The 137147-nt window shown below is 40.5% G+C and overlaps 23 protein-coding genes and 4 pseudogenes across 23 annotated transcripts in view; 5 read left to right on the plus strand and 22 right to left on the minus strand.

Moving 5' to 3' along the window:
- Positions 1-204, minus strand: part of t2r19 (bitter taste receptor 19) — an 885-nt gene extending 681 nt beyond the window's left edge. The window contains 1 exon segment of the mRNA NM_001172007.1: positions 1-204. This exon segment is cut by the window's left edge and continues 681 nt beyond it. Within this exon segment, the coding sequence (NP_001165478.1) occupies positions 1-204 (204 nt within the window).
- A 6634-nt stretch (positions 205-6838) lies between these two features.
- On the minus strand, positions 6839-7728 carry LOC116407508 (annotated as a pseudogene).
- A 2545-nt stretch (positions 7729-10273) lies between these two features.
- t2r35 (bitter taste receptor 35) lies at positions 10274-11188 on the plus strand. The gene has a single exon (NM_001172021.1). It carries the CDS (start codon positions 10274-10276, stop codon positions 11186-11188), a length of 915 nt encoding a protein of 304 aa, NP_001165492.1.
- A 2632-nt stretch (positions 11189-13820) lies between these two features.
- tas2r8 (taste 2 receptor member 8) lies at positions 13821-14741 on the plus strand. Its single transcript, NM_001172019.1, is given in 1 exon segment — positions 13821-14741. A coding segment is annotated over 1 exon segment (921 nt).
- Positions 14742-21885: 7144 nt separating this feature from the next.
- On the minus strand, positions 21886-22758 carry LOC101731190 (taste receptor type 2 member 40). The gene has a single exon (XM_004918142.2). It carries the CDS (start codon positions 22756-22758, stop codon positions 21886-21888), a length of 873 nt encoding a protein of 290 aa, XP_004918199.2.
- A 782-nt stretch (positions 22759-23540) lies between these two features.
- LOC116407540 (taste receptor type 2 member 41-like) lies at positions 23541-24413 on the minus strand. Its single transcript, XM_031892957.1, has one exon. It carries the CDS (start codon positions 24411-24413, stop codon positions 23541-23543), a length of 873 nt encoding a protein of 290 aa, XP_031748817.1.
- Positions 24414-27414: 3001 nt separating this feature from the next.
- On the minus strand, positions 27415-28287 carry t2r50 (bitter taste receptor 50). The gene is given in 1 exon segment (NM_001172033.1): positions 27415-28287. A coding segment is annotated over 1 exon segment (873 nt).
- Positions 28288-29374: 1087 nt separating this feature from the next.
- Positions 29375-31085, plus strand: LOC116407802 (annotated as a pseudogene).
- Positions 31086-31507: 422 nt separating this feature from the next.
- On the minus strand, positions 31508-32398 carry LOC100494566 (taste receptor type 2 member 40-like). The gene has a single exon (XM_031892969.1). The coding sequence runs from the start codon at positions 32396-32398 to the stop codon at positions 31508-31510; it is 891 nt and encodes a 296-aa protein (XP_031748829.1).
- Positions 32399-35091: 2693 nt separating this feature from the next.
- On the minus strand, positions 35092-35982 carry t2r43 (bitter taste receptor 43). Its single transcript, NM_001172027.1, has one exon. The coding sequence runs from the start codon at positions 35980-35982 to the stop codon at positions 35092-35094; it is 891 nt and encodes a 296-aa protein (NP_001165498.1).
- A 4315-nt stretch (positions 35983-40297) lies between these two features.
- Positions 40298-45482, plus strand: t2r34 (bitter taste receptor 34; the record flags this gene model as incomplete). The annotated part of the gene is given in 2 exon segments (NM_001172020.1): positions 40298-40876; positions 45155-45482. Coding segments are annotated over 2 exon segments (907 nt in total), but the record flags the coding sequence as incomplete, so codon positions are not given.
- Positions 45483-47940: 2458 nt separating this feature from the next.
- On the plus strand, positions 47941-48858 carry t2r37 (bitter taste receptor 37). The gene has a single exon (NM_001172023.1). It carries the CDS (start codon positions 47941-47943, stop codon positions 48856-48858), a length of 918 nt encoding a protein of 305 aa, NP_001165494.1.
- Positions 48859-55129: 6271 nt separating this feature from the next.
- On the minus strand, positions 55130-56001 carry LOC100494878 (annotated as a pseudogene).
- Positions 56002-58666: 2665 nt separating this feature from the next.
- Positions 58667-59548, minus strand: t2r24 (bitter taste receptor 24). The gene is given in 1 exon segment (NM_001172012.1): positions 58667-59548. A coding segment is annotated over 1 exon segment (882 nt).
- A 2837-nt stretch (positions 59549-62385) lies between these two features.
- Positions 62386-63286, minus strand: t2r47 (bitter taste receptor 47). The gene is given in 2 exon segments (NM_001172030.1): positions 62386-62422; positions 62424-63286. Coding segments are annotated over 2 exon segments (900 nt in total).
- A 1962-nt stretch (positions 63287-65248) lies between these two features.
- On the minus strand, positions 65249-66136 carry t2r23 (bitter taste receptor 23). Its single transcript, NM_001172011.1, is given in 1 exon segment — positions 65249-66136. A coding segment is annotated over 1 exon segment (888 nt).
- Positions 66137-68272: 2136 nt separating this feature from the next.
- Positions 68273-69160, minus strand: LOC100492564 (taste receptor type 2 member 43). Its single transcript, XM_002940758.2, has one exon. The coding sequence runs from the start codon at positions 69158-69160 to the stop codon at positions 68273-68275; it is 888 nt and encodes a 295-aa protein (XP_002940804.2).
- A 7444-nt stretch (positions 69161-76604) lies between these two features.
- Positions 76605-77495, minus strand: t2r26 (bitter taste receptor 26). The gene is given in 1 exon segment (NM_001172014.1): positions 76605-77495. A coding segment is annotated over 1 exon segment (891 nt).
- Positions 77496-79294: 1799 nt separating this feature from the next.
- On the minus strand, positions 79295-80179 carry t2r49 (bitter taste receptor 49). Its single transcript, NM_001172032.1, is given in 1 exon segment — positions 79295-80179. A coding segment is annotated over 1 exon segment (885 nt).
- A 1759-nt stretch (positions 80180-81938) lies between these two features.
- Positions 81939-82823, minus strand: t2r48 (bitter taste receptor 48). Its single transcript, NM_001172031.1, has one exon. It carries the CDS (start codon positions 82821-82823, stop codon positions 81939-81941), a length of 885 nt encoding a protein of 294 aa, NP_001165502.1.
- A 2643-nt stretch (positions 82824-85466) lies between these two features.
- Positions 85467-86351, minus strand: t2r21 (bitter taste receptor 21). Its single transcript, NM_001172009.1, is given in 1 exon segment — positions 85467-86351. A coding segment is annotated over 1 exon segment (885 nt).
- A 3007-nt stretch (positions 86352-89358) lies between these two features.
- On the minus strand, positions 89359-90243 carry LOC108648843 (taste receptor type 2 member 40). Its single transcript, XM_018097351.2, has one exon. It carries the CDS (start codon positions 90241-90243, stop codon positions 89359-89361), a length of 885 nt encoding a protein of 294 aa, XP_017952840.2.
- A 4209-nt stretch (positions 90244-94452) lies between these two features.
- Positions 94453-95319, minus strand: t2r20 (bitter taste receptor 20). The gene has a single exon (XM_031892842.1). The coding sequence runs from the start codon at positions 95317-95319 to the stop codon at positions 94453-94455; it is 867 nt and encodes a 288-aa protein (XP_031748702.1).
- A 2327-nt stretch (positions 95320-97646) lies between these two features.
- LOC101731479 (taste receptor type 2 member 40) lies at positions 97647-98531 on the minus strand. Its single transcript, XM_004918147.2, is given in 1 exon segment — positions 97647-98531. A coding segment is annotated over 1 exon segment (885 nt).
- Positions 98532-100400: 1869 nt separating this feature from the next.
- t2r25 (bitter taste receptor 25) lies at positions 100401-101276 on the minus strand. The gene is given in 1 exon segment (NM_001172013.1): positions 100401-101276. A coding segment is annotated over 1 exon segment (876 nt).
- A 3352-nt stretch (positions 101277-104628) lies between these two features.
- On the minus strand, positions 104629-105502 carry LOC101734915 (annotated as a pseudogene).
- A 3245-nt stretch (positions 105503-108747) lies between these two features.
- Positions 108748-109635, minus strand: LOC100495033 (taste receptor type 2 member 40). Its single transcript, XM_004918149.1, has one exon. It carries the CDS (start codon positions 109633-109635, stop codon positions 108748-108750), a length of 888 nt encoding a protein of 295 aa, XP_004918206.1.
- Positions 109636-137147: the final 27512 nt, after the last annotated feature.

Below are 137147 nucleotides of genomic sequence, written 5' to 3' on the forward strand. Positions count from 1 at the left end.
AATGAATTCACTGACGGACAGACAGCCCTGCAGGAGTAGGTTGTTGCACCCCATGCTCAGAATGGTCCGATCACACTCCCCAAGGCTCATTCCATTCTTCCAGTCTCTGAGATACACAGCTACAATAGATGAGTTTAGGATGGACCCACATAGCCAAGTCACTATAATAATTGTTATCTTTATCACTTCCATAGTGAGTGACATCTTCAGGACGTTAAATGTTTTACTTCTTTGCTTTTCAGATGTCCATCAAAGTAGGGTGAGTGCTTTAAAGCAGACTGTAGAACAACGACTAACTCTAATCAGAATACAGCGTATCATGGAAACATGGAGTGATGGATGAAAGATGCAAATGATATCGGTATCTGGTTCCCATTGTCGCGTTGTGTCTCATTTCCCGTACAGACTCTTGTTCTACATTGTTAACTCTCAAAGGAGAAGACATTGGACAAGCAGAGCTACTGTTGGGCAGAGTCAAAGCTGCTCATTCAGATCATTTTTTTCTAAAGTTTGAGGAATCATATGTGGTGAGTTTAACTGAAACCACATTGAAATCATATTCGATTTGCCCCTATACTCGAGTGGAGTTAAACTAATAAGACTTTCGGTTCTAAAGGGAATGAATTTAAAGATCTGGGCAGTAGTATTGACTAGTTTTGAGAGAATGTTTTCACCAGGCATGGATTCGCAGCGAATTTCTGCATTTCGCCATTGGCGAATTGTTTTGTGAAACTTCAGTAGAAAAACGGCGAGAAAAAATTTCTCGCACGGAATTTTTTTAGTTGTGCGTCAAATTGGCCGTGGTCACGTCAAAAAAAGGGTGTGGTTGCGTAAAAAAAAGGCAGTGGCTGTGTCAAATTGGGCGCGGTTGCGACGAAAAAAGCATTGTCACCTCAAAAAAGTGCAGGAGACAAAAAATAGACGCAGGCGACAAAAAACACGCGGGCAAATAAAAAATTGTGTGACAAATGCGTTTCGCAAATTTTTCGCCATTTCGCAAATTTTATGGGGAAGGGAAACGGACAGATTCGCTTACCACTCGTTTTCGCCAGACATGGATTTGTAGTGAATTTCTGCATTCAGTTTTGCGAAACTTCTGTGAAAATTCACGTGAAAAAATGTGTCAAATTGGGCACGGGTGTGTCAAAAAAAGGCGTGGTCGACTCGAAAAAGCGTAGGAGACAAAAAAAATAGCAGCGGGCGTCAAAAAAAATAGACGCAGGTGACAAAAAAGATGCGGGCGACAAAAAAAATCACGCGGCAAATGCGTTTCGCAAATTTTTCTCCGTTTTGCGAATTTTATGGCGAAGCGAAATGGGACAGATTTGCTTATCACTAGTGAATTTTTTAGTCAGACATGTATTCGTAGTGAATTTCCACCTTTCCCCATTGGCAAATTGTTTTGCGAAACTTCAGCGGAAAAAATTGTTGAGCGTCAAAAAAAAGTTGTGGTCGTGTCAAAATGGGTGTGATCATGTCAAAATGGGTGTGATCATGTCAAAATGGGTGTGATCATGTCAAAATGGGTGCGGTCACGGCAAAAAATGACATGGGCGACAAAAAAATAGACGCGCCGACCAAAAAGTTGCACGGCAAATGCGTTTTGCTGATTTTCTGAGGTGCAGAGCACAGCGTTGTAGGGCACGGGCCAACCTTGTACTTACCCCATGCCATAGGGCAGGCAGTAATGTGTGTATAAAAAAAGTCACCTATTGGCTTTAATGCATTTTGCAAATTTTTGCCATTTCGCAAATTTTTTAGCATTTTCACGAATTCAGTTCAGCGAAGCAAATTGGGACGGATTCACTCATCACTACTTATGTGCCCATTGCTTTTTATGGATTTTGGCCGGTTTGAAAACCTTAATGTATAAAAAAAAATGCTGCCAAGACAACCTAAGAATGTATTATGTATCAATATTTGTAAAAATGTATTCAGAAAAGTCTAAATATTTTTTTCAAAGCTTTTTCCACCCCAACTTTGATAAATCAGTTTCTGTACTATATAAATATGTCTTTAATTAGCGTTAACCTTTTGGTTTTCTAAACTATGATCTGTAGAGCTTGTTTATGGTTTTAGTGTTGCGTATGAATTTGATTGATATTATTTGCGTACGGTGTTGCCTTTCGGCTACGTGACACATTGTGGGAATGGAAAGGGTACCTTTGCCAAATAAATATAGGAATATTTGATTATTATTTGATTATTTGCTGCTAAATGTAAGTTATGAGTGATGATGCAAATGGCAGAAAGATGATATATTTGCATTCGTATTATTACTGTAATCAAAGAAGGAAACACTATAAAAACCCGCAAACCCAGAACTTGGCTCAACACCTCGGCTCTTTGTGAAAATCAATAACTTGAAACCTGGTTTTCTTGCAAAACTCAATGGAACACAATTATCAAAATCCCATAACCCACTAACCCATTGCAACTGCAGGTAGAACAATTAATTCAACAATTTGATTGGTTGCCATAGGTTACTGCCCATGGGCAAATTTGCCCAGTGTTGATTAATGACCCCCATTTTAATATGAGGTTTGGCACCCTGGTGCCATGGATACTATTAATAATTCAGATATTCTCTATTTTCAGAAAGGTCTCTATTTTATTATCTAGTATAAATAAATCTAAAGCAACTGGACTTGTTAAGTAATTATTGAAGACGTTTCACTACTCATCCGAGGAGCTTCTTCAGTTCAACTGACTGGTATGGGAAGCCCTCAGCATATGTACTCTTCCACTAATCCAATCACAATGGCACTTCTATGAAGAGTTACAAAGTGCCATTGTGATTGGATTAGTAGAAGAGTATATATGCTGAGGACTTCCCATACCAGTCAGTTGAACTGAAGAAGCTCCTCGGATGAGTAGTGAAACGTCTTCAATGATTACATAACAAGTCCAGTTGCTTTAGATTTATTTATACTAGATATACCATGACCTGGATGAATGAAAATCTTCATAGTCATATCGTCTCTATTTTATTGATTCGGTATACAAAAAAAACCACAGAATATTCATCTCTCAGGCAACAACACTTTATATGTTTCATACTTGATGGTAGTGGTTCTAAATAGGCATAATGCACTCAGCAAGCACATTCCTCATAGCTGAATATTGTTTTGTTTGGTGACCTCAGCCTGAGTTCACTAGAACAGGGATCTCCAACTTTTTATATCCAAGACCAACGTTCAAATGGAAAACGTTTTGGAGAGCAACACAAGCATGAAAAAAGTTCCAGGAGGTGCCAATGAGAGCTATAATTGGCTATTTGATAGCCCCTATGTTGAGTGGAAGCCTACAGAAGGCTCTGTTTGGCACTTACACTGGGTTTAATGCAATCAAAACTTGTCTCCAAACCAGAAATTCAAAAATAAACACCTGCTTTGAGGCCACTGAGAGCAACATCCAAAGGGTTGGTGAGCAACATGCTGCCCCCGAGCCAATGGTTGGGGATCACTGCACTAGAGAGTGGCTTGTCCAATAACACCCATTCACTTTTTTTTATCTTATATTCTACTCTCCTCCTTTATTTATAGTGGATGCAGTTCTAGGTACAAAATACATGTTTGACCATGTAATAATGCTATACAGTATATAAAGAACCTGTGTGTTGTTTCTTTGGCTTCTAATATCAATATTCTATTGTAACTTAAGGTGACCATACATGGGACGATTCTAGCAATTGTCAGATTCGGCAGCTTATTGGCCCATGTATGGGCACTAACGATGGGCCTGCCCAACCGACATCTGGCCTGAAATCGGGCAGGTTTAAAAATTTAGTCGGACCGCATTGGCTCATTTATGTGGCTCCCCGAACCGACGGACACCTATACCCATAGTTCTAATTTGATTGTTTCACCCCAGGGCCAAACAACTGAATTAGCCCAATATCACACACCCATAGATATCGGGAAGATCGAGAAGATATCCCCGATATGCTGCTACTTTGGGAAAGTAGCAGCTACTTTTTCACAGCTACTAAACACCAGAAAATACCCTGCCACGGACAGAATTGCCTCTGCTGAAACACATGTAGATACAGTTATCAGTAAATGATCAGCATTATCTGTTTTTGTAGCCTTGATAAGTTCACTAGTGATGAGCGAATCTGTTCCGTTTCGCTTCGCCGAAAAATTTGCGAATCTTTCAAAAGATCCGCGAAACGGCAAAAATGTCGTGCAACAAAAAAAAATTGTCGCCCACGGCTATTATTTTGTCGCGCGGCTATTCTTTTGTCACCCTCAGCTATTATTTTGTCGCACGGCTATTGTTTCGTCGCCCGCGGCTATTGTTTTGTCGCGCGGCTATTGTTTCGTCACCCGCGGCTATTGTTTTGTCGCGTGGCTATTGTTTCGTCGCCCGCGGCTATTGTTTTGTCGCGCGGCTATTGTTTCGTCGCCCGCAGCTATTGTTTTGTCACGCGGCTATTGTTTAGTCGCCCACGGCTATTGTTTTGTCGCCCGCGGCTATTGTTTCGGCGCGCGGCTATTATTTTGTCTCGTGGCTATTGTGTCGTCGCCTGCGGTTATTATTTTGACGCCCGCGACTATTCTTTTTTGACGCCCGGCGAATTTTTCCGCCGCAAATTTTTTCATCCGTGAAACAATCCGCCAATGGCGAAATGTGGAAATTCGCTGCAAATCCATTCCTGGCGAAATATTTTGCCCATCACTAAAGTTCACGCTAAAAGTCAGGCATGTGCCAATTCCAGGTACACGAACTACATGTAGATGCTCCTTCAGACCAGTACTTGGACACATTAAACTGCACATCTACAGGGGCCATTTACTAACTGTCTTTTTTCTTCCAATTCTGATTTTTATTAGCGCTTTTTTGAGATTTGCTATGTGTCAAAAGGGATAAAAATCTGAATCCGACAATTCGCCAGCTAAAACTTGCCAAGTTCATGTAGAAGTCAATGGCAGAGGTCCCTTCACTTTCCTGGAAGATCTGTCTTTTGTCTCGAAACTTTAGAGTTTTCAGATTTTTTACGCTGGTTTTTGTGCACCCTATCGGATTTTTTTAGTAAATGTTAGACGTTCGGGGTAATGAGTTTAGTCAATTTTGAAAATTAGAAATAATAGAGTTTTAGTAAAGGTACCCCTAAGTAAAAAACAAAACCAGCTGTTAAGAAAATTGTTATCTGATATTAGGGAATTTACCAAGGACAAAAGGCATAGCATCATATTTAAGCACCTTAATCTCTTCATGAATTGATTCCACCCATGAGAAACAATGGGGCTTCCACTCATTGAAGACAAACAATGCTTCTTTCTTTATCTGGATACTGATATTTACTTTTGTGAAAGTCTCCAGTACTTGCTCCGATGAGGAAATGCACTCGAATGATGAAAAGCATATTCAAATATATGTAACTATAGTATAACTCAAGTAAAGGTCCCCATACACGGGACAATTCTAGCTGCCGATATTGGTCCCTTAGACAGATTCGGCAGCTAATTGGCCCATGTATGGGCACTACCGACGGGCCTGCCCGACCGATATCTGGCCTGAAATCGGGCAGATCTCGATCGGACAGGTTAGAAAATCTAGTCGGACCAACTTTTCCTATTCCCGTTGTTATAATTCGATCATTATGCCCCAGGGCCAAACGATCGAATTATCCTGGATTCTCCCAATATCGCCCACGGTAGGTGGGGGATATTGGGAGAAGATCCGATCGCTCGCCAAGCGAGCGGATCGGCCCGTGTATGGGGACCTTAACACTACTTTATCTCCTCATTAAAACATCAGTGTAGGATGTTGATCCCTCAACAGGATTGATCAAGTATGCAAGGCAAAGTAAACAACTCCATGGCAAATATATAATTTAATGGATATATAAGGTGAAAAATAATCAACCAAATGAGACAGAATAACAATTTGCTCCACTCCCTATAGTTCATATCCCACATGTGCCTGTTACAACAGGAAAAATTGATGTAATTATTAGAATGACCAATGATTCATGATTCATACTCCAGTTCCTAGGTTATTAGTCAATTGCCAATTGTATTTACAAGTGTGTTCCTAGAGTTTGTCCACAATGATTAAATGGCATCGGAATATCGAGAGAATATCAAGGAGTAAGTATGCCAAAGAAATTGAAAAGTGTGTTCCGGTGTATGAAAGTTTGACTGTCAATCTGGGAGAAGGTCTACAGCACAACCTATGGCAATGCTTGACAGACTGCGGGTTTCCATGTATTTGGGGTACCTTATGACTATTGTTGGACAGAGGACTTCACAAACTAAATATAAGGTTACTCTAAAAGGGTCAATTTCTCTTTGGAACACAAAACACATACAAAGAAAGTAGAGCAAGTGGAAGAACACGTTAAAAGGGCTATTGGGGGTGGACTGGGAAAAGATATCTGGGTAGTGCTTCATGAGTATCAATGTGCAAAAACCCCAAAAGTTACACTGCTGTTAACTATTATATAAACCTTTGTAATCAGTCAACCAATTCTAATTATTATCTCTGTATTAATCCCTTCTATCATCAAACACATACATTATATACAAGGAGAATGCTCAGCGGGGGGGGTACTTATCAGGCTAGAGAAGTCAGATTGGAAAGCATAGATCTTCTACTGCCAAAAGTCCCCTCTTCTTCCTAGCTGGTACCAAATATACATCTTTTTAAACTTTCAATACATGAGTGCAGGATTCTACTAAGTGTTTTGTAAGTTTCTGTACAAACGTAACCTACATCAACTACAACAACTCTTCTATTTATCTAGAGATATCAACCATATAAATTAAAATGAAAGGTAATTCTGTCACACCCTATATTTCTAATACAAATATGCCCCCCATAACCTAATCCCTCAGAAACAAGTCTTTAACCAACCGGGCCGTAACTTTGAATTCCCAAAGAACAGAATGATGGCTTGGCCTGAGGGACTTGCCATGATTGCTGACCAGAAGAGAGTATTCCAAATAGTTCCGGAACTGAATTGTGATATAACCAAAATAATAACCGTTGAAAATAAAAACAAGTTCAGAGCCATAAGGAGGAATATTGTCATGCAGGCTCTTGCATGGGTCTTCATTTTCCCGCTCCAGGACTGAGAGTGATTCTGCTTCATCCTATGGACATGTCTCAAAAAAAAAAGCGACATTAGGCTGAGTCCAATACACAGAGAATTTATAAGAGTTGGCAGGCAGCAACCGAATGCAACATTGAAAGACAGGTATTTAACATCCGGTTCTAAGATAAAATAATTCATCAATATGGCGATAGATGTGTTTTGCTGAGCTTTTATGTTAAATGTCCAAAAATCTGGAATATTAATTATGCTTAAGATCACCACTGTTCCTAAAAGGAGTTGGGTAATCCCGGAAGAGATTCTCTTTTTTAAGCCGATAAGGAACCAATGTGAAATGTTGCCGAGTCTCAAGCAGTAGCAGATAGAGAGCCAGGCAGTGAGCCAAAACCAGAGGGAAGCCAGAAGGAAGAAGAACACGTAGGCCACTAAGTTATTTTAACATACTCATATAGTTGAAAAGCACTGACTGTCCCGGTGAACGTTAATGAGCACTGGAGGAGAACGTTGGTGACCCCTTTGATGAGAATGATTTGATCACAGTCCCCAAGGCTCACTCCCTTCTTCCAATGGCTGAGATGCACAGCTACAATCCATGAGTTTAGGATGAATCCACATGGTCCGGTTATAACCAGAATAATTGTTTTTATTATCTGAATGGCAGACAGCATACTCGGTGACTGTAGCATTTCTCCTGGTTTCTGGTTCCAAGGTGTTTGTGGAAGAGCAAGAGTATCTATAAGAGCGTTACAAGACTTTGGTTCCGAGGTGTTTGTGGAAGAGCAAGAGTATCTATAAGAGCGTTACAAGACTTTGGTTCCGAGGTGTTTGTTGAAGAGCAAGAGTATCTATAAGAGCATTACAAGACTTTGGTTCCAAGGTGTTTGTCGAAGAGCAAGAGTATCTATAAGAGCGTTACAAGACTTTGGTTCCAAGGTGTTTGTCGAAGAGCAAGAGTATCTATAAGAGCATTACAAGACTTTGGTTCCAAGGTGTTTGTCGAAGAGCAAGAGTATCTATAAGAGCATTACAAGACTTTGGTTCCAAGGTGTTTGTCGAAGAGCAAGAGTATCTATAAGAGCATTACAAGACTTTGGTTCCAAGGTGTTTGTCGAAGAGCAAGAGTATCTATAAGAGCATTACAAGACTTTGGTTCCAAGGTGTTTGTCGAAGAGCAAGAGTATCTATAAGAGCGTTACAAGACTTTGGTTCCGAGGTGTTTGTTGAAGAGCAAGAGTATCTATAAGAGCGTTACAAGACTTTGGTTCTAAGGTGTTTGTCGAAGAGCAAGAGTATCTATAAGAGCGTTACAAGACTTTGGTTCCGAGGTGTTTGTTGAAGAGCAAGAGTATCTATAAGAGCGTTACAAGACTTTGGTTCCGAGGTGTTTGTTGAAGAGCAAGAGTATCTATAAGAGCGTTACAAGACTTTGGTTCCAAGGTGTTTGTCGAAGAGCAAGAGTATCTATAAGAGCGTTACAAGACTTTGCAGCACAATGATTTATTGTAATCAGAATATCAGGGGAAATATCAAGTTATAGATGGAACATGCAAATCATTGGGGCTTCTTGTTTCCTTTGCCACCTGCTCTCCAACTCAGTATAATACCTGTATGACTTCACCACACCATTTTTTTCCAGTAAATATTATAAAGAGTGGTGGCGAAAATTCCAACACTTCCAGTTCCACATACAGGATGCTTGGTAAAAATCTACCGAACTTATTTCCATGAAGCAGAGGGTTTTTTTTTAAGCATTAAAAAATCAACAACCAAATGGCAAGTCTCCATAAAATGTTGCCCCAACTGCAAGTTTAGTATAGGAAAACTTTTGTGGCCATTTGTAATTCTTGTACAAGTTGAGTTTTTAGTAATATGGAACAGTAATATAATTATTTATTGATTCAAATATTAATAAAGGCATATTTTTACGTGCCCTTTATATGGGCACAAGGAACACTTGTTGAAAGTCTAAGATCATTTGGCAATGATCCTACTGCAGATAACGGTACCACAGACACATGGAAAGCACTTTGGACAAAAGCCGCTTGGTGCAATAATATGGAAAATCCTAGAATTTCATATCTGTGTGTTTCAATCTAGGTGAACTCTATGAAAGTTTTGTTCTTTATAGGTATTGTTTTTTTCATCTTCTGAAACATCTACATCAGTGATCCCCAACCAGTGGTGGGGATGCTTATTTTTGAATTTCTGGTTTGGAGGCAAGTTTTGATTGCAAAAAAAACCCAGTGTAAGTGCCAAACAGAGCCTTCTGTAGGCTTCCAGTCAACGTAGGGGCTATCAAATAGCCAATTATAGCTCTCATTGGCACCTCCAGGAACTTATTTCATGCTTGCCAAAACTTTTTTCCTTTTGAATGTGGCTCATGAGTATAAAAGGTTGGGGATCCCATGTACATATTATATCAGAATGTCAGCTGTATGGACCTAAATATATCACTTGATATATCTTAGTCTGTACTCCAGGAAACCTCGTAGGATTCTAACCAGAGGAACTTTGTGCATGGAAAATAGGCTCAGCTGTTACCATGTGACCTTTGCAGTTTAGCAGTGGGTTCCAGTTCTCTATCTGTGCCCACTGGGGTAGATTTCAGCTGTAAAGAAGTAGAGGACTGTTGCATTTGAAAAGAATATTTATTCACCCCCCACATTTAAAAAGCTGAGGCATGGGAGGTAGGTTACTCAGTAATACCTGAAGCTGTGTTTGTTGCCTCTGTCCTAAAGTCTTACCCCTTTTAATATATAGCCACAACTAAGAATGGTGCTTTTTGACTTTCATGTACTGTTTCAGAGCTGGGCATGTTCTGGTACGAATACCTACAGAATGCCAGACGCGTGCACATAAATATATCATTAAATATATCAATAGTTTATATTCCAGAAGAAAACCTCCAGGATTCTGTGGGCAAAACATTTACATAAATGCTTTGCCTATGACTGTAACTCAACCTATAGCCATTAGTGGATTTTGCATTTATGCAATTGTACAATAATGATCTGTATTCTAAGCACCTGTACATTTAAGGTGTGTTTGTCTGAAACAGCCCATACCTGCCAGTAACTAGGATGAAGGAACATCACTGCTGAAGGGCTACGCTCTAGATCTCAAGGAAGACACTTTATACATAGAGGATACCAAACGGCACAAGACCAAACCAAACTTGGACTTGAGAACCTGTTGAGAATTAAATCAAACCTCATGGATTTATCTAGGATACTAAAAATTGTGTTTCAGCTTCCACAAAACCTGGCTGACATGACAGGAGCCTTCACTAATGCCTATATCTCTTTTGTGATTTTGCTTGACTATTTTAAAACACAAACGATGAGCACCAGCAATAAGATATTACTTGCCCTGAGCTTATCCAATGTTTTTCTTTCTCTTATTTTATTCGTTTCCGCGGTGAGTGTTTTCTGGCCGGAGATATATGCAGATTATTATGTCAAGGCCTATATTTTTGCACTGCTCCTGTTTGGCATTTGTTCCTCCGTCTGGAATACCACCTGTCTCTGTGTCTTCTACTTTTTGAAAATAATCAACTTCGGCTCTGGCATTCTTGCTTTCTTCAAGATAAAGATCAACGTCATGGTTCCATGGTTCATATTCTTTTCAGAAGCATTGTCTTTAGGCTGCAGTTTCATTACATTATTGCCTTCTGTCAATAGCCCAGGATCTTCATCAAACACCTCATTGGTCTACTCACTCAACTCCACATCAGTAGATATTGCCAGCATCCCTGGATTCATGAAGGTTACCTTCATTGTTGCTTTTGTCCCTTTGCTGATTATGCTTGTCACTACCTTCTCTACAATGGGGTCACTTTATTTGCACAGTCGGAGAATGGAGAACACAGGGACATCTAGCAGTGTGGCCCCTCATCGAAGTGCTGTGTTTATGATGGCATGGCTCCTTCTTTTATATGCTGTTGTTTTTGTTGCATTGTTTACGTATTTCTTCAAGCTCTTTGATTCAAAAAGCTTTGGATATTGGATAACTTATATGCTGTTATATTCATTCACTTTAGTACAATCCATCGTTCTAATTCTGGGTAACCCTAAACTAAAAGAAGCAATAACTATATGTTGCTGTTTATTTGCCACAAAAGTAAACTAGAATGATATAGTCATGAAGACCAATTATTTTGGTCTAAGAAATGTCTCCTGATTCCTCAATAATCTACATCAAACATCAGACATCCTGAACTATTTTGATAATCAGTACAATGGGCAGTGAATATTTCAATAGGAATATAAGGTATATCTGGAATAGGGAGGATACTTATACCGAGCTCCCCATGCTTTGGGGCTTATTTTTACTAACATAGGTGCATCAGTCGGCTATGAGATAGGAACAGGAAACAATGATTTAATTGGTTTCTATAGGTAAGTGCAAGTGCATGTCTTGAAAAGTCTTTCTTGTTTCTGACATATTAGCTTGCTCTGAACATCTAATGCCAATTTCAGAGGAACTATTGCCAATATAACCAGGATCATTTATAACTGGAAAACATTGCATTTATGTCCCCTAAGCCTTCTGGCTCCTGTGGAATAGTACAGTTGAAGTTGCCCCAAGAAGCCATTAAAAACAGTTTTTCTGCTTTATTGCTACTTATGGATTGCAAAATGCAATGTGGCTTGGATATTTGCTGCTAACCAAGTGGAGCCACCTACTGCTAGAAAAGGGATTTACTTATTCACTGCCTTGTGCAATTTTTACACACCGGTTGCAGCTAATACTTGTAATTCAGCTCTTACTGCAAACGACATGTCCATGGAACTCTGTGGTAGACAAATGCAAACTCAGTTGTTGTAGACATAAAACTTCTTCAAAACTCATGGTATTTTCCTAAACCTTCTACTGCGAGGTCCATGGAACTGTGTGGTAGACAAATGCAAACTCAGTTGTTGTAAACATAAAACTTCTTCAGAACTTATGGCCTTTTTCTAAACCTTCTACTGCTGAGGTCCAAGGAACTATGTGGTAGACAAATGCAAACTCAGCTGTTGTAAACATAAAACTTCTTCAAAACTCATGGCCTTTTTCTAAACCTTCTACTGCTGAGTTCCATGGAACTATGTGGCAGACAAATGCAAACTCAGTTGTTGTAGACATAAAACTTCTTCAAAACTCATGGCCTTTTTCTAAACCTTCTACTGCTCAGGTCCATGGAACTATGTGGTAGACAAATGCAAACTCAGTTGTTGTAGACATAAAACTTCTTCAAAACTCGTGGCCTTTTTCTAAACCTTCTACTGTTGAGGTCCATGGAGCTATGTGGCAGATAAATGCAAACTAAGTTGTTGTAGACATACAACTTCTACAAAACTCATGACCTTTTCTAAACCTTCTACTGCTGAGATTGGTTACAGACAACAAACCATAAAAAAACCATAGCCTTCCTTGTGGAATTTAGCACTTAATTGTAGTGATGGCCAAACCTGCCCCATTTCAAAGATTGCAGCACTAACAAGACACTAAAAAGCCCAGGACTCTTCCCTCAATGGTGCTCTACTACTATACTCAGAGAGTTTTACATTTTGAAGATGGAATTATAAATGTGGGGTTCCTGATATCGCAGTAAGGAAGCCATCTTGAAAAACAACGTCACCTCCAAACATGTCATGTGATGCTTTCCTATTAAAGAGAATTGCAGTTTAATAGCATCACTGGATTCTATTCTTTTGTCTTTATTTTGATTTTGGAATCTGAGCCCAGGGATGTCCACATCTTGCAGGAACTAAAAAAACCATAGCACTGCATGGTACTGTGTTAGAGATGGGCATGTTTGGTAGAATTACCCACATATTGTAACTAGTGATGGGCGAAATGTTTCGACAGGCATGGATTCGCGGCGAATTTCCACATTTCGCCATTGGTGGATTGTTTTGCGAAACGGATGAAAAAATTTGCTGCGGAAAAATTCGCCACACGTCAAAAAATTGTCGCCGGCGTCAAAAAAGAATAGTCGCAGGCATCAAAAGAATAGCCGCGAGCGACGAAATAATAGCTGCGGGCAACAAAATAATAGCCGTGGGCGACGAAATAATAGCCGTGGGTGACAAAATAATAGCCGCGGTCGACAAAATAATAGCCGCGGGTGACAAAATAATAGCCGCGGGTGACAAAATAATAGCCGCGGTTGACAAAATAATAGCCATGTGACAAAATAATAGCCTCGGGCAACAATTTTTTTTGGCGCATGACATTTTCGCTGTTTCGCAGATCTTTTGAAAGATTCGCAAATTTTTCACCAAAGCGATACGGAACAGATTTGCTCATCACTAATTGTATCTAAATGCCAGCTGCGAGCACATAAATATCACTAAGCATATCATTAGTCTATATTCCAGGATTTTTTTGGAGGATCTGTAGGCAACATATTTCCATAAATGCTTTGACTTTGACAGTAACTCAACCAATACCCATTTGTGGATTTAGTATGTATGCAAACTATTGACTGTCCAATACAATGAGCTGAAATCCAAGAAGCTGTAAATAGAAGGCGTGTTTGTCTGAAACAGCCCATACCTGCCGGAGGCTAGGATGAAGAAACATCACTGCTGAAGGGCTACGCTCTGGATCTCAGTGAGGATATTACATACATTGAGAGGAAGGACATTGCTGAAGCAACATAGATACATTGTCTGAGCTTCTGAGGTACCTTATAGGGGCCTGCTGAATACTCCAGTAACATCTTTTGGAAACTCGGACTTGAGAAACTGTGAAGCATAAATCCAACCATCTCATGGATCTGTCCAGTAAAGTAACACTTGTGTATTCTTTCTTTGCACCAATTCTGGCAGTCACTGCAGGAGCCTTCACTAATGCCTATATTTCTTCAGTGATTTTGCTGGATTATTTTAAGACCAAAATGATGAGCTCAAGCAATAAAATATTACTTGCCCTGAGCTTGTCCAATGTTTATTTTTCTTTTATTTAATTTTTTTGCTCAATTATTAGTTTTGTGTGGCCCCACATTGCCACAAACAATTACATCAAGGGCTGTATCCTGGCTCTGCTCATATTTGGCATTTCTTCCACTGCCTGGATAACAACCTGTCTCTGTGTCTTCTACTTTGTGAAGATAATCAACTTCAGCTCTGGGCTTTTCGCTTGGTTTAAGTTGAAGATCGACATCATTGTTCCGTGGCTCATACTGGTTTCAGAAGTGGTGTCCTTGGGCTGTAGTTTCCTTACTTTACTGCCCTCTGTTAATATCCAAGAACCTTCATCAAACTCCTCAATGTTTTACTCACTCAACTCAACATCAGGAGCAACTGGCATCAGCGCTGACTTCATTAAGGTTACGTTCATTACTGTTTGTGTTCCTTTGCTGATTATGATTGTTACTACGTTCCCTACTATTAGGACACTTTATTTGCACAGTAGGAGAATGAAGAACACAGGGACATCTAGCAGTCTTGCTCCTCATCAAAGTGCAGTGTTTATGATGGCATGGCTCCTATTTTTATATACCGTCTTTTTTGTGGTATTGTTTACAGGTTTTATTCAAAGTTTTACTCCACCAAGCTTTGCATATTGGATGACTTATAACCTGATATATGTAGCAACATTAGTACAATCCGTTGTTCTAATTCTAGGTAACCCTAAACTAAAAGAAGCAATTACAATATGTTGTTGTTTTGTTTGCCACAAAAGCTGGTAACCAGAATATTTTACAGGTATGGGACCCATTATCCAGAATGCTCGGGACCTGGGGTTTTCCGCAATTCGGATCCCCTACCTTAAGTCTGCTAATAAAATTATTTAAACAGTAATTAAACCCAATAGGACTGTTCTGCCCCCAGTAAGGGGTAATTATATCTTAGTTGGGATCAAGTACAGGTACTGTTTTATTATTACAGAGAAAAGGGAATCATTTAACCATGAAATAAACCCAATAGGACTGTTCTGCCCCAATAAGGGGTAATTATATCTTAGTTGGGATCAAGTACAGGTACTGTTTTATTATTACAGAGAAAAGGGAATCATTTAACCATGAAATAAACCCAATAGGGCTGTTCTGCCCCCAATAAGGGGTAATTATATCTTAGTTGGGATCAAGTACAGGTACTGTTTTATTATTACAGAGAAAAGGGAATCATTTAACCATTAAATAACCCAATAGGGCTGTTCTGCCCCCAATAAGGGGTAATTATATCTTAGTTGGGATCAAGTACAGGTACTGTTTTATTATTACAGTGAAAAGGGAATCATTTAACCATGAAATAAACCCAATAGGGCTGTTCTGCCCCCAATAAGGGGTAATTATATCTTAGTTGGGATCAAGTACAGGTACTGTTTTATTATTACAGAGAAAAGGGAATCATTTAACCATTAAATAAACCCAATAGGGCTGTTCTGCCCCAATAAGGGGTAATTATATCTTAGTTGGGATCAAGTACAGGTACTGTTTTATTATTACAGAGAAAAGGGAATCATTTAACCATGAAATAAACCCAATAGGGCTGTTCTGCCCCCAATAAGGGGTAATTATATCTTAGTTGGGATCAAGTACAGGTACTGTTTTATTATTACAGAGAAAAGGGAATCATTTAACCATGAAATAAACCCAATAGGATTGTTCTGCCCCCAATAAGGGGTAATTATATCTTAGTTGGGATCAAGTACAGGTACTGTTTTATTATTACAGAGAAAAGGGAATCATTTAACCATTAAATAAACCCAATAGGGCTGTTCTGCCCCCAATAAGGGGTAATTATATCTTAGTTGGGATCAAGTACAGGTACTGTTTTATTATTACAGAGAAAAAGCAAACCATTTTGAAAAATGTGAATTACTTGATTGAAATGGAGTCTATCTATGGGAGATGACCTTTCTGTAATTTAGAACTTTCTGGATAATGGGTTTCCGGGTAAGGGGTCTGATACCTGTACCACAAAGTAGAATAATTCTATTCCAACATATACATTTCTCCTGGTTCCTTTCAATAAGGATTTCCATGATGATACAAAGGTACAGCCGTTCCAGATCTTTTGAAAACATTATGAAACTGGGAGGATGCCTCTTATAATATGAATTGCTGCAGAGGGATGTAGATGACTTACTGCAAACTTGAACGTCTAACTGGTCTACAGATGAGCTATGGCGATAAATAGAATTTAGGCAGAGGAGAACCTTCTCAATTGATGTACCACCATAACATTTATCAAGAAAGAGGATTAATAGTTGTAAAACTTTAATTCAGAGTTAAAATGAAAATTTTCCCTGTCTATCCACTTCCTTGGAGAAGCAAGAACTTCTAACTGACCTTGCCTGACTGATGATTAAGAGATGCTCAGTGCCTCATATGTCCATGAAACTACATGATAATTAAATGCAGACTAAGGGCAAAGACATTAGCTGCCTAGTTATTATACAAGTTGCCATGACCAATCGGGCGCCGTCTGAAGCAACTAATCACCCCATATGTCTTCGCCCTAATAGTTCTTGCCTACAAAACCACAAGACTTCTCCTGCTATACACACTTTTGTTGAAGGTTGTTTTTCATTTGGATTTGCAATACTTAGCTGAAAAGATGGCAAATTGGACATTCCTGTATATATATATATATAGTACTAGATTCATAATGGTAGTTGCACAGGAAACTCAAGGTCTTAGGGAATCATCTAGGTTCTTGCCTGCTAAAAACATGCTAAGTAGACAATGATTAGGCATTGCTCTACAATGACTTTACTCAATTTCTAAATTAATAAAGTTTCTTAAAACAGACTCTGTAATTTTCCTGTTACATAGTTAAGTTGGTTTAAAAAAAAGACCAAAGTCCATCAAGTTCTACCCCTCCAAACCAATCCCAATGCACATCTATTGACACTCGTGTACCAAGCTATCTATACACTCACATACATAAACTATATATACAAACACTAATACTAACTGTAGATATTAGTATCACAATAGCCTTGGATACTCTGCTTGTTCAAGAACTCATCCAGGCCCCTCTTATAGGCATTAACAGAATCTGCCATTACCCCATCTCTAGGAAGGGCATTCCATAACCTCACTGCCCTCACCGTGAGGAACCCCCTACCCAACATCCCCCGGCAGGGCATTCCCCAACCCCCTCACTGCCCTCACCGTGAGGAACCCCCTACCCAACATCCCCCAGAAGGGCATTCCCCAACCCCTTCACTGCCCTCACTGTGAGGAACCCCCTACCCAACATCTACCGGCAGGGCATTCCCCAACCCCCTCACTGCCCTCACCATGAGGAACCCCCTACCCAACATCCCCCGGCAGGGCATTCCCCAACCCCCTCACTGCCCTCACCGTGAGGAACCCCCTACCCAACATCCCCCGGCAGGGCATTCCCCAACCTCACTGCCCTCACCGTGAGGAACCCCCTACCCAACATCCCCCGGCAGGGCATTCCCCAACCCCCTCACTGCCCTCACCGTGAGGAACCCCCTACCCAACATCCCCCGGCAGGGCATTCCCCAACCCCCTCACTGCCCTCACCGTGAGGAACCCCCTACCCAACATCCCCCGGCAGGGCATTCCCCAACCCCCTCACTGCCCTCACCGTGAGGAACCCCCTACCCAACATCCCCCGGCAGGGCATTCCCCAACCCCCTCACTGCCCTCACCGTGAGGAACCCCCTACCCAACATCCCCCGACAGGGCATTCCTCAACCCCCTCACTGCCCTCACCGTGAGGAACCCCCTACCCAACATCCCCCGGCAGGGCATTCCCCAACCCCCTCACTGCCCTCACCGTGAGGAACCCCCTACCCAACATCCCCCGGCAGGGCATTCCCCAACCTCACTGCCCTCACCGTGAGGAACCCCTACCCAACATCCCCCGGCAGGGCATTCCCCAACCTCACTGCCCTCACCGTGAGGAACCCCCTACCCAACATCCCTCGGCAGGGCATTCCCCAACCTCACTGCCCTCACCGTGAGGAACCCCCTACCCTACATCCCTCGGCAGGGCATTCCCCAACCTCACTGCCCTCACCGTGAGGAACCCCCTACCCAACATCCCCCGGCAGGGCATTCCCCAACCTCACTGCCCTCACCGTGAAATATCCCCTACGCTAATTCAACTGAAAGTCCCATTCCTCTAATGTAAAGTGGGAGCCTTTGGTGTGTTAATCTTTTCTATGGAAAAAAGATCCTCCTCCATCTGTCTATAATGCCCCCCAATGTACTTATAAAAGGGAAATTGGCAAAGCCTTTCTACCTGGTATTGACTGTCTCTGCCAATAGTTTTACAGCTCCAGCAGGAACCACTCTTGTAGCCAGACAGCCTTCCTATTGGGTAAGGTAAAATGTTTTCAGGCTGAAAAAAAGCTCTGGTTAAAAGAAACATCCCAAAAAATAATGGTGGCAATAGAGTTATCACAAAGGTAAACAAGAACAAAAGCACTAGACCTAGGATAGCCATAGCTATATCAGTATAGGGAAACCCTATTAAAACATTTATATTTCTTAGGCAGCATTTAAAAAATGTTTCATTAATGTAACTTATTAAAATATTAAAGTTTTCAATTGCTCTTGCGTGAATCATTGATAGAACAAGAACATACAGTAGATCAGTGGTTCTCAACCTGTGGGTCGGGAACCCTTTGGGGGTTGAACGACCCTTTCAGAGGGGTCGCCTAAGACCAGGGATCCCCGAACCTTTTATACCCGTGAGCCATATTCAAATGGAAAAAGTGTTGGGGAGCAACACAAGCATGAAAAAAGTTCCTGGAGGTGCCGATAAGAATTATTATTGGCTATTTGGTAGCCCCTATGTTGACCGGAAGCCTACAGAAAGCTCTGTTTGGCAATTACATTACGCTTACGTTACGCTTCCCTGAAAAATTTGTGAATCTTTCAAAAGATTGTCGCCCGCGACTATTCTTTTGACGTGCAACTATTTATTTTGACACCACGACTATTCTTTTGATGCCCGCAACTATTTTTTAGATGCCCGACTATTTATTTTGATGCCGCGACTATTCTTTTGTTGCCCACGACTATTTATTTTGATGCCGTGACTATTCTTTTGTTGCCCGCGACTATTTATTTTGATGCCCGACTATTCTTTTGATGCCCGCGACTATTTATTTTGATGCCCGACTATTCTTTTGATGCGCAACTATTTATTCTGACGCCCGCGACTATTTATTTTGATGCCCGCGACTATTTATTTTGACACCACAACTATTCTTTTGATGCCCGCAACTATTTTTTTAGATGCCGGACTATTTATTTTGATGCCCGCAACTATTTATTTTGATGCCGCGACTATTCTTTTGATGCGCAACTATTTATTCTGACGCCCGCGACTATTTATTTTGATGCCCGACTATTCTTTTGATGCGCAACTATTTATTCTGATGCCCGCGACTATTTATTTTGATGCCCGCAAATATTTTTTAGATGCCCAACTATTTATTTTGACGCCCACGACTATTTATTTTGATGCCGCGACTATTCTTTTGATGCACAACTATTTATTCTGACGCCCGCGACTATTTATTTTGATGCCCGACTATTCTTTTGATGCCACGACTATTCTTTTGATGCAAACTATTTATTGTGACGCCCGCGACTATTTATTTTGACACCACGACTATTCTTTTGATGCCCGCAACTATTTTTTAGATGCCCGACTATTTATTTTGATGCCGCGACTATTCTTTTGTTGCCCACGACTATTTATTTTGATGCCGTGACTATTCTTTTGTTGCCCGCGACTATTTATTTTGATGCCCGACTATTCTTTTGATGCCCGCGACTATTTATTTTGATGCCCGACTATTCTTTTGATGCGCAACTATTTATTCTGACGCCCGCGACTATTTATTTTGATGCCCGCGACTATTTATTTTGACACCACAACTATTCTTTTGATGCCCGCAACTATTTTTTTAGATGCCGGACTATTTATTTTGATGCCCGCAACTATTTATTTTGATGCCGCGACTATTCTTTTGATGCGCAACTATTTATTCTGACGCCCGCGACTATTTATTTTGATGCCCGACTATTCTTTTGATGCGCAACTATTTATTCTGATGCCCGCGACTATTTATTTTGACACCACGACTATTCTTTTGATGCCCGCAAATATTTTTTAGATGCCCAACTATTTATTTTGACGCCCACGACTATTTATTTTGATGCCGCGACTATTCTTTTGATGCACAACTATTTATTCTGACGCCCGCGACTATTTATTTTGATGCCCGACTATTCTTTTGATGCCACGACTATTCTTTTGATGCAAACTATTTATTGTGACGCCCGCGACTATTTATTTTGACACCACGACTATTCTTTTGATGCCCGCAACTATTTTTTAGATGCCCGACTATTTATTTTGACGCCCGCGAAACTATTTATTTTGACGCTCTGCGAATCCATGCCTGCCAAAACTTTTCACCCATCACTAATCCCTTTGTATATTTCATATAAACATGTTGTAGAGATCTTCCAATTGAAGGAACCCGTTTCTGGGAGATGCATCATTCGAAGTTCAAACGCCAATGTCTTATCTGGAGCACAAAGTAAACTTAGTTCTGATTCAATGAAAAGATTCATTTTTTTTGCCCCACAGACACTTTTATTTCAATACCCAATTTTAACAAATCAAGTCAAATACAATGCAAAATTCCTTATTTAATGCAAGAGATTGGGAATGATCCATTATTAACAATAGCAAACTTTATATAGATACTTTTGGGGGGATTTTGATTTGATTTTAATTTTTTTCTATATTTTTTTTTTTTAAAGAATTTCTAAACTCATTTTCACGAATGTCAGTAATTTATCAAAAGATCTGAATTGAAAAAGCAAGAAACTGGTCAAAACCCCCCAAAAACCTCTAAAACCACAAAGCAAACAAAAATCTTCCAGGGACATCTGCCAGAGATGGTGTATTTTTTACTTTCTGTTAAAAAAAAATTTCTGTGAAAAAAATTACGTTTTTCGTGTAGGTTTTTTTCACTGTCAAACGTCTTCTCTGCCCCTCATCTCGAATCTAAGATATGTCTATTCTATCTAAGTAAAAAACTGATTATATTTGCACCATCCTCAGATACATAAAGATCTATTTAAACTAAGAATTAAACTTAGCACGAATGAAATAAAAAGTTGTGGAAAAAGCATGAAAAGCGCAACTTTTTCTATTTTGTCGCACAAAAACCAAAATTTGGTAACAACTAGTCAAGAAACCCCCAAAAACCTCTAAAACCACAAAACAAACAAAAATCTTCCAGGGACATCTGCCATAGATGGTGTATTTTTTGCTTTCAGATTTGTCATGGTTTTGTCACATAAAAAATCATGAAAATATGATTTTTTTTTCTACTACAAAGTTAGGATTTGGTGTAAAAAACCCAAATTGACAAAATCCAGCATTAGTAAATGCCCCCCCATAATTCAGATAACTCACCATGTCCCACCAAGGATCAATATCTGACCTTTTTTTCACTGTCAAACGTCCTCTCTGCCCCTCATCTCGATTCTAAGATATGTCTATTCTATCTAAATAAAATAATGATTATATTTGCACCATCCTCAGACACAGAAACATTTATTTCAACCTGATTTAAAACTAAGAATTAAAAAAACAAATCAAACACAATTTCAAATTCAATTGGAATCTATCATTAGATATAATAATAGCAGACTTGATTTTTGATATCTCACCATGTCCTCTCTACCTCTCATCTGAAACCAAAGACATGTCTATTCTATCTAAATCATTTTATAGCTGTTCACATGGTTTTCTAGCTATTTATATTGGATAGTAATTCTGACACACCCTATATTTCATTACAAACAACTTTATCCCTCAGAAACAAGTCTTTAACAAATCAGACCGTAACTTTGAATTTCCAAACAACAGAATGAGAGCTTGGCCTGAGGGACTTGCCATGATTATAGACCAAAAAATAATTTCCCAAAGAATTGTAATATTTGTTTCTATAATACCAATAAAAATCATCAAGAAGAAAAACAAGTTGAGAGCCAAAAGGAAGAATATTGTCATGCAGGCTCTTGCATGGGTCTTCATTTTCCCGCTCCAGGACTGAGAGTGATTCTGCTTCATCCTATGGACATGTTTCAAAAGGGACTTTAAGCTGAGTCCCATACAGAGAGAAGTTATAAGAGTTGGCAGGCAGACACAAAATGCAATCATAAAGTAATGGTATTTAATATCTTGTTCAAAGACCAAGGTGGAAGTTGTATTTTGTTTAACTTTTATGTGCGGTGTCCAAAAAAATGGAATACTAATCATGCCTAAAACGACCACTGTTCCCAACAGGAGTTGAGTAATTCCAGAGGAGATTCTCTTTTTTAAGCCAATAAAGAAGCGATGTGCAATGTTGCCGAGTCTTAAGCAGTAGCAGATAGCGAGCCAGGCAGTGAGCCAGTTCCAGAGGGAAACCAGGAAGAAAAAAACAATGTAAGTCACATAAATGAATTCCTTGTCAAAATAGTCATTCAGCTGAAAATTATATTTTATCCCATTGAAAGTTAATAAGCACTGGAGGAGAACGTTGGTGACCCCTTTGATGAGAATGATTTGATCACAGTCCCCAAGGCTCACTCCCTTCTTCCAATGGCTGAGATGCACAGCTACAATCCATGAGTTTAGGAGGAGCCCACATGATCCGGTTATGATCAGAATAATTGTTTTTATTATCTGAATGGCAGACAGCATACTCGGTGACTGCGGCGTTATTCCTGTTTTCTGGTTCCGAGGTGTTTGTCGAAGAGCAAGAGTATCTATAAGAGTGTTATAAGACTTTGCAGCACAATGAATAATTGTAATCAGAATATCAGGGGAAATATCAAGTTATAGATGGAACATGCAAATCATTGGGGTGTCTTGTTTCCTTAGCCACCTGTTCCTGCTCTCCAGCTGGATATAATACCTGTATGATTTTTCCATTTGTGTTTTTCAGTAAGCGTTATTGGTAAGGAAGGTATTCAGTGAGAAATCTTGGGTAACATTTCTTAAAGGTGGTTGGTTGTATTGCATTGTGTTTCATATAAACACGTAAAATGCCCCCCATAATTCAGATAACTCGCCATGTCCCACCAAGGATCAATATCTGAACTTTTTTAATGTCAAACGTCCTCTCTGCCCCTCATCTCAAATCCAAGATATGTCTATTCTATCCAAGTCAAAAACTGATTATATTTGCACCATCTTCAGATACAGAAACATTTATTTCAACCTGATTTAAAACTAAGAATTAAAAAACCAAATCAAATACAATTTCAAATTGAATCGGAATCTAACATTAGATATAATAATAGGAGACTTGATTTATGATAACTCACCATGTCCTCTCTACCTCTCATCTGAACCTAAGACATGTCTATTCTATCTAAATCATTTTATAGCTGTTCACATGTTTATCTAGCTATTTATAATGGATAGTAATTCTGAAACACCCTATATTTCTATTACAAACATGCCCCACATAACTTTATCCCTCAGAAACAAGTCTTTAACAAATCAGACCATAACTTTGAATTTCCAAACAACAGAATGAGAGCTTGGCCTGAGGGACTTACAATTTTTATAGACCAGAAAAAAATATCCCAAAGATTTTGAATACTGGTTACTATAGTACCAATAAAAATTGTCAAGAAGAAAGACAAGTTGAGAGCCATAAGGAGGAATATTGTCGTGCAGGCTCTTGCATGGGTCTTCATTTTACTGCTCCAGGACTGAGAGTGATTCTGCTTCATCCTATGGACATGTTTCAATAGCGACTTTAAGCTGAGTCCCATACAGAGAGAAGTTATAAGAGTTGGCAGGCAGCAACCAAATCCAGAAATAAAGTACAGGTATTTCATGTCTTGTTTAAAGACGAAGGTGGAAGTTGTATTTTGCTTAGCTTTTATGTGCGTTGTCCAAAACAATGGAATACTAATCATGCCTAAAATGATCACTGTTCCCAACAGGAGTTGAGTAATTCCAGAGGAGATTCTCTTTTTTAATCTCATGAAGATCCGATGTGAAATGTTGCCGAGTCTTAAGCAGTAGCAGATAGCGAGCCAGGCAGTGAGCCAGTTCCAGAGGGAAACCAGAAAGAACAAGACAATGTAAGTCACATACATGAATTCCTTGTTAAGATAGTAATTAAGCTGAAAATTATAATTTATCCCACTGAAAGTTAATAAGCACTGTAGGAGAACGTTGGTGACCCCCATGATGAGAATGATTTGATCACAGTCCCCAAGGCTCACTCCCTTCTTCCAATGGCTGAGATGCACAGCTACAATCCATGAGTTTAGGATGAGCCCACATGATCCGGTTATGATCAGAATAATTGTTTTTATTATCTGAATGGCAGACAGCATACTCGGTGACTGCGGCGTTATTCCTGATTTCTGGTTCCAAGGTGTTTGTCGAAGAGCAAGAGTATCTATAAGAGCGTTACAAGACTTTGGTTCCAAGGTGTTTGTCGAAGAGCAAGAGGATCTATAAGAGCGTTACAAGACTTTGGTTCCAAGGTGTTTGTGGAAGAGCAAGAGTATCTATAAGAGCATTACAAGACTTTGGTTCCAAGGTGTTTGTGGAAGAGCAAGAGTATCTATAAGAGCGTTACAAGACTTTGCAGCACAATGAATAATTGTAATCAGAATATCAGGGGAAATATCAAGTTATAGAAGGGAACATGCAAATCATTGGGGCGTCTTGTTTCCTTAGCCACCTGTTCCTGCTCTCCAGCTGGATATAATACCTGTATGATTTCTCCATTGGTTTTTTTCATTAAGCGTTATTGGTAAGGAAGGTATTCAGTGAGAAATATTGTCATTTTTTTAGCTCTTACACAAATTGTAAAAGAAAGATCAAAAGATCATCAATGCTGGCTGTGGGAGGGGAGCAGGGAGCAAACATTTTATTGAGTATGTTTATAAATGTGAAGTGACAATGAACAACTGTGTAACCCCCAGTGAGTGTAGGTATGTAAGTTATTGTAGAGATGGATCAGTTTGTTGACATTGTGGAAATTCCAACAGTACCACAAAAGCCACTTTTCATGTCCCAATACAATGTTCTTCTATCATTTAAATAGGGATGCACCAAATCCACTATTTTTGGGTCTGGGCGAACCTCGACTCTACGTATTCTTTTATAATGTCAGTTTGTTGACATTGTAGAAATTCCAACAGTACCACAAAAGCCACTTTTCATGTCCCAATACACTGTTTTTCTAATGACTCAGAAGCAACTTGCAAAAAGTATCACGGCTAAAAATCCGAATTCGACAATTTGCCAGGTTAAACTTTGCTGAGTTCATGTAGAAGCAAAGGTCCCTTCCCTTTCCTTGAAGTCTTTTCTTTTGTCTCAAAACTTTCAAAATTTCACTATGTTATGTTAGAAAATCACAACTGCTTTGGACATTTTCCCAGGGGCAATTTAAAAACGTTGAGTATTTTTAGGTCTTTTCTCAGAGCGACATTTGGGAAATCGAATTCAGACAAATCTGAAAACTAAAAAAATGAGAAATTATGGAATTTTAGTAAATCTGCCCCTTAAGGTGGCCATAAATGCTAAGATCCGTTAGCTTGGCGAGGTCGGCAAGTGAGCGGATCTTCTCCCGATATCCCCTCCTACGGGTGGATGGTATCGGGCTAAATCGAATTAGAACAATGGGTATAGGCGTCCGTCGATTCAGGGACCACATCAACGAGCTGATGCAGTCCCTGATTCGACTAAAAAGCAAACCTGCCCGATCGAGATCTGGGCGATTTCAGGCCAGATGTTGGTCAGGGAGGCCTGTAGTTAGTGCCCATACATGGGCCAATAAGCTGCCGAATCGATGTAAGGGGCCGATTTTGGCAGCTAGAATCGGCCCGTGTATGGCCACCTTTAGTCTTTAGAAAGGGTTTCTTGTAAAGGCAAATTCTTTAAACTGGGCTTATCGTATCCCATTCTGCTCTCTCTCTCCCCTGTTGAGGTCGTCATTCTAATCACTAATCATGTTAGATTCAAGAAAACCTGTGTGCGTGCAAAAATAGAAAATGTGGGACAGGGAAGGGTTACATTCGATGGGCAGTTGTCTTTTTTTAGTCCAAATTAACTCTGTATCTATGTTTTTGATCGATGGGCCCCAATTTTTTTATAAACTAAGATGTCAACTAAAGTTTTTTTTTAATATACACTGAATATACTCTGATCTTTACATTTTTTATGGTCCTTCTCTGTTTGTTAATTAAAGTGAAACAAGTACAATCTTGGGTAACATTTCTTAAAAGTGGCTGTATCCCTTTGTATAATTCATATAAACACGTTGTAGAGATCTTCCAATTGATTTTGAAGGACCCGTTTCTGGGAGATGCATCATTCCAAGTTCAAACGCCAATGTCTTATCTGGAGCAGAAAGTAGACTTAGTTCTGATTCAATGAAAAGATTCATTTTTTTGCCCCACAGACACTTTTATTTCAATTCCCAATTTTAACAAATGAAATCAAATACAAAGGAAAATTCATTATTTAATGTTAGAGAATGAGAATGATCCATTAATAACAATAGTAAACTTTATATAGATACTTTTGAAAACCATGACTAAACTCATTTTCACGAATGTCAGTCATTGATCAAAAGATCCGAATTGAAAAAGCATGAATGAAAAAAAAAGTTGTGGAAAAAGCATGAAAAGCGCAACTTTTTCATTTTGTCGCACAAAAACTAAAATTTTATGATAACTGGTCAAAAAACCCCAAAAACCTCTAACACCACAAAGCAAACAAAATTCTTCCAGGGACATCGGTCATAGATGGTGTATTTTTTACTTTCAGATTTGTTGTAGTTTTGTCACATATTAAATCAAGAATACATGAATTTTTTTTTAGACAAAATTAGGTTTTTGGTGTGAAAAACCCAAACTGACAAAATCCAGCATTAGTAAATGCCCCCGATAATTCAGATAACTCACCATGTCCCACCAAGGATCAATATCTGAACTTTTTCTAATGTCAAACGTCCTCTCTGCCCCTCATCTCGAATCTAAGATATGTCTAGTCTATCTAAATCAAAAACTGATTATATTTGCACCATCCTCAGATACAGAAACATTTATTTCAAAATTTATTTCAACCTGATTTAATTTTTAAACTTAAAAAAACAAATCAAATACAAATTCAAATTCAATCAGAATCTAACATTTGATATAATAATAGCAGACTTCATAACTCACCATGTCCTCTCTACCTCTCATCTGAAACCTAAGACATGTCTATTCTATCTAAATCATTTTATAGCTGTTCACATGTTTATCTAGCTATTTATATTGGATAGTAATTCTGACACACCCTATATTTCTATTACAAACATGCCCCACATAACTCTATCCCTCAGAAACAAGTCTTTAGCAAATCAGACCGTAACTTTGAATTTCCAAACAACAGAATGAGAGCTTGGCCTGAGGGACTTGCCATGATTATAGACCAGAAAAAAATATCCCAAAGACTTAGAATATTGGTTGATATAACACTAATAAAAATCATCAAGAAGAAAAACAAGTTCAGAGCCATAAGGAGGAATATTGTCATGCAGGCTCTTGCATGGGTCTTCATTTTCCCGCTCCAGGACTGAGAGTGATTCTGCTTCATCCTATGGACATGTTTCAAAAGGGACTTTAAGCTGAGTCCCATACAGAGAGAAGTTATAAGAGTTGGCAGGCAGCAACAAAATGCAGTCATAAAGTACAGGTATTTAATGTCTTGTTCAAAGACCGAGGTGGAAGTTGTGTTTTGCTTAGCTTTTATGTGCGTTGTCCAAAAATATGGAATACTAATCATGCCTAAAACGACCACTGTTCCCAACAGGAGTTGAGTAATTCCAGAGGAGATTCTCTTTTTTAAGCCAATAAAGACCCGATGTGAAATGTTGCCGAGTCTGAAGCAGTAGCAGATAGCGAGCCAGGCAGTGAGCCAGTTCCAGAGGGAAGTCAGGAAGAAGAAGACAATGTTAGTCACATAAAGGAATTCCTTGTCAAAATAGTCATTCAGCTGAAAGTTTATAAGTATCCCATTGAAAGTTACTAAGCACTGGAGGAGAACGTTGGTGACCCCTTTGATGAGAATGATTTGATCACAGTCCCCAAGGCTCACTCCCTTCTTCCAATGGCTGAGATGCACAGCTACAATCCATGAGTTTAGGATTAGCCCACATGATCCGGTTATGATCAGAATAAGTGTTTTTATTATCTGAATGGCAGACAGCATACTCGGTGACTGCGGCGTTTCTCCTGATTTCTGGTTCCGAGGTGTTTGTCAAAGAGCAAGAGTATCTATAAGAGCGTTACTAGACTTTGGTTCCAAGGTGTTTGTGGAAGAGCAAGAGTATCTATAAGAGCGTTACAAGACTTTGGTTCCAAGGTGTTTGTCGAAGAGCAAGAGTATCTATAAGAGCGTTACAAGACTTTGGTTCCAAGGTGTTTGTCGAAGAGCAAGAGTATCTATAAGAGCGTTACAAGACTTTGGTTCCAAGGTGTTTGTGGAAGAGCAAGAGTATCTATAAGAGCGTTACAAGACTTTGCAGCACAATGAATAATTGTAATCAGAATATCAGGGGAAATATCAAGTTATAGAAGGGAACATGCAAATCATTGGGGTGTCTTGTTTCCTTAGCCACCTGTTCCTGCTCTCCAGCTGGATATAATACCTGTATGATTTCTCCAGGTGAACATTTGTGTATTTCAGTAAGCGTTATTGGTTCTCAGTGCAGTCGGAGCCCTGTATTTAACATACATTTATCTTTTGCGATGAATGACTATTGTTTTTTCATGCTAAACTGCAGGCATTTTCTGGAAGTCTCCATAAAATAGTGATATTATTGAAAAAATGATTAAAGTAGGGAGTACTTAAAGTTCCTTCAAGAGTATAGATATCAATCTTATGGTTCAGCTGCTACTGTTGGAACCAGAGGCTACAAAAGCATCCGTGTGTGAGTGCAACATGCCTATCAACCATAAGTACATGTATGCAAACTCTGACAGTTCAGATATTGCACCGCAATACAAGCAAATGAAGGCAGGTTTGTCTAAAACAGTCCATAGCTGCCAGAAGATAGAATGAAAGAACATTACTAGGTCTGCTCTCAAAATCTAAGTATGGATACTTCCTGCATAAAGGTGGAAGGACTTTTCTGAAGCAACAAGAGGCATTGTCTGTGCTACTGAGATACCATAAAGGCACCAGCTGAATACTCCAATAACATTTGCTGTGAATTTTCTCCAATACAGATGACCAAGATGAACCTGGAGCTGAGATGTTGTTGAAAGCTAAATCAAAACAACTCTCAAACTAAACAATGTATATGCAGGTATGGGATCCCTTATCCGGAAACCCGTTAAACAGAAAGCTCCTAATCACGAAAAGCCTGTCTCCCATAGACTCCATTTTAATCAAATAATTCAGAATTTTAAAACTGATTCCCTTTTCTCTGTAATAATAAAACAGTACCTGTACTTGATTCCAACTAAGATATAATTACCCCTTATTGGGGGCAGAACAGCCCTATTGGGTTTATTTAATGGTTAAATGATTCCCTTTTCTCTGTAATAATAAAACAGTACCTGTACTTGATCCCAACTAAGATATAATTACCCCTTATTGGGGGCAGAACAGCCCTATTGGGTTTATTTAATGGTTAAATGATTCCCTTTTCTCTGTAATAATAAAACAGTACCTGTACTTGATCCCAACTAAGATATAATTACCCCTTATTGGGGGCAGAACAGCCCTATTGGGTTTATTTAATGGTTAAATGATTCCCTTTTCTCTGTAATAATAAAACAGTACCTGTACTTGATCCCAACTAAGATATAATTACCCCTTATTGGGGGCAGAACAGCCCTATTGGGTTTATTTCATGGTTAAATGATTCCCTTTTCTCTGTAATAATAAAACAGTACCTGTACTTGATCCCAACTAAGATATAATTACCCCTTATTGGGGGCAGAACAGCCCTATTGGGTTTATTTCATGGTTAAATGATTCCCTTTTCTCTGTAATAATAAAACAGTACCTGTACTTGATCCCAACTAAGATATAATTACCCCTTATTGGGGGCAGAACAGCCCTTTTGGGTTTATTTAATGGTTAAATGATTCCCTTTTCTCTGTAATAATAAAACAGTCCCTGTACTTGATCCCAACTAAGATATAATTACCACTTATTGGGGGCAGAACAGCCCTATTGGGTTTATTTAATGGTTAAATGATTCCCTTTTCTCTGTAATAATAAAACAGTACCTGTACTTGATCCCAACTGAGATAATAGTTGCCCCGGGCTTATCACGTGCTTATGTTTCTCTGATCTGTTACTTAATTATTAGTTTTGTTTGGTCCCAACTTTACGCAGACCCATATGTCAAAGTTTGTATCATTACTCTGCTCATGTATGGGGTTTCTTCCTGTGCCTAGAATATGACCTGTCTATGTGTCTTCTACTTTGTGAAGATAACCAACCTCTGGGATTTTTACTTGCTTCAAGATAAAGATCAACATCATTTCTCCATGGTTCCTACTGGTTCCAGAAGTAGTGTCTTTGGGCTGAAGTTTCCTTACCTTATTGCCTTCTGTTAATAGCCAAGAATCATCAAACACCACATTGTTGTACTCAGTCAACTCAACATCAGGAGCAAGTGCCACCATCACTGGATTTATGAAGGTTACCCGTGTTTGCTGTTTTTGTTCCTTTGCTAATTATATTTGTTACTACTATCCTACTTTTGGATCACTTTATATGCACAGTAGGAGAATGGAGAAGACAGGAAGATCTAGACATTTGACTCCTCTTCGAAGGAGAAGCTCATTACTCCACCAAGCTTTGGATATTGGATAAGTCTTAACCTGATATCTGTAGTTCTAATTTTAGATAACCATAAACTGATGGAAGCATTTGCACAATATTTCACTGTTTTATTTGCCACAAAAGCAACAAACTACAATTACATTAACATGAAGATGAACAAGTCTATTCAAACCAAAAAGAGTCTCCAATTCCCCTCATTAATATAGATCAAAGATATTCATCCGCCACCCTGTAATATTTGCTGAACTATTAGATATGTAATACAACGAGAAGTGAATATTTCAATAAACAAAAGGTCCTCTCTACGTCTCATCTTCAACCTAAGATATGTCTGTCCTATCTAAATCATTTTATAGCCATTGGTCATGTTTTAATTAATCATGTTTTCAACTTTCAATGTACAACAGGCAATGAAGGATTCTGGAAAGTATTTTGGACGTCTGTATGTAAGCAAGATGTATTCTCAATGCAATCAACCAATAATTTGGTATTGTATTATCTTCTCTTAGAGCACATTTATCTATCATATCATATCTATCATCTATCGTTTATTTATCTTTCATAATATACATTTAATTGAATGGTGATTCGGCCACACCCTATATTTCTATTACAAGTACGCCCCACATCAGAAACAAGTCTTTAACAAATCAGACCGTAACTTTGAGTTTCCAAACAACAGAATGAGAACTTGGCCCACGGGACTTGCCATGATTATACAGAAGATGAGAGTATTCCCATTACTGTCAATCTTGAATTTTGATAGAATAATATGAAAAATTGTCAAGAAAAAAAACAAGTTCAGAGCCATAAGGAGGAATATTGTCATGCAGGCTCTTGCAAGGGTCTTCATTTTGCCGCTCCAGGACTGAGAGTGATTCTGCTTCATCCTCTGGACATGTTTCAAAAGGGACATTAAGCTGAGTCCCATACAGAGAGAAGTTATAAGAGTTGGCAGGCAGCAACCAAACGCAGCAGTGAAGGACATGTATTTAATGTCTGAGTCAGAGATAATGAAATTAACTGGTAAGGTGGAAGTTGTATTTTGCTTTGCTTTGATGTTCAGTGTCCAAAAAATTGGAATATTGATAATGCCTAAAATCACCGCTGTTCCCAACAGGAGTTGAGTAATTCCAGAAGAGATTCTCTTTTTTAAGCCAATAAAGAACCGATGTGAAATGTTGACGAGTCTCAAGCAGTAGCAGATAGCGAGCCAGGCAGTGAGCCAAATCCAGAGAAACGTTAGAAATAAGAAGAACATGTCAATCACAAAAATGAATTCCTTGGTAAAATGCTCATATAGCTCAAAATTTTCAATTATCCCACTGAAAGTTAATAAGCCCTGGAGAAGAACGTTGGTGACCCCCATGATTAGAACAATTTGATCACAGTCCCCAAGGCTCACTCCCTTCTTCCTATGGCTGAGATGCACAGCTACAATCCATGAGTTTAGGATGATTCCACATGATCCGGTTGTGATCAGAATAATTGTTTTTATTATCTGAATGGCCGACAGCATACTCGGTGACTGTAGCATTTCTCCTGGTTCCAAGGTGTTTGTGGAAGAGCAAGAGTATCTATAAGAGCGTTACAAGACTTTGGTTCCAAGTTGTTTGTCGAAGAGCAAGAGTATCTATAAGAGCGTTACAAGACTTTGGTTCCAAGGTGTTTGTCGAAGAGCAAGAGTATCTATAAGAGCGTTACAAGACTTTGGTTCCAAGGTGTTTGTGGAAGAGCAAGAGTATCTATAAGAGCGTTACAAGACTTTGGTTCCGAGGTGTTTGTCGAAGAGCAAGAGTATCTATAAGAGCACGTTACAAGACTTTGGTTCCGAGGTGTTTGTCGAAGAGCAAGAGTATCTATAAGAGCGTTACAAGACTTTGCAGCACATTGAATAATTGTAATCAGAATATCAGGGGAAATATCAAGTTATAGAAGGGAACATGCAAATCATTGGGGTGTCTTGTTTCCTTAGCCACCTGTCCCTGCTCTCCAGCTGGATATAATACCTGTATGATTTCTCAAATAAATATTATTGCCAATTATTATGTTATTATGTATGTTTATAGTGTTATTTTCACATTATCTGAAGATCATTACTCCACCAAGCTTTGGAAGTCATAACCTGATATAAACACCAGATTAACTATGTGTTTTTGTATTTGAACAGTTAAATAAATGTGCCCTTTTACAACTATATTTTCACTTTGTTTTAGTACACAAAAACATTTTCTGATCATTTTTAAAGAAAATACTAGCATTCCATATGTGTAAGTGAGCTTAACAACCAGCTGGCAGAGGGAAAATATTAATAATGAAACTTAAATCTAGCTAGAGGTTCAATAAGGACCCATGTGAATGCGCTAGGACAGCTCTTCTTATAGGTCATAATAATAAACTAAGATGTCAACATCTGTTGTTGTAAAATACAACAAATACAATTTTTTATATGTACATATGTGTTTCTTATGTCATTATTAGCATCAAGTTGAGGCTCCTTTTTATTATGAACTACAAGATGATGAAGAAGAATATTATGATTTCTACATTTCCAGAGGTCCTTCTCTTCTTTTGGGATTTTAAAAAGGAAAAAAAGAGACATCTTGGGTAACATTTCTTTTCAAAAGAAAAAAGTTGTATTCTGTTTTCTTATTTATCTTTAGAATAAACATATCGAGGAGCTTATCCAACTTTTTATTATAAACTACAAGATGAAAAAGAAGAACAGTATTATGATTTCTACATCTCCAGAGGTCCTTCTCTTCTTTTGGGATTTTCAAAATGAAAAAAAGACATCTTGGGTAACATTTCTTTTTTTAAAAAGTTGCATCCTGTTTTCTTATTTATCTTTAGAATAAACATATCGAGGAGCTTATCCAACTTTTTATTATAAACTACAAGATGAAGAAGAAGAAGAAAAATATTATGATTTCTACATTTCCAGTGGTCCTTCTCTTCTTTTGGGATTTTCAAAATGAAAAAAAAAAGTAATCTTGGGTAACATTTCTTTTTTTAAAAAAAAAAGTTGTATTCTGTTTTCTTATGTATCTTTAGAATAAACATATCGAGGAGCTTATCCAACTTTTTATTATAAACTACAAGATGAAGAAGAAGAAGAAAAATATTATGATTTCTACATTTCCAGTGGTCCTTCTCTTCTTTTGTGATTTTCAAAATGAAAAAAATACATCTTGGGTAACATTTCTTTTTTTAAAAATTGTATTCTGTTTTCTTGTTTATCTTTAGAATAAACATATCGAGGAGCTTATCCAACTTTTTATTATAAACTACAAGATGAAGAAGAAGAAGAAAAATATTATGATTTCTACATTTCCAGTGGTCCTTCTCTTCTTTTGTGATTTTCAAAATGAAAAAAAGACATCTTGGGTAACATTTCTTTTTTAAAAAGTGTATTCTGTTTTCTTGTTTATCTTTAGAATAAACATATCGAGGAGCTTGTCCAACTTTTTATTATAAACTACAAGATGAAGAAGAAGAAGAATATTATGGTTTCTACATTTCCAGAGGTCCTTCTCTTCTTTTGGGATTTTCAAAATGAAAAAAAGACATCTTGGGTAACATTTCTTTTTTAAAAAGTAGTACAGGTATCGGACCCCTTATCCGGAAACCCGTTATCCAGAAAGCTCCGAATTACGGAATGCCCGTCTCCCATAGACTCCATTTTAATCAAATAATTCAGAATTTTAAAACTGATTTCCTTTTTCTATGTAGGAATAAAACAGAACCTTGTAATTGATCCCAACTAAGATATAATTAATCCTTAGTGGATGCAAAACAATACTATTGGGTTTAATTAATGTTTTATTGATTTTTTAGACTTAAGGTGTTGAGATCCAAATTATGGAAAGACCCCTTATCCAGAATACCCTTGGTCCTGAGCATTCTGGATAATGGGTCCTATACCTGTACTCTGTTTTCTTATTTATCTTTAGAATAAACATATCGAGGAGCTTATCCAACTTTTTATTATAAACTTCAAGGTGAAAAAGAAGAAGAAGAACTGTATGCAAGCAAGATGTATCCTCAATGCCATAAACAAATAATTCAATTAAAAAATGGATTTAGTTAACTGTATTTTCTTATCGTAGAGCTTGTTTAACTGTTTTTAGTAAATATTAGCTTTCATAATATACATTTAAATGAATGGTGATTCGGCCACACCCTATATTTCTTTTACATGTATGCCACACATCAGAAACAAGTCTTTAACAAATCAGACCGTAACTTTGAGTTTCCAAACAACAGAATGAGAGCTTGACCGGAGGGACTTGCCATGATTATACAGAAGATGAGAGTATTCCAATTATTTTCAATCTCGAATTTTGATAGAATAATACTAAAAATTGTCAAGAAAAAAAACAAGTTGAGAGCCATAAGGAGGAATATTGTCATGCAGGCTCTTGCATGGGTCTTCATTTTCCCGCTCCAGGACTGAGAGTGATTCTGCTTCATCTTCTGGACATGTTTCAAAAGGGACATTAAGCTGAGTCCCATACAGAGAGAAGTTATAAGAGTTGGCAGGCAGCAACCAAATGCAGCAGTGAAGGACAGGTATTTAATGTCTGAGTCAGAGATAAGGAAGTCAACTGGTAAGGTGGAGGTTATGTTTTGCTTTGCTTTGATGTTCAGTGTCCAAAAAATTGGAATATTAATCACGCCTAAAATCACCGCTGTTCCCAACAGGAGCAGGGAAACCCCAGAAGAGATTCTCTTTTTTAAGCCAATAAAGAACCGATGTGAAATGTTGACGAGTCTCAAGCAGTAGCAGATAGCGAGCCAGGCAGTGAGCCAAATCCAGAAAAAGTTTAGAAATAAGAAGAACATGTCATTCACAAAAACGATTTCCTTGTCAAAATGCCCATATAGTTCAAAATTGTCAGCTATCCCATTGAAAGTTAATGAGCACTGGAGGAGAACGCTGGTGACCCCCATGATGAGAATGATTTGATCACAGTCCCCAAGGCTCACTCCCTTCTTCCAATGGCTGAGATGCACAGCTACAATACATGAGTTTAGGACGATCCCACATGGTCCGGTTATGATCAGAATAATTGTTCTTATTATCTGAATGGCAGACAGCATACTCGGTGACTGCGGCGTTATTCCTAATTTCTGGTTTCAAGGTGTTTGTCGAAGAGCAAGAGTATCTATAGTAGCGTTACAAGACTTTGGTTCCAAGGTGTTTGTCGAAGAGCAAGAGTATCTATAAGAGCGTTACAAGACTTTGGTTCCAAGGTGTTTGTCGAAGAGCAAGAGTATCTATAAGAGCGTTACAAGACTTTGGTTCCAAGGTGTTTGTCGAAGAGCAAGAGTATCTATAGTAGCGTTACAAGACTTTGGTTCCAAGGTGTTTGTCGAAGAGCAAGAGTATCTATAAGAGCGTTACAAGACTTTGGTTCCAAGGTGTTTGTCGAAGAGCAAGAGTATCTATAAGAGCGTTACAAGACTTTGCAGCACAATGAATAATTGTAATCAGAATATCAGGGGAAATATCAAGTTATAGAAGGGAACATGCAAATCCTTGGGGTGTCTTGTTTCCTTAGCCACCTGTTCCTGCTCTCCAGCTGGATATAATACCTGTATGATTTGTTTTTCAATAAATATTATTGGCAATTAAGATATTCAGTGAAAAATATCAACAAATGCTACTTATAAAGGGATAGTTCACCTTTTAGTTAACTTTTAGAATATTTTAGAATGTCCCATTCCAATCAGCTTTCCCTTTGATCTTGGAGTTTTCTCTGTAATAGTTTTTGAATTACTTGCCTTTCTCTTCTTTCTTTTTCTAGCTTTCAGAAGGGGGCCACAGACCCCCTGTGAGGCTACAATTGTATTTTTATCAGTTTGATGAAGTTGTGGAAATTCCAAGTACAAAGTGCACACAGTTGGGAAATTCCATAAAGTATCTTGGTTTCTGAGATATAAAGAATCACTGAGCAAATTGCAATGTCTCCATATCATTTTGTACTTAATGCTAGATTTAAGAAATATGCCAATTCAGTAAAGGTACAATATGTAACTCTTTTGTGGGGGTATTAAGCCTGCATAATGGCATGTGTGAGACACTGGGCTACTCCAAGCCCATAACACTGTAGAACTGGACCAGGCGCTATAGGGACAAGCTACTATATGGCATTTTTTATGGACTGCTAAAGACTCAAAAGCAGGGGGTCCCCAACCTTTCTTATTTGTGAGTCCACAGTCAAATGTAAAAAGACTTGGGGAGCAACACAAGCACCATAAAAGTTAATGGAGGTGCCAAATAAGGGCTGTGATTGGCTATTAGGCAGCCTCTATGCACACTATCAGCTTACAGGGGCTTTATTTAGTAAGAAATCTTGTTTTTATTCAACCAAAACTTGCCCCCAAGTCAGGAATTCAAAAATAACTCCCTGGTTTGGGGGCACTGAGAGCAACATCCAAGGGGTTGGGGAGCAACATGTTGCTCCTGAACCACTGGTTGGCGATCTCTGCTCAAAAGCATTGGGTGTGTCCGTCCTTAGGTGGAACATGTCAAAGGGCACTTTCTTCTTCAACATTTAATGCCAAAATACTGTAGGACCACAGCATGCTCAGATTACCTGGCAGTGATCCTCCTGCAGATAAAAAGTCTATGGGCATTTGGAGTAATTTGGGTGCCGCCAGTTGGGTAAGTGGAGAGGAAAAGACCTAGCATAGCCATAGCTGTGAACTCTATGGAAGATTTTTTTTTTCTTTTTACATCCAGGTAGCATTTTTAGAAAATAGGTTTCATTTATGTAAGCACTCCTTGTTAAGAATACAGCATATGTAACAGAGACAGTAAACTCCAACACTCAGTAATAGAAATAGAGATGGTGCATGATATTCATAGCTGAGTATCTTCTGGGAGATCTGTAGCAATAAGTCAAGTCAACTGGAATTGGTCTTCCAACTGTCTTTTTCAGTCCATTCTGAACTGAAAAAATCCAATCAGAAGACTTGTGTCTTCAAGAAAAACTAAGAAAAGTCCATTGATTTGACTAGTTAATTTGACTTATTACTACAGATATACCATGACCTGGATGAATGAGAATCTTCACAAACATATCTTCTTGAAAGAATATTTATTGCTGTAGGTATTTTCTAGACTGCTTTAGAAAATACAGATGGAGCTACTGTATATACTCGAGTATAAGCCTAGTTTTTCAGCACCCAAAATGTGCTGAAAAAGTCACCCTCAGCTTATACTCAAGTCGGGTGCCATGGGTCCCTCCAGACTACCACCCTCTGTCCTTTGTGTACAAATTAGGCCACCCACAATCAGACCCTCCAGTGCCATGGCCCACTCTTAAGGTATCATTGTTGATATTATATTGTTTTCGTTGACCCTCTCCTCCACTTACAGAGCTAATTTGCTGTTTTTCTTCTAAATAAATATTTGAAAACATATACCCCACTGATGCCTTAATTAATGTAATTTTATTGGTATTTATTTTGATTATTGAAACTTAGCAGTAGCGGCTGCATTTCCCACCCTAGGCTTATACCCGAGTCAATACGTTTTCCAGTTTTCTTAGGTAAAATTAGGTACCTCGGCTTATATTCGGATCGGCTTATACTCGAGTATATACCGTATTTTGAATATTATTCAAGTTAAGGGTAGGGCTATCAATCTTATTGTTTTGCTGCAGCTATTGGAAGCAGAATCTACAACATCTTTGACAATCTGATGAATTATGGGTAGGCTATACTGTAATTAACACCTGGAGGGCTGTATTTGCCCTGCCCCTATATGTCTACAGTTTAGGTTAAAGGTATTGTTATTGGTAAAGTAATGGGAATGGTGATATAATTAGTGAATTCCCAGTGCAAAATATATACATAAAGGCTTATGACTGCAACACATCGATTAGATAAATGGGTTTTGCATGTAGGCAAATTCAGCTCAGCACAATGAACTGTAATCCAAGCAGCTGTACATTTAAGGCGTGTTTGTCTGAAACAGCCCATACCTGCCAGAAGCTAGGATAAAGGAACATCACTGCTGAAGGGCTACGCTCTAGATCTCAGTAAGTATACTTTATACATTAAGTAGGAAGGACTTGAAGCTTCAAGAGACATTGTGCTACCTAAAGGACTCTACTGAATACTCCAATAATATTTTTTTTAACAGAAATTCTTTTTATTGATTTTATGTATAAGTAGGGATAGGGGGGAGGGGTTACAGCCATTGATGAGTTTTACTAGTTATTTCATGATAACATACAAATACATTCTTTCTGTCTAACATGTTCACTCATGGTGGGTTTCCAGCCAGCCTCCCCGAACTCTGTCAAACTTATTCGGTTGGCCTCTGGATTAATAGAAGCATTTTATTAACTAGTTCTATCCACCCAGCTTTTTGAGGAGGGAAGGGAGCCATCCAATGCATGATAAGCACTTTTTTTGCATAATTCAATAGTGATCTTACCAAAATTCTTGCATAGTTAGTAGGAACAAGATCATCCACAAGACCTAATAGACATATTTCTGGTTGAAACAATGGTGGAAGGGCTAGGGTTCTACTTATGTACCTGGTAATCTTTACCCAATATCTACTGATGGTGGGACAATCCCAGATCATGTGCCAGTAGGACCCATCTACTTCTCCACACCTTTCTGGTTGAAACAATGGTGGAAGGACTAGGGTTCTAATTATGTACCTGGTAACCTGATAATTACCCAATATCTACTGATGATGGGACAATCCCAGATCATGTGCCAATAGGACCCATCTACTTCTCCACACCTTTCTGGTTGAAACAATGGTGGAAGGGCTAGGGTTCTACTTTTGTACCTGGTAAACTTTACCCAATATCTACTGATGGTGGGACAATCCCAGATCATGTGCCAGTAGGACCCATCTACTTCTCCACACCTTTCTGGTTGAAACAATGGTGGAAGGACTAGGGTTCTAATTATGTACCTGGTAACCTGATAATTACCCAATATCTACTGATGATGGGACAATCCCAGATCAAGTGCCAATAGGACCCATCTACTTCTCCACACCTTTCTGGTTGAAACAATGGTGGAAGGGCTAGGGTTCTAATTATGTACCTGGTAAACTTTACCCAATATCTACTGATGATGGGACAATCCCAGATCATGTGCCAGTAGGACCCATCTACTTCTCCACACCTTTCTGGTTGAAACAATGGTGGAAGGGCTAGGGTTCTAATCATGTACCTGGTAAACTTTACCCAATATCTACTGATGGTGGGACAATCGCAGATCATGTGCCAGTAGGACCCATCTACTTCTCCACACCTTTTGCAGATGGGGGCTGGGATTTGGCCCATTGGAATAGTCTACTCCAATAATATTTACTGTGAATTCTCTCCAACACAGAGGACCTGGACTTGAGAAGCTGTTACAAATGCAATCAAACCTCCTCATGGATCCCTCCAGCAAACTCAACATTGTGTATTCTCTTTTTACACCAAATGTGGCCACCATCGCGGGAGCCTTCACTAATGCCTATATTACTTTGGTGATTTTGTTCGATTATTTTCAAACAAAAATAATGAGCGCCAGCAATAAGGTATTAGTTGCCCTGAGCTTATCCAATGTTTACGTTTCTCTTATATTATCCGTTAACTCAATTATCAGTTTTTTTTGGCCCCAAATGTACGCAGAACCATACGTCAAGGGCTACATCCTTGCTCTGCTCATATTTGGAATTGCTTCATGTGCCTGGACTACTACCTGCCTCTGTGTCTTCTACTTTGTGAAGATAATCAACTTCAGCTCCAGGCTTCTTACTAGCTTCAAGATGAGGATCAACATCCTTGTTCCGTGGCTCATACTGTTTTCAGAAGTGGTGTCCTTGGGCTGCAGTTTCCTTACTTTACTGCCTTATGCTAATAGCCTAGAACCTTCATCAAACACCACATTGTTCTACTCAGTCAACTCAACATCAGGAGTAAGTGGCATCTACACTGGATTTATGAAGGTTACCTTTGTTGCTGTTTGTTACATAGTTACATAGTTACATAGGGTTGAAAAAAGACCTGTGTCCATCAAGTTCAACCCATCCAAGTAAATCCAGCACATCTAACCCACACCTACCAATCTATACACTCACATACATAAACTATAAATACAACCACTAGTACTAACTGTAGATATTAGTATCACAATAGCCTTGGATATTCTGATTGATCAAGAACTCATCCAGGCCCCTCTTAAAGGCATTAACAGAATCTGCCATTACCACATCACTAGGAAGGGCATTCCATAACCTCACTGCCCTCACCGTGAAAAACCACCTACGCTGCTTCAAATGGAAACTCCTTTCCTCTAATCTAAAGGGGTGACCTCTGGTGCGTTGATTGTTTTTATGGGAAAAAAGAACATCCCCCAACTGCCTATAATCCCCTCTAATGTACTTGTACAGAGTAATCATGTCCCCTCGCAAGCGCCTCTTTTCCAGAGAAAACAACCCCAACCTCGACAGTCTAACCTCATAGTTTAAATCTTCCATCCCCTTAACCAGTTTAGTTGCACGTCTCTGCACTCTCTCCAGCTCATTAATATCCTTCTTAAGGACTGGAGCCCAAAACTGCACTGCATACTCAAGGTGAGGCCTTACCAGGGACCTATAAAGGGGCAAAATTATGTTCTCATCCCTTGAGTCAATGCCCTTTTTTATACAAGACAGCACTTTATTTGCTTTAGTAGCCACAGAATGACACTGCCTGGAATTAGACAACTTGTTATCAACAAAAACCCCTAGATCCTTCTCCATTAAGGATACCCCCAACACACTACCATTCAGTAGATAGTTTGCGTTTATATTATTTCTACCAAAGGGCATAACTTTGCACTTATCAACATTGAACCTCATTTTCCAGTTTGCTGCCCAGTTATCTAATTTTGTCAAATCGCTCTGCAAAGCGGCAGCATCCTGCATGGAACTTATAGTTTTGCACAATTTAGTGTCATCAGCAAAAATAGAAACAATACTGTCTATGCCCACCTCCAGGTCATTAATAAACAAGTTAAACAGCAAAGGCCCAAGGACTGACCCCTGCGGTACTCCACTAACCACACTGGCCCAATTAGAAAATGTTCCATTTACAACCACTCTTTGTACTCTATCCTTCAGCCAGTTCTCTATCCAATTACAAATATTATGTTCTAGGCCAATATTCCTTAATTTGATCATTAACCTTCTGTGAGGTACTGTATCAAACGCTTTAGCAAAGTCCAAGTAGATGACATCAACTGCCATTCCAGCATCAAGGTTCCTACTCACCTCCTCATAAAAGGCAACTAAATTAGTCTGGCAAGATCTGTTACGCATAAAACCATGCTGGCACAAACTAATAGTATTGTGAACTGCAATGTATTCAAGTACCCTATCCCTTATTACCCCTTCCAAAAGTTTTCCTACTACTGATGTCAGACTAACAGGCCTATAGTTTTCAGGCTGAGAACGGGATCCCTTTTTAAATAACGGCACCACATTAGCAATCCGCCAGTCTCTTGGCACCATGCCAGACCTCAATGAATCCTGAAAAATTAAGTGAAGAGGTTTGGCAATCACAGCGCTCAGCTCATTTAATACCCTGGGATGAATCCCATCCGGTCCTGGACCTTTGTTTACCTTTACATGTTCAAGTCTCTTTTGAATTTCCTCCCGAGTGACCCACGCGTCAGTAGCTAAATTACTAGAACTGGGCATATTACAAGGGAAGCCTTCATTATCTGGCTCCTCAGATGTATAGACAGATGAAAAATAAGAGTTCAAAATTTCAGCTTTTTCCCCGTTTTCATCAACCAACGTACCCCCCCGTGATAATAAAGTTCCCACCCCTTCTTGCTTCATTTTTTTACTATTCACATAATTAAAAAATAATTTTGGATTCTTTTTACTCCTAGCTGCAATATCCCTTTCCATCTCTATTTTAGCTTGCCTGATAGCTTTTTTGCTGCTTTATTTGCTTCCTTGTACCTGATGAAAGTTTCCGCTGTCCCAGCTAACTTGAATGCCCTAAAAGCACGTTTTTTCTTACCAACCTCGACAATAACACTTTTATTCAGCCATAAAGGTTTTGCTTTGCGATGCCTCTCCTTGCTTACAAGGGGAATATACTGTTGTGTATACCTACAAAGCAATGTTTTAAAGATGTTCCATTTTCCTTCTGTGTCTAACCCCATGAAAAGCCTTTCCCAGTTGACACATTGCAGAGATGCCCTTATACTGGCAAAGTCTGCACGTCTAAAATTGAGTGTTTTAGTTACTCCCTTATAGCGCTGTCTCTGTAGCATTATCTCAAAGGAGACCATGTTGTGATCACTGTTCCCCAAATGCTCACCCACACAAATGTTAGAGATAAGTTCATTATTATTAGAAATCACCAGGTCCAAAATAGCGTCATTCCTAGTGGGTTCTTGAACTGCCTGAAATAAAAAGTTGTCATTTAGCATATTTACAAACCTACTAGCTTTTTCTGACTTAGCCACCCCATTACTCCAGTCAATGTCCGGATAATTAAAGTCCCCCATAACAACAACTTGACCCAGTTTTGAAGCCTCCTCCATTTGCAACAATAGCTGGGCCTCATCCCCCTCATCTATACGGGGTGGTTTATAACATACACCAATGATCATTTTCTTTGTGACCTTCAGCCCTACTGAAATTTCTACCCAAAGAGATTCGACGTTTTCATTGGTAATGTCTTTATTACATGGCTTTAAGTCTGACTTTACGTAAAGACAAACCCCTCCACCCTTTTTAATCTCTCTGTCCCTCCTAAAAAGTGTATACCCATTTAAATTCACAGCCCAGTCGCATTTATCATCCCACCAGGTCTCAGTGATACCTATTAAATCATAATTTTCAATACATGCAATAGCTTGCAGCTCCCCTAATTTACCCGACAAGCTACGCGCATTAGCCAGCATGCAGCGGAGATTATTACTTCTCCCTCTGATGTTTACATTAGCTAAGGGAGAATTAGAGCTAAGGCAATTATGAGACTGCTTTCCTTGTAACGGAAGCTCCTTATCTGATAAACTATATGCCCCCCTCACTCCTCCCCCACAACCCTTTGCTAGTCCCCCTACCCCGTCTACACTAATTTTCCCATGGAATTCTAGCTCACCCACCCCCCCCTTGTCTAGTTTAAACACTCCTCCAACCTCTTAACCATTCTCTCCCCTAGCACAGCAGACCCCCTTCCATTGAGGTGCAATCCGTCAGGGCTGTATAGATTGTACCCCAAGGAAAAGTCAGCCCAGTGCTCTAGGAACCCAAACCCTTCCTTCCTACACCAAGACTTTAGCCACGCATTTAGCTCCCTAAGCTCCCGCTGTCTCCCTAAACTTGCACGTGGCACCGGCAGAATTTCCGAAAAAATGACATTGGAGGACCTTTGCCTAATCTTAGAGCCTAGATCCCTGAACTCACTCTTTAAAGTCCCCCACCTACCGTTCATTTTGTCGTTAGTACCGATATGTACCAAGACAGCCGGGTCATGCCCAGCCCCTCCCAATAATGTGTCAACCCGATCAACCACATGCCGAACCCTGGCACCAGGAAGACAGCAAACTGTCCGGTTGAAGCGATCCGCTCGACAGATTACCCTGTCCACTTTCCTAATGATCGAATCCCCTATAACCACCATCTGTTTAGGCCTAGCTCTGCTCTCCTCCCCATCACTACTAGTGAAACTGGTCTCCCGGCTGTTAGAGAGATCAGCCTCACCTAGAACCGCCAGTCCAGAGTTCACACTCCCATCTTCTTCACACAATCTGGCAAATCTGTTGGGATGCGCAAACCCTGGAGCAGCCTCCCTTTTCCTTTTCCCCACACTAGATTTTCTAACTGTCACCCAGCTTACTGCCCTATCATCCTTTTGCTGCTCCCCTCCCCCCCTACTATCTGACCCCACTAGTTCTTGTTCAGTTAACAAGAGACCCCTCTCAAGATTGTTGATTGAACGCAGTGTTGCGACGTGTTCCTCTAGGACTCTAACGCGAGCCTCTAAAGTGGCAATTCGCTCACATCCACAACAGAGGTATGCACTTTGGAACTGTTGTTCCACAACTGCATACATGTGGCAGGCTGTGCACTGTGTCAGACCTTCAATGTTGCTACCACTCATTCTCCCAGTTACAAGAACAGTTAAACAAAAATAGGTGTAAGGACTTGTAGTAAATACCTTGTTTTACCTTATTTTTAACTCCCTTAGTGTTTAACTCCCTGAGTTTATAACTCCACTTACAGAGTCCCACTTAAAGAGCACTTCCTTTGTTGATTATATTTGTTACTACCTTCTCTACCATTGGCTCGCTATATTTGCACAGTAGGAGAATGGAGAGTACAGGGACAACTAACAGTGTGACTCCTCATCGAAGTGCTGTGTGTATGATGGCATGGCTCCTTCTTCTATATACTGTTATTTTTGTGGTGCTGTTTTCATATTTTCTTCATCCTATCAGTCCACCAAGCTTTGGCTATTGGATGAGTTATAACCTGATATATGTATTTACTTTGGTGCAATCTGTCGTTCTAATTCAAGGTAACCCTAAACTGAAGGAAGCATTTGCAAGATATTTCAATGGTTTTTGTTAGAACGATATTATCTTGAAGGAGAACATCTATTAAATATTTCAATAGAAATATGAAATATGGTAACAATGTATATAATAATGCTCTGCCCAAAGTCAGGGTTCTATCGGTCACTTTATCCAAAGGTTCCTCCTTTTCAATGGTCTTGTAGGTCTAGTGTTGATACCTCAAGGGGAATAAACATGATATGTACAATCTATTTAGGGTTGAAGGTTAAACATACGAACAATTGTAAGAAAAAGATATAAAGGAATCATTGTAAACAAGGTTTATTAAACATTCACTACACTGTACATTCTATTTTTTGTAATAGCCAGCCCCCCATAGAATCCTATTTGTTGTTGTGTAACTGGCTGCCCATTACTATGTGATGTGTTACATTAAAACTACACTACTACAATTGCTATAAAAATATGAATTTGTTCAGTTCCTTCCCATATCTGTACTAGACTTTCTTTCTCCTGAACATGACTTTGCTTATAACTGTAGTCTCCATATTATGACAGTGTCCATATAAGAATTTGGTCAAGTGTCAGGGTCAAAAATAGACACACTGAAAACTGTCACCTTATCCCTATACCTTATTCTGATACTGATCCTGATCAAAGATCTTGATATCTCATTCTGGTACCTAATATGGATACCCCATCTTGAGGACTTATTTGGAACAATTAAAAACAAAAAGTTCAGCTGACCAATGCCTGTGACTGAGATTCCCAACACCATCAAGTTCCAGCTAACTATAACAAGTTCCACCTACCTATAACAAGTTCCAGCTACCTATAACAAGTTCCAGCTACCTATAACAAGTTCCGCCTACCTATAACAAGTTCCAGCTACCTATAACAAGTTCCAGCTACCTATAACAAGTTCCAGCTACCTATAACAAGTTCCAGCAACTTATAACAAGTTCCACCTACCTTTAACAAGTTCCACCTACCTATAACAAGTTCCACCTACCTATATCAAGTTCCAGCTACCTACAACAAGTTCCAGCTACCTATAACAAGTTCCAGCTACCTATAACAAGTTCCACCTACCTATAACAAGTTCCAGCTACCTATAACAAGTTCCACCTACCTATAACAAGTTCCGCCTACCTATAACAAGTTCCAGCTACCTATAACAAGTTCCAGCTACCTATAACAAGCTCCAGCTACCTATAACAAGTTCCACCTACCTATAACAAGTTCCACCTACTTATAACAAGTTCCAGCTACCTATAACAAGTTCCAGCTACCTATAACAAGTTCCAGCAACTTATAACAAGTTCCAGCTACCTATAACAAGTTCCACCTACCTATAACAAGTTCCACCTACCTATAACAAGTTCCAGCTACCTATAACAAGTTCCAGCTACCTATAACAAGTTCCAGCTACCTATAACAAGTTCCTGCAACTTATAACAAGTTCCAGCTACCTATAACAAGTTCCACCTACCTATAACAAGTTCCACCTACCTATATCAAGTTCCAGCTACCTACAACAAGTTCCAGCTACCTATAACAAGTTCCAGCTACCTATAACAAGATCCAGCTACCTATAACAAGTTCCACCTACCTATAACAAGTTCCACCTACCTATAACAAGTTCCGCCTACCTATAACAAGTTCCAGCTACCTATAACAAGTTCCAGCTACCTATAACAAGTTCCAGCTACCTAAAATCATGTATGTTTAAATAATGAAAACTAGAAATTTCCAGTTATGGCAACACCCCCTCCTCAAATAAAAAAAAAAAAAAAGTCTAGGAAGATGCCCAGTTATATCTTAGAATTATATATCTTAGAAAAGCAATAACCAGAATCCAAATTTGGTTTTCAAGATATTAGCAGTTTTAAAACTAATATAGTGAATTTGAAACAACAGATGGTCTTTTCTAGCTTCTGACAAACAGTGCCACCTGCTGGTCATTTCTACCTACTGACAAACAGTGCCACCTACTGGTCATTTCTTCCTACTGACACTAGTCGGCTAATAATCTGCAGCCGGTTGACCTTAATAACAAGCAAGTGCTACTGTTGTTTGCAATTTTTACTATTGTCCCATAAAAAACTGATAATATACTGAAAAATAAATGATAAAAAACAAAATGATGTAAATTTCACAAATGTCTACAAGAGCCCTTTGAGCAATTTTGCATTCATCTGTTTTGAGAGTTTAGATTTTCTTTAACCCTTCGATTGCTGCACAGTAATGAAAGTGCTGCATTGTTATATAGGCTTTTGAGTTCTACAATACAAAATATTTCCATACTTTTCTACGTTTGTTTAGCTTTTTGCATGTATACAAATGATGGGATTAGGTATGGATACATAATGTGGGAAGGGCATTTGTGATTGAACAAGGGAAACCCTCTATATAACTGGGATGTATAAGAAGAGCCGGTAGAATTCTATCGCAGGGGATCCACAACGACTTGCCTCGAGACTCTGGGATACAACTGGTTAAATATAGCCCATGGATCTCCACAACTTTGGCTTAGTGTTCTGGTTTTTTTTACTGATCCTGGAGGTTATTATTGGAACACTCACAAATGCCTTCATCGTAGTGGTGCTTCTGCTCGGATACTTCAAAAAACAGACTATGAACGAAAGTGATAAAATATTAATAGCTCTGAGCATCACCAATATTTGTTCTTCTCTTGTCAGTTCTGCTGCAATTATGATATTGTTTATGTGGCCTTGGATTTACAGCCATAGTAATGCTACTTTCTGTATCTTCAGCCTGACCATTTTTGGCACAATTTCAATGGTTTGGCTCACAGCCTGCCTTTGTGTCTTCTACTTCGTAAAAATACTCAATTTCAGCTCCGGGATCCTCCTTTGGGCTAAGATGAAGATCAGCAACTTCGTTCCATGGTTGATATTCTTCTCAGAATTGGTCTCCTTGTGCTGGACTTTCTTTACCATGTTGCCCTTAGTCACCAAGGAACAATCTTCAGGAAACATCTCATCTCTCCATTCAGTCAACGCAACGTCGGACACAAATACCATCATCTTTGAACTGATATGCACTGCTGTTTCTTTGCCTCTGATGATCATTATAATCACTACTTTCTCTACTACTGGGTCACTTTATTTGCACAGGCGAAGAATGGAGAAGAACTTGGGTGCTTCAAGCAGTCTGAAAGCTCATCAAAGTGTTGTCTGGATGATGATACGCCTCCTGCTTTTATACACACTTGTATTTGTGGTACAAATTCTTCATTTTAGTGGTACCGTTGCCCCATTAAGCTTTGAATATTGTCTCAATTACTTTATCTTATTTTCCATCCCAGTAGCACAATCCGTCCTTCTCATTCAAGGTAACCCTAAACTGAAGGACAAGCTGAAGCAAATAAGCCTTGTTTGCACCACAGCTGATGGGACAAAGTAAAAAAAGATTCAAACAACCAAAGAAAAGTTCCAGATCAACAAAATTCTAAAAAGGAAATCGTGAAATTGCCTTGATGATATTGCCCAGAGGTGTGGACCACATAACATAATAGTTAGCAGGTCAACATTTTTGGATATATTCTGCAAAGAAATGTGTGAAATTCAGTATAACTGTTTAGAAAGTTTGTTTGATTTTAGATCAAAACAACCTAGATGTTTTGATTTTAGGAATAAAGAAGAGTGGGGGTGGGTGGTGGGATGTCAAGGAATACACTGTTGCACAACAGCGTGAAATACATTGGAAACAAAAGAGAAGGACTCTTCTATAAACCAAACATTTGGCCATACAAGGTTGGAGATGGACAGTGGCTTATCTAGGAGATATGGGGGCTAATCTCCTAAATAGGAGATACTCTGATAAGCATCTGTCCATCTTCAACCTTTACAAACTGTATGGCCAAACGTTTGGTTTATAGAAGTCTTTCTCTTTTCCTATCTAGATGAATTAGATAGTCCATCTCCAACCTTTTCAAATTGTATGGCCAAAACGTTTGGTTTATAGTAGAGTCCTTCTCTTTTCCTATCTAGATGGATTAGATAGTCCATCTCCAACCTTTTCAAATTGTATGGCTAAATGTTTGGTTTATAGAAGAGTCCTTTTCTTTTCCTATCTAGATGGATTAGATAGTCCATCTCCAACCTTTTCAAATTGTATGGCTAAATGTTTGGTTTATAGAAGAGTCCTTCTCTTTTCCTATCTAGATGGATTAGATAGTCCATCTCCAACCTTTTCAAATTGTATGGCTAAATGTTTGGTTTATAGAAGAGTCCTTCTCTTTTCCTATCTAGATGGATCAGATAGTCCATCTCCAACCTTTTCAAATTGTATGGCTAAATGTTTGGTTTATAGAAGAGTCCTTCTCTTTTCCTATCTAGATGGATTAGATAGTCCATCTCCAACCTTTTCAAATTGTATGGCTAAATGTTTGGTTTATAGAAGAGTCCTTCTCTTTTCCTATCTAGATGGATTAGATAGTCCATCTCCAACCTTTTTAAATTGTATGGCTAAATGTTTGGTTTATAGAAGAGTCCTTCTTTTTTCCTATCTAGATGGATTAGATAGTCCATCTCCAACCTTTTCAAATTGTATGGCCAAAACATTTGGTTTATAGAAGAGTCCTTCTTTTTTCCTATCTAGATGGATTAGATAGTCCATCTCCAACCTTTTCAAATCTTATGGCTAAACGTTTGGTCAACTTTTTTTTGTTAATGGAAAGAGGTTGGGTCTAGATTGCATGTAGATGGAGTAGTTTAGTGAAATCTTCATTGAATTGTACAGAAGTTGGTGGAAGGAACCATAAACCAAAAGTAAAGAATTCAAAATAAATTGACCAACTGTACAGGCTACAACATAAAGAAACATGAACACACCAGTTCAGCTTACCTAGATGGTTCCCTAATTATTCACAGAAGGCACCTATCCAAAAACCTTTTTTCCTATCCAAAAACCTGTTATCCAGAAGGCTCCAGAACTGTTGATGCTGTTTCTTACAGTTGAGTTTATTTTTACTGGTTTGCTATTCCTTATACAAAACAATACCATTTAACTGATGTTAACTCTTAGTAAAAACCTATTCAGTACTTTACTTCTCTTAATGATTAAATGGCATGTTCTCCTTTACATTCAGCTTGTCATTATCATTTATTTTGAATGTTTTTTTGTGTTATTTTTGTATTATTCTTGCCTATCTGTTTGTCATTTGCCCTGGCAGCCAAGAATCTAATCAACCATGGTTTTCTAGTTAGTGTTGTATTTAGTTAATAAACATTGACTTTTTGACTTTCTCCTATTCATCTTCCATTTTGATGTCCAAACTGCTAGCTGGTTGTTGGAGTAGTTTAATTCTGACAACCAGGCAGCAAGATGTTAATCCCATTGATCCCACTGGTACCTAATATATAGGGGCAGAGACAGGGGAAAGTGTTGGAAGGGTTACTGCCTGCCCTGCTCCCATTTCCCTACAGAAATAGGGGTTGGTTGCACTAGGTAGGTACCTAATATATAGGGGCAGAGACAGGGGAAAGTGTTGGAAGGGTTACTGCCTGCCCTGCTCTCATTTCCCTACAGAAATAGGGGTTGGTAGCACTAGGTAGGTACCTAATATATAGGGGCAGAGACAGGGGAAAGTGTTGGAAGGGTTACTGCCTGCCCTGCTCTCATTTCCCTACAGAAATAGGGGTTGGTAGCACTAGGTAGGTACCTAATATATAGGGGCAGAGACAGGGGAAAGTGTTGGAAGGGTTACTCCCTGCCCTGCTCTCATTTCCCTACAGAAATAGGGGTTGGTAGCACTAGGTAGGTACCTAATATATAGGGGCAGAGACAGGGGAAAGTGTTGGAAGGGTTACTGCCTGCCCTGCTCTCATTTCCCTACAGAAATAGGGCTTGGTAGCACTAGGTAGGTACCTAATATATAGGGGCAGAGACAGGGAAAAGTGTTGGAAGGGTTACTGCCTGCCCTGCTCTCATTTCCCTACAGAAATAGGGCTTGGTAGCACTAGGTAGGTACCTAATATATAGGGGCAGAGACAGGGGAAAGTGTTGGAAGGGTTACTGCCTGCCCTGCTCTCATTTCCCTACAGAAATAGGGGTTGGTAGCACTAGGTAGGTACCTAATATATAGGGGCAGAGACAGGGGAAAGTGTTGGAAGGGTTACTGCCTGCCCTGCTCTCATTTCCCTACAGAAATAGGGGTTGGTAGCACTAGGTAGGTACCTAATATATAGGGGCAGAGACAGGGGAAAGTGTTGGAAGGGTTACTGCCTGCCCTGCTCTCATTTCCCTACAGAAATATGGGTTGGTAGCAGTAGGTAGGTACCTAATATATAGGGGCAGAGACAGGGGAAAGTGTTGGAAGGGTTACTGCCTGCCCTGCTCTCATTTCCCTACAGAAATAGGGGTTGGTAGCACTAGGTAGGTACCTAATATATAGGGGCAGAGACAGGGAAAAGTGTTGGAAGGGTTACTGCCTGCTCTGCTCTCATTTCCCTACAGAAATAGGGGTTGGTAGCACTAGGTAGGTACCTAATATATAGGGGCAGAGACAGGGAAAAGTGTTGGAAGGGTTACTGCCTGCTCTGCTCTCATTTCCCTACAGAAATAGGGGTTGGTAGCACTAGGTAGGTACCTAATATATAGGGGCAGAGACAGGGGAAAGTGTTGGAAGGGTTACTGCCTGCCCTGCTCTCATTTCCCTACAGAAATAGGGGTTGGTAGCACTAGGTAGGTACCTAATATAATGGGGCAGAGACAGGGGAAAGTGTTGGAAGGGTTACTGCCTGCTCTGCTCTCAGGAATTTGACATGGTTGGCCAGCTTGAATATGTTGCAAACAAGCCCTGTTTTGTTTAAAAAGGAGGGCATATACAGCCATAAGCACTCACAGAAATGCTGAACTGAGTCCTCTATCAAAAGAAACAGGATTGTTGTCTCTTTGTTTTCTTGTGCCAGAGACACTCAGCTCTCTCCTCTCTCCCCTCTCCTGCTCCCCCCTCCCTCAAGAATGCTAAGAACTCCCTCCCCCCCTCAGGAATGTGTGATCTGAGCCAATCAGCAGGAAGCTGACTCATAGGGTCACATTTACTAATCCACGAATCCGGATCACGAATGGGAAAAAAATCGTATTGGAAACGAAAATTTCGGAAGATCGCAAATATCACGAAAATGCTTACGAAAAAATCGTATTAGTCCCGATAAATTTTCGTACCGAACAATTGTAAACAGCGGTAAAACCTTTCCGATTTTTTCGTGCAAACGTCCGAAAAAGTCACGCGGTGTACGAAAAAGTCGTGCGCTGTACAAAAAAGTCGTGCGGACGCCCGAAAAAAACGGCGAAAATACACTCGGAGCATTCGCATGAACGCTTGAGCGTTCGTGCTTTTGTAAATGTGCCCCATAGTCTTACTAACTGAGTATGTACATCGGTCTTGGTGCAGGAGTGAGGCATTGTGGGAATTTTCTTTACAGCAGTATTTTTTACCTATGAGGCTTCTGATCATATGGGGAGACTTAAGGGCACCATTGAGAGAACTGAAGGCATGCCTGCAGCTTGGGATTAACTCTTTATTAGCCTTTAATGCACAGAATGTCCTATATATACGGATAATGGTTGAGTGCAGAGGACCTCTTGTTTTCATAACACAACAACATTCCCAGTTATTATTTCATTGATTCCAACACATTAATAGTGTTGTGCGTAGCTCAGAGTATACATTGAATATAATGGATAAAACAAGTATGGCTGAAAAGCCGATTTATTGTCAATTTGCACAAAATCAAAAGTCATTCCTAAAAGAATTCATAGTAAATTAGTGAGAGCAAAATATGACAAAGAAAATGTTAGAAATGTCCCGATTAAATCAACTATTCTATCGTCATTTTACATCTAATCTTCTGTTATCCTAAGATACACACAAAAGAATGTACTCACAACAACTGGTAAGGGAACTTAAGCCAACAAAATGGTGGGGTATTATACAGCCCTTACATAAAACTTCTAAGAACCCTACAGGGTATTTTCTATCCCCCCTTATACACCACATATTCAATGTAACTTTAACATAATAGCAAATTGCACTAGTAGCCATCATAAATGGATAGTGTAACCATGGATCAAATAGCTAATCAATAATCTCTCTAAAGAGCCTGGTTTATGGACTATGTTTATGCTCATTTCTTATAATTATTCCTACTTATACACAGGCTTAATAAAGACATTCTATTTCTTTAAATATTTAGTCTGCCAGATATTGTTAGTGATGACAGTTGGAAAAAAAGGGATATTTCCTAGTACATTTCTCAGCCTACCATAATAATTATTCCGCATTTATGGCACTAAATGGTAGTGTGTTGGGGGGATCCTTAATGGAGAAGGATCTGGGGGTTTTGTAGATCACAAGTTGTCTAATTCCAGGCAGTGTCATTCTGTGGCTACTAAAGCAAATAAAGTGCTGTCTTGTATAAAAAAGGGCATTGACTCAAGGGATGAGAACATAATTTTGCCCCTTTATAGGTTATGGGCTCCAGTCCTTAAGGATATTAATGAGCTGGAGAGAGTGCAGAGACTGCAACTAAACTGGTAAAGGGGATGGAAGGGTTAAACTATGAGATTAGACTGTCAGGGTTGGGGGAAAAGAGGCGCTTGCAAAGGGACATGATTACTCTGTACAAGTACATTAGAGGGGATTATGGGCAGATAGGGGGGGTACTTTTTTCCCATAAAAACGATCAACGCACCAGAGGCCCCCCCTTTAGATTAGCGGAATGGAGCTTCCATTTGAAGCAGCGTAGGTGGTTCCTCACGGTGAGGGCAGTGGGGTTGGGGAATGCCCTGCCGGGGGATGTTGGGTAGGGGGTTCCTCACGGTGAGGGCAGTGAGGGGGTTGGGGAATGCCCTGCCGGGGGATGTTGGGTAGGTTGTTCCTCACGGTGAGGGCAGTGGGGTTGGGGAATGCCCTGCCGGGGGATGTTGGGTAGGGGGTTCCTCACGGTGAGGGCAGTGAGGGGGTTGGGGAATGCCCTGCCGGGGGATGTTGGGTAGGGGGTTCCTCACGGTGAGGGCAGTGAGGGGGTTGGGGAATGCCCTGCCGGGGGATGTTGGGTAGGTTGTTCCTCACGGTGAGGGCAGTGAGGTTGGGGAATGCCCTGCCGGGGGATGTTGGGTAGGGGGTTCCTCACGGTGAGGGCAGTGAGGGGGTTGGGGAATGCCCTGCCGGGGGATGTTGGGTAGGGGGTTCCTCACGGTGAGGGCAGTGAGGGGGTTGGGGAATGCCCTGCCGGGGGATGTTGGGTAGGGGGTTCCTCATGGTGAGGGCAGTGAGGGGGTTGGGGAATGCCCTGCCGGGGGATGTTGGGTAGGGGGTTCCTCACGGTGAGGGCAGTGAGGTTGGGGAATGCCCTGCCGGGGGATGTTGGGTAGGGGGTTTTTCACGGTGAGGGCAGTGAGGTTGGGGAATGCCCTTCCTAGTGATGGGGTAATGGCAGATTCTGTTAATGCCTATAAGAGGGGCCTGGATGAGTTTTTGAACAATCAGAATATCCAAGGCTATTGTGATACTAATATCTACAGTTAGTACTAGTGGTTGTATATATAGTTTATGTATGTGAGTGTATAGATTGGTAAGTATAGGTTGTTAATGCTGGGTTTACTTGGAAGGGTTGAACTTGATGGTCTTTTTTCAACCCTTTGTAACTATTTCATTCATATGACCCCATTACTGAGAAAACAAGACCTTTGACCAGGCAGTTGCTAACCTGGAGTTCCCAAAGAGAAGAATTATGGCTTTAACTGAGGGATTTGACATCAAAGTAAACCAGGTTACATATACCCCAGTAGCCCCAGCCTTATTTTGGAGCTCGAGGGATATCAAGAGCTAATATCAAATTCACGGCCAAAAGAAGTAGCATTGTCCTGCAAGCCTTTACATGGCTCTTCAGCTGAGGGTTCCAGAACTGAGAAGTATTCTGCTTCATCTTCCGGACGTGTTTCAGAAGGGACATCAGGCTGAGTCCAATACAGAAGGAAGATAAAATAGTTGGAAGGAAGCAAATAAATACAGTGTAAAATGAAACAAGCGCAACATGACCATCAAAGATGCTAATATGTGTCGCATTGTGTTATTATGTGCGTGGTCCAAACCACAGGAATTTCTATAGCAAATAAAGTAACCGTCGTTCCCAGTAGGCAGTAGGCAACCACAGTCGAAATTCCTCTTTTGAATCGAATGAAGAATCTGTTGGAGAAGTTGACCAGTCGCACACAGTAGTAGCCGCTGAGCCAGGCAGTGAGCCAAAACGAGAGCACAATGAAAAACTGTACCACGGTGGAGACAGCAGCCAGAAGTAATTCTTTGGTGAGCAGAACGTAGAATTGATAAGTCAAAGACATCAGATGGAATGTTAAAGTCCACTGCAGGAGTAGGTTGGTGCAACCCATGGCGAGAATGATTTGATCGCAGGCACCGAGGTCCAATCCCTTCTTCCAGTCACTGAGATACACGGCTACAATGGATGAGTTTAGGATGGTCCCACATGTCCATGATAGAACAAGAGCGACGGTGAAAATCAATTCAAACTTTGTCAGCATTTTCCAATGGCTCTATTTGACAAAAGGCCAATATTACTTCCAACCTGGTCTTGCAGGTATGATCCGATACAGATCAGAGCTTTAAGATATAGATAGAACTAAACCAATGAAAATGCAAATTGTTCTAGCTTCAGGTTTCCATGTTTTGTAGAACAAGGATATATAACTGGACTCGTAGAATACCTGATACTTGTCTGCTTTGCCTATCAAAACAGCTTTCAATGCCTAATCTTAGACCAGAAACCATTTATAAAAATATATATTCTTCGTTTTAGTACAAAGAAGGATTTCGCCAGACCCCTTGGGTAAACTGATTGGTCCCCTATGTCACTCCAATAGGGGTGGGGGCTAGGTAAAGCTCTAAGTTATTGAAGGGTTAATCTTTTTATGTTGAGAAGATGGCAAGAGAATGCAGAAACTTGGCGTTTGTAATGAAATGTACAAGAAAGGTAATTAAAATCTAGGCTAGTGATCCCCAACTAGTGGCTCAGGAGCAACATGTTGCTCTCCAACCCCTTGGATGTTGCTCCCAGTGGTCTCGAAGCAGATGTTTATTTTTGAATTCCTGTCTTGGAGGTAAGTTTTGGTTGCATAAAAACCAAGTGTACTGCCAAACAGAGCCTCCTGTAGGCTTCCAGTCCACATACCAAATCGCAACCCCCAGGAACATTTTCCATGCTTGTGTTGTTCTCCAACTCTTTTTACATTTGAACGTGGCTCACAGGTAAAAAAGGTTGGGGATCCCTGCTCTAGGTAGATGTTCTAAGCAATCTGGTATCACACTAGCTGGGTAACGGAACTTTACCGCAATTCTTATGGTAAGGGTTGGGATTCTCATGTAACATGACCATAGCTACTCTAGAAAAAAGGGGCTAACTATGTGATGTATTACACTAGATACATTAGAGGCTCAATTTTGAGTTTGGCCTGTCCATAGTCCTAATCAGTAAAAGTTAGATTCGGTTCCGATGCCAGACACAAGGTGCCTGAGAGGGCTCATTTACTGGACGTCTGAGAGTGCAGTCAGCAAAGTGCAAGTTCAAGCACAATCGGCATAGTTTTTCCCACAATGCAGTGTGTTTTCCATAGAATTCCAGCATCAATGCTATTACAAGGGGGTGATACGCTCTGTGCAACTGCACCTGATTTGTCAAAATGAACACAACTGCATGGATATAATTGCACAGAAGTCTGCCTACTGCCATTTCATTGGCCAGAATGATGTCTGCGCCCAATCCTTTATATTTATAATACACAGACCATGACGCATTAACAAATAATAAGGGGTATCACTTGATTATAACAAATGGAACAAAGGAAAAGTCAAACAACTATGATTTATTTTCCATAGGGACAAGATCATTCATTCATAACAACTATGAGCAAACTATTTTTGCGACTTTTTCATCACCGTCGCGACTTTTTCGTATGTCCCGCGATTTTTTCGTCGCCGTTACGACTTTATCGTATATTTTCGCGACTTTTTCGCCGCCATCGTGAAAAAAATCGGATTGGTTTTTCCGCCGTTTACAATTGCTCAATACGAAAAAAAACCGCGACGGCGACGAAAAAGTCGTGCAAAATACGATAAAGTCGTGGCGTCGACGAAAAAGTCGTGCAAAATACGAAAAAATTTGACGGCAACGAAAAAGGCGCAAAATTTTTGTTTATAATCCGATTTTTTCCCGTTCGGGATTCGGATTCGTGGATTAGTAAATGTGCCCCTTATACACTATTATTGGTTATTTCTCCATAGCGTAACTAAAACTTATATACAGTGAACAACAATGTTTTAGCTTAGATATTGCTATTTACTCCTAGTTCCTCTGTCATTGAAGTCAAACTTTTTTCAAGTTTCTTTCCTCTTGCGGAAGTCAGGAGAGAACCATATCATAGGAAACAACTTCTCACTGGTTAGTAAATAGTACATAAATAGCACATTTCAAGCTGAAAATTGATTGAATATATTATATTCTTATAATTCTAAGATACTATTGTTAACAAGCATAGGAGAGCAGAATTACCTACCTAGATATCCCTACCTAAAGGGAACACAAAATGGTTGGGTTTCATACAGCCCATACAACATAGTTCATCATCTGTAGGAACTCTACTGATTCTCTACTATTCTCTCTTCCACCTTCACATATTTTGTTAATTCTTCTGTGACTTAAAAGCAAATTGTACTAGTAGCCTATGGAAGCCAGCAGTAGACATCTGTACAAATAGATACTTCATACATGGATCAAGAGTTAATCAATAATCCCTCTACAGCAGTGGTTCCCAACCTTCCTAATGTCACAGCCCTTTAATACAGTTCTGCATGTTGTGGTAACCCCCAACCATAAAATTATTCTCAAGACCATCAGAAATATGTGTTTTGGTCTTAGGTGACCCCTGTGAAAGGGTTGTTCCACCCCCAAAGGGCTCCTGACTCACAGGTTGAGAACAGCTGCTCTAAAGAACCATGATATATGGATTATTTTTGTTATTGTCTTATTCTATATTGTATAGTACCTTAGGTTTCTTTAAATCTTTAGGTTGACCAATGTTTCTAGAAGAGATCATTTAGCTACAGCTGGAGAAAAGGGATCTAGTCCTAGTGTTTTTCAGCATAACGTAATAATTATTCTACAGTAGGACACTCTTCATTCATATGACCCCATTAATGAGAAAACAAGACCTTTGACCAGGCAGTTGCTAACCTGGAGTTGCCAAACAAAAGAATTACGGCTTGGCTTGAGGGATTGGACGACATAATAAACCAAGCTACATATTGCCTAGGATCATCAAGCTTATACCGAAAGGAAATAGAAATAGCCAGAAAGAATATCAAGTTCACAGTCAAAAGAAGTAGCATTGTCCTGCAGGCTTTAAAGTGGTTCTTCAGCTGAGGGTTCCAGAACTGAGAAGCATTCTGCTTCAACCTCCAGATATGTTTCAGAAGGGAGATCAGGCTGAGTCCAATGCAGAAGGAAGTTATAATAGTTGGGAGGAAGCACGCAAATGTGGCATTAACTGAAGCAAGTTCAGTATAATTGTCGAAGGCACTATAAATATTTGTTAGATTCTGGTTGAGTTTAGTGTGTACTTTCCAAATAACGGGCACTTGAATAATGAACAGAGTAACCACTGTTCCCAGTAGGCAGTATGTAACCACCATGGACATTCCTCTTTTTAATCGGATGAAAAATCTGTTGGAGGAGTTGACCAGTCGCACACAGTAGTAGCCGGAGAGCCAGGCAGTGAGCCAAAATGAGAGAGAAACTGAAAAGTTTACTATAAAGGAAACAACAGATAAAAGTAACGGTTTGGCAAAAATAATGAATAATTGGTACGTCAGAGACATCAGATGGAATGTTAAAAACCACTGCAGGAGTAGGTTGGTGCAACCCATGGCGAGAATGATTCCATTGCAGGCACCGAGGTTCAATCCCTTCTTCCAGTCACTGAGATACACGGCTACAATGGATGAGTTCAGGACGGTCCCACAAGTCCATGATAGAACAAGAGCAATGACGAAAATCAAGTGGAATTCTGACAGCATCTTCTAGTTGGGGTTCTATGGCTTCCAACTGAGATCTGCAGGTATGATCAGATCCAGATCAGACAGTTTAGATATAAAGGGAACAAAACTGATGGAAAATGCAAATCATTCTAACATCTGATTTCCTTAACTTGCCTGGACTATTTTAGAGAACATGTTTACATGACGGGACTCTAATAATATGATACTTGTCTGATTTACCTATCAAAATAGCTTCAGTGCTTATTCTTAGATCAGACACACATATATATACACAAATACTGTACATACTCGAGTATAAGCCTAGTTTTTCAGCACCCAAAATGTGCTGAACAAGTCGCCCTCGGCTTATACTCGAGTTGGGTGCCATGGGTCCCTCCAGACTAGCACCCTTTGTCCTTTGTGTGCAAATCACACCCCAACCAGACCCTCCAGTGCCCTGGCCCACTCCCAAATTCATCTTCATCTACCATCCTCACCTGTCCCATTCTGCACTTGACATTGCACTTTATATTCTAAATTAAGGATTTTAACTCTTTGTGTTTTAGCTTGGTTGCTGATTGACCTAAGGGGGTAGTACTCTTAAGGTATCATTGTTGATACCATATAGTTTCCCACCCTAGGCTTATACTCGAGTCAATAAGTTTTTCCAGCTTTCTTAGGTAAAATTAGGTACTTCAGCTTATATTCGGATCGGCTTATACTCGAGTATATACAGTACTTATATTCTACTAATGCAGGGGTGGCCAATACGACGACCGCGGTCCACCAGTCGATCCCCCGAGGATTCCTGGTGGACCGCGATCAAGCCGGGGATGCATTCCACATCGGTCTGGTCGATCGTGACTGGACTGAGTCTGGCCACCCCTGCTTTAATGGTATGTGAAGAGATTACATTAATTAGAATTAGGGATGCACCAAATCCACTATTTTTGGATTTGACTGAACACTGAATCGTTTGTAAGAGATCTGGCCTAATACCAAACCGAATCGTAATTTGGAAGGGTTAAAGAGAATTGCACACGTACGAAAAAAATTTAATGTGACAAAAAGTCACATCATTGTAAGTATTCGGCCAGGAGCATGGATTTGGGCGAATGCTGACAAAGGCCGAATCTTGGCCGAATACTGAACCGAATCTTGGATTCAGGGCATCCCTAATTAGAATCATTTTTCACAAACAAAATGTAGGAAAATGATGTTGGACGTCCTCTATACTGACGGTTTTGTTATTTTATTGAAACAGAGAATTAATTTTCTACCCCTAGAGCAATAACAGGAAGAATATGACATTGAAGATTTTCATTCATCCAGGTCATGGTATACCTAGTATAAATAAATCTAAAGCAACTGGACTTGTTAAGTAATCATTGAAGATGTTTCACTACTCATCCGAGCAGCTTCTTCAGTTCAACTGACTGGTATGGGAAGTCCTCAGCATATGTACTCTTCCACTAATCCAATATATACTCTTCCACTAATCCAATCTCAAAGTAACTCCACAGCATTCACACCTCTGTGAGTTTCAGATGTCACCTCTCTGAAGAGTTACAAAGTGCCATTGTGATTGAATTAGTGGAAGAGTACATATGCTGAGGGCTTCCCATACCAGTCAGGTGAACTGAAGAAGCTGCTCGGATGAGTAGTGGAACGTCTTCAATGATTACTTAACAAGTCCAGATGCTTTAGATTTATTTATACTAGATAACAGGAAGAATAGGTACAATCAAGTGTAGATGTAGATCTATGACATGATGTAAAAGGTACAGGAGGAGGCAGTTATTCAGTAGGAAAATGTCATGTAACCAGTCTCTTAAGTCTGATGATTGCAGAGTCGTTGAGTTAGTTGTACCTTATAATACAAGAAAGATGAGGGCTTGACACCTGGGCTGATATTGTGAACAGACTGGTATCTCACTATCTGGATTATGTAAGGTTTTACACATCAGTGTTATTGAAATGTTCTTGTCTCAGGGGTTGGGATTGTCATATATGTTCTTCTGCAAAGGGTTATGTCTCTGTCTACTCTGGAAAAATGAAATGACTTGAGCTTGCCCTCTTCAAAGCTTCTTCAGGTTCTGTACGAGAGTTTGTAGGTGTATTCAAAATACCAGAGTTTGTAGGTGTATTCAAAATCATCCATATGTTATGTATTATACTACTAGAAAGTAAGAAATTACATTTTGTGTTTGGCCAGTGCATAGCTACTAAACCTGAGGTTCAGAAACCAATATCAACGTTTGTAGGTGTATTCACAAATGGATTTTTTTTTCTGTCATAGTGAAACTTTCTATAAAAATGTTCTTAATTTGCCATTTACTTACCTAGAACTTCCAAAGGTATGGAGTTAAGGTATTGACTGACCTGAGCACTCCTCCCTAAATAAACCCAAGACTATAACCTCCACCATCAACAAAATGTCTTCTATTACAGATCCCTGTCGTGACTCTTTGGTACCAAGTATTATTTAGTTGATTACATACATAACACTAACAGTTTAATGAAGAGTATAACTTGATTATGACCAATGAAACAAAGCAAAAGTCGAGCAAGTATAATTGAAGAGATGGTTTATTTTCCATATCACAAAATGATTCATTCATAACAGTTGGTTAAGTAACAAGCAATAAGTAGCAGTTTTAATAAAATCAACATTGTTATCATTGATTTACATCTAATATGCTTTCATCTTTTCTGAAGGTCTGTGTTAAAGTCCATGTAATAGTCACACCATAGAAACAAAGTTCTCATTGGTTAATATAGTAATTACACGCTAAAGGTTAATTGTGAAATATGGTTACACCAATGTCATAGAACTTTTACCTTAACATAATTTTCTACAGTAAGAAAAATGCCATTCATACAACCCTTTTACTGAGAAAACAAGAACTTTGACCAGGCAGTTGCTAACCTGGAGTTCCCAAAGAGAAGAATTATGGCTTTAGCTGAGGGATATGACATCAAAATAAACCAGGGTACATATACCCCAATAACTTCAGCCTTATCTGTCGGCTGGGAGGAAATAAAAACAGCCAATGAGAATATCAAGTTCACAGCCAACAGAAGTAGCATTGTCCTGCAGGCCTTTACATGGCTTTTCAGCTGAGGGTTCCAAAACTGAGAAGTATTCTGCTTCATCTTATGGACGTGTTTCAGAAGGGAGATCAGGCTGAGTCCAATACAAAAGGACGTCATAATAGTTGGAAGGAGGCAAGAAATTGTGAAGTTAAATGAAACAAGTGCAATATTATCATCCATAATACAATAAATGCTTGTTTGATTTTGGTCTGTTATTATATGCGTTGTCCAAATAACGGGCATTTCAGCAATGAACAGAGTAAGCACTGTTCCCAGTAGGCAGTAGGCAACCACAGTAGAAACTTCTCTTTTTAATCGAATGAAGAATCTGTTGGAGGAGTTGGCCAGTTTTACACAGTAGTAGCCGCTGAGCCAGGCAGTGAGCCAAAATGAGAGAGAAATTGAAAAGTGTAAACCAAAAGAGACAGCGGCTAAAAGTAATTCTTTGTCAAGCAGAACGGAGAACTGATAAGTTATGAACATCAGATGAAATGTTAAGAAGCTCTGCAGGAGTAGGTTGGTGCAACCCATGGTGAGAATGATTTGATTGCAGGCACCAAGGTTCAATCCCTTCTTCCAGTCACTGAGATACACGGCTACAATGGATGAGTTTAGGACGGTCCCACATATCCATGATAGAACAAGACCAATGCTGAAAATCAAGTGGAGTTCTGAGAGCATTTTCTAGGGACTCTATATTGAGTTGCTTCCAACCGAGTTCTGCAGGTATGATTGGACACAGATCAGGCAATTACGATATAAATGGAACAAACTGATGGAAAATGCAAATCATTCTAGCATCTTATTTCCTTGACTTGCCTGGCCTATTTAAAGAACAAATATATATGATGGGACTCTATAATATCTGATACTTGTCTGCTTTGCCTATCAAAATAGGTTTCAGTGCTGGGAATTGTATCCAGACTTACTCAGTAGACATATTATAAGCACATCTTGTTACAAGTCAACTAAGCAAGTTTCTTAATCTGGTAGTTATTCCACGTCTAGGGTTTAGCCAGGTCCTATTGTTTCAGGGTACCAATGCTCAGCCCAAATAAGGACAATGACTTTAATAATCGCTACATATATATAAAGGGTCCTAGCTTGTATTATCCACCCAAAAACTAAAGAAGGGGCTGGTGTTCATGGTACAGAAAAGTATTTTTTTATTCCACTTGACTGCCAATGAGGTATGTCAGCAGTATCTAGGACATGAGTGCTTTAGACAATAATGACTCCTATTCTTGGCCAAATGGTTGGGACCATGATTGTTACACTGTCCTCACCTCTAAGAACAAAGGATCATCTTCCAAAAGAAGAGGTTGCTATTACGTGTTTACGTTTTAGATCCATATCAAAAATATATAATCAATGCAAGTCCACTGTATCTTGGAATAATATGCTGAGACCTAATAAGAGTTGGGAAATGGCACGTGGTCCTGTGGACATCAAGCATTTATTATACTATTCCCTAATTAGGTTGTAGTAGATTCTGTTCTGGTTTCTAAATATATCTTCATGCATCTGAAAAATGACAGTTATATTATATTATATTACTAATATTACTCTGATGATTGCAGAGTCATTGAATTAGTTGTACCTTGTAATACAAGAAAGACGAGGGCTTGAAAGATATGGGCAGATATTGTGAACAGACTGGTATCTCACTATCTGGATTATGGAAGGTTTTACACATCAGGGTTATGGAAATGTTCTTGTCTCAGGGGGTTGGAATTTTTATATATGTTCTTCTGCAAAGGGTTATGTCACTGTCTACTCTGGGAAAATGAAATGACTTGAGTTTGCCCTCTGCAAAGCTTCTTCAGGTTCCGTAACCATTACCGGAGTCTGTAGGTGTATTCAAAATCATCCATATGTTATGTTTTATACTACAAGAGGATACATTTTGTGTTTGGCCAGTGCATAGCTACTAAACCTGAGGTTCAGAAACCAATTGTAGGTGTATTTCTGCCATGGTAAAACCTTCAATTTATTTATATGACCAGTTACTGAAATAACAACGTTCTTAATTTGCCATTTGCTAACATAGAATTTCCAAAGGTATGGAGTTAAGGTATTGACTGACCTGAGCACTCCTCCCTAAATAAACCCAAGACTATAACCTCCACCATCAACAAAGTTACTTATGTTCTCTGTTACAGATCCCTGTCGTGACTGTTTGGTACCAAGTATTATTTCATTGATTACATAGATAACACTAACAGTTTAATGAAGAGTATAAATTGATTATAACCAAAGAAACACAGAAAAACTCACGCAAGTATATTTGAAGAGATGGTTTATTTTCCATATCACAAAATGATTCATTCACAACAGTTGGTTAAGTAACAAGCAATCTATGGCAAAGACCATTTCTAAAAACTAAATATCAATGTTTTTTAGCAGTTTTAATAAAAATCAACAATGTTATCATTGATTTACATCTACTATCCTTTCTCCCTTTCTGAAGGTCTGTGTTAAAGTCCATGTAATAGTCACACCATAGAAACAAAGTTCTCATTGGTTAATATAGTAATTACACGGTAAAGGTTAACTGTTAAATATGTTTACACCAATGTCATAGAACTTTTAAGCCTTCACATAATTTTCTACCGTAAGAAAAATGCCATTCATATGACCCTTTTACTGAGAAAACAAGAACTTTGACCAGGCAGTTGCTAACCTGGAGTTCCCAAAGAGAAGAATTATGGCTTTACCTGAGGGATTTGACATCAAAATAAACCAGGGTACATATATCCCACTAACTCCAGCCTTATCTTTCAGCTGGGAGGAAATAAAAACAGTCAGAGAGAATATCAAGTTCACAGCCAACAGAAGTAGCATTGTCCTGCAGGCCTTTACATGGCTTTTCAGCTGAGGGTTCCAAAACTTGGAAGAATTCTGCTTCATCTTATGGACGTGTTTCAGAAGGGACATCAGACTGAGTCCAATACAAAAGGACGTTATAATAGTTGGAAGGAGGCAAGAAATTGCGACGTTAAATAAAACAAGTGCAATATTATCATCCATCATACTATAAATACTTGTTTGATTTTGGTCTGTTGTTATATGCGTTGTCCAAATAATGGGCATTTCAGTAATGAACAGAGTAAGCACTGTTCCCAGTAGGCAGTAGGCAACCACAGTAGAAACTTCTCTTTTTAATCGAATGAAGAATCTGTTGGAGGAGTTGAACAGTCGCACACAGTAGCAGCCGCTGAGCCAGGCAGTGAGCCAAATTGAGAGAGAAACTGAAAAGTGTAAACCAAAAGAGACAGCGGCTAAAAGTAATTCTTTGTCAAGCAGAACGGAGAACTGATAAATTATGAACATCAGATGAAATGTTAAGAAGCTCTGCAGGAGTAGGTTGGTGCAACCCATGGTGAGAATGATTTGATTGCAGGCACCAAGGTTTAATCCCTTCTTCCAGTCACTGAGATACACGGCTACAATGGATGAGTTTAAGACGGTCCCACATATCCATGATAGAACAAGAGCAATGCCGAAAATCAAGTGGAGTTCTGACAGCATTTTCTAGGGATTCTATTTCACAAAAGTCCGATATTGCTTCCAACAGAGTTCTGTAGGTATGATTAGACACAGATCAGACAGTTGAGATATAAATGGAACAGACTGATGGAAAATGCAAATCATTCTAGCATCTTATTTCCTTGACTTGCCTGGCCTATTTTACAGAACAAATATATATGACGGGACTCTATAATATCTGATACTTGTCTGCTTTGCCTATCAAAATAGGTTTCAGTGCTGGGAATTGTATCCAGACTTACTCAGTACACATATTATGTTCTTGTTTCCAGTCCACTATGCAAGTTTCTTAACCTGGTAGTTATTCCACCTCTAGGGTTTAGCCGGGTCCTATTGTTTCAGGGTACCAATGCTGAGCCCAAATAAGGACAATGACTTTAATAATCATTACATATATATAAAGAGTCCTAGCTTGTATAATCCACCAAAAACTAAAGAAGGGGCTGGTGTTCTAGGACATGAGTGCTTTTGACAATAATGACTCCTATTCTTGGCCAAATGGTTGGGACCATGATTGTAACACTGTCCCCACCTCTAAGAACAAAGGATCATCTTCCAAAAGAAGAGGTTGCTATTATGTGTTTAAGTTTTAGATCCATATACAAAAAGATCATCAATAATAATCAATGCAAGTCAAGGCAAGTCCACTCCTTGGAATAATAGGCTGAGACCTAATAGGCTGAGTTTGGAAATGGCACGTGGTCATCAAGCATTTATCATTATATTCCCTAATTAGGTTTTAGTAGGTTCTTTTTTGGGGTTATTTCTGGTTTCTAAATATATGTTCATGCATCTGAAAAAGTTATATTATATTACTAATATTACTAAAGTTACAAGCACAAAATGTTGAGTAATGAAGATGTGTGAGAACAGAATGAAGTTATGAGTAGCAATAATGTCCTGGGTTTATAAATGAGGACCCTGAGAAGTAGCTGTAGATTCATGACATTTGGTTAATGGAGCTTTTGAAAGATGCACTTTGCCTATAAATACAATAGTGGCTACAAACAAGGCTGGATGATGCTCAGGTTCCATAATCGATATCAGAGGTTGTAGATGTATCCAAAACCAATTATTTTCCTGTCTTAGTAAATTACTCAAACATAATAATTAATTTAATGATCATGTTTTTGACTAGCCCTTCATTAATTTCCAGTTTCCAAAGACTTTACCTGCGGGAAGTGAGTTGTTGATTGACCAGACCACATCTCTCTCAATAAACCCAACACTATAATAGAATAGTTACTTGAGTAACCAAATCTTATTTTACCGATTACATAGATAACGACCACACATTACTGGAGTATAATTATAATAATGGATCAAACAAAGCAAAACTCAAACACGTATAACTGTAAAGATGGTTTATTTTCCATAGGCACAAAATGATTGGATCATAACAACTGGTTCAGTACCAAGCAAACTAGGCAAAAGACAAAGTTATAAAAACGAAATATTAGTGTTTCTCGTAATTACCCCCTAAATATATGTGCGGATAGGGTTCCTATACAATTACACTCTTTTTCTAAAAAATCAGATATCATGTTCTAGGAGACACTTATATGACTTATATAATTATTTCACTATAGTTTTAAATAATTTCTATACAGTGAACAGAAATTCTTCAACATTTGGGTTTAGTACTATTTTTTATTACATAAATAATCCTGTTGAAGTTATGGAACTATTGTATGTAAGTATGTCTATGAAGATTTTCATTCATCCAGGTCATGGTATATCTAGTATAAATAAATCTAAAGCAACTGGACTTGTTAAGTAATCATTGAAGACGTTTCACTACTCATCCGAGCAGCTTCTTCAGTCCAACTGACTGGTATGGGAAGCCCTCAGCATATATACTCTTCCACTAATCCAATCACAATGGCACAATGAAGCTGCTCGGATGAGTAGTGAAACGTCTTCAATGATTACCAAACAAGTCCAGTTGCTTTAAAATTTATTTATACTAGATATTGTATGTAAGTTAAAATCAAGCTTTCAAAGTCCAGGTAATCACAGAAACCAACTTCTCATTGGTTAGTAAAGTAATTATACATTATACCATCAGCCTCAACATAATTATTCTACTGTAGGACATGTTTCATTCATATGACCCCATTACTTAGAAAACAAGACCTTTGACCAGGCAGTTGCTAACCTGGAAGTTCCAAACAAAAGAATTATGGCTTGAGATGAAGGATTTAACAACATAATAAACCTGGTTACATATTGTCCGGTACCTTCAGTCTTAGAGAACAGCATTGAGAAAATAGAAATAGACAGAAAGAATATCAAGTTCACAGTCAAAAGGAGGAACATTGTCCTGCAGGCTTTAATGTGGCTCTTCAGCTGAGGGTTCCAGAACTGAGAAGTATTCTGCTTCATCTTCCGGACGTGTTTCAGAAGGGACATCAGGCTGAGTCCAATACAGAATGATGTTATAATAGTAGGAAGAAAGTAGATAAATATGGTGTTAAATGAAAGATGTACAATATTATCATATAAGACATTACTAATCCTTGTTAGGTTTTGGTCTGTTGTTATTTGCACTGACCAAATAATGGGCAGGCGAGTACTGAACAAAATAACCGCTGTACCCAGTAGGCAGTATGTAACCACACCGGAAGCTTCTCTCTTTAATCGTATAAAGAATCTGTTGGAGAAGTTGACCAGTTTCACACAGTAGTAGCTACTCAGCCAGGCAGTGAGCCAAAACGAGAAAGCAATTCCAAAGTTTAATACCAAGGAGACAACGGCTACAAGTAATACTTTGGCCAATAGACTGTATAATCCATAAACCACGAAGATCAGGTTTAATGTTAAAAACCACTGCAGGAGTAGATTGTTGCAACCCATGGTGAGAATGATTTGATCGCAGGCACCAAGGTTCAATCCCTTCTTCCAGTCACTGAGATACACGGCTACGATGGATGAGTTTAGAACGGTCCCACATGTCCACGATATGACAAGAGCGACGGCAAAAATCAAGTCGAATTCTGACAGCATTTTCAACGACTGTAGTTGCAACTAGTTACAATGACTCTAGCTTGGATGAAGCTGGGTTTCGCAGATATATATGATCAGAGGCAGATCAGACACGTAAGAAATGGAAGAAAACCAATGGAAAATTCAAATCGTTCTAGCATTAGGTTTCTAGGCGTGATGTTCCTATTTCAGAGAACATGTATATATAACAGGACATATAATATCTGATATTTGCCTATCAAAATAGCTTTCAATGCTTATCCCCTTATCCCCCTGATCTGACGGCGCCTATGCCAACTGTTTTAATTAGATCATTTGGCCCTAGAACCAAACAATCAAATTAGCCCAATATCGCCTGCCTGTAGGTGGGCATATTGGGAGAAGATCCACTCACTTGGCAACCTCACCAAACTAGAGGATCTTACAGTGTATGGTCATGTTAAAATTGATCTAAAAAACATCATTCCACAGGAGTAACATTTATTTACAAGACCAGTTACTAAAAAACCAAGTCTTCGACTTGTGGGAAGTACAGTGTTGACCTATGAGAATATAGAGGTATGGAACCTGGATCTCCATATCTTAAGTCTGATAAAAGTCATTTAAATATTGAATAAACCCAATAGGGCTGTTCTGCCTCCAATAAGGGGTAATTATATCTTAGTTGGGATCAAGTACAGGTACTGTTTTATTATTACAGAGAAAAGGGAATGATTTAACCATTAAATAAACCCAATAGGGCTGTTCTGCCCCCAATAAGGGGTAATTATATCTTAGTTGGGATCAAGTACAGGTACTGTTTTATTATTACAGAGAAAAGGGAATCATTTAACCATGAAATAAACCCAATAGGGCTGTTCTGCCCTAATAAGGGGTAATTATATCTTAGTTGGGATCAAGTACAGGTACTGTTTTATTATTACAGATAAAAGGGAATCATTTAACCATTAAATAAACCCAATAGGGCTGTTCTGCCCCCAATAAGGGGTAATTATATCTTAGTTGGGATCAAGTACAGGTACTGTTTTATTATTACAGAGAAAAGGGAATCATTTAACCATGAAATAAACCCAATAGGGCTGTTCTGCCCCCAATAAGGGGTAATTATATCTTAGTTGGGATCAAGTACAGGTACTGTTTTATTATTACAGAGAAAAGGGAATCATTTAACCATGAAATAAACCCAATAGGGCTGTTCTGCCCCCAATAAGGGGTAATTATATCTTAGTTGGGATCAAGTACAGGTACTGTTTTATTATTACAGAGAAAAGGGAATCATTTAACCATGAAATAAACCCAATAGGACTGTTCTGCCCCCAATAAGGGGTAATTATATCTTAGTTGGGATCAAGTACAGGTACTGTTTTATTATTACAGAGAAAAGGGAATCATTTAACCATGAAATAAACCCAATAGGGCTGTTCTGCCCCCAATAAGGGGTAATTATATCTTAGTTGGGATCAAGTACAGGTACTGTTTTATTATTACAGAGAAAAATAAAATCAATTTAAAAAAATTAGAATTATTTGATTAAAATGGAGTCTATGGGAGTTGGCCTTTCTGTAATTTGGAACTTTCTGGATAAGGGATCCTATACCTGTACTTATACTCCTTACTAGAGATGGGTGTATTTGCAGAGCTTTGTGGAAAACTGCAAGGAGTCAAGGGCTGCAGGAAGAACTGTAAACTGCAACTATGCAAACAAATAATATTGTTTCCAAAGGTATTTGTTATAAAAACAAACAAGTATCAGATGGTATGAGAGTCTGGCTGTAATTAGAGCATTTCGGAATCAGGCAAGGTATTCCGATACCACAATCATTTGCATTTTCCCATTGTTATGTTCCATCTATATCTTGATCTGAGTTACTTCACTCTCTCCTGTATAGCTATAATAAAACCAGTAGTGTAGTTTTGTAACTTGTGAGAAGTTTATTGCCATTCCCTATATACATACACATTTACAGTATGATACACTAATCAATCGAAGCAGCAAAAAAGAAAGAAAAAACTGGTTAATTGCTTTTAACACACTCAATAAAAAGAAACCAATTGCCGTGTTGCTTCACCCAAATGAATCAGCTATGGAAGGTTATAGTATACTTACATAGTTACATAGTTACATAGGGTTGAAAAAAGACCAGTGTCCATCAAGTTCAACCCATCCAAGTAAACCCACAACCCACACCTACCAATCTATACACTCACATACATAAACTATATATACAACCACTAATACTAACTGTAGATATTAGTATCACAATAGCCTTGGATATTCTGATTGATCAAGAACTCATCCAGGCCCCTCTTATAGGCATTAACAGAATCTGCCATTACCCCATCTCTAGGAAGGGCATTCCACTGGGAATAGTGGTCTTGCAACTTTATCAACGGATTTTTAAGAGACAGTCCATAGGTGGGAAGCTCCTTCAATGTGGGCCAACAACCCTAACATACCTCATCCTATTAGCAAAGAGTAATTGCCCTAGGAGCTGTACTCCTACAGCATCAAAGATGGATTCTTGCACAAATACAAGTTTGATGTTAATAGGCAACTACAGTCATCGGTTTGGGCAACTACAGTCATCTGTTGGGCCTACTTGGGAGAGTTTAGGGGGGTTATTTTTCTTTTAAAGCCGTGTTACTTGATTTGAATGTATCGGTATTTAAGTTTGCAGAGCCAGACGCTTATTTAGATGCTTCCTACTGATGTGACCCTTTCCATTTGTTAGACCTACGATGACTTCACATCATTTCTACATTTCCTGAAGGCCATAAATACCTAAACCCTTACATACGCACTCAGTTCATGTATCTCCTCTGGTTCCTCCCATTTCAGAGATCAGATAAAAGTTCTCCCTTGCCCTTGGTTTATATCCTGCATCTCACCCAAACTTATTTGCCTCCTAGGCTAGTGGTTATTACTCCCTTTTTTATTGCATATTGTCATTCACTCCAACTTAAAAGGAAGGAAAGCATCAGAATTCTTTGTTCATCCAGTGGCACAGAGACTTTCCAATAGCAATAAGTCCTCTTCTCCAATACCAATGTATGGGGTTTGCAGTTCATCATCACCTTTATGGTGGCAGACTTGATATTCTTTTTGTATATGCAGAAAATATCTAACAATTGTTACACAATATTTGTAATTACAATGCTATTGCTAATTTTGCCCACATTTCCCCCCCCCCAGAGGGCCTCCTTGATATTGAAGACCCAGGGCAATATATGTACTGTAATCATATAGATTGTAAGCTCTACGGGGCAGGGACCTCCATCCTCTTGTGTCTTTGACTCTTAACTTATTGCAACTGTATCTTGTATTTATCTGTATTTATTGTTATACTTTGTATTTATCTATTATTATCTCAATAACCCCCTGTTTGTATTAATGAATTCTACTGTACAGCGCTGCGTACATAAGTAGCACTTTATAAATAAAGATATACATACATACATACATATATACATGCATACAAGAGTGTCACCTATGAAGAGAATACTTTATCTCAGCCTCCCCTGGAATCTTAAGAAGACACAGTGGCAGAATTGGGGTAACTAGTGATGAGCCAATCTGTCCCATTTCGCTTCGCCATAAAATTTGCGAAACGGCAAGAAGATTGTTGAAATGTTGAAAATTTTGCAAAACGCATTTGTCGGGTCTATTTTTTTGTTGCCCACGCTTTTTTGATGCGACTGCGCCCAATTTGACGTGCGACAAAATTTTCATGGAAGTTCCGCGAAACAATTGGCCAATGGCGAAATACAGAAAGTCGCTGCAAATCCATGCCTGGCAAAAAAATTCACTCATCACTAGGGGTAACAACTGCACCAAGGCTTGTTCCCCCATGGGGCATGGTGAGAGAACTCAGGGATACTGTGCAATATTGATGGATGGTGGGTGGTACATAGAGGTCTGGTAGCAAATTTTGCACGTGGACCATAGGGGGAAAGATAAACAGGAAACCAGAGCACAGCAGTGACAACTAGTGATGAGCGAATCTGTCCCGTTTCGCTTCGCCGAAAAATTTGCGGATCTTTCAAAAGATTCGCAAACGGCAAATAATTCACGAAACGGCGAAAATGTCGCGCGTCAAAAAAAATTGTCGCCCACGGCTATTATTTAGTTGCGCGGCTATTATTTTGTAGCGCGCGGCTATTGTTTAGTCGCACGGCTATTGTTTCATCGCCCGCGGCTATTGTTTTGCCGCCCGCGGCTATTGTTTCGCCGCCCGCGGCTATTTTTTCGTTGCGCGGCTATTGTTTCGACGCCCGCGGATATTGTTTCGACGCCCACTGCTATTGTTTCGACACCCACTGCTATTGTTTCGACGCCCGCGACAATTTTTGGACGCAGGGCAAATTTTTCTGCGGCAAATTTTTTCATCTGTTTCGCGAAACAATCCGCCAATGGTGAAACATGGAAATTCGCCGCGAATTGATGCCTGGCGAAACATTTTGCCCATCACTAGTGACAACATAAGAGACTACTATGACAATTGGTAGGTACATTTCATATGAGGTCAATGTTATGAAGCACTGCAAGAGTAGGTTGGTGCACCCCATACTGAGACTGATCTGATCGCACTCCCCAAGTTTCACTCCCTTCTTCCAGTCGATAGACAGCTATAATGGATGAGTTCAGGATGGTCCCACTTGACCATGTTACCGTGACCATCAATGTCATGATCACCTGGAGTGCCGACAGCATTTTCCGGGAGTTTCTCTTCTTGGAAGCACAATACTGCTCACAGCTGAGCTTTTGCCGGAGGAAGCAGCGAAATGATTAAACGCAGATTGCCCAAAACTTAGGTAAATACACACCTGACAATGCAAATGATTCAATATCTAATTTCCTTTGCAAGGTGGTTCCTGATAGGGCAATGGATACCTGTGTTCATCAGGAGCCCAATGAAAAGTGCTCTGCTTTTAGCTTGAATAGACAGACAACTAAAGATTTTCTGTTTGCCTTTTGTGGTTAATATTAATTATTCTTGATTCTGTCTTCATCGATGGTTGAAACCATATGGGACATTCCTAGTTGGTTTAAAAAAAAAAATTACATTAACATCTACGGCAAATTTGTTCAAATTAGAGTTTGTGCCACAATTTAAAGAAATCATGGCAAAAAAGTGAATTTTATTCTTCATTTGAGGTTTTCAACCTCCCATTTTTGAGATTCATGACTAGTGATAAGCGGATTTTTTCGCTTGGCATAGATCCGCAGCAAATTTCCGCATCTCGCCAATTGTTTTGTGAAACTTCCGGGAAAATTCGCCACCGAAAAATTTGTCACGCGTCAAAAAAAAAAGTTGCGGTCACGTCAGAATAGATGCGGTCACTTCAAAATGGGCGCGGCCGTGTCAGCAAAGGGCATGGTCATGTAAAAATAACCACGGTGAAAAAAAAAAAGATGCGGGCAACAAAAACATCACCCAACAAACCCGTTTCACTAATTTTTTTGCCGTTCCGTGAATTTTGCTGTCGTTTCGCGAATTTGTCGGCGAATCAAAATGGGGCAATTGTTCATGACCATTGAAAAATCGAATCAAGTTTAATTACATTTTTTTTTTCTTTGAATCCCAACTCAAATTTGGTATTTCATATATTGCCCTCCGTATTTAATAAAGAAAAACCTACAAAACAATAGAAGGACTGTAGCTCAAAATATGATTTCCTTATTGCATGTAAAGTGTAGATACCCAGATAGCGTGACCTGTAATAGAATATAACTTGTTTCTTTTCCAAACTACTTTTCAATTTTTGTTATTTTGGAAACAATAAAAAAATAGATTAGGTTGTTTTGGGTTTTTTTTTTAGATTTTTCTTCTAGAACGTTAAATTTACCCATCTACACTGGTCATATAACGTACTGTAATGATGAAACCATATAAAATTAGTTAACAAAACTAATTAGTTTAGTTAACAAAATAAGCCGGAAAGATGTCTAAATGTGTGGGTATTTATGGCTATAAATCACAGCAGGTCAATCATGTGTAGAAATGGACAATTGCTCCTATATAGTAGATCAGTGATCCCCAACCAGTGGCTCGTGAGCAACATGTTACTCCTCAAGCCTTTGGATGTTGCTCCCCATGGCCTCAAAGTAGGTACTCATTTTTTAATTTTTGGTAAGGAGGCAAGCTTTGGCTGCATAAAAACCAAGTATAATGTCAAACAGAGCCTTCTGTAGGCTGCCAGTCCACATAGGGGCTATTTAGTAGCCAATTATAGCTCTTACTATCACCTCCAGGAACCTTTTTCATGGTTGTGTTGCTCCCCAACGTTTTTCCACTTAAATGTGGCTCATGGGTATAAAAGGTTGGGGATCCCTGTAGTAGATAATGTGGAATATCCTACTGGTGAATGAGTGTAATTGCTAGATCTATAAGTGTTAATTATACACAGCACTGGTTCATGGCAACCTTATATTGATATTAATGTAAAACTAACCGTATGAAATCACCAAATCACTATTGGGCTAGGCTGCCATATTTTATTATATATCATTTTTAAGGATCTGCAGATATAAACATTGCTAGGTTATCCCATTATAAGTGTTGCAGTTGTTTACTTTCTTACTTCTGGCTGTAGGCCCCTTACATTGGGTTCTCTGGGGGTCAATTGGTCCCATCTCACATATAAAGGGTTGAGGAGACTGCCTCCTACATATGCAAATAAACACAAGGAATTCTGGGAATAAAACCCAAAAGGCTCCAAAAAATCCCATTCATATGGGTATGGGCTAAATCTCACCCACTGAAGCCAGGATAATAGCTGATCAGATTCCCAACTACAGACCCATTTTGCCCTTCTTGGGGCTCATCAATGTAGGGCAGAGTTTTCTGATCGGCTTAGGTAGAGCCAGGGGTTTGAATCCACAGATGAATCAAAAGGGTTAAGGAGATCGCCTCATACATATACAAATAAACACAGGGAATTCTGGGAACTAGTCCTAAAGGGCCCCAAGAAAACATGGGTTTATCCTATAGGCTAAAGCTCACCCACTGGGTTTTAATGTAGAAGCCAGGATAATAGATTCCCAACTACAGACCGGTTCACTTCTTCAGTGGTTGTATATATAGTTTTTGTATGTGATAGTATAGATAGGTAAGTATAGGTTGTGTGTGCTGGGTTTACTTGGAAGGGTTGAACTTGATGGACTCTGGTCTTTTTTCAACCCTATGTAACTGTGTAACTGACTCTTATCAACAGGTTCCTCAGATTATTTCAGAATGGGACACATTACCGCACATATAATATTCATTTAGCAGATGGCTCGGGCACGGGAAGGATAGTTACAGCCAACAAACGTGATCATTTATATTAGTTAGGCAACAAATAACTTTATTATTTCTATGCATAATATTCCATAACACATTAAATTAAGACTGTTTCTCCTGTTACATAGTTTTGTTGAACATATAATATAACAATAGCAATAGAAATACTTTTTTTCATGATGCTATCTCTGAGGAGCTAAGGATTTTAACCAGGTCCTGAGCAACTTGGAATTTCCAGAGATCAGAACAATGGCTTCACATGAAGGGTTTAACATGAAACATGAAAAAACCACAGTCTCCCATATAGTTTCCACATTAAATGGAGATAGTACTGAACTGAAAATTATTAGGAAGGAAAAAGAATTCAGAGCCATGAGTAGGAACATTGTCCTGCAAGCTCCTATAAGGTTCTTCAGCTGAGGACTCCCGAACTGAGGTTTCTGCTTCATTCTACGGATGTGCCTCAGGAGCGATATCAGGGAAAGTAGAATGCAAACAGAGGTAATAAGGGTGGGCAAGCCGATGCCAAATGCACCACCAAAGATTTTGTAAACATCAATAACATTGGAAATCATAGAATAATAATTTGTTGTTGTATTCTGGTCAGTTGCCATGCCTACTATGCCGTACATTGGAACGCTCATAATAAATGAAATTGCCACTGACCACAGAAGAAGTGGGGTAACAATGCGAGAGAGTCTCCTTTTTAACTGAATAAAGTATTTAGGTAACGGATTGACCAGTCTCAGGCAGTAGCAGACGGAGAGACCGGCTGTGAGCCAAAATGAGAGATAAATGGAAAACCAGAACACAGCACCGATAGCAGCAGAGACTTGTCCGGCAAACGGCAGGTGGAGTCCATATGAGAGGAAGGCCACACCAAGCGTTATGAAGCACTGCAAGAGCAGGTTGGTGCACCCCATACTGACAGAGATCTGATCGCACTCCCCAAGTTTCACTCCCTTCTTCCAGTCGCTGAGATAGACAGCTATAATGGATGAGTTCAGGATGGTCCCACATGGCCATGTTACAATGAGCATCACCGTCCTGATCAGCAGGAGTGCCGACAGCATCTTCTGGAAGTTTCTTCTCTTGGAAGTTCAAGACTGCTCACAGCTGAGCGTTGCAAGAGGAGGCAGTGAAATGATTAAACACAAAACAGATAAACATGGAGATAAATATACACCTGAAGATGCAAATTATTTAGTATCTGATTTACCTGGCTGGCAACGTAGTTCTTTAAAGGGTAACAAACGCCTCTATTCAACAGAAGACCAATGAATAGGAGAGTAGAAGGTCTCCACTTTTCATTTTCTATAGTTTTTGGTTTGTTTTAAAGAAATGTATCATTTAACACATGATGTCTTTATAGATGGTCTTTATAGATGGCTAGAAGCATACTGGTTAATTGTCAGAGATGGTTGGAACAACATTGGCTATTGCTCACTGATGGACAGAACCTTCTTGATCAGTGCTCATAAATGGTTGGCACCATACCGGCCAGTCCTCACACATGGTTACAACCATACTGGAACACATTTTATAAATATAACTAAGATAGTAGAACTTGTCTCCACTCTGATAAATGCCCATTCTGGTGCAAGCATCTAGTAGATACTTAAATCAATTGATAAAATAATGATTACTATCACAAATAAAGTATTCAAGGCAGAATACCCAGAATTATTTTTTTCTGGTTATAACGGTTTATAAACTGCTGGTATAATGATTTGAAACAAGAGCTCCCCCTGTCGGTGATATTCAGCAACTGCCTACTGTTGGCTCAAAATGATTATCTTGAGAAAAGGACTCATGATGTTGCTCTGCTTAGAGAATTATGCTAGGGAGCAGAGAAGAAGAGTGAGCAGAGAAGTCGTATGGGTTACTGTTATGAAGAGTAACCCATAGCAACCAGTAAGACATTAGATTTTTAACAGTTAAAGCTTCCTGCTGATTGGTTGCTATGGGTTACTGCTCCTGGGTAAACTTAGCGTGTTTTATTTAATAACTGGCCATACATCTATAGACTTTTTGTGACTGGTTGTGAATCCTTTACTTCAGGTTCTCTGGGAGCCTTAGATGTCCCAGTCCAACAACACCAAGAGCGACACCAACAAAGTTCTTAAAGCAATGGCTACAAGGAGATGGGTCTCAATAAAGTGAAATATTACCATGTGCTAGTAGGTGTCATTAAAGTGTTTAAATGCCACACAACTTTATATAAAGTGCAAACAACACCAACGCAAAAGATCTCCTTTATGAACGCAACATTATTTTGTGCAATTGGGAACCCTTGATCCTCAACTCAACTTGTTATAAACTCCCTGTTACCTATGACGCTCACATGGTTGGTGGGACTTCAAAATGGACTCTTTGGAATAGGTTTTTCAGATGGCATTCCAGAAAAGCACTTTCGGCACTTGCAGTACAGCCCTTGTAGATTCACTTCCCTTACTTGGCCACTGGAACAATGGACTCAGTTACAGCCACCGATGATCCTAACTCAGCAGATGGCCAGTCCCCAGAGTACAAGGACCTGTTAGTGATAGGCACATTAAAAAAGAACTGATAACATATTTGTGAGACTACAAATAACTTTATTACTATTCTACATAATGTTCCTTAACACAATAAATGTAGGGTAAGATCATTTACTTCACATGATTTATACAATTCCACGAGTATCACTTTCAAAACAAGGACTTTGTCCAGGCAATGAGTATCTTGGATTTGCCAAAGATCAGAACCATGGCTTGACCTAAGGGATTTAACATGATGCCTGAATATCTCACAATATCCCATACAGTTCCTATAACATTGTTTTCTGGAAAGAAAATGATATAACAATATAGATTTCTTTTCTTTCATGATGCTATCCCTGGGGAACTAAGGTTTTCGTCCAGGCACTGAGTAACTTGGAATTTCCAAAGATCAGAACAACGGCTTGACCTGAGGGGTTTAACATGACGCATGAAAACATCACAGTTTGCCATATAGTTTCCACATTATATGGGGGTAGCATTGAACGCAAAATTACCAGGAATAAAATAGAATTCAGAGCCATGAGTAGGATCATGGTCCTGCAAGCTCCTATAAGGGTCTTCTGCTGGGTGTTCCCGAACTGAGGGTTCTGCTTCATTCTCCGGATGTGCCTCAGGAGCGATATCAGGGAAAGTAGAATGCAAATAGAGGTAATAAGGGTGGGAAAGCCAATGCCAAATGCACCATCAAGGATCATAAAAATAACACTGGAAATAATATAATGATCATTTGTTGTTATATTCTGGTCAGTTGCCATGCCTACTATGGCGTTTATTGGAACGGTAATAATAAATGAAATTGCCACTGACCACAGAAGAAGTGGGGTAACAATGCGAGAGAGTCTCCTTTTTAAATGAATAAAGCATTTAGGTAACGGATTGACCAGTCTCAGGCAGTAGCAGACGGAGAGACCGGCTGTGAGCCAAAATGAGAGAAAAACAGAAAACCAGAGCACAGCACCGACAGCAAGAGAGACTTTTGAGGCAAACGGCAGGTGGAGTCCATATGAGATGAAGGCCACTCCAAGCGTTACGAAGCACTGCAAGAGCAGGTTGGTGCACCCCATACTGACAGAGATCTGATCGCACTCCCCAAGTTTCACTCCCTTCTTCCAGTCGCTGAGATAGACAGCTATAATGGATGAGTTCAGGATGGTCCCACATGGCCAGGTTACAATGAGCATCACCGCCCTGATCAGCTGGAGTGCTGACAGCATCTTCTGGAAGTTTCTTTTCTCGGAAACACAATACTGCTCACTGCTGAGCGTTGGAAGAGGAGGCAGTGAAATGATTAAACACAGATCACCCACAACAGATAAACATGGAGATAAATATACACCCGAAGATGCAAATTATTTAGTATCTGATTTACCTGGCTGGCAATGTAATTCTTTAAAGGGTAACAGATGCCTCTATTCAACAAAAGACCAATGAATAGGAGAGTAGAAGGTCTCCACTTTTCATTTTCCATAGTTTTTGGTTTGTTTTAAAGCAATGTATAATTTAACACATGATGTCTTTATAGATGGCTAAAAGCATATTGGTCAGAGATGGTTGGATCAACATTGGCTATTGCTCACTGATGGACAGAACCTTCTTGATCAGTCCTCATAAATGGTTGGCACCATACCGGCCAGTCCTCACACATGGTTACAACCATACTGGAACACATTTTATAAATACAACTAAGATAGGGGGCGCTGTTCTTTAAGAGTAGAACTTGTCTCCGCTCTGATAAATGCCCAATACTCAAATAGCCACCTACAGGAAAATGTCCATGTCTGTCTATTGTCAGCATGTTGCCCTGCTTTAACCTCTATCCTTCATCCTCAAACCAGATCTGGTTGTCCCTAAAACAAACTGTTCCTTTATTTTAATGTAAAGCAGAGCCAGTGTAGTGTACAGACTACTGAGCATTGATTGGGTGTACCAAAGTTTAAAGCAAACCAGATCTGGTTGTCCCTTATCTCCCCTTTGCCTAAGTTCATGCCCATTGTGGTGCAAGCATCTAGTAGATACTTAAATCAATTGATAAATAAATGATTACTATCACAAATAAAGAATTCAAGGCAGAATACCCAGAATTACTTTTTTCTGGTTATAACGGTTTAAAAACTGCTGATATAATGATCTGAAACAAGAGCTCCACCGGTCGGTCATATTACTATTCTACATAATGTTCCTTAACACAATAAATGTAGGGTAAGATCATTTACTTTACACGATTTACATAATGCCATGAGGATCATAAAACGAGGTCTTTGTCCAGTCAATGAGTATCTTGGAATTGACAAAGATCAGAACCATGGCTTGACCTGAGGGGTTTAACATGATGCCTGAATATCTCACAATATTCCATGCAGTTCCTACATTATATGAAGGTACCACTAAACTGAAAATTATCAGGGAGAGAAGATAATTCAGAGCCATGAGTAGGAACATTGTTCTGCAAGCTCTTATAAGGTTCTTCAGCTGAAGACTCCCAGCCTGAGGGTTCTGCTTCATTCTCTGGATGTGCCAAATGGTTAATAAGTGAACCAACCTGGGTTTTTAGTTTTTCTTTATCATAAACTATGAATAAGGTCAAAATTGTTACATCAAAAACACTGCATTATGTCAGTATTCTATCATATAAACATGTTTCTTGAAGGTTGATGTACTATCATGATAAAATATAATGAAAACATCACTTGTTTATGCTCTGTAGTAGTATCTTGTACCTTCTGACTGGTTGTGGGCAGTAGCTCTAGCAGATGTCAACTAACCAGAATACCTGCTAGTCATATATAAACAGAACCGATAACATATAGTAGTTAGAAGACCAATGACTACTATTTTTCTGCATAATGTTCCTTTACACAATAAATGCAAAATGTACGTATTATAAGGCAAGACAGTTTTACTTTTCCTATAACATTGTTTTCTTGAAGGTAAATGATATACAGTAACAATATAAATTTATTTTCTTTCATGATGCTATCCCTGAGGAGCTACGGGTTTAGACCAGGCACTGAGTAACTTGGAATTTCCAAAGATCAGAACAATGGCTTGGCCTGAGGGGGTTAACATGACGCATGAAAACACCACAGTTTGCCATATAGTTTCCGGATTATATGGGGATAGTATCATACGCAGAATTACCAGGAAGAAAATAAAATTCAGAGCCATGAGTAGGAACATTGTCCTGCAAGCTCCTATAAGGTTCTTCAGCTGAGGACTCCCAAACTGAGTGTTCTGCTTCATCCTCCGGATGTGCCTCAGGAGCGATATCAGGGAAAGTACAATACAAATAGAGGTAATAAGGGTGGGAAAGCCAATGCCAAGTATACCATCAAAGATCATGTAAACAGCAACAGTATTGGAAATATTATAATTTGTTGTTGTATTGTGGTCTGTTGCTATGCCTTCCATGCAGTTAATTGGAACAGTAAGAATAAATAAAAAGGCCACTGACCACAGAAGAAGTGGGGTAATGATGCTAGAGAGTCTCCTTTTTAACTGAATAAAGTATTTAGGTAACGGATTGACCAGTCTCAGACAGTAGCAGACGGAGAGACCGGCTGTGAGCCAAAATGAGAGAAAAACAATAAACCAGAGCACAGCACCGACAGCTAGAGAGACTTTTGAGGCAAACGGCAGGTGGAGTCCATATGAGAGGAAGGCCACTCCAAGCGTTACGAAGCACTGCAAGAGCAGGTTGGTGCACCCCATACTGAGACTGATCTGATCGCACTCCCCAAGTTTCACTCCCTTCTTCCAGTCGCTGAGATAGACAGCTATAATGGATGAGTTCAGGATGGTCCCACATGGCCATGTTACAATGAGCATCACCGTCCTGATCAGCTGGAGTGCCGACAGCATCTTCTGGAAGTTTCTTCTCTTGGAAGATCAATACTGCTCACAGCTGAGCGTTGCAAGAGGAGGCAGTGAAATGATTAAACACAAAACAGATAAACGTGGTGATAAATATACACCTGAAGATGCAAATTATGTAATATCTGATTTACCTGGCTGGCAACGTAGTTTTTTAAAGGGTAACAGACGCTTCTATTCAACAGAAGACCAATGAATAGGAGAGTAGAAGGTCTCCACGTTTCATTTTCTTTAGTTTTTGGTTTGTTTTGAAGAAATGTTTTATTTTACACATGATTTCTTTATAGATGGTCTTTATAGATAGTTAAATGTATATTGTTTTATTGTCAGAGATGGCTGTTGCTCATTGATGGACCTTCTTGATCAGTCCTCATAAATGGTTGGCACCATACCGGCCAGTCCTCACACATGGTTACAACCATACTGGAATGCATTTTATAAATATAACTAAGATAGGGAATGTTGTTCTGTAAGAGTCGAACTTGTCTCCACTCTGCTAAGTGCCCAATACTCTGGCAAATAGCCACCTGCAGGAAAATGTCCATGTCTGTCTATTGTCATCATGTTCCCTGCTTTGACCTCTATCCTTCATCCTCAAACCAGATCTGGTTGTCCCTTAAACAAACTGTTCCTTTATTTTAATATGAAGCCAGAGCCCGTGTAGTGTACAGACTACTGAGCCTGAGTGGGTGTATCAAAGTTTAAAGCAAAGAAAATTACACCTCCAGTAGAGATGCCTACCTCCCCTTTGCCATAGTTCATGCTCATTTTGGTGCAAGCAACTAGTAGATACTAAAAGCAATTTTTAAGATAATGACTACTAACACAAATAAAGTATTCCAGGCAGAATTATTTTTTCTTCTTGTTATTGCGGCTTTTAAACTGCTGATATAATGAATCTGAAACAAGAGCTCCACCTGTCGGTCATATTCAGCAACTGCCTACTGTCGGCTCAAAATGATAATCTTGAGAAAAGGACTCATGATGTTTCTCTGCTTAAAGAATAATGCTAGGGAGCAGAGAAGAAGAGTGAGCAGAGAAGTAGTATGAGTTACTGCTATAAGGTGTAACCCATAGCAACCAATAAGACATAAGCTTCCTGCTGATTGGCTGCTATGGGTTACTGCTCCTGGGTAAACTTAGTGCATTTTATTTCATAACTGGCCATACATCTATAGACCCACTTGTTTGGCACGGCAATCAAATGAACACTTTGCCCACTTTTGCCACAAATGCGTGGGGACAGAATTGGCTAATAGAGGTTTTTGGACCCACAGCCAAAGATCAGATTATACTGTGGGTCTAAAGGGATTTGTAGTGTGCAGGCTTTTGGGATTTTGTGACTGCTTGTGAATCCTTTACTTGAGGTTCTCTGGGAGCCTTAGGTGTCCCAGTCCAACAACACCAAGAGCGACACCAACAAAGTTCTTAAAGCAATGGCTACAAGGTGATGGGTCTCAATACAGTGAAATATTACCATGTGTTAGTAGATGTCATTAAAGTGTTCAAATGCCACACAACTTTATATCAAGTGCAAACAACATCAACACAAAAGATCTCCTTTATGAACGCAACATTACTTTGTGCAATTGGGAACCCTTGATCCTCAACTCAACTTGTTATAAACTCCCTGTTACCCATGACTCTCACATGGTTGGTGGGACTTCACAATGGATTAAGTTACAGCCACCGATAGTCCTAACTCAGCAGGTGGCCAGTCCTCAGGGTACAAGGACCTGTGAGTGATAGGTGCATTAAAAAAGAACTGATAACATATTTGTGAGACTGCAAATAACTTTATTACTATTCTACATAATGTTCCTTAACACAATAAATGTAGGGTAAGATCATTTACTTTGCACAATTTAGACAATGCCACGAGTACCACTTACGAAACAAGGACTTTGTCCAGGCAAGAGTATCTTGGAATTGCCAATGATCAGAACCTGAAGGATTTAACATGATGGCTGAATAGTTCACAATATCCCATACAGTTCCTATATTATATGATGGTACCATTAAACTAAAAAATTATCAGGAAAAAAAGAAAATTCAGAGCCATGAGTAGGAACATTGTCCTGCAAACTCTTCTAAGGTTCTTCAGCTGAGGACTCTCAAAAACATTGCATTATGTCAATATTATATCATATATAAATGTTTTTAATGGATGGTGTGCTTTCATGATGAAACCTAATAAAAACATCACTTGTTTATCACTTATAAGCTCTGTAGATGTTTATTTTGTACCTTCTGACTGGTTGTGGGCCCTTTATTTTGGGTTCTATTCAACAAGAGAGTCAATGTCACGTGACAGTTTCACTCACTCGCTGTTTCCACAACTGACACTTATCAAGAGGTTATTTCATTATGGGACATATTACACTTCACAGCACTCATTATTTACAACTAGCTCTAGTAGGTGTCCACTAACCAGAATACCTGCTAGTGATATATGAACAGAACTGAAAACATATAGTAGTTAGAAGAACAACAACTTTACTATTTTTCTGCATAATGTTCCTTAACACAATAAATTAAAAATATACGTACTGTAAGACAAGACAGGTTTACTTCTTCTATAACATTGATTTTTCGAAGATAAATTATATAGATTTCTTTTCTTTCATGATGCTATCCCTGAGGAACTAAGGTTTTTGACCAGGCACTGAGTACCTTGGAATTTCCAAAGATCAGAACAACGGCTTGACCTGAGGGGGTTAACATGACGCATGAATAAATCACAGTTTGCCATAAAGTATTCCCACTATATGGGGGTAGCGCTGAACTCAAAATTACCAGGAAAAAGAGCAAATTCAGAGCCATGAGTAGGAACATTGTCCTGCAAGCTCTTATAAGGTTCTTCAGCTGAGGACTCCCGAACTGAGGGTTCTGCTTCATTCTCCGGATGTGCCTCAGGAGCGATATCAGGGAAAGTAGAATACAAATAGAGGTAATAATGGAGGGCAGGCCGATGCCAAATGCAGTTTCAAAAATCAAGTGAACAACATTAACAGAAATATTATAAGACATCGTTGTTATATTCTGGTCAGTTGCTATGGCTAATGTCCAGTTCATTGGAACCGTAGTAATAGATGAAATTGCCACTGACCACACAAGGAGTGGGGTAACAATGCGAGAGAGTCTCCTTTTTAACTGAATAAAGCATTTAGGTAACGGATTGACCAGTCTCAGGCAGTAGCAGGTGGAGAGACTGGCTGTGAGCCAAAATGAGAGAAAAACAAAAAACAAGTAAATGTGGCCAACGGTAAATGAGACTTGTACTGCAAACGGCAGGTGGAGTCCATATGAGAGGAAGGCCACTCCAAGCGTTACGAAGCACTGCAAGAGCAGGTTGGTGCACCCCATACTGAGACTGATCTGATCACACTCCCCAAGTTTCACTCCCTTCTTCCAGTCGCTGAGATAGACAGCTATAATGGATGAGTTCAGTATGGTCCCACATGGCCATGTTACAATGAGCATCACCGCCCTGATCACCTGGAGTGCCGACAGCATCTTCTGGATACTTTTTTCTCAACAGACCGATACTGCTCCCAGCTGAGCTTTCCTGGAGGAGGCAATGAAATGATTAAACACGGATCACCCAAAACTGATATAGATGGAAAGATCAAACACACCTGGCCATGCAAATTCTGCAATATCTGATTTCCGGCAAGTTAGTTTATAAATTGACAATTGATACTCGTGCTCAGTAGGAGTCTAATGAACTTGGCTTTCGTTTTAACTGAAGGCTGAAGTTGATTCTATTTTTCTTTCGTAGTGAATATTTACTTTTCACTGGATTCTGTCTTCACTAGGGATGTGCCGAATCCACTATTTTGGGATTCAGCTGAAACCTGAAGCCAAATACCACACCGAATCTGAATTTGCATATGTAAATTGATATAATCAAGGATTAAAGTTGAAAAAATGTTAACTTCCGTGTTTATGTGACAAAAAGTCCCATTATATTAAAGATTATGGATTTGGTTCGGCCAGAGGCATGGATTTGCCCAAATCCTTCTGAAAAATGCTTAATTTTGACCGAATCCTGGATTCGGTGCATCCCTAGTCTACACAGATGGCTGGAACCACACAAGACAGTACAGTGTCCTCTAGGAACCAAAAAACAAAAGCAATACAAGTTGGCTCTCTAGGCCACGCATTTTAGTGGTTATTTTACTGGTCTTATATGTTTTTGAAACCACAAAAAAAAAAAAGCTTTGAAAAAACTCGAAATCCACAAAAAATCATTTTGGCAATAATGTTGGTACGAATGAAAGCATCTAAAAAACCTGAAACCTCTAATACCACGAGGCAAAGAAAGATCGTCCAATTGAAAAAAGGACAGCTGCCATTGACTTCCACATGGCATCGACAGCTTTTAGATGGCAACGTTTTTCATCTTTTGTGCGAGCTTTTTGTTGAATAAATTCCCCATTTGTCGTGGTTAAGAGTAAATAGTAAAATCCACAATTTTAACACAAAAAAATATGATTTGTGAAAAAAGTAAAGATCCTGATCTTTAGTAAATCTACCCCTTAGTTTTTTAACCTCAAAATTACGAGATTTATTCATCGAGAAGATTTTGAAAGTTAAAACCTGCCCAGCTTTTATAGAAAACAATGGATTATTTTGTTATTTTTTTATATTTTTTGGAGGCAATTTTTTTAAAAATGAAAGAAAAAAAATGTGATGCTGTGGCAATCAAGTTTTTTTCACACTAAGGGGTCCATTCCTTCATACTCAAAACAGATCTGGTTGTACCTTATCTCCCCTTTGCCTATGTTCATGCCCATTTTGGTGCAAGCAACTAGTAGATACTAAAAGCAATTCATAAAATAATAATTACTATCACAAATAAAGTATTCAAGGCAGAATACCCAGAATTATTTATTTCTGGTTATAACGGTTTATAAACTGCTGGTATAATGATTTGAAACAAGAGCTCCCCCTGTCGGTCATATTCAGAGACTAACAGAGATAATGCTAGGGAGCAGCGAAGAAGAGTGAGCGGAGAAGTCGTATGGGTTACTGCTATGAGGAGTAACCCATAGCAACCAATAAGACATAAGCTTCCTGCTGATTGGTTGCTATGGGTTACTGCTCCTGGGTAAACTTAGCGCATTTTATTTCATAACTGGCCACACATCTATAGACCCACTTGTTTGGCACGGCAATCAAATGAACACTTTTCCCACTTTTGCCACAAATGCGTGGGGGCAGAATTGACTGATCCAGTTTTTGGACCCAGGCCAAAGATCAGATTATACTGTGGGTCTAAAGGGATTTGTTGTGTAAAGGCTTTTGGGATTTTGTGACTGGTTGTGAATCCTTTACTTCAGGTTCTCTGGGAGCCTTACATGTCCCAGTCCAACAACACCAAGAGCGACACCAAAAAAAGTTCTTAAAGCAATGGCTACAAGGTGATGGGTCTCAATAAAGTGAAATATTACCATGTGTTAGTAGATGTCATTAAAGTGTTCAAATGTCACACAACTTTATATCAACTGCAAACAACACCAACACAAAAGATCTCCTTTATGAACGCAGCATTATTTTGTGCAATTGGGAACCCTTGATCCTCAACTCAACTTGTTATAAACTCCCTGTTGCCCATGACGCTCACATGGTTGGTGGGACATCAAAATGGACTCTTGGGAAAAGGTTTTTCAGATGGCATTCCAGAAAAGCACTTTCGGCACTTGCAGTACAGCACTTGTAGATTCACTTCCCTTACTTGGCCACTGGAAGGATGGCAGTTACAGCCACCAATGGTCCTTACTCAGCAAGTGGCCAGTCCCCAGAGTACAAGGACCTGTTAGTGATAGGTACATTATAAAACAACTGATAACATATTTGTGAGACTACAAATAACTTTATTACTATTCTACATAATGTTCCTTATCACAATAAATGTAGGGTAAGATCATTTACTTTACATGATTTACACAATGCCACGAGTATCACTTACGATACAAGGACTTGAGGAGTATCTTGGATTTGCCAAAGATCAGAACCAAGGCTTGGCCTAAGGGATTTAACATGATGCCTGAATATTTCACAATATTCCATACAGTTCCTACATTATATAATGGTACCATTAAACTGAAAATTATCAGGGAGAAAAGATAATTCAGAGCCATGAGTAGGAACATTGAGCTGCGAGCTCTTCTAAGGTTCTTCAGCTGAAAGTACTCAGACTGAGGGTTCTGCTTCATTCTCTGGATGTATCAAATGGTTAATAAATGAACCAACCTGGGTTTTTTTTTTGCCAGTTTTATTTTTAGTTTTTCTTTCTCATAAACTATGAACAAGGTTGAAATTGTTACATCAAAAACACTGCATTGTGTCAGTATTCTATCATATAAACATGTTTCTTGATGGTTGATGTACTATCATGATAAAATGTAATGAAAACATCACTTGTTTATGGCTTATAAGCTCTGTAGTTGTTTTTCTATAACATTGTTTTCTGGAAGGAAAATTATATAACAATATAGATTTCTTTTCTTTCATGATACTATCCCTGAGGAACTAAGGTTATAGACCAGGCACTGAGTAACTTGGAATTTCCAAAGATCAGAACAACGGCTTGACCTGAGGGGTTTAACATGACGCATGAAAACATCACAGTTTGCCATATTGTGTCCCCACTATATGGCGGTACCATTGAACTAAAAATTATCAGGAAAAAAAGAAAATTCAGAGCCATGAGTAGGAACATTGTCCTGCAAGCTCTTATAAGGTTCTTCAGCTTAGGACTCCCGAACTGAGTGTTCTGCTTCATTCTCCGGATGTGCCTCAGGAGCGATATCAGGGAAAGTACAATACAAATAGAGGTAACAATGGAGGGCAGGCAGATACCAAATGCAGTTTCAAGGATCAAGTAAACAACATTAACAGAAATATTATAATGCATCATTGTTGTATTCTGGTCAGTTACTATGGCTGATGCCCAATTCAGTGGAACTGAAATAATAGATGAAATTGCCACTGACCACAGAAGGAGTGGGGTAACAACGACAGAGAGTCTCCTTTTTAAATGAATAAACAATGTAGATGACAGATTGACCAGTCTCAGGCAGTAGCAGGTGGAGAGAACAGCAGTGAGCCAAAATGAGAGATAAACAGAAAACCAGTAAATGTTGCCAACAGCAAGTGAAACTTTTAAGGCAAACGGCAGGTGGAGTCCATATGAGAGGAAGGCCACTCCAAGCGTTATGAAGCACTGCAAGAGCAGGTTGGTGCACCCCATACTGAGACTGATCTGATCGCACTCCCCAAGTTTCACTCCCTTCTTCCAGTCGCTGAGATAGACAGCTATAATGGATGAGTTCAGGATGGTCCCACATGGCCATGTTACAATGAGCATCACCGTCCAGATCACCTGGAGTGCCGACAGCATCTTCTGGATACTTTTTTCTCAACAGACCGATACTGCTCCCAGCTAAGCTTTCCTGGAGGAGGCAATGAAATGATTAAACGCGGATCGCCCAAAACTGATATAGATGGAAAGATCAAACACACCTGGCCATGCAAATTCTGCAATATCTGATTTCTTTAGTTTATAAAATGACAATTGATACTCGTGCTCAGTAGGAGTCCGATGAACTTGGCTTTCGTTTTAACTAAAGGCAAGCTGAAGTTGATTCTGTTTTTCTTTTGTAGTAAATATTTACTTTTCACTGGATTCTGTCTTCACTAGGGATGTGCCAAATCCACTATTTTTGGATTTGGTTTAACCCCGAAATTCTTTGTATAAAGATTCAGCCGATTACCAAACCAAAGCCGATCACGGATTAAAGTTGAACATTTTTTAACTTCCGTGTTAATGTGACAAAATGTCCCATTATATTAAGGATTCGGATTTGGTTCTGCCAGAGGCATGAATTTGGCCAACTTCTTCTGAAAAAGGCTGAATCTTGATGAAATCCCAAACCGAGTCCTGGATTCGGCGCATCCCTATGGGCCGATTTACTAATCCGCGAACGGATCAAAAGCGTCCGAATACGTTTTTTTTGTAATGATCGGTATTTTGCAATTTTTTCGTCGCCGTCGCGACTTTTCCGTAAATTGTCGTGACTTTTTCATAGCCATTACGACTTGTGCGAATTGTCGCGACTTTTTCGTAGCCGCCGCGAAAAAATCGGAAAGGTTTGCCCGCCGTTTACTAGCGCTCAATATGAAAAAGTCGCGACAATTCGCGCAAGTCTTAATGGCTACGAAAAAGTCACAACAATTCACGAAAAAGTCACGACGGCGACAAAAAAAAACGCAAAAAATTCGAAAAAGTCACAAAATGTACGTTTCCAATCCGATTTTTTCCCATTCGGGATTCGAATTCGTGGATTCGTAAATCAGCCCCCTAGTCTTCACAGATGGCTGGAACCACACTAGACAGTCCAAAAAACAAAAGTAATCCAAGTTGGCTGTCTAGGCTACAAATTTTAGCGGTCATTTTATTGGTCTTTGAAAACCAATACTGGTTTTTGAAACCACAAAAAAACTCATTTTCTCTAAAGCCACAAATGCCAGGTGATTTATTAAACAAACTTTTTTTTAAAAAAAACACAAAAGAAAAAAGCTATGAAAAAACTCGAAATCCGCGAAAAATCGTTTCGTTAATAATGTTCGTACGAATGAAAGCATCTAAAAAACCCGAAACCTAATACCATGAAGCAACTGAAAAAAGGACAGCTGCCATTCACTTCTACATGACACTGAGACCTTTTAGATGGCAATGTTTTTTTATCTTTTGTGTGAGTTTTTTGTTTAATAAGTTATATAATTTTAACGCAAAAAATGATGATTTGTGAAAAAGAAAAAGTAGTAAATTTGCCCCTTAGTTTTTTAACCTGCCCCCAAAGATCCAAGAAGGACATATGCTCATAAGTAAAATAATTAGTCAGGATCTCACCTGTAGTATAGGTGGGCCCAGGTGCTCATGCCCCAGACCTTCAGCTTAAGGGAGCCATCTTGGGTAAATCACAAAAAGTTTATTAAACTAACACATGGTACAAATAGCCAAAGATCCCCCCAGTAGCCTTCCACTACTTTTCTGCTGATTCAATGCACATGCTCTGTGCAGCTTCCATTACCTGAGCTCAGGGACCCACTCACAATGTACTATATATATATATATATATAAAGTATAAATATAAGTCACAATATAAGACTGATTAGTGATTTATTCCGATTCCCATTGCATGGCATCTCAGAAACCTGTGCATTTTTTATTGGTCTTCATTATTCATGTGTTATAGTTTTCGAATTACTTGCTTTCTTCTTCTAAAGGTGGCCGTATACATAAGATCTGCTCGTTTGGCGAGGTCGCCAAATGAGTGGATCTCCTCCCAATATGAACCCTTAAGGTGGGTGATGTCCAGCTAATTCGATTGTTTGGCCCTAGAGCCAAGGGATAGAATTAAACTGGTGGGCATAAGTGCCGTTGGACAGAATCAACGATCCAATGCAGTCCCTGATCCAATGGACAATCAAACCTGCCCAATTGGGATCTGGCCAATTTTAGACCACATGTCAGGTAGGCCCGTCGAGGGACCCATACACGGGCAGATAAGCTGATGAATTGGTCTAAATCGAAAGTAGCACTGTTGTTTTTTATGTTAGCAGTTTAATCCATATATAATAAAAAGCAGGACCCCATGAGCAACCACTAATACATTGCTTTTTAAACAGGACCAGTAGATGCCTCTAAGTGTTTGGTTTGCTATGGGTTACTGCTCCTGGGCAAACTTGGTGGCATTTATTATATAAGCCCATGAAAATCGTAGATTCATTATTGGACGATTACAATTCTTTTAAGTGTACAGGTATGGGATCCCTTATCCGGAAACCCGTTATCCAGAAAGTTCTGAATTACAGAAAGACCATCTCCCATAGACTCCATTATAAGCAAATCATTCTAATTTTTAGAAATGATTCCCTTTTCTCTGTAATAATAAAACAGTACCTGTACTTGATCCCAACTAAGATATAATTACCCCTTATTGGGGGCAGAACAGCCCTATTGGGTTTATTTCATGGTTAAATGATTCCCTTTTCTCTGTAATAATAAAACAGTACCTGTACTTGATCCCAACTAAGATATAATTACCCCTTATTGGGGGCAGAACAGCCCTATTGGGTTTATTTCATGGTTAAATGATTCCCTTTTCTCTGTAATAATAAAACAGTACCTGTACTTGATCCCAACTAAGATATAATTACCCCTTATTGGGGGCAGAACAGCCCTATTGGGTTTATTTCATGGTTAAATGATTCCCTTTTCTCTGTAATAATAAAACAGTACCTGTACTTGATCCCAACTAAGATATAATTACCCCTTATTGGGGGCAGAACAGCCCTATTGGGTTTATTTAATGGTTAAATGATTCCCTTTTCTCTGTAATAATAAAACAGTACCTGTACTTGATCCCAACTAAGATATAATTACCCCTTATTGGGGCAGAACAGCCCTATTGGGTTTATTTCATGGTTAAATGATTCCTTTTTCTCTGTAATAATAAAACAGTACGTGTACTTGATCCCAACTAAGATATAATTACCCCTTATTGGGGGCAAAACAATCCTATTGGATTTAATGTTTATATGATTTTTAGTAGAGTTAAGATATGGACATCCGAATTACAGAAAGATCCCTTATCTGGAAACCCCAGGTCCCGAGCATTCTGGATAACAGATCTCATACCTAAACCACTTGGTCGACAACAGGATCAGATTGGGCCCAGTGGGGGACTGGAAATACCTGGTGGTCCCCAGCTGCGGTGGAGTCCGCCGGCCCAGACCCAATCCCCGCCCCCGATCCCCCTCTCTAGAGGTGCCTAATGTAAGAATAAAGTACACGTCCTCGGAGGAGAGGGTTGGGCAGATTGCGGGGGTCCCTTGGGGGGGTGTGGGGCCCTGCAACCCCCAATCCGAACCTGGATGCAAAATAATTAAACAAACAGATTTGTTTTCCAATTCGGCCACTAATATGGGGGGCCAAAATTGGACCCAGGACCAAGGATTAGATTATAGTGTGGGCCTATAGGGATCTGTTGTGTAAGGGCTTCTGGGGCTATTTATTTTGTAACTGGTCCTTTACTTCAGGTTCTCTGGAAGTTCTAGATGTCCCAGTCCAACAATGCAAGAGAGTCAGTGTATGAGTATCAGGTAATCATTACATTACATTACGTGCAAACAGTACCAACACAAAAGATTTGTCTATGAATGCCATGCTATTTTGCACAGTAGGGTACAATGGGGCATCGGCTCGTTGATTCGGTCCCCGATCCGACTGAATTTTCTAACCTGGCTGATCGATATCTGCCCAATTTCAAGCCAGGTCCAGGGGACCCATATCGGTAGCTTCAATCGGCCCATTTATGGGGACCTTTACTCAGCAGGGGTCCTGTCCCCAGAGTACAAGGACCTGTTAATTAATACATAACTGATAATATATATTTGTCAGAATACAAATAACTCAATTACTTTTCTACACAATGTTCCTTAACACAAAAAATATAGGGTAAGATCATTTACTTCTTCTAGTACATTGTTCTGTCAAACATAAATAACAATTAATATCGATTTTTTTTTCTCTTTCATGTTCCTTTCACTGACGAAACAAGGTCTTTGTCCAGGCACTGAGTAACTTGGAATTTCCAAAGATCAGAACAACGGCTTGACCTGATGGGTTTAACATGATGCCCGAATATCTCACCATATCCCATACAGTTCCTACATTATATGGCGGTACCATTAAACTGAAAATTATCAGGAAAAAAAGAAAATTCAGAGCCATGAGTAGGAACATTGTCCTGCAAGCTCTTATAAGGTTCTTCAGCTGAGGACTCCCGAACTGAGGGTTCTGCTTCATCCTCCGGATGTGCCTCAGGAGCGATATCAGGGAAAGGAAAATACAAATAGAGGTAATAATGGAGGGCAGGCTGATACCAAATGCAGTTTCAAGGATCAAGTAAACAACATTAACAGAAATATTATAATACATCATTGTTGTATTCTGGTCAGTTGCTATAGTCCAGTTCATTGGAACCGTAATAATAGATGAAATTGCCACTGACCACACAAGTAGTGGGGGAACAATATGAGAGAGTCTCCTTTTTAACGGAATGCAGAATTTAGGTGACAGATTGACCAGTCTCAGGCAGTAGCAGATGGAGAGACCGGCAGTGAGCCAAAATGAGAGATAAACAGGAAACCAGAGCACAGTGAAGACCACTAAACAGACTTTTTCGATAAGCGGAAAGCATAGTCCATATGATATGGATGCCACTCCAAATGTTGTGAAGCACTGCAAGAGAATGTTGGTGCACCCCAAGCTGAGACTGATCTGATCGCACTCCCCAAGTTTCACTCCCTTCTTCCAGTCGCTGAGATAGACAGCTATAATGGATGAGTTCAGGATGGTCCCACATGGCCATGTTACAATCAGTATCACCGTCATGACCACGGACATCATTTTCTGGAAGTTTCTCTTCTTGGAAGCACAATACCGCTCACAGCTGAGCTTTTGCCGGAGGAAGCAGTGAAATGATTAAACACAGATCTCCCAAAACTGATATACATGGAGAGAAAAAACATCCTGAAGATGCAAATATGCCAATATCTGATTTCCCTTGCAAGGTAGTTCTTTAAAAGGGATATGGAAACCATTTTTTTTATAAGTCCCGAGTTTCATGTGGACTCACAGATGGTTCGGACTATAATGTTCAGATGGAACTTTTTTGGTCAACTGACACATGGTTGGAACCGTTTTGCTCAGCTTTGACTCATGGTTGGAACCACTTTGCTCCGCTTTGACTCATGGCTAGAATGCTATAAATCAGTCCTTACAGATAGAGGGAATAATACTTAATCCTCAGACATTTCAGTCAGTCATCACACATGGTGGCCACCATAGAAAGTTCTGCTGTTATGATGGGCAAGGCAGCATATAGACCAGGAATCCCCAACCTTTCTTACTCGTGAACCACAGTCAAATGTAAATAGACATGGAGAGCAACACAAGCACCATAAAAGTTCATGGAGGTGCCAAATAAGGGCTGTGATTGGCTATTAGGCAGCCTCTATGCACACTATTAGCTTACAGGGGGCTTTGTTTGGTAGGAAATCTTGTTTTTATTCAACCAAAACTTGCCCCCAAGTCAGGAATTCAAAAATAACTCCCTGGTTTGGGGGCACTGAGAGCAACATCCAAGGGGTTGGGGAGCAACATGTCTACCTTCACTTCTCTCAATAGTGCCCCTAAGTCTCCCCATATCTCTCCCATTCAGATTATCAGAAGCATCATAGTAAAAAAAAAAAACGCTGTAAAGAAATTTCCCATAATGCCTCGCTCCTGCACCAAGACCAAGACCGGTGTACATGTGCAGTTTGAAAGACTATAAAGAAGCTTCCTGCTGATTGGCTCAGAAGGGAGTTCTTAGTATTCTTGAGGGAGCAGGGGAGGGGAGAGAGGAGAGAGCTGGGCAGACTCAGGCACAGGAAAACAAAGAAAAAAGAAACCCAGTTTCTTTTGAAAGAGAACTCAGTGCAGTGTTTCTGTGAGTGTTTATGGCTGTATTTACATAGACCTTTTTGATTAAGCTTACTTAGTTTTTACCTTTCCTTTTCCTTTAAGAGTTACTTATCAAACTTCATAATTCAGGGCACAAAAGATTCTCACAGCCCCTTGCATACTGGTTTTAGCAACCCTACTGAAGACCAGGGAAAGGAATATTTATCATAAACGAGGTTGAAATACAGAGTGTAGAGACTGGAACTAAACTGGTAAAGGGGATGGAAGGGTTAAACTATGAGGTTAGACTGTCGAGGTTGGGGTTGTTTTCTCTGGAAAAGAGGCGCTTGCGAGGGGACATGATTACTCTGTACAAGTACATTAGAGGGGATTATAGGCAGATAGGGGGGGTTCTTTTTTCCCATAAAAACAATCAACGCACCAGAGTATTAATGTTTGTATATATAGTTTATATATGTGAGTGTATAGATTGGTAAGTATAGGGTGTGTGTGCTGGGTTTACTTGGAAGGGTTGAACTTGATGGACTCTGGTCTTTTTTCAACCCTATGTAACTATGTAAGCATTGTTTCACAACAACTTTAGACATAACATTTACAAACTGAAGTCAAAGTAACCAGTTCTCCATTGGAGGTCGGAATATATTTTGTTACGTAAGATCATATTTGTGGATTCATAAGTATTAATATCTATTATTTATCCCTTATTATAAACTCTATGGTTGTTTATTTTGTTTCATGTAACTGGTGGTGGGATCTTTATTTTGGGTTCTCTGGAGGCCTAAGATGTCCCATTCTGACACTGCAGGAGCGACGGTTTTACGTAGTTCCTATGTCGTGTGTTCTAACAAGAACGGCAAAAACATTACTGTAAATATAAAAATCAAAGTATAAAATAAGTATGTAGTAAACACCCCCAACAAAAGTTCCTAAACACTCTTGTTGGGGGTGGGACTGAAGGAACATCTTTCACACTTACTTCTTACAGATCTTACACTAACTTGAGCGCCATGTTACATAATGTTTATTTTCTACAACAGAGTCTTATCAACAGGTTTTTCATTATTTCATGATGGGACAGGACTTGTTGCCAAGTCCAAGGCCCTAATAGTGACATATAAATAAACAAAACTAATAACATATATAAGCTAGACCACAAATAACTTCTCTGTATAATGTTCCTTAACACAATAAATGTAGGGTAAGATAATTTTGCCTCTTCTATACACTATTCTGTCAAATATAAATATATTTTTTTCTTCATGATGCCATCACTGAGGAAACAAGGTCTTTGTCCAGGCACCGAGTAACTTGGAATTTCCAAAGATCAGAACAACGGCTTGACCTGATGGGATTAACACAATGCCCGAAGATCTCACCATATTCCATACAGTTCCTACATCATATAGCGGTACCATTAAACTAAAAATGATCAGGAAAAAAAGAAAATTCAGAGTCATGAGTAGAAACATTGTCCTGCAAGCTCTTATAAGGTTCTTCAGCTGAGGACTCCTGACCTGAGGGTTCTGCTTCATTCTCCGGATGTGCCTCAGAAGCGATATCAGGGAAAGTAGAATACAAATAGAGGTAATAATGGAGGGCAGGCTGATACCAAATGTAATAGCAGGGATGCTGTAATCATCATTTACATTAGACTTATTATTATGATAAAGGATTGTTAGGTTCTGGTTAGTTCCTGTGTACAATATGATATTTGAAAAAGTAACAGTAAATGAAATTGCCACTGACCACAGAAGAAGTGGGGTAACAATGCGAGAGAGTCTCCTTTTTAACTGAAGAAAGCATTTTGGTAACGGATTGGCCAGTCTCAGGCAGTAGCAGACGGAGAGACCGGCTGTGAGCCAAAATGAGAGAAAAATGGAAAACTAAAGCACAGCACCGACAGCAAGAGAGACTTGTACGGCAAATGGCAGGTACATTCCATATGAGATGAAGGCCACTCCAAGTGTTATGAAGCACTGCAAGAGCAGGTTGGTGCACCCCATACTGAGACTGATCTGATCGCACTCCCCAAGTTTCACTCCCTTCTTCCAGTCGCTGAGATAGACAGCTATAATGGATGAGTTCAGGATGGTCCCACATGGCCATGTTACAATGAGTATCACCGTCCTGATCACCTGGAGTGCCGACAGCATCTTCTGGAAGTTTCTCTTCTTAGAAGCACAATACTGCTCACAGCTGAGCTTTTGCCGGAGGAAACAGTGAAATGATTAAACACAGATTAACCAAAACTGATATACATGGAGAGAAAAAACATCCTGAAGATGCAAATATGCCAATATCTGATTTCCCTTGCAAGGTAGTTCTTAAAAAGGGCAACGGAAACCTTTTTTTATATAAGTCCCAAGTTTTCTCCTGGACTCACAGATTGTTTGGACTATTCAGATGGAACTTTTTTGGTCAACTCTGACTCATGGTTGGAACCATTTTGCTCCACTCTGACACATGGTTAAAATGCTATAATTCAGTCCTTACAGATAGAAGGAATACGATTTAATCCTCAGACATTTCAGTCAGTCATCAGGCATGGTGGCCACCACAGAAACTTCTCCTGTTATGATGGGCAGAGTCAAGGCAGCATATAGACCAGGGATCCCCAACCTTTATTACTCATGAGCCACAGTCAAATGTAAAAGACTTGGGGAGCAACACAAGCACCATAAAAGTTCATGGAGGTGCCAAATAAGGGCTGTGATTGGCTATTAGGCAGCCTCTATGCATACTATCAGCTTACAGGGGGCTTTATTTGGTAGAAAATCTTGTTTTTATTCAACCAAACTTGCCACCAAGTCAGGAACTCAGGGCACTAAGAGCAACATCCAAGGGGTTGGTGAGCAACATGTTTCTCACAAGCCACTGGTTGGGGATCACTGATAAGGACCATGGCATTCCAAGCCAGCAATTACTGTTACTCACAACCTTTATTAAGAGTTACTTACCAAACTTCCTAATTCAGGGCACAAAAGATTCTCACACAGCCCCTTGCATACTGGTTTTAGCAACCCTACTGAAGGCTCAGGTATGTGTGGAACAACATGGAACACAAAGGGTGTCCATTCAATGTTGGGGCATACAATTCACTATTACCAGGGAAAGGAAGATTTATCATAAACAAGGTTGGCAACTCCAACCTCCCTACTAAGTACCCTTAATGTACCAGCAAATCATGATGTCAAGAAATACCAACTGAAAGCTTTATTAATAATATTTTCTGTAATTTACAAATGTATATGCATTTGAATTGTGCTCATTTTATATTGTTTTTTAACAAATACGAACTAAATTTAACAAGAAATAATACATATATATATATGTTTAAGTATTTACGGCTGATAAGTAGGACATATCAAGCATTGTTTCACAACAACTTTGAAAATAATATTTACAAACTGAAGTCAAAGTAACCAGTTCACCATTGGAGGTCTGGACGTTTTTTGTTATGTAAGATCATATTTGTGGATTCACAGGTATTAACATCTATTATTTATCCCTTATTATAAACTCTATGGTTGTTTATTTTGTTACATGTAACTGGTGGTGGGTTCTTTATTTTGGGTTCTCTGGAGGCCTAAGATGTCCCATTCTGACACTGCAGGAGCGACGGTTTCACTTAGTTCCTATCTCATGTATTCCAACAAAAATGACAAAAACATTCAACCATAAATATAAAAATCAAAGTATAAAATAAGTATGTAGTAAACAACCCCAACAAAAGTTCCTAAATACTCTTGTTGGGGGTGGGACTGAAGGAACGTCTTTCACACTTACTTCTCACAGATCTTTCAGTAACTTGAGTGCCATGTTACCTAATGTTTATTTTCTAGAACAGACTCTTATCAACAGGTTTTTCATTATTTCATGATGGGACAGGACTTATAGTGACATATTAATAAACAGAACTAATAACATATATAAGCTAGACCACAAATAACTTTATTACTTCTCTATATAATGTTTCTTATCACAATAAATGTATGGTACTATAATTTTGGTACACTGTTCCATCACTGAGGAAACAAGGTCTTTATCCAGGCACCGAGTAACTTGGAATTCCCAAAGATCAGAACAATGGCTTGACATGAGGGGTTCAACATGTTTCCTAACAAGACCACCTTGCCCCATACAGTTCCCATTCTATCTGATATCAGCATAGAACTGCAAATTATCAGGAAGAAAAGCAAATTCAGAGCCATGAGTAGGAACATTGTCCTGCAAGCTTTTATAAGGTTCTTCAGCTGAGGACTCCCAAACTGAGTGTTCTGCTTCATCCTCCAGATGTGCCTCAGGAGCGATATCAGGGAAAGAAATATACAAATGGAGGTAATAATGAAGGGCAGGCAGACATTAAATGCAACAGCAGAGATCAGAATACCCACATTAGAGGTATTTTCATGATAAATAAAAGTCCCGTTCTGGTCAATTTTTATGTCAACTATCCGGGTAACTGGAAAAATAAATGAAATTGCCACTGACCACAGAAGAAGAGGGATAAAAATGCGAGAGAGTCTTCCTTTTATCTGATTAAAAACTGCGGACGATAGACTGACCAGTCTGAGACAGTAGCAGATGGAGAGACTGGCTGTGAGCCAAAAGGAGAGAAAAACAGAAAACCAGAACACAGTACTGATAGCAAAAGAGAGTTTTTCTGCAAATGGAAGGTCCAGTCCATAGAACCTGAATGCCCAAAAAAATATTATGAAGCATTGCATGAGTAGGTAGTTGCACCCCATGCTGAGAGTGATCTGATCGCACTCCCCACATTTAACTCCCTTCTTCCAGTCGCTGAGATAGACAGCTATAATGGATGAGTTCAGGATGGTCCCACACAACCATGTTACGATCAGTATCACTGTGACAATCACTGTGTACGCTGCCAGCATTTTCTGGAAGTTTCTTGCCTTGGAAGCACAATACTTGCTCACTTTTGCTTTGCAGGTGATGGCAGTGAAGTGATTAAACATGAATCACCCAAAACTGATATACACGGAGAGGACAAAACATCCTGAAGATGCAAATCAATACCTGATTTTCCTTGCAAGGTACCATGGAAACCTTTATTTGAATGAATAGACCTTGCGGTTAGTTTTAAAAACAAAATCTATAGGTTCTTTGTATGTTTTTAAGAAATGTTGGGGGGATAACACCATATTATTCATTCCTCCCAGCTGGATGGAATCATGTTGGCCAGGTCTCATAAATCAGTGGTTTCCAACCTTTTTTGCACCATGGACCAGTTTCAAGCAAGACAATTTTTCCTTGGACCAGGGGTGGTGGGTATAGACCTGAGCTTGTTTCCCTGCAACTAGATGCACCCAGACCCCTTCCTCTGCTTGCTCCCACCTAAGTGATGACATCCCCTGATGCTTAATATGGAGCTTTAGGCACTTTGGTGCTTTTTGCAATCAGTAGAAAGCTTCCTGGGCTTCACATAGCAGTTGTCATGGAGTTGGGATCACAGGTAATTGGGGACAGAGGTGGTCCAGTTTAGCACTGCCCACGGCCCAGCACCGGTCCCCGGCCTGGTGGTGGGGGATCCCTTCATAAATGGTTGGCACTGTATACTGGTCAGTTGTTGAAGATGGTTTGAACCAAATTGACAATGTCTCACAGTTGCCACCATATTGAGCAGTCCTCACAGGTCACTGACATGGTATTTGTCAGGTCTTACAGCCAGCCGCCACCATATTGTTCACTTGTACCAGCATTAAGATTTTTAATCATTTAACCAAGGGATTCAGCCAAATCCAGATCCAGAAGTCCTGAGGTTTGGCTGAATCCCATGCAAACTTTGGTTCCAATATGCAACTAACATTATATAGGTTGGGAGTTCTCAGTACTAAAGACATGGGAAGATTTGGCAGCAGTAATATAAGAACTATTTATTTTGCTTATTGTCACCATTTTGCACTTCCGTTACCATACTGTCCTATTGTTACCACTGTATCCCAGTGTGGCCATGATGTTCAGCTCTAAACATCCATTCAAATCTAGGTACTCTATAGTAAAGTAGAGGCATTGTAGTATATAGTTTGCTGAAACCGAATGGGTGTACCCAATCCCAAGGCTAGAACGTTTTGTTATCAGTAGAGAAGTGGAGATGCTTACTTACTGCTGTATAATGACTTTGAAACTTTAGCATCACCTTATGGCCATTTTCTTAATTGAAATATGCCAATTAGCTCAAAATGAATTTCCTTAGAAAAGGAACATCTTGTGCTAAGCTAAGAAATTGACATTATTGAGTAGAGAAGAGTTACCTGATGATTCCTTTTCTTGCTAAATGAATTTCCAGCCTACTGTAGGCAGATGGATCACACCATATTATTCAGTCCTCCCAGCTGGATGGAATCTTGTTGGCCAGGTCTCACAAATGGTTGGCACTGTAAACTGGTCAGTTGTTGAAGATGGTTGGAACCAAATTGACAATGCCTCACAGATGGTTGCCACCATATTGAGCAGTCCTCACAGATCACTGACACAGTATTTGTCAGTTCTTTTGTCAGCGGATCTCTTTTTGACCAGCCAAATTTGACTGATACCCCAGGGTCAGTCTTTCTATTTCCAGCAAACCAACTGTTCAATGTTGGGGAATACAATTCACCATTACCAGGGAAAGGAAAATTTATCATAAACGAGGTTGGCAACTCCAACCTCCCTACTAAGTACCCTTAGGGGCTGATTTACTAACCCACGAATTCGAATCCGAATTGGAAAAATTCCGATTGGAAAACGAACATTTTGCGACTTTTTCGTATTTTTTGTGTTTTTTTCGGCGCCTTTACGACTTTTCGGAAATGATCGCGACTTTTTCGTTACCAATACGATTTGCGCGAAAAAACGCGAGTTTTTCGTAGCCATTCCGAAAGTTGCGATTTTTTCGTAGCATTAAAACTTAAAAGGCGCAACGTTTTGCGCAAGTTTTAACACTACGAAAAAAATCGCAACTTTTTGCGCAAGTTTTAACGCTACGAAAAAATCGCAACTTTCGGAATGGCTACGAAAAACTCGCGTTTTTCCGCAAAAATCGTATCGGTAACGAAAAAGTCGCGAAAATTTTCCGAAAAAATCGCAAAATACCGATCATTACGAAAAAAACGCAATCGGACGCATTCGGCCCGTTCGTGAGTAAGTAAATGGGCCCCTTAATGTACCAGCAAATCATGAAGTCAAGAAATACCAACTGAAAGCTTTATTGATAATATTTCCTGTAATTTACAAACATATATGACTTATTGTTTTTGCTCCTTGAATGAATGTCTTCTTACAGTAACATATGTGCATCTGAATTGTATAATGTTTTTTATTGTTTTTATTGTATTTAACAAATACGACCTAAATTTAACAAGAAATAATATATATACAGTATGTTTAAGTATTTACTCCCATATAGATTGTAAGCTCTACGGGGCAGGGACCTCCTTCCTCTTGTGTCCTCGACTCTTAACGTATTGCAGCTGTATTTATCTTGCATCTATCTGTATTTATTGTTGTACTTTGTATTTATCTATTATTATCTTAATAACCCCCTGTTTGTATTAATGTATTCTACTGTACAGCGCTGCGTACATAAGTAGCACTTTATAAATAAAGATATACATACATACATAAGTAGGACATATCAAACATTGTTTCACAACAACTTTAAACATAACATTTACAAACTGAAGTCAAAGTAACCAGTTCTCCAATGGAAGTCTGGACGTTTTTTGTTATGTAAGATTCACAGGTATTAACATCTACAATTTATCCCTTATTATAAACTCTATGGTTGTTCATTTTGTTACATGTAACTGGTTGTGGGTTGTTTATTTTGGGTTCTCTGGAGGCCAAAGATGTCCCATTCTGACACTGCAGGGGCGACGGTTTCACTTAGTTCCTATCTCGTGTATTCCAACAAGAATGACAAAAACATTTAACCATAAATCAAAGTATAAAATAAATATGTAGTAAACACCCCATACAAAAGTTCCTAAACACTCTTGTTGGGGGTGGAACTGAAGGAACGTCTTTCACACTTACTTCTCCCAGATCTTGCAGTAACTTGAGTGCCATGTTGACTCTTATCAACAGGTTTTTCATTATTTCATGATGGGACAGGACTTGATAGTGACATATTAATAAACAGAACTAATAACATATATAAGCTAGACCACAAATAACTTTATTACTTCTCTAAATAATGTTCCTTATCACAATAAATATAGGGTACTATAATTTTGGTACATTGTTCCATCACTGAGGAAACAAGGTCTATCCAGGCACCGAGTAACTTGGAATTCCCAAAGATCAGAACAATGGCTTGACATGAGGGGTTCAACATTTCCCCTAACAAGACCACCATGTCCCATATAGTTCCAATTCTATCTGATATCAGCATAGAACTGCAAATTATCAGGAAGAAAATAAAATTCAGAGCCATGAGTAGGAACATTGTCCTGCAAGCTCCTATAAGGTTCTTCAGCTGAGGACTCCCGAACTGAGGGTTCTGCTTCATTCTCCGGATGTGCCTCAGGAGCGATATCAGGGAAAGTGCAATACAAATGGAGGTAATAATGAAGGGCAGGCAGACATTAAATGCAACAGCAGGGATCACAATACCCAAATTAACATTAGAGGTATTTTCATGATTAATAAAAGTCTCGTTCTGGTCAATTTGTATGGCAAATATCCGGGTAACTGGAAAAATAAATGAAATTGCCACTGACCACAGAAGGAGTGGGGTAACAATGAGTCTCCTTTTTAACTGATTAAAAACTGCGGACGATAGATTAACCAGTCTCAGGCAGTAGCAGATGGAGAGATCGGCTGGGAGCCAAAATGAGAGAAAAACAGAAAACCAGAACACAGTATTGAGAGCAAAAGAGAGTTTTTCTGCAAATGGAAGGTCTAGTCCATAGAAACTGAATGTCTCTAACAATGTTATGAAGCATTGCATGAGTAGGTAGTTGCACCCCATACTGAGAGTGATCTGATCGCACTCCCCAAGTTTCACTCCCTTCTTCCAGTCGCTGAGATAGACAGCTATAATGGATGAGTTCAGGATGGTCCCACACAACAATGTTACGATAAGCATCACTATCCCAATCACCGCGACCGCTGACAGCATTTTCTAGAAGTTTCTTGCCTTGGAAGCACAATACTTGCTCACTTTTGCTTTGCCGGAGGAGGCAGTGAAGTGATTAAACATGAATCACCCAAAACTGATATACACGGAGAGGAAAAAACATCCTGAAGATGCAAATCAATACCTGATTTTCCTTGCAAGGTACCATGGAAACCTTTATTTGAATGAATAGACCTTGCGGTTAGTTTTAAAAACAAAATCTAAAGGTTCTAATTTAAAATTATCAGCAAGTTCTTATAAGGTTCTTGAGCTAAAGACTTCTTCAGGTGTGCCTCAGGAGCGATATCAGAGAAAGTAAAATACAAATAAAGGTAATAAGGGAGGACAGGCTGGTGCCAAATGCCAGAGCAATGACTCAAATTAACAGTAGAGGTATAATCATAATAAATTAAAGTTATATTCTGGGCAGTAGTCAATAGTCAGTAGTAGTTAATTGCCACTGACCACAGAAGGAGTGGGGGGACAGTGCGCGAGAGTCTCTTTTTTAATCAAAAAAACACTTAGAAAGGGTAGAGGTTGACCAGTAAGTTCAGTCCATATGATATGAAAGCCACTCCAAAAGTTGTGAAGCACTGAAAGAGCAGGTTGGTGCACCCCAAGCTGAGACTGATCTGATCGCACACCCCAAGTTTCACTCCCTTCTTCCAGTCGCTGAGATAGACAGCTATAATGGATGAGTTCAGGATGGTCCCACATGGCCATGTTACAATCAGTATCACTATCATGATCACGAACATCGTTTTCTGGAAGTTTCTCATCTTGGAAGCACAATTCTGCTCACAGCTGAGCTTTTGCCGGAGAAGGCAGTGGAATGATATACTTGGAGAGACAAAACATCCTAAAGATGCAATATTTCATTATCTGATTTCCATTGCAAGGTAGTTCATAAAGTCAAGGTAGCATATAGACTATGTTCCTCCATTCCCATACTCAAGCCAACAATTAACAGTTACTTACAACAACCTTTATTAAGAGTTACTTACCAAACTTCCTAATTCAGGGCACAAAAGATTCTTACACAGCCCCGTGCATTTTGGTTTTATCAACCCTACTGAAGGCATATGTGGGACAATATGGAACACCGAGGTTGTCCAGTGTACATTCAAAGTTGGGTCATACCACTATTACCAGGGAAAGATTTATCATTATCAAGGACCAGGGAATGGACTCATGGCAGAAGGGAACGTCGGCTTGTAGATCAATTTGTACCCTCAGAGAATACTGGACTATGGGACTTGAATCTGTTTGGGCACTCCCCACTTTTCATATATTGTAGTAATTGGCTTTGGAGGAGGAAGCAAAGTTTGGGAATTCTGAATGCTGTCAACTTTGAGGGGTCTGTCAGTACCCACCTTAATCATCTGTTGCAGTGTGCATTTTGGGATCTTTCCAAAAACCTATTGCCTTTTATAACTATAGGGAAGTGGAGAAGAGATTGCACACCTTCAGACACGTTGGGTGTATAATTGAATTTTAAATACTGCACAATATTACCCTGATTGCTCTCTTATAGCTGCAAGAGCTGGGATTCTTTTTGAGTATAAAATCTGAACGTGTATGGCCAGCTTAAGGCTGATGTCCCAGGGAGTGGTTAAATCACCCATGATATTGCGGGCAACTAACTGCTCTGAAATGCTCTTCCACCAGTAACCGGTGGAAAAGCCATCGCTTTGGTATTCCAAATCGATGCAAAGGGCTTTCCACCAGCGACTCGGAGCGGTTAGTCGCCCGGGATAGAAGAGATCTATCGCTGCCAACTGAACTGCGGTGGGTTTTTTTGTTACATGTAACTGTTTGTGGGCTCTTTGTTTTTGGGTTCCCTGGAGGCCTAAGATGTCACATTCCAACACTGGAGGAGCGACGGTGTCATGTCTTCCCTGAGGAGACGCTGTGGAGTACCAGAAAACTGGGAGCCTAAAGGCTGGGTAACCCGGAGTGTAACTATGTATCATGGAACTAATGTCAGAGGCCATAATAATCAACAAAAGAAAACTTTAATAAACATAGTGAAGTGATAACAGGAAATTGTGCACACTATAATATATAAACTTGAATATTTGAAACCAGCCGGCAGAGAAACAATCCAGAATCAGGCCAAAAGTCGAGGCTGGTAGCAAACAGAGCCGAGAACAAGTCAAGGGTCATAACTGGGGAATCCAAGAACAGGACTAGGAAGGGCACCATAGAACTGGAACAAGGCAGGGAGCTGGAACAGAACACTGAATAAGGAGCTTGGAACCAGAAGGAACAAGGAGCATAGGAATCAGTGGCAAGATCACAGAGACAGCTTATTAACCAAGCAAGTTGCAATGCTCAGGGGCTTAATTGATAATGGACAACACATGCGGATAGTGAGGTGGGCGGAGGAAAGAGAGCAAGCAGAGAGAATACAAGGAGGAGAATAACAGGCACAATGAGAATTCAAGGCAATGCAACACTAAGAACCTCCAGTCATAACCCAGTCCTGGCAGATGGTTTCACTATGGTTCCTATCTTGTGTATTCCAAGAAGAATGTCAAAAAACCACTATACAAAATAAATATGTAGTTGACACCCCACAAAAGTTCCTAAAAACTTTAAGTGGAGACTTATGGTAGGACTGAAGGAAAGTCTTTCACACTTACTTTTGGCACACCTTAGAGATCTTGCAGTAACTTGAGTGCCATGTTACTTAATGTTACCTGTTTATTCTCTAGAACAGACTCTTGTCAAGAGAATTTTCATTATTTCATGATGGGACAGGATTACTACATAAATTTTTCAAATGCCATGGACTCGGAAACGATAGTAGTTACACCTTTGGTAGTTCTGACTCTGCAGATGTCCAATGAGCAGAGTTCAAGGCATTGTTAGTGATATATAAATAAACAGAACTAATGACATATATACGTTAGACCAAAACTAACTTTATATATTTTAAATCACTTCTCTACATAATGTTTAACACATAACACAACAAGGGGCAGATTTACTAAAACTCTTATATTTCCAATTTTGTCTCTATTTACAAATGCGAGTAAACTCGAAACCTCTACTTTTTTAAACCGTTGCACAAAAAAAACCCAGCGTCAAAAATCCAAAACCTTTAACGTTTCGAAGCAAAAGAAGGATCCTCCAGGGAAGAGAAGGGACATCTGCCATTGACTACTACATGATCTCGGCAAGTTTTAGCAGGCAAGTTGTCGGATTACGTTACAGTAAAATATTTTTTTTTCCCCATGATGCCATCACTGAGGAAACAAGGTCTTTATCCAGGCACTGAGTAACTTGGAATTTCCAAAGATCAGAACAATGGCTTGACATGAGGGTTTCAACACATTCCCTAACAAGAGCACCATGTCCCATATAGTGTCCATGCTATTTGATTTTAGCACTGAACTGAAAATGATCAGAAAGTAAAGCCAATTCAGAGCCATGAGTAGGAACATTGTCCTGCAAGCTCTTATAAGGTTCTTCAGCTGAGGACTCCCGAACTGAGGGTTCTGCTTCATCCTCCAGATGTGCCTCAGGAGCGATATCAGGGAAAGTACAATACAAATAGCAGTAATAAGGGAGGGCAGGCCGATGCCAAATGCAAAAGCAGTGACCAAAAAACTCCAATTAGCAATAGAGGTATTATCATAATAAATTAAAGTTGTATTCTGGTCAGTTTCTGTGTCTGATATCCAGATAACTGGAAGAATAGAAGCAAATGAAATTGCCACTGACCACAGAAGGAGTGGGGCGACGGTGCGAGAGAGTCTCCTTTTTAACCAAATAAACAATTTAGGGGAGAGATTGACCAGTCGCAGGCAGTAACAGATGGAGAGACAGGCTGTGAGCCAAAATGAGAGAGAATTAAAAAACAAGAAAACAGTGTAGAAAGTAAAAAAAACTTTTTTCGCAAATGGAAGGTACAGTCCATATGAGACGAAGGCCGCTCCAAATGTTATTAAGCACTGCAAGAGCAGGTTGGTGCACCCCATACTGAGACTGATCTGATCGCACTCCCCAAGTTTCACTCCCTTCTTCCAGTCGCTGAGATAGACAGCTATAATGGATGAGTTCAGGATGGTCCCACATGGCCATGTTACGATCAGTATCACCGTCTTGATCACCGTGACCGCCGACAGCATTTTCTGGAAGTTTCTTGACTTGAAAGTACAATACCGCTCACAGCTGAGCTTTTGTCGGAAGAGGCAGTGGAATGATAAAACCAGATCGCCCAAAACTGATATACATGGACAGAAAAAAACATCCTGAAGATGCAAATTCCTTGTTATCTGATTTCCCTCACAAGGTAGTGCTATAAAGGTCAATGAATATCTGTGTTCTACGGAAGCCCAAGCAATAGGACCTACGGAAAAGCACTCTACTCAAAGTGGTGGGAAGGTGTTTGGGGGACATTTTTTTTTATGAAGCAGAAGGGGATAATAAGTTCCAGACAATTATAAACTTGGAAGATGGTTTTATATGTATAAATGGATAGTCATACATTTTACTTCTAAACTATTCACCATTTTTAGTAGGTAATGGGGAATATAGAAAAGAAGCAACAAGATTGGATCTTCAAAGTTGGTTGGAACCATAATGGACAGTTTATACAGGTGATCAAAAAACCATATCGGTAAGTACTCACAGATGGTTCAGGCCATATTATTCACTGCTCCTAGATGGATCTGAACCATCTGTAAGTACTTACCAATATGGTTTTTGATCACCCATAAAAACTGTCCATTATGGTTCCAAACAACTGTCCATTATGGTTCCAACCAACTTTGAAGATCCAGTCTCGTTGCTTCTTTTCTATATTCCCCATTACCTACTAAAAATGGTGAATAGTTTAAAAGTAAAATGGATGACTATCCATTTATACATATATAGCCATCTTCCATTTTTATAATTGTCTTGAACTGATTATCCCCTTCTGCTTCATAAAAAAAATATCCCCCAAACACTTTCCCACCACTTTGAGTAGAGTGCTTTTCCGTAGGTCCTATTGCTCGGGCTTCTGTTGAACACAGATATTCATTGACCTTTATAGCACTGCCTTGCAAGGGAAATCAGATACCAAGAAATTTTTTTTTCTGTCCGTGTATATCAGTTTTGGGCGATCTGGTTTTATCATTCCACTGCCTCTTCCGACAAAAGCTCAGCTGTGAGCGGTATTGTACCTTGTTGGTCAGTCCTTGCAGATATTTGGATGACACTTACTAATGATTGGTCGGTTCTAACGGATGGCGGGCACCATGCTGGTCACTCCTCACACCAGTAGAAATATTACTGAGTGTTGTTCTTTAAACAGAATGTAAACCCTCAATAAATTTCAACTAAAGTTGCTCAAAGCGCTCTACTAGGCACTTTTGCACTTTACATATTAATTATATTTTTTTCTAGTTGTCAAGGTATTAGCAGTTTTTAAGCTGCTAATATAATGAATTTGAAACAACAGCCCCATTTAGGCTTACTGGCTACAGACAGGTACTGACAAAAGAAAAGTCTTGTGATATTGTTCTGCTTAGATCTGACGTAAAATGATCACATGACTTCTCGCAATAACTTTATTAAGCAGAGAAACATTGTTTTACCCTATTTTCGTTATGGTGCACTGCCATAACTTCTCTATTCTTCCACCAGCTTTGGCCATTCTCCAAAAAAAAAAAAAAAAAATTCTGTATTTTAATATATAATTGAGTCTGTGTTGCCTACAAACAGTTGACACTACCAGCAGAGATGTCCACCTCCTCATTGGCCTTTATTTTAATCCCATTCTTATTCTGGTGCCAGGAAGTCATAGCTTCTAACTCAACCACCAAGAGTTACCAACAAAATTACCTCATTCAAGGGAATTATTTTTCCTTGTGTGCACTGTTTTTATTAACCCCAGTGGAGACCCAACCATGTGCCAAACAATATGGAGCACGAAAGGTGTTGCACCATTAATAGCAGTAAGAAGTATCATCATGGATAGACACCACGTTGGAAGACCAACCTCCTCTGCCATCTTTTGTAGAAATGGATAGTCATTAGTTCTACCTATATAACAGTCTTCCCCATTGGAGATGGTGAGGAATTTTCTATTGAGTATTGATGTGACTTGTGATTGGCTGTAGGCCCGTTTCTCTGATCATACAACATGTTCTAGTTCCATATTGCGAGAGAACCAGTATGAATGTTTCAGTCACTTATTTCTCAGGTATAATAAGTAGGGTTGCACTGAATCCCGGATTCGGTTCGGGATTCGGGCTGAATCCAGGTGTTTTTTGAAGGATTCAGTTTCGGGGTGAGTTTGGGGGTTCGGCCGAACCCAAAAAAGTGGGTTAGGTGCATCCCTAATAATAAGCTTGTATAACATCTATTATCATTACTATAGACTTACTATCAACTTCTATAACAAATAAATAGTAAAGACCTGCAACAAAGGTTCCCAAGGAGAGTCCCACACATGAATTCATTATAAAAACATATAAAAAGTATAATAAAAGCCGAGTGCAATATTACAAAGTGCCACTGGATGTCAGGGAAGTGCAATGAGTTACATTACAATACAGTACAAAGTATTAATATGCTGTGAGATGTTGAGAGGCATGAAAATAGCACTGATCCTTTCCCAAAATGAGTAAAAAATAAATTAGTGCTCCTGTCAGGTCGGGACTGAGGTTCAAAATAGGTCCTGGCATTTCAAGTAGACAAAGGCCCAAACAGTAACCTAAAGGCCCAATAAATAATGACTATGGAAGCCTACAGTAAATAATGACTATGGAAGCCTACAGTAGCCCCTCTGGCATTTGCCAGCAGGCCCAGATTTGTGGAGAGGCCACAAAGGCCCGGGCCTAGGGAGGCAGAAATCTGGGGGCGGCATGCCGCCCAGCTGCACAAAGATCTAAAAATTTGTGTTCCCATACGGAGCAATGGGGACTTCTCCCCACTGCTCCGTATGCAAGTTTGGCCTATGGCGCATGCGCGCTCGCACCCACCCCCCCTGCTGTTCGCACATGTGCGCTTGCACCCCCCGTTCACGCACGCATGCGCACTGGGGGGGGGGGGGCGTGCGGCCGGGGGTGGCCTCGGGGCGGCAAATTTGTAAATTTGCTTTACACTGCCTGAAAGAACATCTCACTGTCAGTCCCATGCCCCGCCCTCTGCAGGAAATTGTGTAAGAGAACTGTCGAGGAGCAGGAAGCACAAAAAAATAAAACTTATGTACCAGAGAATGTATTTGGGGGTGGCATACATTCACTTACCCCAGGGTATATAACGCAGAGTACTTATTACAGTATAGATATATATTCATATAATACACAAGAAAATTTCATGAAACACGGGACATGACGTGCCCCAGGTTTCTTTGTTGCGTGCCTAATTTTTCTGCGGCAATTTGCCGAAAAATTCCTGCATGCATGCTATTTGTTAGTCTCAAAAATTCACATAAAGTTTTACAAATCTTGGACGTTCGTGGTTTTTTAAAAAAAAAAATTCGACAAATTATTTGGGAAAATACTCTGAAACAAAAAAAACCCAGAAACAATCTAATACAGGTAAGGGACCTGTTATCCAAAATGCTTGGGACCAGGGGTTTTCCGGATAAGGGATCTTTCTGCAATTTGGATCTCCATAACTAAAGTCTGCTAAAAATTATTTGAATATTGAATAAACCTAATAGGGCTGTTCTGCCCCAATAAGGGGTAATTATATCTTAGTTGGGATCAAGTACAGGTACTGTTTTATTATTACAGAGAAAAGGGAATCATTTAACCATTAAATAAACCCAATAGGGCTGTTCTGCCCCCAATAAGGGGTAATTATATCTTAGTTGGGATCAAGTACAGGTACTGTTTTATTATTACAGAGAAAAGGGAATCATTTAACCATTAAATAACCCCAATAGGGCTGTTCTGCCCCCAATAAGGGGTAATTATATCTTAGTTGGGATCAAGTACAGGTACTGTTTTATTATTACAGAGAAAAAGGAAATCATTTTTAAAAATTTAAATTATTTGCTTATAATGGAGTCTATGGGAGATGGCCTTTCCGTAATTTGGAACTTTCTGGATAACAGGTTTCCGGATAAGTTATCCCATACCTGTACTGCCAAAACCACATACATAAATCTAGAAAAAAATGAAACAAAAAATTCGAACTTTTCTCAAAAAACCTTAGGAAATGGGCCCATTAGAGCAGAGATGGTTCACTAGCCAATGACTATTGGATACATAAGAGTTGACAAGAGTTGGCTTAGCAACATGTTATAATATTTTCAAGGTTTAGCAAATGCCAATTTGTTACTAAAGGCAGCCTCATGTCTGTCTCTCTCTGTGGTATTCACAATATTTGTGTAGATACAGATGATGGACTTCTACTTTTGTGCCTCCAAGATGACCCCAAACAGGAAGGAACCCAACCTAAAGCAGAGCAACCACCCTGTTGGTTTATTGCAGAACGGTTACGATATAACATAGTTCCTCTTTAAATACAGAAGGCTGCTATGAGCCAATGGCTTGCAAACCTCTGAAAATAATGTTTAAACATGCAGCACATCCAGTGTCGGACTGGGACCCCAGGGGCCCACTAGAAAACCTTAGACCCTAGGCCCACTCTCCAAACTATTGTTCCCCCTTGTTCCTCACTCAACCCCTTTATTCTCCCAATCTTGTTTATTTACATGCTAGCATCTGTTTCTCCTCTTTGTTCCCATTCAGAAATAGGGAATGACCATGAAGTAGGCCAAATGGTCAGGAGCAGTAGGGCCCACTGACACCTGGGCCCACCAGGAGTTTTCCTGGTATCCTGGTGGGCCAGTCCGACACTGAGCACATCAATGTACAAAGGGATAAAGGAACTATCCCGCTCAAGATGTGGAGACCATACGGCATAAATGCCAACTGATCAGCCTTCTCAAAAAATGTCCAGATATCTGAAGATCCAGTTGGGCAATCACAGCCTTAGAACATTGATTTGGTCTTCAAGCTCCATAGGACCCACTGTGACCCAGTCGCTAACCCTGGGGCCAAACAATTGGATTTAGCCCAATGTATTGGTGGCCAATATCAGGCAAAGATACAATCCTTCGGTGATCTCACCAAACTCGAGAGTTGCATGGCCACCTTAAGGAAATCCCCCCATACTCCCATGTTTTTTCCTGAAAAATTGGCAAAGGGTTAAAACTAGTGATGAGCGAATTTTTTCGCCAGGCATGGATTCACAGCGAATTTCCGCATTTCGCCATTGGCGAATTGTTTCACGGAACTTCCGTGAAAATTCGCCATGGAAAAATTGGTCGCGTGGAATTTTTTCGTTGCGCATCAAATTGCTCACGGTCGCTTAAGAAAAAGCGTGGGTGACAAAAAAAAAATAGACGCGGGCGACAAAAAAAATCACGAGACAAATGTGATTCGCGAATTTGTCGCCGTTTCGCAAATTTTATGGTGCCGCGAAATGGGACAGATTTGCTCATCACTAGTTACAAATAAATCAGTTTTCGAATTTGTGAATTTGATTTTGTTTTTCGAAATCGATTAAACTCGCATATCGAATGTTCGCTTATTTATTAAAGTGGGAAACGTGTGGTAAAAAAAAACTACAATACCCTGCGGCATAGAGGCGGGGCAGGCAATATATGATTGACAGCTCAGATTATTAATAGCAATTACTTTAACTTTCCATTCAGCACTTCCTATACATCACCTAGAGGGCAAATGCATAAGATTTTGGGGGGATACAAAGCTTCGCCTTAATAACAGGGTACACAAAATGGCGCTGGCCTGCTGGCTGTGACTTCTAATTCCCAGACTGAATGGAAAATAAATTTGATAATTGAAATAGTGTAAGTAAAGGTTATTTTGCTCTACTAACCTGATTCAAAAGGATTTGGAATTATTTCTTAGGGTGACAGGTCCCCTTTAAACTCAAGTACAACTCGTAAGAGATTCAAAGAAAACTCAATTTGATAATACGGCTTGACATTACACAGGACAGCTCCCCTTGACTTCTATAGAAACTCGCACGCGCTTTTAGATGGCGAAGTTGTACATTCAAGTTTAATAAATGACAGATAGTGACAAGCGAATCTGTTCCATTTTGCTTCGCCATAAAATTCGCAAAACGGCAAAAAAATTTGCAAATGGCGAGAAATTTGCGAAACGCATTTGATGCGCAAATTTTTTGTCGCCCGCATCTTTTATTGTCGCCCGCAGTTATTTTCTTTGTCGCCCGCGCTTTTTGACTCAACCACATCCGATTTGACGAAATGGCGAAAAATTCGCAAAACACATTTATAGCACGATTTTTTTTGTCACCCGCATCTTTTTTGTTGCCCACAGCTATTTTCTTTGTCACCCGCGTATAACTTTTTTGACACCCGCGCTTTATGACTCGACTACGCCCGATTTGACGCGACCGTGCCTCTTTTTGCCACGACCGCGGGCAATTTGACACAACAGTGCCCTTTTTACGCGACCGCACCCGATTTGAAGCGCCAAATTTTCACGGAAGTTTCGCTAAACAATTCGCCAATGGAGAAATGAGGAAATTCGCCATGAATCTATGTCTGCCGAAAAAATTCGCTCATCGCTAATGACAGACATTTGAGTTTTTTAACCAAATTTCGAATTTGAGTTTTTAATTGCAAAAAATCTCGAATTCAAATAAAAGAAAACAAACTCAACCGTTTATTAATCACCCCCTTTGCATCGGTGGAGTCAAAAAAGAAGATAACAATACATTTTATACATTTGTAGATTGTTGTTTTTATATGTTTTACATGTATTTCAGGACAGTTGCTGCAAAACTGGAACATTTTAACGCCCCCCCCCCCCCAAAAAAAATGATTGGCCTTAACTGGGATGCAAAATTGAGAAGGGGCAATCATCAAGAATCTGGGAGGTATGGGAGCCCCACCTATGCCATTTCGGGTTGTGATGAAATTGTTTGTATGCAAATACGGTATACAATGACCAAAGTTTATTTCCCCATTATTCATTGCCGTACCATTATTACAACAAACCCAATACCCTTCCTGCTATGGCAAATACAACTCTCCATATTGGTTTCACACATGTTCTGTGTTGAAATGACCATGTGTCTATAAATATGCTGCTACATAGTGAAGCGCATAAATTTTGCCCCATAGCAACCAATCAGAAAATATCTAGATTTTTTTTTATTTAGTAAAATATGTATTTTTTTTTACCACTTTGTGGTCCAACAGTCAAGTTCCAACTGTGGATAATTGGAGAATTTCTATTTGGATATGTTTAAGGAGGTCTCCTCAACCCCTTTGATTTATTTGTGGATCCACACCCCCGGCTCTACCTCAGCTGAACATAAAACCCAGCGCTACACTGATGAGCCCCAAGAAGAGTGAAACCAGTCTGTAGTTGGGAATCTGAGCAGCTGTTATCCCATGTAAATGGGATTTTCTGATCATTGTTGTGGGAAGGGCCACAACCAAACACAATGTAATGGTCTAATTATAGTATAAAGATGGCCATACAGTCTGATCCGCTTGTTTACCGATTTACCAAACAAGTTGATCATCTCCTGATATGGCCACCTATGGTGAGCAATATCTGCCTTATTTGATCGTTTGGTGGGTATGTTGGCCGTCGGACTGCGTCAACGAGCCGGTGTGGTCCCCGATGGGAAAATCAAACCTGCCCGATCAAGATCTGAGCAATTTTAGGCCAAATCTCGGTCGGGCAGACCCTTCGGTGGTGAAGGACCCTAATTGTCAGCTGAAATCTGCCCGTGTTTGGGCACCTTTTTGGGCTTTTGTCGAGTTGACTTTTCTATTTCTATCATTCATATTGTTGCTTGTAATTGGTGTCTCTTTCCTTCTTCATTTGCTGGTCTCCTCATAACGTTGGTGAAGTGAAGTTGTGGTTTCCAGAGTATTAGGAGACATTACCAAATATTTCCTATTTTTAGTAGTTGTTTTTTCTACACTTCCTGCATGAACCTGTAACAAGTATAATCCCAAATTAGAATATTGGCACATCCCACATTTACACAGTATAGCTGCCAATATGGATTATAATTAATTTCACGGGTTTCTAGATCGTCAACATTGCCACATCTCGAAATTGAGGATGGAAATTGGCTTCCTTACACAAAAGCCGTGGGTGCTTTCCTAAAAGAAAAACGCCCATTACCAAATTTCTGTGATGTTATTAAACTAGGGCATTCCTAATATAGATTATATACCAGAGCCAGATACATACAGGAAGAGTTCCATATGGGCCTGAAATGGGCGTTCCCTGGCACCTAGAACAGGGGACATAAGATACTATAAAGCTGCTCCGGGCAAATATTAATTGAAAATAGTGATGAGCAAATGTTTTCACCAGGTATGGATTCGCAGCGAATTTCCGCATTTCGCCATTGGCGAATTGTTTAGAGAAACTTCCGTGAAAATTTGCCATGCGGAAATGTTCCTATCGGGCGTCAAAATGGGCGCGGTCACGTCAAAATTGGGCACGTTCTCGGCAAAAAAACGCGAGCGACAAAAAAATAGCCGCACCGACAAAAAATAGATGCAGGCGACAAAAAAATTGCCACGGGCGACTAAAAAGACGTGGGCGACAAAAAAAAATCACGCAACAAATTTTTTGCCGTTTCGTGAATTTTCTTGCAGTTTCGCAAATTTTATGGCGAACGGAAAGGGACAGATTCGCTCATCACTAATTATTACAGGTTACTGATCCCCTCTGCGGCAAATTAGAGAGGCTTCAGATGGGGTTTTTGCCTTCCTCTGGATCAACTGGCAGTTAGGCAGGTTATATATAGGCATTATGGTTGAACGTGATGGACGTATGTCTTTTTTCAACCCAACTTACTATGTTACTGTATCTTGTGTTGAAGATGGTGGGGCAAAAGGAAAACAAGCAAGCACAATTTCACAACCCACCACTATACCCTTTACACCAGTGGCCCCCAAACTTTTTGACCCGTGAGCAACACTTCAATATAAAAAAAGGTTGGGGAGCAACACAAACTGGGGTGACCAAAAAAGGCTGTCATTGGGTATTTTGTAGCCCCTAAGTGAATTGGCAGCCTATAGGAGGCTCTGTTTGGTATACCCATGCCTTCAAAACTTGTAGGTATGGGAAAACCACTGGGAGGCCACTGGGAGCAACATCAAAGGGGGCAGTGAGCAGCATGTTACTCCTCAGTCACTGGTTGGGGATCACCGCTCTACACCAGTGGTTCCCAACCTTCCTAATGCTGTGACCCTTTAATACAGTCCCTCATGTTTTGGTGACCCCCAACCATAAAATTATTCCTAAGACCATCGGAAATATGTGTTTTCCGATGGTCTTAGGCTACCCCAAAGGGGTCCCATAGGTTGAGAACCGCTGCTCTACACAATCTCACAACCCACCACCTTACCCGGGACAACACAAGTAAGTTAGTTAATGTCAGCTGACCAAGGAGCTGAGAGGAGGATAAAGGACCCAGGGGGTCATTTTATGATTCCTCAGGTTCTCTCTTAGTCCTCATTTAGGCAGCACTTCTGCCCGGCGGAATGGCTGTGAGGTGCACATAGCAATGTTGGAGGTTCCCTATGGCAAGTGGTAAGGATAGGTCTGAATGTTCTGCTGTTTGCTTGTCTAAATTACATGAAAATTAGGGGGCGGATAGGAGAGATGGTTACGTGCCAGCCCCTTTATGCCCCTCAGGAATACAATATCTATGGGCCTTAAGAACAACATACAGAGCACCCCCTTGTGTCCAAAACTCTTCTGCCCCTCTTCTGACGATGCGGAAGAGAAAAGCCCAGGAGCAAACAGTCTACTAAGGGGGAGCTAATGGAATAGGGCCAAACCAAAGGCACAATTCAAATCTATATTCTAGCATGCTTGCAATGACTCTTACTGCCAGCTGCATGGCAGTTAGTCATATCCGGCAGCAAGGATCTAATTTAAGTGGTAATTAGCCGTTAACAAAGTTGATTTCATATCTGTCTAATTAGAATACGTGTAAGTGAGGCTTCCCCGATGTAGGGCATAAGGCTGCCCATCCCAGGTCTAATAAGTATCTCCCTGACACGGTAGCACCAAATCAAAGATGGAATCTCATATACAAACCCAGTTCCTGAAGCATTTATACTCCTTCCGGTAGTGACTGCCCAACCCCCTCCCCCACCCAACAGTTCTGATTTAGGTGGGACAGTCCCACATCAAAGACCCCCAAAATTTTAGGGATGCACCAAATCCACTATTTTAGGATCTGGCCGAACCCCAAATCCTTTGAGAAAGATTCGGCTGAATATCGAACCAAATCCTAATTTGCATTGAAAAATTAAAAAAAAAAAAAAATTCCGTATTTATATGACAAAAAGTTTTGTGATGTTAAGGATTTGGTTCAGCCAGAGGCATGGATTTGGCCAAACCCGAATCCTGTTGAAAAATGAATCTTGGCCGAACGAAATCCTGGATTTGGTGCATCCCAAAAAAAATAAGAGTGGCTGTGAGAAAGAGGGCATGTCTCAGGGTAAGACTAGCCCAATGGGGTTCCAGGGAAAATGCCGGTAGGCCCCAGGCCGGTCTGACAGCAAAAAGGGACCTATCCGACCTACCGATTGGTGCCCCTATCCCACTGTGCATGTCACAGGCAGCACAGCATTGCATAGCAAACAAATAGGCCCCAAGCGCCCTATCCACACAGGCCTGTCTTAAAGGGGGAGTTTATCTTTAAGTAGTGATGGGCAGTAGTGATTCGCGGCAAAAAATTCACCACAGAAAAATTCGCCACACGTCCAAAAATTGTCGCCGGCGTCAAAAAAGAATAGTTGCGGGCGTCAAAAGAATAGCCGTGCGACGAAATAATAGCTGTGGGTGACAAATTAATAGCCGCAGGCGACAATTTTTTTTATTCGCCGTTTCTCAGATCTTTTGAAAGATTCGCAAATTTTTTGGCGAAGCGAAATGGAACAGATTCGCTCATCACTACCTTTAAGTTAACTCTTAGGGGCACATTTACTTACCCACAAACGTTCCGACGGCGTCCGAATGCGTTTTTTTCATAATGATCGGTATTTTGCGATTTTTCGGAAATTGTCGCGACTTTTTCGTAGCCATTACGAATGTTTCGCAAAATGATGCGACTTTTTCGTAGCCGTTACGAATTCCGCGAAAAGTCGCAACTTTTTCGCTGCTTTCGCGCAGAGTACGAAAGATTCGGATTCATTCAAGCTTCAGTATGGTGACTTTTCTTGGGCCAGGTTGGAGCTGCAGAGTGCCATTGAGCCCTATGGGAGGCTTTCCTTGGGCCGGATAGGAGCTGCAGAGTGCTATTCAGCCCTATGGGAGGCTTTCCTTGGGCCGGGTTGGAGCTGCAGGGTGCCATTGAGCCCTATGGGAGACTTTCCTTGGGCCGGGTTGGAGCTGCAGAGTGCCATTGAGCCCTATGGGAGACTTTCCTTGGGCCGGGTTGGAGCTGCAGAGTGCCATTGAGCCCTATGGGAGACTTTCCTTGGGCCGGGTTGGAGCTGCAGAGTGCCATTGAGCCGTATGGGAGACTTTCCTTGGGCCAGGTTGGAGCTGCAGAGTGCCATTGAGCCCTATGGGAGACTTTCCTTGGGTCGGGTTGGAGCTGCAGAGTGCCATTGAGCCCTATGGGAGACTTTCCTTGGGCCGGGTTGGAGCTGCAGAGTGCCATTGAGCCCTATGGGAGACTTTCCTTGGGCCGGGTTGGAGCTGCAGAGTGCCATTGAGCCCTATGGGAAGCTTTCCTTGGGCCGGGTTGGAGCTGCAGAGTGCCATTGAGCCCTATGGGAGACTTTCCTTGGGCCGGGTTGGAGCTGCAGAGTGCCATTGAGCCCTATGGGAGACTTTCCTTGGGCCAGGTTGGAGCTGCAGAGTGCCATTGAGCCCTATGGGAGACTTTCCTTGGGCCGGGTTGGAGCTGCAGAGTGCCATTGAGCCCTATGGGAGACTTTCCTTGGGCCGGGTTGGAGCTGCAGAGTGCCATTGAGCCCTATGGGAGACTTTCCTTGGGCCGGGTTGGAGCTGCAGAGTGCCATTGAGCCCTATGGGAGACTTTCCTTGGGCCGGGTTGGAGCTGCAGAGTGCCATTGAGCCCTATGGGAGACTTTCCTTGGGCCGGGTTGGAGCTGCAGAGTGCCATTGAGCCCTATGGGAAGCTTTCCTTGGGCCGGGTTGGAGCTGCAGAGTGCCATTGAGCCCTGTGGGAGACTTTCCTTGGGCCGGGTTGGAGCTGCAGAGTGCCATTGAGCCCTGTGGGAGACTTTCCTTGGGCCAGGTTGGAGCTGCAGAGTGCCATTGAGCCCTATGGGAGACTTTCCTTGGGCCGGGTTGGAGCTGCAGAGTGCCATTGAGCCCTATGGGAGACTTTCCTTGGGCCGGGTTGGAGCTGCAGAGTGCCATTGAGCCCTATGGGAGACTTTCCTTGGGCCGGGTTGGAGCTGCAGAGTGCCATTGAGCCCTATGGGAGACTTTCCTTGGGCCAGGTTGGAGCTGCAGAGTGCCATTGAGCCCTATGGGAGACTTTCCCTGGGCCGGGTTGGAGCTGCAGAGTGCCATTGAGCCCTATGGGAGACTTTCCTTGGGCCGGGTTGGAGCTGCAGAGTGCCATTGAGCCCTATGGGAGACTTTCCTTGGGCCGGGTTGGAGCTGCAGAGTGCCATTGAGCCCTATGGGAGGCTTTCCTTGGGCCGGGTTGGAGCTGCAGAGTGCCATTGAGCCCTATGGGAGACTTTCCTTGGGTCGGGTTGGAGCTGCAGAGTGCCATTGAGCCCTATGGGAGACTTTCCTTGGGCCGGGTTGGAGCTGCAGAGTGCCATTGAGCCCTATGGGAGGCTTTCCTTGGGCCGGGTTGGAGCTGCAGAGTGCCATTGAGCCCTATGGGAGGCTTCCAAAATCATGCAAAGTCTGAAAGTTTCGCCCGCCGCTTACGAGCGCTCAATACGAAAAAGTCGCAACAAGATACGAGCAAATCGTAATGGCTACGAAAAATTTGCGACTTTTCGCGCAAGTCGTAATGGTTACGAAAAAGTCGCGACAATTTCCGAAAAGTCGTAAAGGCGACGAAAAAATCGCAAAAAATACGAAAAAGTTGCAAAATGTTCGTTTTCCAAACGGAATTTTTCCAATTCGGATTCGAATTCGTTTCTTAGTAAATCAGCCCCTTAGTATATCATACAATGCTCAGTTCTAAGCCGTTTTTCAATTATTCTTTTTTATTTTTTTTACAAATGAATTGGGGGGGGGGCGGGTCACTGACCCCGGCAACCAAAACACTAGTGCTCAGTTTTATTGTTATTGTTACTTTTCAATTTCTAGGGATGCACCGAATCCTTTTTTGAAGGATTCGGTTTCGGCCAAATCAACGGTCCCGGCCGAACCGAATCCGGATCCTAATTAGCACAAAATAGCATATGCTAGTTAGCATTCGGAAAGGGTTAAATGGTCAGGGGAAAAAAAGATTTTTAACCCCTTCCGATTAATCATGATTCGGATTCAGTTCGGGATTCAGCCGAATCCGTCAGGGTGGGTTCGGGGGTTCGGCCGAACCCCAAAAAGTGGGTTCGATGCATCCCTACTAATTTTTTCAATTACTTATTTTATATACTATTATCTATGCTTTCCTCTATTTCATGTAATGGCCATGGTGTAGGCATTCAAGGCAAATGGTTGGGTGAGCAGGGGGGCCCACCGGGAGTTATCCTGGTATCCCAGTCAAACACTGTATGCCAGCCTCTCATTTAAACCACTCCCCGGTTGCTAAGGTAATTTGGACCCTAGCACCAAGACAGCTGCTGAACCAAAAGTGAAATAATAAAAAATGAAGACCAACTGCAGATTTCCTTAGCATAACTCTCTACATGCTACTAAAGGTTAACTCAAAGGTAAACGACCCCTTTAATATGTCCCATTTTTAGATTTCAGATATAGGAAGGGAGCAGTGAGCGCGACACTGTGCCTTATGCCTCTAGCCATTGTTTCCCATTGCTCGTTTAGTTAATTATAACCAGAATAAACAAGTCACAGCAATTCCCTCAGTGCCGAAAGTCTTCAGGACTTAACGATGAGGAAATAATTAGCAGCGCTCTGCGCACACACACGCACGCTCTCGCTCATGGGGCATGAATGGGCAGTTCTGCTTCACACTTCCAGTTAGTGAATTAGCTGTGTCATTATTATATCATCTCTCCCATCGCTCCCTGTGATGGAAACATTTCCAAGGGCACTTCCTGGTGCTTTATGTCATTTGTTTTGCTTCCTGTAAAAGGCAAAGGTCCAATATCTATTCATTTAAAGACATTTAATGGCATTAAAGTGTTTTGTAAATGTAATTGCTATTTTCTGTTTACATAATAGATCCCCTGGTCAGTTCTGATCAGCAAAAATCCAAGTCTGTTTTTGGACTCCTCCAGTTACATGGGAGTAGGAGAGACAATAGGTTAGCTGAAAGCAGTTCTAATGTGTAGCGCTGGCTCCTTCTCAAAGCTCAGACTCAGGCACACTTTACTGCTGCGCTGTAAGTTGGAGTGAAATCCCCTCTCACCCCCAGCAACCGATCAGCAGAACAATGGGAAGGGAGCAAGATAGCAGCTCCCAGTAGGTATCAGAATAGCACTCAATAGTAAGAAATCCAAGTCTGGCTTGGGACTCCTCCAGTTACATGGGAGTAGGAGAAACAATAGGTTAGCTGAAAGCAGTTCTAATGTGTAGCGCTGGCTCCTTCTGAAAGTTCAGACTCAGGCACACTTTACTGCTGCACTGCAAGTTGGAGTGAAATCCCCCCCTCACCCCCAGCAGCCGATCAGCAGAACAATGGGAAGGGAGCAAGATAGTAGCTCCCAGTAGGTATCAGAATAGCACTTAATATTAAGAAATCCAAGTCCGGCTTGGGACTCCTCCAGTTACATCGGAGTAGGAGAGACAATAGGTTAGCTGAGAGCATTTCTAATGTGCAGCGCTGGCTCCTTCTGAAAGCTCAGACTCAGGCACACTTTACTGCTGCGCTGCAAGTTGGGGTGATATCCACCCCCCCCCCCCAGCAGCCGATCAGCAGAACAATGGGAAGGGAGCAAGATAGCAGCTCCCAGTAGGTATCAGAATAGCACTCAATAGTAAGAAATCCAAGTCCGGCTTGGGACTCCTCCAGTTACATGGGAGTAGGAGAAACAATAGGTTAGCTGAAAGCAGTTCTAATGTGTAGCGCTGGCTGAAAGCTCAGACTCAGGCACACTTTACTGCTGCGCTGCAAGTTGGGGTGATATCCACCCCCCCCCCCAGCAGCCGATCAGCAGAACAATGGGAAGGGAGCAAGATAGCAGCTCCCAGTAGGTATCAGAATAGCACTCAATAGTAAGAAATCCAAGTCCGGCTTGGGACTCCTCCAGTTACATGGGAGTAGGAGAAACAATAGGTTAGCTGAAAGCAGTTCTAATGTGTAGCGCTGGCTGAAAGCTCAGACTCAGGCACAATGCACTGAGATGGCGCCTACACACCAATATTACAGCTAATGGGGATGGAAGAGTTAAACTACGAGGTTAGACTGTGAGGGTTGGGGTTGTTTTCTCAGGAAATATAGCGCACACAAGACTTCTTTCAGATTAATTTCCCCAGTGCCGCTGTATTTGGAAAGTGCAATAAAGTAAGAAAAATCAGTATATGATTAGTGTGCCCAACAATGCAGAAGTGCAAGTACATTTCCCAATTGCATTTTCAGGCCAAATTAATAAGAAGAACTTTCTAAAGGCTTTCTTTACTTCCTCCCTTGCTACCAGCTTAACCCCTATTTATAGCAACCAGAGTTTTTAGTAAAAAAAAACATGAATAGAGCAGTCAGTGACAGCCTCTCCTTGACACATTTTCAAGGGGAAGTTAATCCCATCATTGTTTTCTATTTCACACATGTTCAAGGGGAAGTTAATCTCATCATCGTTTTATATTTCACACATGTTCAAGGGGAAGTTAATCCCATCATTGGTTTTTATTTCACACATGTTCAAGGGGAAGTTAATCCCATCATTTGTTTTTATTTCACACATGTTCAAGGGGAAATTAATGCCATCATCGTTTTATATTTCACACATGTTCAAGGGGAAGTTAATCCCATCATTGGTTTTTATTTCACACATGTTCAAGGGGAAATTAATGCCATCATTGTTTTATATTTCACACATGTTCAAGGGGAAATTAATGCCATCATTGTTTTCTATTTCACACATGTTCAAGGGGAAATTAATCCCGTCATTGGTTTTTATTTCACACATGTTCAAGGGAAAGTTAATCCCATCATTTGTTTTTATTTCACACATGTTCAAGGGGAAATTAATGCCATCATTGTTTTCTATTTCACACATGTTCAAGGGGAAGTTAATCCCGTCATTGGTTTTTATTTCACACATGTTCAAGGGAAAGTTAATCCCATCATTTGTTTTTATTTCACACATGTTCAAGGGGAAATTAATGCCATCATTGTTTTATATTTCACACATGTTCAAGGGGAAGTTAATCCCATCATTGTTTTCTATTTCACACATGTTCAAGGGGAAGTTAATCCCATCATTTGTTTTTATTTCACACATGTTCAAGGGGAAATTAATGCCATCATTGTTTTTTATTTAACACATTTTCAAGGGTAAATTAATCCCATCATTTGTTTTATATTTCACACATGTTCAAGGGGAAGTTAATCCCATCATTTGTTTTTTATTTAACACATTTTCAAGGGTAAATTAATCCCATCATTTGTTTTATATTTCACACATGTTCAAGGGGAAGTTAATCCCATCATTTGTTTTATATTTCACACATTTTCAAGGGGAAGTTAATCCCATCATTTGTTTTATATTTCACACATGTTCAAGGGGAAGTTAATCCCATCATTTGTTTTATATTTCACACATTTTCAAGGGGAAGTTAATCCCATCATTTGTTTTATATTTCACACATTTTCAAGGGGAAGTTAATCCCATCATTTGTTTTATATTTCACACATTTTCAAGGGGAAGTTAATCCCATCACTGTTTTATATTTCACACATGTTCAACGGGAAGTTAATCCCATCATTGTTTTTTATTTCACACATTTTCAAGGTGAAGTTAATCCCATCATTGTTTTTATTTCACACATTTTCAAGGGCAAGTTAATCCCATCATTGTTTTTTATTTCACACATTTTCAAGAGGAAGTTAATGCCATCATTGTTTTTTATTTCACACATTTTCAAGGGCAAGTTAATCCCATCATTGTTTTTTATTTCACACATTTTCAAGAGGAAGTTAATGCCATCATTGTTTTTTATTTCACACATGTTCAAGGGGAAGTTAATCCCATCATTTGTTTTTATTTCACACATTTTCAAGGGAAAGTTAATCCCATCATTTGTTTTTATTTCACACATGTTCAAGGGGAAGTTAATGCCATCATTGTTTTTTATTTCACACATTTTCAAGGGCAAGTTAATCCCATCATTGTTTTATATTTCACACATGTTCAAGGGGAAGTTAATCCCATCATTGTTTTTCATTTAACACGTTTTCAAGGGGAAGTTTATTCCATGAATGAGCGCTAATGGCTGCTGGAGCACATCCTGTTTAAATTTTGGGATAATAATTTTGGGAAAATAAACTCAATATTTTTGTTCAACCCTACCAACATCATCGTGGCAGTTAATAAATGTAAGAATAGCAAAGTCGAGTTTACACAAGTTTCAAAAATGCTAGTTTTAGTATATCTGCCCCTAAATGTTAATTTTATTTTATTGGGCTTTTTTATCAATTTTCAAATACTGACCATATTGAATGGTCCCTTATACATTAATAAGGAAAACTTGTGTGAATAAAAAACTCGAATATCTCAAATTTTTTGAGTTTATGAGCTCTAAAAACTCAAAACATTTGAGTTCAGGGTTGGACTGGGCCCGTCCCTTACCTGTGCTCCCCCTGCCTGACCGCTCCTCCCCTGATGCATTAAATTTACGCGCTCAGGGGAGGACGTCAGGTGGAGGGCCCTGCAAGGGGGGTTAGGGGGGCCCCTATGGGGGTGGTGGTGCGGTGCGGGCACCTGCAGGGCCCCTGGGGCAGGAGCCCCGGTGGGCCCTTCACCCCCCAGTCCGACCCTGTTTGAGTTTGAGAATTTGGCATGACTTTGCCTATGACAACTCCCATTGAATTCTAGGGAAACTTGAAAGCTTATAGATGGCAAATTTTTACATTTGAGTTTTTGGGTTTTTTGCACTCAAGTTTGAGGTTTTTTAACTGCAAAAAAGCTCAAATCATTAAAAAAAAATCAAACTCGACCTTTGATAAATCACCCCTTAAGTCCCCAAAAAAGTATTTTTAAGTAATATGTTATTTAATTAGACTTAGAGATTCTACAGTACAGGGTATATTTATCATGCTGTGCAAAAAGTGGGAGGAAAACTGTTGCTCATAAGTGCCAATCAGATGCTTTGGTTTTCTAACAATTGAAATCTAATTGCTGATTGGTTGCCCTGGGCAACATCACGGGTATTGCTTAATTCCACTTTTTACTCAGCATGATAAATATACCCCAAGGGGGATATTTACTAATCCACGAATGGTTCGACTGTGCGTTTTAAGGCTCTGAGCGTATATTAGGCGACTTTTTTATGGCTTGTGCAACTTTTTCGTATCTTGCGCGACCTTTTCGTACTTTGCGTCAAAATTTTGCGACAAAAACGTATTGTCGCACTGAGTACCAAGGTTTGGGATTCATTCAAGCTTCGGTATAGTGACTTTCCTTGGGCCAGAGAGTGCCATTGAGCCCTGTGGGAGACTTTCCTTGGGCCGGGTTGGAGCTGCAGAGTGCCATTGAGCCCTATGGGAGACTTTCCTTGGGCCGGGTTGGAGCTGCAGAGTGCCATTGAGCCCTATGGAAGACTTTCCTTGGGCCAGGTTGGAGCTGCAGAGTGCCATTGAGCCCTATGGGAGGCTTTCCTTGGGCCGGGTTGGAGCTGCAGAGTGCCATTGAGCCCTATGGGAGGCTTTCCTTGGGCCGGGTTGGAGCTGCAGAGTGCCATTGAGCCCTATGGGAGGCTTTCCTTGGGCCGGGTTGGAGCTGCAGAGTGCCATTGAGCCCTATGGGAGACTTTCCTTGGGCCGGGTTGGAGCTGCAGAGTGCCATTGAGCCCTATAGAAGAGACATTCCTTGGCCCAGGTTGGAGCTGCAGAGTGCCATTGAGCCCTATGGGAGACTTTCCTTGGGTCGGGTTGGAGCTGCAGAGTGCCATTGAGCCCTATGGGAGACTTTCCTTGGGCCGGGTTGGAGCTGCAGAGTGCCTTTGAGCCCTATGGGAGACATTCCTTGGGCCGGGTTGGAGCTGCAGAGTGCCATTGAGCCCTATGGGAGACTTTCCTTGGGCCGGGTTGGAGCTGCAGAGTGCCATTGAGCCCTATGGGAGACTTTCCTTGGGCCGGGTTGGAGCTGCAGAGTGCCATTGAGCCCTATGGGAGACTTTCCTTGGGCCGGGTTGGAGCTGCAGAGTGCCATTGAGCCCTATGGGAGACTTTCCTTGGGCCGGGTTGGAGCTGCAGAGTGCCATTGAGCCCTATGGGAGACTTTCCTTGGGCCGGGTTGGAGCTGCAGAGTGCCATTGAGCCCTATGGGTGACTTTCCTTGGGCCGGGTTGGAGCTGCAGAGTGCCATTGAGCCCTATGGGAGGCTTTCCTTGGGCCGGGTTGGAGCTGCAGAGTGCCATTGAGCCCTATGGGAGACTTTCCTTGGGCCGGGTTGGAGCTGCAGAGTGCCATTGAGCCCTATGGGAGACTTTCCTTGGGCCGGGTTGGAGCTGCAGAGTGCCATTGAGCCCTATGGGAGACTTTCCTTGGGCCGGGTTGGAGCTGCAGAGTGCCATTGAGCCCTATGGAAGACTTTCCTTGGGCCAGGTTGGAGCTGCAGAGTGCCATTGAGCCCTATGGGAGGCTTTCCTTGGGCCGGGTTGGAGCTGCAGAGTGCCATTGAGCCCTATGGGAGGCTTTCCTTGGGCCGGGTTGGAGCTGCAGAGTGCCATTGAGCCCTATGGGAGGCTTTCCTTGGGCCGGGTTGGAGCTGCAGAGTGCCATTGAGCCCTATGGGAGGCTTTCCTTGGGCCGGGTTGGAGCTGCAGAGTGCCATTGAGCCCTATGGGAGACTTTCCTTGGGCCGGGTTGGAGCTGCAGAGTGCCATTGAGCCCTATAGAAGAGACATTCCTTGGCCCAGGTTGGAGCTGCAGAGTGCCATTGAGCCCTATGGGAGACTTTCCTTGGGTCGGGTTGGAGCTGCAGAGTGCCATTGAGCCCTATGGGAGACTTTCCTTGGGCCGGGTTGGAGCTGCAGAGTGCCTTTGAGCCCTATGGGAGACATTCCTTGGGCCGGGTTGGAGCTGCAGAGTGCCATTGAGCCCTATGGGAGACTTTCCTTGGGCCGGGTTGGAGCTGCAGAGTGCCATTGAGCCCTATGGGAGACTTTCCTTGGGCCGGGTTGGAGCTGCAGAGTGCCATTGAGCCCTATGGGAGACTTTCCTTGGGCCGGGTTGGAGCTGCAGAGTGCCATTGAGCCCTATGGGAGACTTTCCTTGGGCCGGGTTGGAGCTGCAGAGTGCCATTGAGCCCTATGGGAGACTTTCCTTGGGCCGGGTTGGAGCTGCAGAGTGCCATTGAGCCCTATGGGTGACTTTCCTTGGGCCGGGTTGGAGCTGCAGAGTGCCATTGAGCCCTATGGGAGGCTTTCCTTGGGCCGGGTTGGAGCTGCAGAGTGCCATTGAGCCCTATGGGAGACTTTCCTTGGGCCGGGTTGGAGCTGCAGAGTGCCATTGAGCCCTATGGGAGACTTTCCTTGGGCCGGGTTGGAGCTGCAGAGTGCCATTGAGCCCTATGGGAGACTTTCCTTGGGCCGGGTTGGAGCTGCAGAGTGCCATTGAGCCCTATGGGAGACTTTCCTTGGGCCGGGTTGGAGCTGCAGAGTGCCATTGAGCCCTATGGGAGACTTTCCTTGGGCCGGGTTGGAGCTGCAGAGTGCCATTGAGCCCTATGGGAGACTTTCCTTGGGCCGGGTTGGAGCTGCAGAGTGCCATTGAGCCCTATGGGAGGCTTTCCTTGGGCCGGGTTGGAGCTGCAGAGTGCCATTGAGCCCTATGGGAGGCTTTCCTTGGGCCGGGTTGGAGCTGCAGAGTGCCATTGAGCCCTATGGGAGACTTTCCTTGGGCCGGGTTGGAGCTGCAGAGTGCCATTGAGCCCTATGGGAGACTTTCCTTGGGCCGGGTTGGAGCTGCAGAGTGCCATTGAGCCCTATGGGAGACTTTCCTTGGGCCGGGTTGGAGCTGCAGAGTGCCATTGAGCCCTATGGGAGACTTTCCTTGGGCCGGGTTGGAGCTGCAGAGTGCCATTGAGCCCTATGGGAGGCTTTCCTTGGGCCGGGTTGGAGCTGCAGAGTGCCATTGAGCCCTATGGGTGACTTTCCTTGGGCCGGGTTGGAGCTGCAGAGTGCCATTGAGCCCTATGGGTGACTTTCCTTGGGCCGGGTTGGAGCTGCAGAGTGCCATTGAGCCCTATGGGAGGCTTTCCTTGGGCCGGGTTGGAGCTGCAGAGTGCCATTGAGCCCTATGGGAGGCTTTCCTTGGGCCGGGTTGGAGCTGCAGAGTGCCATTGAGCCTTATGGGAGGCTTTCCTTGGGCCGGGTTGGAGCTGCAGAGTGCCATTGAGCCCTATGGGAGACTTTCCTTGGGCCGGGTTGGAGCTGCAGAGTGCCATTGAGCCCTATGGGAGGCTTTCCTTGGGCCGGGTTGGAGCTGCAGAGTGCCATTGAGCCCTATGGGAGACTTTCCTTGGGCCGGGTTGGAGCTGCAGAGTGCCATTGAGCCCTATGGGAGACTTTCCTTGGGCCGGGTTGGAGCTGCAGAGTGCCATTGAGCCCTATGGGAGACTTTCCTTGGGCCGGGTTGGAGCTGCAGAGTGCCATTGAGCCCTATGGGAGACTTTCCTTGGGCCGGGTTGGAGCTGCAGAGTGCCATTGAGCCCTATGGGAGACTTTCCTTGGGCCGGGTTGGAGCTGCAGAGTGCCATTGAGCCCTATGGGAGGCTTTCCTTGGGCCGGGTTGGAGCTGCAGAGTGCCATTGAGCCCTATGGGAGACTTTCCTTGGGCTGGGTTGGAGCTGCAGAGTGCCATTGAGCCCTATGGGAGACTTTCCTTGGGCTGGGTTGGAGCTGCAGAGTGCCATTGAGTCCTATGGGAGACTTTCCTTGGGTCGGGATGGAGCTGCAGAGTGCCATTGAGCCCTATGGGACACTTTCCTTGGGCCGGGTTGGAGCTGCAGAGTGCCATTGAGCCCTATGGGAGACTTTCCTTGGGCCAGGTTGGAGCTGCAGAGTGCCATTGAGCCCTATGGGAGACTTTCCTTGGGCCGGGTTGGAGCTGCAGAGTGCCATTGAGCCCTATGGGAGACTTTCCTTGGGCCGGGTTGGAGCTGCAGAGTGCCATTGAGCCCTATGGGAGACTTTCCTTGGGCCGGGTTGGAGCTGCAGAGTGCCATTGAGCCCTATGGGAGACTTTCCTTGGGCCGGGTTGGAGCTGCAGAGTGCCATTGAGCCCTATGGGAGGCTTTCCTTGGGCCGGGTTGGAGCTGCAGAGTGCCATTGAGCCCTATGGGAGACTTTCCTTGGGCCGGGTTGGAGCTGCAGAGTGCCATTGAGCCCTATGGGAGACTTTCCTTGGGCCAGGTTGGAGCTGCAGAGTGCCATTGAGCCCTATGGGAGACTTTCCTTGGGCCGGGTTGGAGCTGCAGAGTGCCATTGAGCCCTATGGGAGACTTTCCTTGGGCTGGGTTGGAGCTGCAGAGTGCCATTGAGCCCTATGGGAGGCTTTCCTTGGGCCGGGTTGGAGCTGCAGAGTGCCATTGAGCCCTATGGGAGGCTTCCAAAATCATGCACAGAAGGATCAAAGTCGGAAAGGTTTTCCCGCCGTTTACGATCGTTGAATACAAAAAAGTTGCGGTCTTCAGAAATTATCGTATCTAATCCGAATTTTTCCCATTCGGGATTTGAATTCGTGATTTGATGAATAGACCCCCAAGTGTTGCTTTAAGTCACCACCCCTCTCTATCAAACAGCAAATTGACATTTGCCCCCATGTGGAGTGTGGGTTTTATTAGCCCCCACCTCTGGCAGGGGAAACAGGCACCCTTTAACCCTTACTCGACAATGCTCCCTGCAGCTTAAATCCACATGCTGCAAGGCTAATATGTAACCAGCACAGATACTGGCAGAAATGGTCTCTGAGCAGCAATGCAGCCAGCATACTACTTCACTCTGCAGTATGGACATGTGTATCTTCACACATAATAACCCCCTACTAGCCCCTTACTGTACAACAACGTACCCCCCCCACACACACACACACACACACACACAATCAGATTTCTCCCCCCATTTGAAGCAGAGCCATTCCCTAACCCAGCCTCACTCTCACACACACAGAGTCATGTGACCAGGCTGAGGCACAGAAAAGATACAAAGTTTTAGGCTGCAGCAGCTGCCACAGAGATGTGGCCTGTTAATCAGGAGAGAGACAGAGAACGAGCTCTTACTGAAATCTAAGGGCAACTAAAATTGTTTTCCCCTCTGTAATAAAGGCCAATACTGCTGCCCTGCCCTTATAATGTAGCAGAGGGCTGGATCACTGTTCTGCCCCTATTCCTGGCAGAAGGTGGTACCTCTGCATTAAAATGGCGCCTGTAGGAAATACAAATGAGGCCCCATAAGCAGGGCTGCAACTAGGGGTACAGAAGAGGCAAGTGCCTAGGGCACAACAGGGCGCTTAGCTCATATCTCTTCTGTCACCTACCCCTAGTGCCCCCTGTCCCACCCTGTCCCAGGTCTGTGTAGTATGCCATGAAAGCTTTATTGATCCTACAGGGGCAGATGTAGTTATACCAGAGGGAAGTCTCACTGCCGGAATGTTAGTGCGGGTTTGGTCAGCCAGGTAGGATAGCAGCTGCCATTTTGTCTCCGTGCTCAGATATATTGGCATGCTGATAGAGAATGTGTTTTTTAGTTCATTCTACCTGAGCTAAATTAAGGGAATTTTGGGAATGAAGGCAATCTTGTCCTGCAAGTTCTGATGGTGCATTAGTGTATATGTCCTCCAAGTCCCTTACTTTCTGCCCGAGTGTTTATTCAGAATTAATTGAGCTGTTTATGACTTTGATATTACATATATATTCACACTTCAAGTGGGTCTCCTGAAGTATTATAATATGTATTTTTCCTTTGTGAATAAATGAAAAAATTAGTCTGTGTTTCATTGTAGATCCCATCTCCCTAACATTAGCCATTGTACTTTGTTACCGTATAGATGTCTCAAGTCCCTGTCCCACTCGAATGTATCTCTGCCTCACATTGTCATGTAACACCCCATAGACTCCATTATAAGCAAATTCTAATTTTTAAAAATGATTTCCCTTTTCTCTGTAATAATAAAACAGTACCTGTACTTGATCCCAACTAAGATATAATTACCCCTTTTTGGGGGCAGAACAGTCCTATTGGGTTTATTTCATGGTTAAATGATTCCCTTTTCTCTGTAATAATAAAACAGTACCTGTACTTGATCCCAACTAAGATATAATTACCCCTTATTGGGGGCAGAACAGCCCTATTGGGTTTATTTCATGGTTAAATGATTCCCTTTTCTCGGTAATAATAAAACAGTACCTGTACTTGATCCCAACTAAGATATAATTACCCCTTTTTGGGGGCAGAACAGCCCTATTGGGTTTATTTCATGGTTAAATGATTCCCTTTTCTCTGTAATAATAAAACAGTACCTGTACTTGATCCCAACTAAGATATAATTACCCCTTATTGGGGGCAGAACAGTTTATTTAATGGTTAAATGATTCCCTTTTCTCTGTAATAATAAAACAGTACCTGTACTTGATCCCAACTAAGATATAATTACCCCTTATTGGGGGCAGAACAGCCCTATTGGGTTTATTTCATGGTTAAATGATTCCCTTTTCTCTGTAATAATAAAACAGTACCTGTACTTGATCCCAACTAAGATATAATTACCCCTTATTGGGGGCAGAACAGCCCTATTGGGTTTATTTCATGGTTAAATGATTCCCTTTTCTCTGTAATAATAAAACAGTACCTGTACTTGATCCCAACTAAGATATAATTACCCCTTATTGGGGCAGAACAGAATTGTACATAATGCATATCATATGCTCATTACTCTTTTTTTTATTTTGTTGAGACTGTCTTTGAGAAACAAAAATAAAATACTTTTACTACTTTTCTCTTTTCTTTAAGTATTATTATTATTATTAGTGTTCTTTATATTAATTTGTATGTTGTTGGTGGCTTTCATCAGAAAAGAAAGTGCAATTTCATCAAAAAAATGTTGAACTCATTTTCATGCGAATATTTTTGGCCCTTATATTGGAACTGAGCCATTAAGTGTTTAATAGCTTTCCCATATATTTAGATTTCCTGCTCATATGGAACTAAGGCAGTTAGGGTGATATTGAACGTTCCTTCTAGCTGTTTGGTAAAACACCCCTGCTGCCATTACAGTGGTATTGCCCATCCTTCCAGCTGGGAGGAAAACAACCCTGATGACATCACAATGGTATTGCCCGCCCTTCCAGCTGGGAGTTAAACAGACATGATGACATCACAATGCTATTCAAACGATATCAAGTTTCCACCTAGAATTCTCTTCATTACTGATTGAGCTTGTCGTGGGGGAACGTGGGGAAGCCCTTTGTGGGTTTTCCCATTGACCTTCATTGGCCCTTTGCCCAATCAGTTTTATAGTGATCATGAAAAAAATTATTTTATTATTTTTATTATCCATTTTTGTAATTTTGACAACTTTCAATAGAAAAGCAGGTACGATCTTTTTAGTTATATTAGTACACAGAAAATAATGTTAATGTCTATTTTTTTTCATAATGTCTTTTTTTAATCTCACAATTCTGTACTATAAGAAAACTATAGTATATACTAAGATTAATTGCTGATGGTTTTATCCATGGAAAACAGTTGATATTAATATGATAAAAATGAAATGGTAATATTTTCTAAATGATTGATGGTTGCTCTTTTAACGATAAAGCTGTAGATTTCTTTGACTTTCTTTTTAGAATAGAACATGCCTGTGAGCCCCTTGAACTAATATGAGATTGTTTTTTTTCCCAATGTAGGAGCTAGCTTAGAATTTATTATTGATAATGATGATGACAAGGGAGATCGTGCTATAACTGTGGAACCCAGCACATCTAATTCAGGTACAGTTACATTGTGCCTAATAATATTTGTGTGTGCATCATTCTCTTATGGTTACACTCAGGGCCGTATTTATATATATATATATGGGCACCACCGAGGGCCTGTTCCTAGGGTGGCAGCTTTTGGGGTGGGCAGCCCTCAGGAGCCAATGGAAAGGCCTGTGTTTGCATGTCTACTCCTTCTACCAAATGTTTGCTATAACGTTTTATTTGACATACAATTCCTTTTTCTTGCAGCAGCAACTTCTGATGAGCGAGTCAATATGGACACTGATGACGCCATCAAAAATAGTAAAACGGAGCAAGGATCAAGAGGTAAGGTTTCATTTGTACCTATTCATGGTTTTAGCTGGTGCTTGTGTTACATTTGTAGGATACCAATAAAGCCCTTATTGGAATTTATATTATTTAGGCGACTGTACCAACTATACAAAGAGCTGGTAGAAACAGGGCAGAGATAGGCCAAAAGCTTGGCAATGCAAGTGGAAAGGAGGGTTAATATATTGTTATGAGACCATGTTATCACCCTTCTTCTTTGGACAGACCTTGAGAGCTATGATCTTGAGATCATGTTACCACCCCTATTCTTTGTATTATTATTGAGAAGAAGGTGGAATATAAATTTAATAATTAACCATGTCAGAAACCCATTACTATTATCTGTATGAGAGTGAACAGAATATCAGTGTGACTGTGCATGGTATCATTAAGACACTTCTACTATTTATAATGCACTGAATTTCTGTTTTTGGTTATGGAATTCTAAGCAGCGCTTCAATACACAGTCATGAAACATGCTCAGTATTTCTATTACATTTTGGTTCATATCATTATGCAATAATTTGAGGGTAAAGGGCCCCATGCTTACACTGAGATCTGTTTCCATTGATAAACTTGACTGGAGTTCATAAGATGTGCATGATAGCAGTTAGTTGACAGTTTTAATAATAAATGCCTTAACTCCCATAGGTTTATCTGACGAGAAGGAAAGCATAGCGGCACCTGCAGTTTTAGGTTCAAAACAAGGTAAATCCATTTCCTTTAGTGCCATTTTCTTATGCTTAGTAATGATAAATTCAAATCCCCCTAAATATTCTGCATACACATTGGTCTGTGTGCCAGTAAGTACTAACTGTTTAAGGAAAGATAAGTGGAACTTAATGTTTCTGAATCAGATAAAACCAGAATATTTCTATTGGGATCAACATCAGCCTCTGTGTTCAACTACTTGGCTCTTGGGGTATTAAACTCTAATAGCCCCACAGCTCTATAAGCTGTAGATGACTTAAGGTGGCCAGACATGTTAAGATTTGCTTTTTTGGTGAGGTCCCCAAACTAATGGATCTTTTCCCCATATGCCCACCTAAGGTGGGTGATACTGGG

The sequence above is a fragment of the Xenopus tropicalis genome, chromosome 9 (assembly GCF_000004195.4).
Source record: "Xenopus tropicalis strain Nigerian chromosome 9, UCB_Xtro_10.0, whole genome shotgun sequence".
Taxonomy (NCBI): Eukaryota; Metazoa; Chordata; class Amphibia; order Anura; family Pipidae; genus Xenopus; species Xenopus tropicalis.

What these genes read in the sequence shown, in the direction of transcription:
- t2r35 (NM_001172021.1), top strand. Translation starts at nt 10,274, where the DNA reads ATGGATTTATCTAGGATACTAAAAATTGTGTTTCAGCTTCCACAAAAC.
- LOC101731190 (XM_004918142.2), bottom strand. Translation starts at nt 22,758, where the DNA reads ATGCTGTCTGCCATTCAGATAATAAAAACAATTATTCTGATCATAACC.
- LOC116407540 (XM_031892957.1), bottom strand. Translation starts at nt 24,413, where the DNA reads ATGCTGTCTGCCATTCAGATAATAAAAACAATTATTCTGATCATAACC.
- LOC100494566 (XM_031892969.1), bottom strand. Translation starts at nt 32,398, where the DNA reads ATGCTGTCGGCCATTCAGATAATAAAAACAATTATTCTGATCACAACC.
- t2r43 (NM_001172027.1), bottom strand. Translation starts at nt 35,982, where the DNA reads ATGCTGTCTGCCATTCAGATAATAAGAACAATTATTCTGATCATAACC.
- t2r37 (NM_001172023.1), top strand. Translation starts at nt 47,941, where the DNA reads ATGGATCTCCACAACTTTGGCTTAGTGTTCTGGTTTTTTTTACTGATC.
- LOC100492564 (XM_002940758.2), bottom strand. Translation starts at nt 69,160, where the DNA reads ATGCTGTCAGAATTCGACTTGATTTTTGCCGTCGCTCTTGTCATATCG.
- t2r48 (NM_001172031.1), bottom strand. Translation starts at nt 82,823, where the DNA reads ATGCTGTCGGCACTCCAGCTGATCAGGACGGTGATGCTCATTGTAACA.
- LOC108648843 (XM_018097351.2), bottom strand. Translation starts at nt 90,243, where the DNA reads ATGCTGTCGGCACTCCAGGTGATCTGGACGGTGATGCTCATTGTAACA.
- t2r20 (XM_031892842.1), bottom strand. Translation starts at nt 95,319, where the DNA reads ATGATGTCCGTGGTCATGACGGTGATACTGATTGTAACATGGCCATGT.
- LOC100495033 (XM_004918149.1), bottom strand. Translation starts at nt 109,635, where the DNA reads ATGCTGTCGGCGGTCACGGTGATCAAGACGGTGATACTGATCGTAACA.